Source organism: Ipomoea triloba, chromosome 7, assembly GCF_003576645.1.
Source record: "Ipomoea triloba cultivar NCNSP0323 chromosome 7, ASM357664v1".
Classification (NCBI taxonomy): domain Eukaryota; kingdom Viridiplantae; phylum Streptophyta; class Magnoliopsida; order Solanales; family Convolvulaceae; genus Ipomoea; species Ipomoea triloba.
This window is the reverse complement of record NC_044922.1, coordinates 2,487,782-2,628,096: the sequence shown is the minus strand read 5'-3', so window position 1 is coordinate 2,628,096 and position 140,315 is coordinate 2,487,782. Positions and strand designations below refer to the sequence as shown.

Genomic DNA, 140,315 nt, shown 5'->3' with positions numbered 1-140,315 from the left:
AATAATTAAATATTAAATATAAATATTATAATATATATATATATATATAAAGAGGCTAGGCATGCGGGCTTGTAGGTCGGGCTTTTAAATATAGGCCTAGGCCTATTTAACTAAATAGGCTTTTAATTAGGCATAAGCTTGGCCTTTTTACTAAATAGGCTAGGCTATACTAGGCCCTAAGTAGGCCAGGCCGTAGGCTCTTATGAAGGGGCCTGGCCTATTCCCACCCCTACCAAAATCGATTGAATCAAAAGTTCTAAAATAAAAATGTCTATTAAAGCTCATAACGTTTTGAATACATGCAACATTACTTTTAAAGACTCTTTAAAATAAAGTATTAATCAAATATCATAGGACTTGCTCTTTCGAAACTCTTTAAAAATTTAAATTGAACACTTTCGAACTACTTTCAAAATCATTCTTTAAAGGTTTAAGAAAGTTAAGATTGAATACACCTAACCTCTAAATACACATGCCATTTGATGACTAATTATGTGATACTATCACAATTTAGATTATTTAGTGATGCAAATTACACATGCATTATTAGTATTGTCAAAATGAGCCTGCTCGCCTCCATTAAGCCCGCCCCACAGCGGGCCTAATTTACGTCAGGCTTTTGAAGGCCGACCCATTTGTCATGCGGGCTAGAATTCATGCAACCATCCATATGCATTATCATTCAAGAGTTATAACTATAATTAATTTGATAGTCTAGCATAAAACTCTATGATTAATTTTAGAAAATTAAGCCACATATTTTATTTAAGAGTTAATTTCATTTTTGGTCCTAGATTTATAGGTGGCATTCCACTTTTAGTCCTCTTTTATTAAAACATCCACACTTGGTCCTAGTATTATTGTGGCATGACTATTTTTGGTCTTCCGTCAACAAAATTGCTGCAAAGTCGTTAAATACAAAGGCATTTCGGTCTTTAATTACAGATTTTTTCAAAAAAATAAACATAAAAATATGGCGGGGTCAACTTACTTTGTATAAAAATAATTGAAAAATCATTGTATTTAACGACATTTTAACAATTTTGTTGACAGATGACCAAAAATGGTCATGCCACAATAATACTAGGACCAAATGTGAATGTTTTGATAAAAGAGGACTAAAAGTGGAATGACATCTATAAATCTAGGACAAAAAAAAGTTGTACTCCATTGCCATATAAAAAGAGCCTCGCAAACCCTAGTTCCAATCCAAATTCCAATACGCCTCGTACTCTGATCTTCAGCTTCTTATTGGCAGGTACGACATGGGAGCTTCAGCTTCATTGTCAAACATACCTAATGACATCATTCGACATATACTTTTGCAGTTGCCGGTGAAGTATGTGATCCGGTGTCAATGCGTATGTAAACAATGGCGTTTCTTGATACAAGACGATTCAGATTTCAAGCTCTCGTATCGTGGACAAGGACGAGTGATCATCCTCTCGTAGGAATCCAAAGGCGGGAAAAACAATAATTCCAGATTCTTCGTTAGATCCATAGGTCATGATCTTCGTCTTCAAAGGCATAAATGGGCGTTCGGGGAGGGTTATCCATTGATTCGTGAAAGCAGCCTATTTGATGTTATTACATTGTGTTCTTGCAATGGGCTTCTCCTTGTGGTGACTAGGAGATATCTTTTGTTGTGGAACCCGTCCACTAGGTGTTTGACGAAAGTCCTCGAGCCACCATATCCGAAGGAGACAAACGATTTTACCCTTGCAGGGCTATGTTATGACTCCGTACTAGAGATTACAAGGCCGTCCTATTAGTTCGCGACTATTTAGGCGGCCACTCTACATTAGTCATCTCTGCTAGTCTCAACCACAAAGAGTGGCGACCAGTGGAGTTCCCTTATTATAGCTTCCGTTCTATTAGAGGAGGTGTTAACTTTCGTAATACATTTCACTGGTGGGGGTAAGTGAGATCAAACATAAGGATCCGCGTAATAAGATCATATATTTTGGTCCTGCACTTGATGAATTTAGAATCTTACCCACCCCTGGAAGAGAAAACTTGATAGTCGGGTTGGGGGTTATAAATGACTGTCTTTGCATGGCACAGGAAGAAGAACCCGATTCAATCAAAACCAAAAAGATACAAGTATTGATTATGAAGGAATATGGCAAACAAGAATCATGGATGACTGCGTTTGCTATCAAAATACCTGAACTTACCGAGACTTATGGAAGGTATAAATTCACATTAACATTCTATTCTCTAAAAAAGAATGCACAAGAAGTATTCCTGAGTATCTCGGATGCATATTTGTATAGACATCAAGTATATGTTTATGATTGGAAAAAAGACGAACTGAAGGGAGTCCTGAAGGACTTTCTGATCTCCTCAATCCGTAGAGAAATTGTTAGTATGTGTTTCTATGTTGAGAGTCTTGCTTTCCCCAGCCACAATGAATTTTTGTCCCAATGAATATTCTGTCGAAACTATTTGGAGCAGCTTTTACATAAGTTTATTCATAAATAAGCTGAAGCTGATTACTATCTTGATTTGCTAATGCACAGAGTATATCATTGGTAACTCCGAATGCCTCTATTTTTTCCATCGTGTATTTATATTTAAGTTAATTCTTAGTTACATTATTATAGTTCTATTTGGAGTTTTGCTTTGTATTGCTTTTTAAACTAAAAAGATACAAATATAATTTTAATAAAATAACAATTAAATACTGCACTTTTTTTATACTATTTTTAGGATAGATTAGACACATGGTGCCGTATTTGCACGGAAGAATGTTTTAAAAAATTAAACCATTATGTTTAACATTATATATAGTTGGGTTCAATTTGAAAATGTTTGATTTTGATTCAGATCTAATTTTGTTCGTAATTTGTTATTTGATCATTCCAACTTCCAACATTTATTAATTTTCTAGCTCAAATGGTCATTCTTTGGAGCTAGGAGAGTTCAAAGTTGAGCAATAAGATATTACAGATTAATACAAAAGTGTGTGTATTTACTATTTAGGCATAAAGAATGCAACTTGAAAGCCTAAGTTGCTTTTTGGTTTCATTTTTGCATGTGAAAGCAGCTTAGATTACCAGTACCCATTGACAACCATAATTCTAATAATATGTCAAAACCCAAGCCTTAAAAGGCAGGGTAAATAACAGCCATTCTGAATCTCTGAAGCCAATGCTCCAATACATCAATTGTTATACCATACAGGTACAGAATATGTACAATATGTTGTGCATGTTTGTTGTTGGCTCCTTTTTTTTTTTTTTTTTTTTTTATTTCTAACATTGACCGCTGCCTACAAACTAATGACCATACTTTTTGGAATAACAAAAAAAACTCCCAGCTATTATATTATGGTATACCGTGAGTATATATAATTGGATTCTTGCCCAAAATTTCTACAAATTTGTCCAATTATATTTGGCATAATGCAATGACACCCATCAATTTTGAGTTGGAGAACTTGAAATCCATTATGGATTGTTGAAGTTGATATTGATAGTGTTCACTTTGTCATTGTTTTAAACATTAGGATTAGTACCGTCAAAGTGAGCCGAAGCCCACGAAATAGCAGGCTTAACGGGCCTGGGTTTGCGAGTCATATCCTTTTTAAGCCCGCAGACCGCCCTGCAAAAGCCCGCCATAAATTAGGCTCGCTTTGGGGCTGGCTTAATGGGTCGGCTCACTTTGCCCGTACTAATTAGGAAGACAAAAAAAAAAAAAAACAAATAAACATATGTTGGGATATAATCCATGTTATAATGATTGGGCGGGGTGCTACTTAGGGCAATGATGAAAAAAGTTTACCTATTTTCAACAAAATTTCTTTTCGGTCCGACAAAGCATCTGGGAATATGTAAATCGGGGCTAGACCTTTGCTCACTGCGCACAAAAAGTCCACTCACCCCTGTAACCAGGATGTAAGCGATGAACGAATTTCTTTTGACCCAAGTTAAAATGTGTTCGTTAATTAAAAGTCTACAAATCTAATTAAAAAAAAAGAGCAAATAAAAGTCTAAAAAATCTAAAAAAAAAAGAGAAAGAACTAATTTTAAAAAATAATGGTATACAAACCTCCCCCACCCACATAATATGATTGCATTCAATTTATGAATAGACGAATAGTAAAATGAATATAAAAAGATCCGACAATTCAAAATAATGCAACGAATAAGTAAATCGTTAATGTAATTATAAAGTCGAAATAATGATTGCATTATGTTAAAAGAGCGTTGGAGCATATTTTCATTTCAATAAGAGTCACTCTTTGGATATATCGATATTGAATGACATATTCATGAAAGATAAAAAATCAATAATAATAATATTTATATTTATATTTATGAACAATAAAAAAACATAACAAAAATTGTGAATTGTGATACATATAATATATCTTATCAAATATTGAATAATTTAGTATTCACTTGGATAATATTTTTTTTCCTTTTATTTTATTTGAAATAACTATAGCAAATGAACAATATATTTTATAGTAACATTCTACTTTTGACCATTGCTTCTAAATGAAAAAATAAATACGGAGTAATATGTAATGTTGAAAGAGTAATAAAGTAGGTAAAGTATATGTTTTCAAAAAAAAAAAAAAAGTGGGTAAAGTATAATTTAGAAAGAAAATGTTAATTGTTTTTCTTAAAAGAAAAAGAAAAAGAATTAAAAATTATCAATCCGTTGGGAGGGAAAACAATTTCCATAAAACTGCGGAAATTCAAAAATTTTAAAAGATCTCCACTCAGATTCACTCTTAAAATCTAAAAACCCTAATTTTTGTTTCCCTCTCTCTCCCTCCTTTCCTCCCTCCTCTGTCACCGAGCGCACTGTTCTTACTTCGAGGCACGGATTCTGAAGTTACGGAGCCTTGATTCTTCAAGTTTCGAGTTCAGGTACCAGTTTTTGAACTTCAAGTCAGCTCAAATTCGTTTATTTGCGTTTGAATGAGTGTGTTTATCCCATGTTTGTTTGGCTGTGTTGATATTCTTCATCTGCATTGATCTCATCATCTTAGGGTTTTGAATTTCGTTCGCGTCTAGGTCTCTCTATCTGAAATTTATTTATTAGATGATGTTTGATATACTCTGCAGATTCTTTTATGAAAATGGCGAGTTTGATCTTTTCTCCTGTGAAACTCTGATATTCGTGTGTTTTTGTGTACTTGAGCTGCTAGATTGTGAAGAGTGATAGTGAGCTCTTCCAGCTAGCTTCTTAAAAAAAAAGCTCCGAAAATTGGAAAAATTGAACTTTTTCTGGAAAACGGCAAGCACAGTTTTTTGAAGCATACACTTCAGCTGCTTAAGTGTGGTCGGTGATAGTGAGCTCTTCCTTTTATTTATTTATTATTATTATTATTATTATTATTATTTATTTATTTATTTATTATTATTATTATTATTTATTTATTTATTTATTTATTTTTTCCTTATTGTGTCCTAAAAGTTTAAACTACAGTTCTTGATATTTATTCAATGTGTAACTATGCCTGCTTGCAAATGAACCTTATCTTAGAAATCTCTCATCTCCATAGCTAAGGAAATCTGTCATCCGTTATCAGATTCATGGGAACAATTATGGCATTCTAATGTATTGTCTTTTAGTAATTGTGAATCTAATGAACATTGTGGGATACATCATATTATTACCTAGGGCTACTTCTCTAGTCCTATTTTCCTGCCAGTAACGCCTTTGTTTTTATTATTGTTTCCAGTCAACAAATCTGTTGCATCTATTGGATGGGATTTGTTTGACTGAATATTAATTATCTTATTTGTGTTTTTCCAACTATCAGCTCCTTTTTACTTTGTTCAGGCTTAATCCAACTATCTAATCTATTACTATAACCTGAGTACTTGACCACATTCAGTATTACTATGATTTAGAGTAAATTCTACTTTTGGTCCCTTGACTATTGTGTTTTTCCAAATTTAGTCCTTGACTTTTAAAAGTTTGCTAGATTTTGTCCTCCGTTAGTCAAATTGTTAGCAACTCCCTAAATCATAGGGGAAATAAGGATATTTTCTTATAGTCATGCCTTTTTCCCCTGTTGTCATTAACATTCGTCAGTTAAAATTATCAATTAAAACCTAAATGGGGAGAACAGTGTACTCAAAATTCTATAATTCCTAATTCTCTCTAGTCATCATTCTCATAAAATTATAAACTGGAAGTTAAGAATTGGTGCAAGCTAAAAATCACCAAAAGCTTAAAACGGCATGACTACAAGGAAATTCCTTATTTGCCGTAGGATTTATTGCCATAACAGTTTCACTGACGGGGGACAAAATCTTGCAAGATTTTAAAATTCAAGGAGTAAATGTGATCAACTTTGAAGTGAATGACTAAATGTCAAAAAACTCGATAGTCGAGGGACCAAAACTGGAATTAACTCCTATGATTTATTTATTATTGTACCTTTTAAGTATTTTGGCTATGGTACTTTTTAGGAAACTAATATTTCCTGGTGTGACGTTCACAGGGAATGACTAACTTATAAATTTTGTTGGAGCTCAAACAATACATTGTGGGATCAGATTTCTATTACCCAAGGTAGCTATGCAAACCAGGAAAAAGGTTGATGGAAAAAATGCTCGAGAGCTTGGGAGTCCAAGGATTTCTAGACACCAGAAGAAATTGTCTGAAAACATCCAAAACCAGTCAAAAAGAGTTTCAGACCTAATCACCTCTTCAGCAAGGAAGCAAAAATCAGGTTAGTTGGATATGGAGATTGAAACTTGTATTATAATTATAGGACTTGTGTTATCTACCAGTGCCCACAAACTTTGATTTATTGAGCCATTACCGAGTGTCTTACAAAGGGATCTATAGCTGAAAATTCAATAAATGCTATAGGAGTGCAATGTATTAGTGTAACCCTTTGTATTGCAGTGCACAGACTTTAGTGGAGCGTGTTTCTATCTTAATCATTTACTTTGGTGCCCTCTCTGTTGAACACATAGTATATGTTGATCAGATGCCTATAGTTTTGATTTTCTCAATTTTTTTGGATTTGCATCTCTTTACTTCAAAAGTCAACCTATAGCCCGGGCTACGTTTGCGTGCTGTGGTGTGTTGATATAGCTCTTAAACTTAAATTCATGGCTTTCTTACTTGGAGTTTGAACTATAAAATGCTGTTTTCTTCCATCTCATGTAGAAGGGGATAAAGTTGTTGCATCCACACCTTGTTAGAATTTGAAAATTTGATATCCACTATAATTTTCAATGTCTTGGTAATTTTATCCAGACCTCATTCACATTTTATCCTACCATACACGATATGTGAATGCTAACAAATAAATGAGATGATTGCAATCATTATGTAAGAAAATAGTCAGCAACTTAATAAGCTGATATCAGAGTTATACTCAGACTTCTCAGTTGATCTTTAACCTCTGTTTCTAAATTCCACATTGATTGTAAAGTCTCTTATTATATTTGACATGGTTTTGCATAAACTATTTGTACAGACTGGAAACTTACTGTCAGATCTAATCTTCTTACACTTGTAAACTATTTGTAGTGATTGGAAACTTACAGTTGGGCCTACTCTTCTTCCTATTGATACTTTTAGGCAACACCTTTTCAAAGAAGGATGAGAAATCTGCTACTGGTACAGAATTGGATTCAAGATTTAGATTGGTGGATAATGATGCTGCCAACATTTGTTGGGGTCAGGATGCTGGTTATGAAACTAATTATACTTCTGTTGAAAACAAGGTAGCTTGAAATCTCTTCTGCATGTTTTCACTCAATTTCTACTTGAAATTTTCATGTTATTCTCAATATTTGTTTTGAAACTAGTTTATTGTGAAAGTTCCTGGAAGCAGAATCTCTCTGAAGGAATTCTTATTGAGGATTTAACTAATGTCTGTCATTTTGTAGGGATATGAAGATGCAACTGCTAATTGCCAAACTGATGCTATTTTTTCTCCTGCCTTTCGTACTACTAGGAGTATTGCAGGAGAAATTTCAACTAATGGTATATAATGAATTGTGTGATTTCATAATGATGTGGACAGTTATTTTCAGTATTGTGACATGTATCTGCCTAGTTTTGTTGAATAATTTGATCAACAATTTTCTCCAGTGGAGTTGAGTAAGCCCTTCCAACATGGAGACCAGCCACTTGATGACCGAGGCAAAGAGAACATGGGGACTGATATTCTGAATGGGCATGTGCAAGAAATTTCATCAAGTAAGGATGCCATGACTAGATGCCATATTCTAGACAGGATCCACTCTTCTGATAATAATTTATATCAACATTTGGATTCTTCTTTTCTTATGTTAATGTCTTGGCGTCTGCTGTTGTGCAGATTTAGGGAGTAAAAATCCCACACCTGAAGTTTTGTCCATGTATCATACTTTAAGAAATTCAAGGTTGGAATGTGTTGATGAGTTTAATCAAGACCAAGTGCAAACTGACATTAGTATGGAGGAAACTGAAAGTGAAGAGTTTGATGACTTTGATCCATACTTCTTCATCAAGAATTTGCCAGATCTGTCGGCAGTTGTTCCAACATTCAGGCCTCTGCTCTTGCCTAAGCAGACACGGAGTTGCCCTTCGACCACTCTGGCATTGGACTTGGATGGTACACATCTTTTAATTTGCACAGCATGTGTATAGGCTGTATGCACACACTTCATGTTTACTGACTATTTAATTGGTTTATATTGAGATGAATTACTTCTAAACTGCTATTATATTTTACCTGGATATAATGGAAGGGTGAGTTTGGATGTGATAACAACCTATTACTCACTGAACAAAATATAAGTGCATTTTCTTGTGTTTATGTGCAGAGATATTAGATGCATCTTTGAAGTCTATTAAGCTTAAAAAATGATGAGTTTTGTACGGACTAGAAATTATTTGCTACTTTGCTTTTTCATACTACCGAAGTTCCATTTCACATCTTTCTAATTGTGTGTCATGATTATTAACTGATGTTCATGAATTGGGGTTGAATTGTTCAATTTGACAGAGACCTTGGTGCACTCTACACTTGAACCTTGTGATGATGCTGATTTCACATTTTCAGTAAATTTCAACTTGAAGGACCATACAGTATATGTACGATGCCGCCCGCATCTCAAATACTTTTTGGAGAGGGTATCAAGCCTTTTTGAGATAATCATATTTACAGCCAGCCAAAGCATTTATGCTGAGCGGGTTTTGAATGTACTAGATCCAAAGAGAAAGTTGTTTCGCCATCGTGTTTACCGTGACTCCTGTGTATTTGTTGATGGAAATTACCTTAAAGACTTATCAATTCTTGGCCGTGATTTAGCACATGTCATTATTGTTGACAACTCTCCTCAGGTATTCTTACAGACTCTACCAATTCTTCCTTCATTATTGTTCTGCCATTTTGCTAACTTGGACATCATTTTAGTTGCACTTTGTTGTTTCACTTAATTTAGTATGCACAAGCAAAATCTAAACCACAAGGAATGATGGGAAAAAGTAATAAAATTCCTGTTTTGCAACACAATCTGAAGCATAAAGGATCAACTAATTAAGTTGTGCCTTCCACTCTACTCAAATGCTTGAATCTTAGCCTAGCGGTGATAGGGCTCTGTTATGGACTGAAGTGTGAATCTTAAACTTGGTCGTGGTTTAATTTTCAGGCGTTTGGATTCCAAGTGGACAACGGTATACCGATTGAGAGCTGGTTTGATGATCCTTGTGACCAAGAACTGCTTGTGTTGCTCCCGTTCTTGGAGAGTTTAGTTGGAGTTGAAGATGTTAGACCAATCATAGCAAATAAATTCAATCTGAAAGGGAGAATCAATGCAGCTATTTGTCCTTACAGTTCTGTCAATGGGAATTCATTTGATAGGTAAACCTTGTTTTCTTAATTTGCATGTCTTTGTGTTGGTTCCATGGTCTTTGACTGCTGGTATGTTACAAAAACCTGTTATTCCTTGTAAGACACCCCATCTATGCAGCATCCTTGTAATAAATGGATTTCTTATTTATTGAAATTCAACATTTACTCTTTGAATTTCTACCTAATGATCATCTTGATAGGTTAGATGATTTGTGGATCAATGTTCTTAGTAACATTTCTCATTCTGTCGACATATATAAGATTCAAAATTAGAAAGACAATATTGTTGGGGTATACCTAGTTGAGTTAGTTGGGTAGTTGGTTTGGTAATTATAAATTCTAGTTTACCTCATAGTCTTTGTACCTTGTACAATGTGGACATGTCCTTTAAAATTTTTCAAATTGTACGTAGTGTTGGTTGGTAGGTATTGTAGACTTTCTTTATGATTTTAACTAAACAATAGGCTTGACTTGAAATTCAAAGTTTGAAGTTTTGATTGTGTTTATTTTAATTTCTTTGTGTTTTTTTCTTCTTCTAGTTTTTCCCTTTAGTATTTTAGTTCCCAAATAAATGTATTTTCCAATTGCATTTCTCTGTTTTTTTAAAGAGAGAATATCTCTTACTAAATCCACCCTTACTAAATTCCTTTAAACTATGAATTATATGTTTGATTGGTAGGAAACAAAAAAAAAAAAATCTTGAAGTTTCAAACCCAAAAATGTGAGGAATTGGAATTCCATGGGGTCTTGGGTCTTTTGGCATTTTAAATTCCTCATTATTTGGGAAGATTTTTTTTTTCTCAACTCCAAGTACACACCAAGATTAATTCTATTTGTATTGAATAGTTTATGTTTGAACCTAAAACTTTTGGTCAAGTTAGAAGAGAATTTTTTTTACCATTTTATCATGAATAAAGATGATGTTGCTTTATACTGAAGAAAAAGAATTGGTGGTGTATTGCTTTCTTTAACTTTAGTCAAATGGCAATTTCTTTTGCTTCCAAAAGTAGATGTGCACTTCAATTATGCTCACATTTGACTAATTCAAAGAATTAGAGGACATAAAGATATTGTTTCTAGGGAAAGTTAAATGATAAAATCTCTTTCGAACATAAAGGTTTTTTTTCTCAAAGTTTTGAGACTGTCAATTATGTGCGGCTTAAGTTAGTTTATTTCATTATAGATTTTTTGTTAGTTAGGGTCACAAGACTTGTTTCAAGTTAGTTTACTTCATTGTAGATCTTTTGTCAGTTAGAGTCACAAGATTGATTTCATTTGCATTTTCAGATAACAGATGCGGATTTTTTTCATAAGTCCAAAGTTTTTCAAAGATTACAATAAACATGCATATACTAGACAAGCCATTTATTGATGTCCAATAACTTTAAACCTCCATAGTCAAGTGGCACAACGTCTACTTCATGAAATAAAGTTCATGGAAGAATTTTTATTGTTATTGACAGGGACATGCCTTAGAGTTTTGATACTAGAGGTGTCAAATCAATGATTTCAATTTGGCTAATTTAATACTATTTTAAAATATAGACAAATGTAAATAATTTTATTAATAAAAGTTACTCATTTTATGCCATGGATAATTTGTTTGGTAGAAATCGATATATTGAAAAGAATTGAGAGAAAAATGAAAAATTATGCAATATATATAATGACATTTTAAAAAAAATAAAATTTAGTGGTGTCAATTAATACTACTCCCATGTTTGGTGACGATAGAAACCTGTAGTGACTATCTGATAGTGTATATTGGATAAATTCTGCTCTTGTGTATTAGTCTGCAAGCCACTATAAATTGTATCAAGTATTTTAATTATATCAAAATAATTTGAAAGAGAAGGGGAAATAATTTCTTCTAATTATTTTCTTATTCTTTTTAAGTAGACGACATTAAAAATAGTGGACAAATAAAAGCAATAAACTAAATAAATATCCAAAAACAAGTACTCCGTATATTATCCGTCTGCGATCTATCCCTCAAGCATTAAAGGATGACATCATGGTCGTATTTTTTTTTTTAAATGATAAGAAAATTATGTAACCATTAATTTTATTTTTGTGTAATCATGCCAGTATTATTAGTACCTTTTCGTAGAAATCATGAAAAACGGCAATAATAAGTCAAAGTTCCAACTAATCCTATGACCAACATAAAAAGCTGTCACAAGCCTCCAACTCATATTAAAATATTAAATGCCCATTTTGAATACTTTATCTCTTTCTAAAATAGGTAAGTTGATTGAATTATAATAAAATATAAAATATTATTGTTATAATAACAATAGATAAATATCAAAATTTCAAATGAATGGAAAAATAAATTTTATATAAGACTATTTTACCGTAAGATATGTAATATTTTTTTTTAAATAAATGTATAGAAGAGTATTACGTTTTAACTAAAAATTGTTAAGCGTCCCGCGATCTCATATAAGACTTATTCAAACTAAAAATATCACTCCCACATACAATACTTATATGAGCAATGGAGTACAAATACATCTTGTTTGAAAAAGTCACTACACGAACTCGACTTTATTTGAGAGAACAGTGAGATCAAAACAAACATAACAATGCTAATGAAGGGGACTCCTCCTTCAACCTTCTTGTACAGCATATCAAGGAAATGATGAAACGTTTTAATCATATTATCATTAGCTTTGTTAGTCGATAAGTGAATCAGGGTTGTCCATGCTTTAGTGTGAGAGTCTAATTCCATGACAGATTATATAGAATAGTGTGAGCACCCTCCTAATTTCTTATGTAATGTGCTTCGGTTGGATTAATGAAAGATTCTTGTTTTATTCTTAAAAAAATAAACATAACAATGAGTGCGAATTGAATTAAAACGGTTTAGCCATTCTAATTGCATTATTTTAACGGACCCCTTATCCCCCAGATTAAAATTTTTGTCACTAGAGAAGTTTATTGATTCAATTTCTTCACTTGCAACTTAATATTAGACAAACTTAACCGAAAAAGATTATACTCCACCTACTTGATTATCTATTTTCAAGCATATTATATATATTTTTAGATTAGACCACGATGTGTCTTGAGTCGATTGTAACTGTAGGAGACACCTTTAAGCTCGCCGGCCGGCCCAATTAAGGAACAAAGTGCTAGCTAGATTAATTTTTCTATACAAGAGTGCGTTCGAACTCCTAATTTCTTTCCGGGGACAAAGTGCACGACTACTCACGCCAACCAAACTAGTTCCAAGCATATTATATTGAATAGGGAATATAATGGATACAAATGTGAATCGGACTTACTACAATTGGCTATATTTAGCCGTTTATATCAGGTAAAGGGAAAAAGGTTCCATTAATAAACGGCTAGTATACATTAAATGTTAAAATTTGTTATATTATACTGTATATGTATATATATGCTCATCCTTATTACAGTTGCAGAGAAAAGGCTACTGGTGAAAGAGACAAATTATGTATACGTAGACTCGGGAGAGATAAAGGAAAGAGAGAGAGAGAGGGAAGAAGAAAAACGGCGAACACCATAAGATGTGATAAGAGTATTAAATTGCTTGCATATTCAGTTGAGTTGAGTTGTTTCCCCCTGATTTTCCTCATCTCTGTCGTTTTCTCCATTCAATTATCATCTGTTATCGCACCGTTTCCACTCTCTCCTCCATCCGCAATTCGGAAGAGGGGGTTTCAAATGGGAAACCGGTTTATGTGCATGGCGAAGAAGGATTCGCGGGAGAATGGGAGAGGCGGCGCGTCTCGGAGCAAGAGAGCGGAGAGGTCGAAGCGGAGGTCAGCGATGGAAGAGGAGTTACTGCAGAGGCAAGCTTTGGCGATGGCGATTCAGCAGCACCAGTTGTCTCAGCGGTTCGAGGGGTCTATGTCGCGCCGGATTGGGCCCACCGCTTCTCGCCGCCGCAACGACCTGCCGGAATCTCTCAACGACTCTAAACAGGTCACCATTTTGGCTTTTCGTTACTGTTTCTTACTCCATTGTAGTTCGTGGTGATTTTTAGACCTATAATCTTCTTAGGTGAACCCTCTTTAGTTTTGCTGCTATTTCCTTTCACGAATTCTTTCCCCCTTTTGGAGATTCCTAAAAAAAAAAGTTTTAGGAGGGGTAGGAATTAGGAAAAGATGAAAAAGGAGAAGGCTAATCAAGTTCAGATATTTGGTTTTCAAAAAAAAAGTTCAGATATTTATTGTAGATGCAATTGCCATGTACCAATGTTTATATTGCATTGTGAATATACAAAAATTATGTACCTTCAGTTAACATATTATGTACATACAGATAACCGTTTTTGTAATGTAAACAAATAAATTGAGCATAATATGATAGCTAAAGTTCAGAATGTGTCAACTACGTATACAAAATTTGAATGTTATTTTTGTACTACGCACTACAATACCGTAGACCCTGTCCACGGTATAATTTGCCTTGTAGATGCTAGGTGGCTTTTTTCTATTCATATAGCTATTAATTTTACTGTCTTTTTATGCAATGATTGAAGAATAAAACAACAGTCTTCACTATGCCCAATGCAAGTAATACTAGAAATAACAATATTTGTTCACAAAAGGCGAAATTCCCTTAGTCAAGATAGTGGATGGGTAAATCACCGTGATTTAGCAGCCCATTAAGTGAGAGGAAGAGTGTATGGCTCCCACAAGGAGTTCGCCACATTGGGTATAACTCCCACGCTACGACTAAGACTCGATTCTGTATCATTGTCTACTATCTACCACTCAAGAACCTATTAGCTGCCCGTGCAGGCTAGAAATAACAATACTTCTATGGAGATTGGCTGTGCTACTTAACTATGTGTCAAGAGAGGGATAAAAAGGGCATTCAAGATTTCTAGCTATTTAAATAGTGATTACTGATTAGTGAATCTTGACTTTGAAAGCAAGAACAGTCTATCGATATCTGTCTTTAATGTTGACATCGTTGTTGATGTCTGAATTTTGTATTATATTCATGCATAGATACATATTTGGTTGCCATTGTTGCATAATAGGTGGCCTGGAACTAGGGAGATGGTTGATGTTGAACTGATGAATGGTCTATCTCTGTATACTTCTTTATGCAGTTTATTATGTTTTAGTTTTAGATGCTTATTATCGTTTGTATTCTGGATTGACTTAGAATTGTATAGTTTTTGCTCTTTTATAATCCGTTTTATAGCCAATGTTTTTGTCCTGAGCTTTCTACCTTGGGCGGTTCCCCTATGGAACCTTATAATCACACGTTGGCATCTTTTCTTCATCAATATAAGTATCCTGGAAATCGAACTCCAAATTAAATATATTTGCAGAGGAACTGAATTAATCAAAAGGAGAAAACATGATAGGAAACAGTTGAGTTGAATGAAAACCATCAAATACGTGTGAAGTCTTATTGTGGAGTTGAACTAATGAGAAATATCTGCTGCAGTCACTGGAAATCTTGGAGAACATTAAAACGAAGAAGTTTGTTTTGATACATGGAGAGGGATTTGGAGCTTGGTGTTGGTACAAAACTGTTGCTTTACTGGAGGAAACGGGATTGCATCCTACTGCGTTGGACCTCACAGGATCTGGCATCGATCTGACAGATACAAACAATATAACAACACTGGTAGAATACTCAAAGCCTTTGATTGATTATCTCCAGAACTTACCAGATGATGAAAAAGTAAGCGACTTTTTGCAAGATTGATTCGTTTCCTCTTCCTTTGTTCTAGCGGAGATCATCTTGATATTTCAGCAGAAATAAGTACATTTATGCATTCTTCTACTAGGTGATTTTGGTCGGTCATAGTACAGGAGGTGCTTGCATTTCATACGCATTGGAACATTTTTCCCAAAAAATCGCAAAAGCAGTTTTCCTTTGTGCTACAATGATATCTGATGGGCAGAGACCTTTCGACGTGTTTGCTGAAGAGGTACATATAACATATTCAGTATTTTGTTATATGCAAGATAATCTAGGGTAGTGCTTTGACTGCGGGTGAAGTTTTTTCCATGGCTTGTTAGAAACAAGAAAATAATTGTCTTATAAACCGGAGTTTTAATATGTCAAGACAATATCTGCTCTCGCCTAAAATTGGCATGGTTCATACCTGAGTATGTCGATGTTTTTCAATCCCGATCAGATTGCACATGATTCATAATTTTTCTACTAGTCATTTTCATTCTTAACGTGCTCAAAACGAATCTCCTCTGCAGCTTGGTTCTGCAGAACTTTTCTTGCAGGATTCCAAGTTTCTGGTCTATGGCAATGGTAAAGACAAGCCCGCTACTAGTTTCATGTTTGAGAAGGAGCAGATGTGGGGGTTATATTTCAATCAATCTCCAACAAAGGTACTCTCATCAGTTAAGCGTAACTCTAAAAGCATTCTTCTATTAATTTATCTCTGAGTTTGTAATCAACCATCGGAATAAGTATATTCTACATAAATTTTGTTCTAATGCACCAGAAAATGAGTTCAATATACACATAAATCGCAGAGGGGTTTGCATGATTTGTTCTATTACAGATATATTGCATCATTTACATGCCATTAAACAACTTATTCGTGTATCTGGTTTATTATTGAAGCGATAATGTCCTTACACAATCCATGAAACTAAACTTTGAGTTTTTGGACCAAAAACGCCCTTCCCCAAGCAACAGACAAGAAATATGAATACACTTAACTGAAAATTCGAGGAAAGACTGCTTTGTTGAGCTAGCATTGTGTCGTTTGATGGTTTCAGGACATGGCTCTGGCAATGGCTTCAATGAGACCCATACCTCTCGGCCCGATGATGGAGAAGCTGTCATTGACACCCGAGAACTATGGGACCAGCCGGAGATTCTATGTCCAAACATTGGATGACAACGCGCTTTCTCCCGATGTCCAAGAAAAGATTGTCAGGGAAAACCCTCCTGAAGGAGTCTTCAAGATCAAGGGCAGTGATCATTGCCCTTTCTTCTCAAAGCCACAGTCACTGCACAAAATTTTGCTTGAGATTGCGCAGATTCAGTAGAGGATTCAACATCTTCAAGAAGCAGCACAGATGGATTCTTTTTCAGGCAGTGAAAATAGCTTTTTCCCTTTTTTATGAAACCCAAAGATGTGTAATAACTCAAAGTTTTCTTGTGCAGAAATCAGTTTGCCAGTGAATATGAGATATGGAAGCTCCAAAGTGTGACTAGCAGCATTTTCAAGCATAATATATACATATATAATAATGCGCATATTAGTCTGAACATTAGTCTAGTGGACGGAGAAGAGTCGTTTATGGCAGAAGTGTACAATATGGTATTGAGTCTTGAAATTAAATTGATTTAATTTATCTCATTATAGGTCTGGACATACTTCTGGTTCATGGGATGAATAGTAATTGTGAGAAATAATAAAACATTAAAGAGCATCTGTGGTCAAGAGAAAAACATTAAAGAGCATCAATGAATTAAGATTTAATCCAGTGGGGTAGCTCAAGTGGCAAGTGAGCTCTCTTTGTGGGGAGGAATTTCGGGAGAACCTAGGTTCAATTCCCCCCTCTCGTGCCTCCCGACTACCCTGTAAATTTACCAAAAATCAATCAATGAATATGTTTTTAATGTGAATTCGATTAAGAAAGAATTACTTTTAATTATTAAAATGTTCCCTTAATTACTAAGTTGTCTTCAAACAATCAAACATTGTCGAAAAAATTCCTAAATTAAATTATGGTATCATATTTTACGTAGTATTTGCGTTAGAGAAGAATTAGGATTAGTAGACACCCAAAATGTCAAAACTACCCTTTGCAGCTCCACTAGTCCTGGTTGGACGTCCACCGAACAGTTGAGGGCTATTGTGTCATTTCACATGAAGGTATCCTTGTGTGTCTAGTCTTCACCACTGCTTAAGTCGTCGTTTCTTTCTCCTGCAAGCGAAGTCATCCCTTTCTCCCTCTACAGCAAAAACCATCACTCACGGTTAGCCAATTCTTTCATCTATCTTAAATTCATTTGTTCTCTAATCGTTGGGCGTGTTTTCAATTGTTTTGTGATTCTTGGGCGTGTTTTCAATTGTTTTGTGATTCTTGGGCGTGTTTTTGCTTCAAATTTTGATTTTTTTTTGTTTGCTTGCCATCGATTCATGCCTAACATAAAGGTTGGGTTTTTGGCCGTGAAGGGATTTCTTCTGGCTACCCTTTTGTTGAAATTTGAATGCTAGTGCTCTTTAATTGTTGTGTTTTTTTAGTGTTCATCGATCAACCTTAATTGTGTGTAAGCATGTTGTTGATTTAGTACTTTTGGATTTCTAGTCTGTTGGATGTTTGCCATGTTCTTTGGGTGACGAGGTAAACCTGCACCCACTATCCGAGTGTATGTATCGCCTGGAATAAACCAGCCTAGGTTGCCCAGCTGACATAGGCAACTTTTATTGGGAATTGAATTTGTAACATTCTTTTAGTAAGTCAAAAGTCTGATCAACTTGGCTAAGGTTGCCTCTTTTTGCCATGTTTTTGTCTTTACAAGATAGTAATTCATATATATACCATTCATTGATGATGTTCTTTGTTGTTCCACTTTGATTAGTGAATTGATTGAATGTTGTTTGTGGGTTCTTGGAAATCATGGTGTGTTTTTGGTCTCAGATAATGGGTGGAAGTGAGATTTGTGATGATTGGGAGTCGGCTGATGGAAGAACTTTGGTTTTAGTTGGACGTACTGGGAACGGCAAAAGTGCTACTGGTAACAGTATTCTTGGAAGAAGAGCATTCAAGTCGATGACTAGCTCGGCTGGTGTCACGAGTACTTGTGAGTTCCAGAGAACTGTGTTAGATGATGGGCAGATTATCAATGTCATTGATACCCCCGGTATGTTCATGCTATTAATTTTCCAAATATATTTATATGAGGTTGGGTCCATTTGAAGTTTTCTCTTTTATGGTAAATGGTTTTAGTTGTTTTGAGTGTGGGTTGTATTGGAACGTTTACTGGTTGTTGCAGGATTGTTTGATTTTTCTGGTGAATCTGAGTTTATCGGGAAAGAAATTGTTAACTGCATCAACATGGCCAAGGATGGTATACATGCTGTTCTTGTAGTTTTCTCTGTTAGAACCCGGTTTTCAAGAGAAGAAGAAGCTGCTGTTCAGAGCTTGTGCGATTTTTTTGGAAGCAAATTGGCTGACTACATGATTGTTGTTTTCACGGGTGGGGATGATCTTGAAGAAAATGAAGAAACTTTGGAGGATTATTTAGGTCGTGACTGTCCCGAGCCTTTGAAGGTATAATATAATCTGCTCCTAGATCAAATAGTTTTGTGTATTCTAATTTGAAGGTCTACCTGTTTTTATTGTCTTATGTGTTATATTTTTTGGATTTATGGTGTCCTCCTATTTCAGGAAGTTCTTAAGAAGTGTGGAAATAGGAGAGTGCTTTTTGATAATAAGACGAGAGATGCATCGAAGAAAGCTAAACAAGTGAGAGAACTACTTAGCCTTGTAAACATCGTGGTAGAATGTAATTGTGGGATAGCATACACTGATGAGATATTCTCGAACTTGAGGGTATGTCGTTCTTTAGACTCATTGTTTGTGTTCTTTTGATTGTAATATCACCCCAGTACTCAGGATGCTAATTCTGTTATTCAACAGGATGGAGCAGTTAGACTTCGCAATCAAACTGCAGAAGTTGAGTCCTCGAATGGATACACCAAACAAGAGATATCTTTATTGAAGGATCAAATGCAAAAATCGTATGCAGACCAACTTAAGCGAATCACTGAAATGGTATGTCAATTGAAGAAGTTTATTTTTTGTTATTTTAACATGCTGAACTGACATTACTGAGGTCTAAACGAGAAGAATATGGTTCTTTAATGCCAAACCGGACTAGTTTGAGATTAACTCTTTGTTGCGTTGTGCTAACACTACCGACTAGTCAGTTGTGTATCCACAATTAAAATCCACGTCCTTGTGAAATAGAACTATTCCCCATTTTAGTGAAGTTGGCCTTTAGAGATCATATCAGTTTACGTGATGATAGTTAGCTAGGGAAGTAACGGGTAAACTTCAAAGTGAAGTTGTCTTGTATGTCTACCATTGTTATGCTCGCCATTTATGAAGCTTATGCATTGACAGGTGGAGTCTAAGCTGAAGGAGACGACTCATAGGCTTGAGGAGCAATTGGCAAAAGAGCACAGCGCCCGCTTGCAGGCTGAGGCGAGTGCGAGAGAAGCTCAGGAAAGATCCAACGATGAGATTCGAAAGCTGAGGGAGAATCTCGAGAGAGCGCAAAGGGAGACTGAGGAGCTCCGCATGCAAGCTAGAAATAGCGGGTGCCATATTCTTTGACAAACTTCTTGATGTTCATATCTATCTATATGAGATTGCGTGTGTTAACTCCATTGTCACTTGACTGGATTGATCATCCTGGTGCCACTTTAATAATTTGATGCATTCCCTATTTTTTTTTGCTTCTATGTGCTATCCTATTCTAAAGTACCAGTACCAAATATATTTTAAGAATAAAAATATATTATAGAGTTAATTTTCAGGGTTACTCCTAAAATGGAGTTCATCGACTAGTGACTCTCCCAAATGGAGGTCATGAGTTCGAGCTTCATTGGGAAGTTGGGAAGTGGTAGAAAATATATTTGAATAGATACCCTTTGCAGCTCCACTTTGGTTGGTTGTCGATTGATTGTGTCATTTCACTGGATGGTATCCGGTGTATCTTCAAAGAGCACCTACAACTCTTCTCTAATCTTAGAAATCTAATTACTTATATGAATAAATATTGAATTTCACTATTCAAAGTTCAATTTTTAGAAATCTTATAAATCTAGTTACTTAAATGTGACTTATATGAGCAAACTAGTCACAGGCATGCAAATGCCATGCCCAAAGAACAATTAATATGTTGTTCTAATTTTTCATTTCAAAAAAAAAATGTTGTTCTAATTTTTAAATGATAATATGTACAAATTTTAATAATTGTTAATATAAAAAAAATAAAAACATACATAAATACATTATTTAGGTAACAACATGCATGATATAATTATAACTCCGAATTAAATATTGTTACATTAATAGTACATAATATATAGACTATTTTATTACATTTTTTTTCAAAATGATGACAAAATTGAACTACTACTAACATTGGATTAATTAATTCAAAGATGGACATATTCCTCCGAATTACAGTGATAATGGACATATACTCACCAGCTTGATAATGGACATATACTCACCAGCTTTTAAAAACTGCTTCACACATCCTTGAACCGCATTGATTGCAGATAATTCGATCAAAGCATAGATATTACTTACATAAACAAATATTATTGAATTTGAAGATATTTTTCACAACACTATTGAAATATAAGAGTGTCTCACTATGGGGAATTAATTCCTTTTCGTTTGGTTTATTACAAATAATAAATTAAATTCTAACTCAACTCTTCCATATCATCCTATAATCTCCCTCTTATATTTTCTCTCAAATCCTTCTCCTCATTTTCTTTTTGTAGGTCATACATTTCCACATCATCTTTTATTTTATTCACTTTTTTTTAATAATTATTAATGCCAACTTTATAATTATAATTTCAAATAAAAATAATGAAATAAAAATTTAAATACTATATATGTATTTACAATTAATATAACGGTTTGATTTAGTTAAAATAGAACACAATTTTGTGGAGCGTGCCTGGAGAGTGGAGAGACCCTCCCCTCCGTTCTCTGGCCTTTTCTCCTCTTCTTTCTGAACCCAACGCTCCCACTGAGGCTCGAACCCATGACCTTCCACTTGGAAGAATCTCTTCTTTCTCCATTTATCTTGCATTCTTGCTCATTGGAGATGCCCTAAGTTGATGTTTCTTTCTCTTGAAGGCCTCCTTTCATGCCCTAAGTTGATGTTTCTTTCTCTTGAAGGCCTCCTTTCTTGCCCTAAGTTGATGTTTCTTTCTCTTGAAGGCCTCCTTTCTCCCTCGGTAAGGTCTCCCACTGAGACTCGAACCCATGACCTCCCACTTGGAAGAATCTCTTCTTTCTCCATTTATCTTGCATTCTTGCTCATTGGAGATGCCCTAAGTTGATGTTTCTTTCTCTTGAAGGCCTCCTTTCATGCCCTAAGTTGATGTTTCTTTCTCTTGAAGGCCTCCTTTCTTGCCCTAAGTTGATGTTTCTTTCTCTTGAAGGCCTCCTTTCTCCCTCGGTAAGGTCTCCCACTGAGACTCGAACCCATGACCTCCCACTTGGAAGAATCTCTTCTTTCTCCATTTATCTTGCATTCTTGCTCATTGGAGATGCCCTAAGTTGATGTTTCTTTCTCTTGAAGGCCTCCTTTCATGCCCTAAGTTGATGTTTCTTTCTCTTGAAGGCCTCCTTTCTTGCCCTAAGTTGATGTTTCTTTCTCTTGAAGGCCTCCTTTCTTCCTCAGTAAGGATTGACCTTTCTTCCTCGGTAAGGATTGAATTTAGTATTTATAATATAAGTAGAATTAGGGCTTATTAGTTAGAACGTAACTTTGGATGATTATTTAGGTCGTGACTGTCCCGAGCCTTTAAAGGTATAATACAATCTGCTCTTATATGCTCTAATCGTAGATCAAATTATATTTCAAGTTAATTGCGTCTTTTCTGCTCTGATATGCTCTGATCGTAGATCAAATTATATTCCAAGTCTTGAATCTTAATTGCAGCTCCTTCATATTCATAGTTTTGTGTATTCTAATTTGATAGTCTACTAGTTTTTTTGTTACTGTGGAAAACTATATCACCCAGCTACTCATCGGGATGTGAAGAAGATGAGTCTTGGAAGGAAGACTTGACTTCTGTGATCGAGGGAGCGCGCTAAGATATGCCGAGGAGGCGAGGGAGCTACGCATGCAAGGAATAGATATAGGGTGCCATATAAGTTCAACAATGCATTTTTTTACTAATTGATTGCTAATCAATTGAATATTACATACTTTGAATTAATAGTTTTAAATTGTATATACTTATACTATTGATTGTATTAATATCGAACGCACATGTAACATACTAGTTTCTCTCATATAGGTACAATCTTAAGAAACTTGCAGTATACTTTATCTGGTTAATTAAATCTTAATTCCATAGCACCACATACAAAGTCTTTTACTTTGTATGTCACCTATGTGATGCACAAATTAAATATTTAAAATATTTAAATTATTAAAAGGTATTGAGATAACGGTCAAATAGACCCTCAAACTTCAACTTCAAAAAGTTCTAATTAGGCCATCAAACTTATTATTTTGGAGTAAATAAACCCTCTAACATATTTATGACCTGTAATTGTAGGCAAAACAGAATTCCGGCCAATTCTGATGAACATCCGGCCAAATTCCGGCAAACAAGTCAAACCGTCAACCACCGGTCGTGTCCAGCCGGAGAAAGCAACCGTGTAGAAGGAGACCACCTTGGTCGCCATCTCTAGTCTATTTGACCCTCATCCCAAAACTATTAATGTTATTAAATTTTATATATGTCAACTGGCAACTGCCATGTAGTGTGATGCCATCCTGCTTATCATTTCATATAGGTGGTTGAATTATGAAAAATTATGAATATAGATATTTACAATTAAAATCAAAATTGATATTTAAGATGAGTAATTAGTTAAAATAATATTTTATTAAAAGTTTAATATAAATTATTTAAAATTAAAGATATATTTGTAAAGAGTTAATTCCATTTTTGGTCCTAGATTTATAGGTGACAATCCACTTTTAGTCATTTTTTATTAGAACACTCACTTTTGGTCCTAGTATTATTGCGGCATGACCAATTTTGGTCCTTTATCAACAAATCAGTGTAAATATCGTTAAATACAATGACATTTCGGTCTTCAATTATGAATGTTTTCAAAAAAATAAACATAAAAAATATAGTAATTCATACTTCGCATAAAAAAGATTGAAATGTCTTTGTATTTAACGATATTTCAACGATTTTGTTGCTGGAGGACTAAAATTGGTCATGCCACAATAACACTAGGACCAAATGAGGATGTTCTAATAAAAAAGGACTAAAAGTGGATTGTCACCTATAAATCTAGGACCGAAAATGGAATTATCTCTATTTGTAAACTACATTAGTAATTTAGTAGTTAAACTACAAATGAAAATCTATATTCTCAATTATGAAAAATTCTCATTATAGTGAGATTATAATCTATATTCTCATTTATAAAAAAAGTTCTCATTATATTGAGATTTTAATCCATATATTAATTTCATAAGTTGGTGTTGTCATATCGGGAACTAACATACATGTTAAAACTTGAAGGAGAAGCTTATCAAAGAAGGTGATCGAAGGCGGGGGAATTGTCTATAAAGTGGAAGGTATTACTCTTGAGTGTGAAGCCATTTGCAAGAAACACATTTATTTTTGCCAATTACGCATGCAGCCGACTATTATAATACCCAATTCTTTGGAAATGAACAAAATCTACTCTGATCTACTACTCATACAGACATACAGTAGCCTTGGAAACACCCAAAAAATGATCAGATATTAAATATTTATACATACATGCATTCAAATACCTGAAGTCGTCGTCTCTTTCTCCTGCAAGTGAAGTCATCCCTTTCTCCCTCTACAGCAAAATCCATCACTAACGGTTAGCCAGTTCCTTCATCTATCTATCTTAAATTCATTTGTTTTCTAATTGTTGGGAGTGTTTTCCTTTGTTTTGTGATTCTTGGGCGCATTTTTGCTTCGAAATTTGATTTTTTGTTTGTCATAAAGGTTGGGTTTTTGGCCCGTGAAGGGATTTCTTCTGGTTACCCTTTTGTTGAAATTTGAATGCTAGTGCTCCGTGATTGCGTGTTTTTTAGTGTTCATTGATCAACCTTAATTGTGTGTAAGCATGTTGTTGAGTTAGTACTTTTCGATTTCTAGTCTGTTGGATGTTTGCCATGTTGTTTGGATTATGGAGTCAAGACTACAGGGCTAAATCAGCCTAGGTTGCTGAGCTGACGGGCTCAAACCAAGAAGCTGAATTGGTTACTTATATTGGGGTCAAACTTGTAACCTTGTGTTAACAATTTGAAAGTCTGACCAACTTAGCTGGGTTACCCCTTTTTGCCATGTTTTGTCTTTAGAAGATAAAAATTCATATATCTACCATTCATTGATGATGTTCTTTGTTGCTCCACATTGATTAGTGAATTGATTGAATGTTGTTTGTGGGTTCCTGGAAATCATGATGTGGTTTTGGTCTCAGATTATGGGTGGAAGTGAGATTTATGATAATGATGAGTGGGAGTTGGCTTATGGAAGAACTTTGGTTTTAGTGGGTAAGACTGGTAACGGGAAAAGCGCTACTGGTAACAGTATTCTTGGAACTAGTGCATTCAAGTCGATGAAAAGCTTGGCTGGTGTCACTAGTACTTGTGAGTTACAAAGAACTGTGTTGGACGATGGGCAAATTATCAATGTAATTGACACACCGGGTATGTTGATGCTATTAATCTTCCAAATATATTTATATGATGTCCATTTGAAGTTTTCTCTTTTAATTGTTTTAAGTGTGGATTGTATTGGAACGGTTACTGGTTGTTGCAGGTCTATTTGATTTTTCTGGTGGATCTGAGTTTATCGGGAAAGAAATTGTTAGGTGCATCAACATGGCTAAGGATGGTATACATGCTGTTCTTGTAGTTTTCTCAGCTAGAGCCCGGTTTTCAAGAGAAGAAGCTGCTGCTGTTCAGAGATTATGCGACTTTTTTGGAAGCAAATTGACTGATTATATGATTGCTGTTTTCACTGGTGGGGATGATTTCGATGAAAATGAAGAAACTTTGGATGACTATTTAGGTCGTGACTGTCCCGGGCCTTTAAAGGTATAATATAATCTGTTCTGCTCGTAGATTAAATTATCTTCCAAGTCTCAATCTCGCGACTTCATATTCATAGTTTTGTGTATCTAAATTCTAATTTGACAGTCTACTAATTTTTGGTTGTCTTATGTGTTATATCTTTCTGATTTGCAGGAAGTTCTTAAGATGTGTGGAAATAGGAAAGTGCTTTTCGATAATAAGACGACAGATGCATCCAAGAAAGCTAAACAATTGAGAGAACTACTTGTCCTTGTAAACATGGTGGTAGAACAGAACAATGGGATACCATATACTGATGAGATATTCTCGCACTTGAGGGTATGTCATTCTTTGGACTCATTGTTTATGTTATTTTTGATTGTAATATCACTCTGGTTCTCCGGATGCTAATTCACGATGCTAATTATTCAACAGGATGGAGCAATTAGACTTCGCAATGAAACTGCAGAAGTTGAGTCCTCGAAGGGATACACCAAACAGGACTTATCTTTATTGAAGGATCAAATGCACAAATCGTATGAAGAGCAACTTAAGCGCATCGCTGAAATGGTTTGTCAATTGTGGTTTTTTTTTTTTTTTGTTATTTTAACATGCTGAGCTGACATTACCTAATATGGTTCTTTAAAGCCAAACCCGACTAGTTTGATATTGTCTTTGTTGCGTTGTGCTAACATTACTGACTAGTCAGTATGTGTATGTTCTCCATGCTATCCACAATTAAAATGCATTATCCATTCTTCTGAAATGGAACTATTCCCTGTTTTAGTGAAGTTGCCTTTTGAGATCATATCAATCTATGTGTGTCAAAGAATGGAATAATCCATGAAGATGATGAAAGTTAGTTAGGGAAGCAAAGAGTGCCATTGTTATACTCGCCATTTATAAAGCTTATGCATTGGCAGGTGGAGTCTAAGCTGAAGGAGACGACTAATAGGCTCGAGGAGCAATTGTTAAAAGAACACACCACTCGCTTGCAGGCTGAGGCGAGTGCAAGAGAAGCCTTGGAGAGATCCAGTGATGAGATTCGTATACTGAGGGAGAATCTCGAGAGAGCGCAAAGGGAGGCTGAGGAATTGTCGAAGGAGCATAGTGCTCAAGTAAGAGAAGCCCAAGAGAGATCCAACGATGAGATTAATAAGCTGAGGGAGAACCCAAAAGGAGACTGAGCAACTCCGGCAAGCTAGAGATAACGGGTGCTATATTCTTTGACAAACTTGTTGATGTTCATATCCTATCTATTTGAGGTTGCTTGTTTTTAATCCCATTGTCACTTGAGGGTAAAACAATTTGGTTTATAAAACTTGACTGCATTAATCATCCTACTTGGTGCTACTTTAATTTTGATGCATTCCCTATTTATTTGACACCCTTTGGGTGATAGGGGGAAGAGCTAGGCGTGAGAAATCAACTTCATTTTGAATTTCTAAACAGGCTTTGAAATGGATATTTGGAGCTATAAATGCAAAATGTGTGTAATGGCAGAAGATGATAATAAGATTTTAGTAACTAATTAAGTTGTTTAGCTTTTGGACGGTTATGGTTGCACACAAACAAACAAACAAACACAGCACTAAACACAAAGTCTTAGCAGAAGTCTGAGTAGTAGCAATAGTACACAAATGAAAAACACACCAACAGCCAAATGTATCCTCCCTCTGATCTGCACAACACACCTGCATCAACCAACCTGCATAACACAAACCCCACAATTCAAAACTGTCATCATCATTCTACCATCCAAGCACACATATCAACAACATCAAAATCACGCCTGCACGGATAGCTCAGTTGGTTCGAGCCTGACAAACACAATGTGAGAGTTTCGCCCTCTTAGTAGGGTGACTTCTTTAGGGCACTAGATACTGGTCCTCCCACCTAATGAATGGGTCAGTGACTGAGTCATTGTGATTTACCCTTCATACGGTGGGACGAGGGATTTTGCTTTGTGGGCAACCACATCAAAATTGCATGCAGAAATGAGCTTGCAGGGCTAGAAAACACAGACAAAACCACCCACCACTCAAAGAAAATAGGCAAGAAAACATGAACAGAAGTACTAGCCCTCTGCAGGGTTAAGGTGGGAGAAGATGTACTTGTGTTCTTTAGTCGAGGTGGAGGGTCTTCTTGTCTGGAACAGGGTAGGAAGCTTGCACACTTTCCATGACATTGAGTTGCAGCATGTTGCGAGCAAGGTAGTGCTGGATGGCATGGTAGTCTTGCCCTGCAGGCATCATGCTTAGCTGCTGCAGCCTCTCATTTTCAGCTATCTGTTCAAAGGGAAAAAGGGCCAATATAAGCCATTTTGAAGACAAGAATTCATAGATCCAAGAGACCCAAAACTTTGGGAGCCACCACAATTAAGTTGGTCAAGTTGTTAATTTGATAACCGCAAGGTTACAAGTTCAACTTTCAGCAAAAGTGGTCTACTGGTCTTTTTAGGACTTGGTTTGAGCCAAATAACTATATGCAACTTAAGCTGATTTACCTACTTATGGTCCTTTGCTAGCTAGGGTTACAAGATTATTGATTTTGGAGGCAATCCCAGTCAAACTGTTCAGGCTGTTGATCTACTTAATAACCACAAGGTTATTACAAGTGGCCTTCCAGTAGGAGTGACTTATTGGCCTTATTGATTTGAGTCAATCAGGTATAGGCAAGTTAGACCAGTTTACCTCATTGTTATCCTTTGTTGATTAGAGTTACAAGATGACATATTCAACCACACACACAAAGTTTAGGTACCTTGGCGCGAAGGAAAGCGTTTTCTTGTTCAAGCTGTACCTCCTGTTGGTTGATCACAAGAGATTTGAGTGCAATTTGGTGAAGAAAGTTTATGAAAATCTTAAAGCATATTGAAGGGTAGTATGTAGTAAAAAGATGGCATATATATAAATGAGCAGTAGATAAGATAATGTTACCCTCTTTTGCAAGTTCTCAGTTTCAGCAATAATTAGATCATGCTGTTCAACACATACATAATAACATGAAATCATCAGATCAGAAAAAAATGTGTATTTGAGGATTATATATTGCTGCAACTATAAAAACAAAGTGACATATATATGATAGTTATCTTGTAAGAAACATTTTTCAAGTAAAAACTATGAATTGATCCTCCTCGTTGATTTGAAGTGGAATATGTAATAAAAAATAGTGGCATTCAACTTGCCTTTTTGGACCTAATTTTTGAAATGCCTCTTTCAAGCCTGCTTTCTAGTTGCTTCAACTCCCTCACATTCAAAGAGCCCAAGCCTTCTCCCACCAGATGCCTACAATATAATATGCACATCAACATCAGCTATTGAAAAAGAAAATCCTTATTCATATCGCTAAAACGTTAAAAAGACCGACAAATTATACCATGGACTAGGGTCTATACCGTACCGTGTTTATTATTATTATTATTATTATTATTATTATTATAAATAGAGATGACTAATAATATTTTTGTAAATAATTATAATTTTATTTACAATAATGTCATTTTCATTGTACCTTTTTGGAAACAGTAAAATCATATATATATAATGCATGCATGCATATATATTGTTGTGAATTGAGGTTACCTATTGGAATTCTGGAGCATATGTATCTGTTGACGCAGCTTCTTTGATTCTTGTTGATAGAACTACATCCACATCAAACAACATATATGATAATCAAATGAATTTCATGGATTTCTCAACAAAATAATTTTTTCCCTTTTTTAAACCAAAGTACTAGGCAATCATTATTACTAGGCAATCATTATTGTTCCACATAGTTGCGTGGACTATACTTTAGTACACAAATAATGTATTTTTAATATATTAAAAATGTAAATTATATTTAAGAAAAATAAATTTTTTGAGTACTAAAAGTACATTATTTTGTATAATGTCCATTTAGTACATGGATAATGTACTTTTAGGGTTGTTATGCCGTGGACCCAGGTCCACCTTGCAAGGTGGACCTGGGTCTACATTCACATACACTATATTCTACATTCACACTTTGTAAACTCTACATTCACACATTATAAGATTATATGTTTAGTAAATATATTACCACTGTTATGCATTCACACATCCAAAACTCTATATTCACAGGTCCTATACTCCATATTCACAACTTGAGAACTCCACATTCACACATTATAGGCTACAAGTTGCTAGAACTTGTTAACTCTATTACAGATTCACACATGCATAACTCTACATTCACGATTTCTATACTCCATATTCACAATTTGAAACCTCCACATTCACACATTTTTGGACAACTCTACATTCATACAATCATAAATCTATATTCACGATTTCTATACTCTACATTCACACTTTGAAACCTCTATATTCACACATTTTTGGACAACTCTATATTCAGAAATATGTTTACTAATTAAAAAAAAAAAAAAAAAAAAAAGAGACAAAAACGACGTAGTTTTGGACCCAGGTCCACCTTGCAAGATGGACCTGGTTCACAACATAATTTGCCGTACTTTTATTATATTAAAATTTGTACTTTTTATTATTGTCCACACAAAAATTTGCCAGTACTAAGGGTGTTAACGCAGACGGTCTTACATCACCCAGTAGTGGGCTAGAAATTTGGAGGGCTGACATCTGAAGCAGACTGGTCAAATTTCTTTGGCCTTAACCCACCCATACTGAACCACAAGCTAATTTAAAAAAAAAATTAAACCTTTTTTTAAAAATAAAATACTTACATTACATCACATACTATATTTTAATATATATATATAAATAGGAAAACATATAAATTTTAGTTCATATATATCATGATTTGGTAGATAGTGATGTTTTAATCATAAATACTACTCCGCAATTTTTGTATACATACAAAAGTATTAATTTATATTGTATAATGAACAATAATGTATACTATGATTTTACAAGTATGATTACTTTAGTAATATTTAAATGTAAGAATGAGTTACGACAAATTAGTTTTTTAAAAGATCAATTATTTTTTCTCAATATTCATATTCGTTATTAGATGTTTTATTTTAAAAGCATATAAATTAAAGAGTTGAGTTAATTAAATAAGAAAATACCTGGGCATTAAGCTCTTGAGGGGTGCAGATATTTGAAGCATCAGAAGTTGCCTTCTTGTATCGCTCTATTGTGCCCTTAATGCTGCATATATATTCCCAATAGTTAAATGAGTGAATTTTATATGTATTTAATCCCAATATTCCATCACTTCAATTATATATATTAATCCTCATACATATATGTATCATGCAACAAGAAATTTTTATTTTTTATTTTTTTGAAAAAAAAATCCCACTTTTTCCGATTTTAGCTATATTTTTTTTTGGATAAGTAAAGAAAATTGCAATCATTATCGGAAGGGTGTAACCCTTCACAAGAGAGATAAGTCGCACTAAGAAGACTCTATGCAACAGGTTTAACTTATAATTAAAGTGTTGACAATAATCGAACTCATAATATTTTGATACGAGAATCAGATTCTACCCGCTGAACTATCTCTTTGGGGTGAGACCATCTACTCTCTTTATAGTTTGTGGGGGTGGGGAAAGGTTTCATAGGAAAAGAAAGTCATTGGGATTTCAAACTTTAATTTTCCTAGCTGTGAAGGGAGGCAAAAAACCTAGTAATGATTAAGATTGTGTTCAGATGGTTGTTTGTTCAAAAGGATGCAAGCAATAAAACCCCAAAGCTGAAAAGGGAAGCAAGGAACAAAGATCACAGTACAATGAGATAACACAAAACAGGAAACCAGATCATGAAACCTTAAACTGGACTGCCTGGGTGGGTGGATCTATATCTTCATAAAGCTATGATCACATCCAAAAGTGGGGTTTGGATTCTCTCAAAACACACACACACACACACACAGACATATATATATATATAGTTGTATGTTTAAACATCAGATCAGACTGCATACATTTGCATGTGAGAGGTGGAACTAGCAATTAAGCCACAGGGAGAGATTCTAGTCTTGTGGGGTGCTTTTTGGTGCAAATTCTGCCTGAGAACTTATGAGCCAATTAATGAGACATGGACTGACCCTTTTTTTTTTTTTGGGTTACAAGGACAACGCAGTCACTACATAAGAGTGTGTATTGGATAATTTTTGTTCCTGTATAATAGCTTGTAAACTACATAAAAAAGGTAAATCGCACTAGAAAGACTATGTGCCATGAACTCGATCAACCAGAAAAATTTTGACAAGAATTGAACCCTAACTTGAGAAACTGACACTTAATTTCTTATGCATGCTGCTGGCCTTTACTTATTATTTTTTTAAAACTTTATTTATTTGTTATTATTGTTGTTGTAGAGTTTTTTTTTTTTTTTTTTTTTTCTAATCCAACAACAATTGTTGTCATACCATATTTGATTTTTTTACTTTAAAAAATTGTAATTTTAGTGCTTGACATTTAATTTAATAGCCATTTTGATCCTTCAATTTCAATGACTTCTTAAGCAAAATTCTATCAAAGTACGCATTCTTAACAATTATACAAGGACAGAATTGTCTTCACTGTAATATTTTTTTTCAAACATTGGCTTAAAAATGTAGACTCTAGTAAAATTTTGTCAAGAGAAGTTGTGGGAATGACTAAAAATGTTACTAAATTGAAAGTTAGCACTAAGTGTACATATGCCACATAGGCACATAGCTTGTCTATCAATATAAGAATGAATGATGAGCTAGAGATCCACAAATGAAGAATCAAATAGCAGTGGGAAGTGACAAGCTTATACACATATATAGTAGCTATATATCCCCCCCCCCCCCCCATCCCCCCCNACCAAAAGTTGTGTCATACATTATAGAGGAAAAATATTTCACTCATTCATCTCTACTATCCAGCATGCCTCATCAACACTCATCCCAATTCAATGAAAGAATCCCAAAAGAAAGGAGGAAACACTCCAAGTGCATGAAAGTGGGGTGAGAAGAAGTACAAGAATAATGTGCAATTTGTAAAGTTACCATGTAAGATTTTACTAAGAATGTAAAAGGGGGAAAACTCAACCATCTTGCTACTCAAGAAACTTCTAGTTTTTTTTTTTTGTTTTTTTTGTTTTTTTTAATAGCTTTTTTTTTGGGGGGGGGGGGGGTGATGGGGGTGGGGTGGGGGTTATATAGCATATGGGATCCTTCCTGAGACTAAGTCGGATTCAATTCGAGTTGTGTCCAGAGTTTGACTCTACTTGTATGAACAAGAAAATGAAAAAGTTGCGTGCAGACATGGGACAACATATAACTTGTCCAGACAACACAAATATATATCTATATGCATTGATGAAGTTAAGTTGGGACAACAGAAAGTGAAAAGGTTAGGTTGCAGACATGGGACAACATAGAAATTGTCCAGACAGCACAATATATAATCAACATGGGACAACAGAAAATGAAAAAGTAGTTGCAGAAATGGGACAACATAGAACTTGTCCAGACAGCACAATATATATGCATTAATGAAGCTATATATTAACATAAGGGAATGGAAGAGCAGAGCTGGGAAACAAAAGAACAGAAAAAAGAAACATTACTTGTTGTTGGAGTATTCATAAACGCGGCCACGACTAGAGAAAACAATGAGTGCAATTTCTGCATCACACAGAACTGAGAGCTCATAAGCCTTCTTTAGCAGCCCATTCCTCCTCTTGCAGAAGGTCACCTGGCGATTCGTGTTGTTTTCGATTCTCTTTATCTCAATCTTCCCCCTCCCCATCTCAGCTTAGCTTGCAGTCCTATCCATGGCATCATTTTACCATTTAGATTACATCTGATAACATTATATTAATGATCCAAGAACAAACATTAATTACATCCCCTTTACAATTCAGAAAATTGTGGGACAACCCATCCAGCCAGTCAGGTTGGTCGTCCTGTTGACTTAATAACCACAAGCTTTCAAGTTCAACTCCCACTGAGAACAGCTTATTGGCTTTTTGGGTATGAGCGATCAGATATGAACTACCTAGGTTGATTTACCTCTTTGTGATTTTTTGTCAGCTAGGATTACAAGGACAGATTTTACCCAGTAGAGTTTCCTCATAATCCAAAAAGAATTGTGGGACAATTATTAAGACACCCAATGTTGTAATCAGATCCCCAGAAATGAATTTCATGAAAAGAGAGAAGAAACATAATCAAGAAATTAAGGATCAAACAAAGAATCTTTCTTTAATTTGATCCAAACCCCAAAAACAATAAAACAAAAAGAAAAAAAAAATCTTCTTGGAACTATATATCTGATTGATGATGCTTATATATATATATATAGAATCTGATCAGATCAGATTCACTCTTTTTATGAGTCTAAGCTGACAGACAAAAACACATTAAACAGAAATTCAAGAACAAAAATAGCTTCTTTAATACTTAAAGTTGAAAATAAGACAACTAAAAAATTGAAAAATTTCCAGCAGATCTAACCTAGCATGATGACTATGTATATATATATATATATATATATTTATATATATATAATGAAAATCTGGAAGGTTGCTATGATAATCACTTTTCTGCAAATGCATGAAGGGGAAAAAAACACATATTTGTTCTTGACTTTGCTAATTTACTTATAATAATAACAATAATGATTGCTATTATTTTTGGATGTGTTTTGTTTGGAAGAAAAATTAAGCAGGTGGGTGTAATATTATCCTATGTTAAACTACTTTAATCTACCACAGACCTGATCAAGTAGCTTCAACTGAAAAGATTGCTATTTTCTGGCAACTTCAAACCCTTTTCCAAAGCTTCAAACAAAATCCCAAACAATCCCTTAGCTCCTCTTCCTCCTTTATCTCCCACAAAACCAAGAAACCCCAATTATTTATCTCTTTCTTTCTTTGTACCTGCAACTATAGAGATAGATATAGAGATAGAGAGATAGAGAGAGAGAGAGAGAAAGAGAGCTGGCAGAGAAAATGACTTAGAAATGGCTTTTTACCAGATATGAACCCTACGTGATATTATGGAGCTGGCCAATTTAAGAGCTTTGCAGTGCCATTTCTTACCAAGAACAGCAAAGAGTTTCTGCCTTTTCAACTTTACCAAACTGCCCCTCACAACATGCACACATCTAAGCTGGCCTTGGTTGGTCTCATTGGGGTGGGGTGAAGGGCAGACATGGCATGACAATTTCAGTTTTTTTGGAAGGGGGGGAGAATTAGGGTTTTTAATTTAATTTGGTGCTCTCCACCTAAATGTCACCTAAGAAAATGTTGGGTACTTTCTCTCTTTCCTTTGTGTTTTAAGATTTTTTTTTTCTTTGATTCCATCCTCTCTCATGTGGAGTGCTTTTCCAATTTTCGTTACAACGTATCGTAAATCTAGGATAAAGTGACAGTGACATTCTACCGACAACATTATTGAATATTAATGTAAATAGTTTTCTTACAAGCCATCTATGGGTTCAATTCATTAATGTAAATATATAGTTTTCTTATATATGAATGTATTTGTACACATAAAATACAGAATATAATTAACATAAAAAAGAGAGATAGGGATTTGCTATACTTGGAATCATATCATCATCAGCATCTAATTTAGTACTTAGAACTGACATCTTGCTTAGCTTAGACTTAGAGAATATGTAAATAAGTTATGTGTGAGACACATTTCTAAATTGTGGCAAAAATTGGATGGTTCTTAGTCTTTGCACTTAATTCTCTTCAATTTTAGAAAACTAAAATAATTCGTTGTTGCTAATAATTTTGGTAAGTTTTGTCCAAAAAATACACAACAATATTTACCACAAGTTTTCTTCAATCCCAAGGCCTTGATCTAGTTAAAAGGGAAGAGACTCGCGCTATCTCATCCACACCTTATGGATGTTGTATTTTTACTCAAAGTATGGGGAATTTACCCAAGAGTCCCACGTCCCGACCCGATAGAGATTAGACATTTGCTTATTATTGCACACACGGAGTCTCCGACTTTGAAAGGTTTCTCCTACATTGCTGCTGGTAAGACTCGATCCTAGTTTTTCTTTCCAAACTTCATATCTCTGACCAAATGGCGCGGTTACATTTTCTCAATTTTCTTGGTTGGGCCTTCATGATTTTGATAAAGAAAATAATATAATCCTCTTGATGGTATTCTGCCGCTAAAGAAACACATATTTACGACCATTCAAAAGGTAGATGAATTTTTTTTTTATTAATTTTAAATATTTTAATTCGTTCTTTCCTGACTATATTTGATGACAAAAATTAAATCCATATATAACTTTCTAATATGAGAATCATGCTTCTCCACTCACTTGATGTATATTGGTTGCTAGAAGGCAATTGCAACTCTATTGATAGGAAAATGCTGAAGGGCTCGAAACGATATTTTGCTCTCATATATGGGCAATATATAGAATTTGATTTCATAAAATACAAAATTCATGTTCATAATGTACAGAATTATATAGTTGAAGACACATAAACATTTAACATAATACACAAAATTCATGTTCATAATGCACAGTAACATTAAGAAATTTATGTTGTTTGGTTACATGGGTTTTTACATTAAAATTGGATTTTATGTTTGGCAAGTTTAGTTAGCTTAGGGTATTAATAAGGAATTAACATCCAAATAGATTAGATTTTGTTCCATACTGAGATAGTTATGAGTAGGGAGAAGATAAGAATGGATGCAATGGGTTGATTCAACGGTGTATATTATTGACGTCTTTTGATCTCAAACTAAAAACTTACGGTTCACTTTGTATGATTGTATCTTTTTAATAGAAAAAAAACAGTTTTCCTCAGTAATTAGAAAGTTAAAGTTGGCTCTTTTTTTTCTCATAAATGATGGAATATTATATTTATATTACTATTAGCGCAAGATTGACCTTTTACTTTTGTTAGTCTAACTAGTTTTTTCTTATGCGCGATGCGTAAAAAATAGGTAACAATAGTGGAAAAGGTAACGGAAGTTATAACGGTAGGGGTATATTTGTTTAAAATATTATGTAATACAACTTTTATAGCATAATATACAAAAAACAGACATAAATCAGTGGTATAACCTTCATTCACATTTATTATGTTTTTAGATAATACACAATTATAACCGAAGTGTAATATAAGACTTACCCCCATTGCCCTTTCCTAGTAAGTGAGGGTCGAGAGTATGGGTGCAACTGCCTAGTTGCTATATCACACATATTTATTTGAACTTATTAGTTATTATTAACTTTAATAACTTATATTAATGTTTGTTCAAAGTATCTAAACTATTTTAGAAAAAATAATTATTATTAACTTTAATAACATATTAATGTTTGTTCAAAGTATCTAAACTATTTTAGAAAAATAATTAGCTTTTTAAAAGTTTGGCATATATGAGTCAATAGTATTCAAAAAAAAAAAAGAAGTTTGGCATATATGTCGACTAGCCAAAGCTCGTGAGCCTTGGAACTGGCCAACTCGATCGAAATGCACATTACACTGTAATGGAGCTGGCCAACTCGACTGAGGTTGTCTTTGATATTGTACTTTTAAGAAGTAAAATTATTTCATATGTTCCCATAGGTTTTAACTTTTACAGGGCGTTTGGTTGGAGGAAATTACAATTCCATTCCCACTTAATTCCACCTAATTACGAAGATAACTAAATTCCTTCGTTTGGAGGGAATTGTAATTTCACGGAATTGCAATTCCCTCATTTTCATGGAATTAGAATCTCATGGCCCCTCGGGATTTTAATTCCGTAGATTTTAGGACGAAAAAAAAAAAGGTAATTCTGAGACAAAATTACCCATCCCTTTTTTAATTTAAAATTGAGGCTTGATCTTCCCTTCTAGATTATAGCGTGCATTATTTTTTGACTACGGTCAACCGAGAACGCCATTTATGAGCAATAATCATTTTAGGCCAACTTTAATCAATTGTGTATTCTCAAGTATTTAAATTTGATATGTGTATGTAGCGTATTTGCCTAAATTTTGAACAACAAAATTTTCATTTTGTGCATTGATGGTGGGTGTGTTGTATAATGTTCATTCTGTGTGCTGATCTATGCAACAGTGAAATGCGTGAGTTGTGTATTTGTTAACTTTGTTTATAATAGCGAATGAATTCTTTATTTATATGCAATAGTGATTGAAAATTTGCATGGTTTATAATAATAATAATAATGGGCATTTTGGACTTTATACCACTTATTCTTTTTCAATTCCCATGTATACCAAACATTCCCACTTTCCCAGTAATTTTATTTCTGCAAACCAAACATTGGAATTTAAATTCTCATGAAATTGCAATTACTTTCTTACCTAATTCCTTCATTTCAACCAAACGCCTCGTTAAGATAATAGCATTTCTAAGATTTGAACTGAGACCTCTGGCAATGCATGCATGTTGATCAGACTTAGCTAGGAGTCCGCATTTTATAATCATCTTTGAAAGGTATAATATTCAACCACTCGTGACAACAGACTATATTGGTGCGACGATGTCACAATTTACATGTAACGTACAATGCACCAAGTCAATGATAAGTTTTAAGTGTCAAAATATAGATGATTAAAACGGTTGGAGATATTAATTAATTTCTACTAAATTAGAGTAAGCATTGGAAGCAGGACAGAGACACGTTTCATCCCAAAAGTAGAAAAATAAATTGATATGAATTAATTCGCTTTGTATAATATTATTATGAATTTTGACCAACAAAATAAGAATATATATTTGATAATAATTTATGTGCAATGCCTCGGGATATATATATATATATGGGCCAGTTGATATGTTTTTTATTCATTTCACTCATTAAAAAAATATAACAAATAGAGAATTTCTACTCATTGAAAGTTTGAAATAATATATTACAAGAAAATATCCTAAATGAAGTAAATTGTGAGATGCGGCTTAAAACCTCTCCAGTCCCCATGCCTGCTCAACTGGCCTACAACCTTCAAATGTTTGTATATTAATGTCACAATGATGCCTTTTTTTTTTTAATCCATGATACAGTTCATGCTATATACTTTGCGACGGCTAACCAATCAAAACTTTTCAACTTATTTTGAATTGGTTAACCAGTTGAACTATGCGTCAGATGCCTCCTTATACAGAGAAGAATAAGGTGAGCCTAAGAGTTCAAATATAAGGAGAACATTTGAAACAAATATAACCATCAATAATATTATCCCTTAATAATCAAATCATATAGTTGTGTTTTAAAAAGTTGATACTCTGTATTTGACAGTGATAATGTAGAAGGGTGGTAAAAAGTCATAACGTGCAAGTCACGATTTCCAGTGGAAATTTCTCACGCCTGCTACTCTGCTAGCTCCTATCTAGCTTATTGTTTTTATTTTTTATTTTTACCATTTTTTCTGTCAACTCTTAATCCTAGACTAGCTTTATTTTAGAAACTTGGAGTTTTGTTCAAGAATTTTTTAAATATTAAAATGATGAATTACAACAATGGTTTTTTTTTTTCAATTTAAAATTATAAATTTATAGTTGGTGACATTTTAATTGAGTTGGTTGAAGAAAAGTCTAACGATCCGTTGGCCATCGATGTGAATGAGAATTAAATTTCATAGAGAAAAAAAATGATTAAATAAATTCTTTAACTTAACACGAAAGTGTAATTATACTCTTTAACTTAATACGAAATGTTGCCTTTACCTGGTGAGACGAAGATAGCCAACAAGCTATATATCTTCATTTCGCCTTTATTCGCTAAACCGAAGTGAGCTAGATGATTTTTTTATTTTATTTTTTTTGTAATGATTTGTTTTTTTTTTTTTTTTGGTTTATATTATGGAAAAATACACCAATAAGTATCATTGATTTTTTTCTAATTTATCACAACCATCAATACTTTGTGTGTGTGTGTTTTTGGGGGAGGGAGAGGAGGGGGTGGGGGGGGGGGTGGGGTGTGTGTGTGTATTTTTAGACAATAATTATAAAACAAAAAACAATTTATAACTATTCTTAAAATTTCAATTCCTATAATAATTTGTCTTTGTTCACATAACACACCATTTGTAAACTCCTAAATTTGAACTAAACAACCAAACAAGTCATAGGTAAAAGGCTAATTAAAACAACTCACTAGGTAAAATACAAAAGTTTTTTTTTTCTTTTTTTCCTTTGGTGCATTATGCATATCTAGATAAAGGTATATTAGGAGTAGAGAATAAAATCTTATATGACGAGAGAAATTCGTAACCGCTATTCGATTGTGCGCATTGAGTGAATCCCGCTCTAGTGTAATAATTTACAACCCAAAGTGACAAAGTAAATCGTATTAAGAAGACCTTGTGCGACGAACTCGACTGAAATGGTGTTGGCAGGAACTAAACCCGTAACCTTCTGGTACTATAATAATGCTTCACCTAGTCAGTAATTCCTTTCGGAACAAGGCATGACATTTTAGGAGTGATATGATGTCACTGTTTTACTTTTCTATTAAGGTTAGACATTCAAACTCAAGTACTAAACTATTGGCGGAATAGGTTTAAATTATTAGTCAATTCAAATGGGAAGAGTCTTTTAGAGGTGATGGTAATTAACTCATTATATTCTACTATAGCATCCATATATTTTCATTATATTGGAAAGTCCATGGTACCTTTAAAGTATAGTACCTTAATGCTTTTGTTCTTTGTTTTTTGGGAAAGTTAAACTTAGTCATAGTTGTACAAATTGAGATTATTATAACACATCATTTCAATTAAGAAATATTGAGTAAATTTTATTTTATTTTATTTCTCATCCTATTTCGGTTTGGTTGAGTACATAATGTTTTGTGTAACATTTTTATTTTGTGAGAAGTTATTATTATTATTTAAAAAAAAAAAAAGGTATTTAACATTTGAAGGGAATTATGAGCATCTAGAGTCATAAGTGTATATTATTAGACGTGTTTTATCTCAATTGACTGTTTAAACAGATAGTGAGACTTACTAGTGAATTACACTATATCTACTACTCCCTCTATCCCATTTTATATGTCTTACTTTCCTTTTTAGTTTGTTCCAAAATGTTGTCCTCTTTCTAAAATTGAACTAACACCATCATTCTACTTTTCCTAATTTACCCTTATGACTTTTTATTTCTTTATTGCTTTTATTTTCAAAAGTGAAAAAGTTGGGGGCATAATTAGAAAACACATCACATTTACTTTAATTTCTTAAAAAGCATGCAAAAAGCAAATGAGACACACACACATATATATTCCATTTTAGGTTTATAAAAAAGCAATAGAAAACTTTTGTTAGCAGCCCCAGAATATTGAGTTTGATTCTTATCAAGGACGAAAACGAGAGGTGTGTATTTGATCTTATTGTAGATATTATTAGTGTACAAACATTTGGGCCTATAGGCTCGTTGAAGCATATCCTGCTTTATATTTTCCTCCCGTTTCTAGGACAAAACAGTGGGACCTTTGAATTACCGATTTACCGTGACTTACCTCTTCACTACCTTGTCGAGCTAAGGTGTAGTAGCCTTGAAGATCAGAGCGAGGAAATTTCGCCGTCTGTTTGCAAAGAACGATGTGACCTTTAAGTTTAGGACTCAAACTTATAAAATAAATGATTTTTGAAAAAAATTATAAAAAATGATAGGAAAACGTGGACTCCACGTTAAATGACTGCATTATCCTTGAAAGTTTTGACCTATGTGAACTTGAACGGAAGAAAAAGAAAACAAGAGATACAATTTTGAATTTAACCAAAATATAATGAAAAAGGAATCTATGGATAAAAATGGAAAACTTCCAATGAGAGTAGCAAACTATTTATGTATTCACACCATTTACTTTGGACCACTTAATGCCTTATTGCGTGTGTTGAACGATAAACTGTTACTTTCTGACTAATCTACTCTTCTTTTAAAAAAAATTATGGTTGAGACGGTCGCATATATATTTTGTTAGGAATATAATTTTATGAAAAGATTATTTTCACGAATTTAACAAGCACAAAAACACGAAAGGATAGAATGCTAGGTTAGTTTGAGTCGTGTGGTACCACACTATCCTTAAAACCTTATTTGCTACCTCCCTTTAGTGTGTTAGGAGCGTTATAACCTAAGTTTCTAAGGATAAAACAAACTATGATTCTATGATAAAAATTATAATACTTATGTAAAAAATGTAATACTTATCAAAAACTCAACTTGTCTCACGGATGAGAATCTGTGAGATGATTTCATAAGAGAATTTGCGTACGTGATTGAGCTTATAGAATCAATAATTAATAAACACACAATTGAATAGGGAGCATTGGTTTCCCTCATTATCTAAAAATAAAAATAATAAAAATATTAACTAATATACACAATAATGGAGTAGGAATAAAAATGAAGATTGAAAATTGTGATATGAAGTGCAAGTTTTTTCAACATTTATTGTTAGCTAATGTTATCTAAGCCTTTTTTTTTACACCAAATCTTATACTCCATGACATTTAAGAAACTAATTCAATTGTTTTTTTTCTTTTTTTTTTAGTACAACTAATTCAATTGTTTTGTTAGCAAATGTAGAGATTAAGCATTTGCTTTTACACTAAAAACTATCGCGTACAGTGAATATGCTATTGTATTTATATATATTGTATACTTGTATAACAACTAGCATTACATTTCAAATGCATAATCGCCACATCAATATAGGATGTTGAAGTTAGCCTTCTTGGCCTATTAATCTACACTAATTCTTTATCTTCAGCTTTGATATCTGCTAGAAGGATTTGTTGGTGCTAACTGTTATACAATTAAGATTTTTTTTTTTTTTTTTTGCTTTAGATCAGAGGCAACCTGGCCAAACCCTGACAGTTGGTTTGGTAATCACAATATTTTAAATTTAACTAACCGTTGAAGTTGACATTTTTTGTTTGAATTGTTTAGCTGTGAACAACTTAGTTGATTTACCTCCTTGTAATCTACTAGAATCACAAGTCGAATTTCACTTGAGCGCACATTCGATAGTGACTATGAGTTTTTCCGTAAATTAAAAAAAAAATTTAAAAAACTTTTTCTTTGATGGTTTTGCCCAGATTTTTCTGCTCCACTCTCTGTCTTCACTATTCATCATGCTTTTCTGCATGTACTATACTTTAGGCCCATCTAATTATAACCCTGGCTTGGCAGCTTTGTATGGTTTTTGGCTAGTTCTCTTGTTGTATCTATGCACTTTTTGAGGTTTAAGGATCTCTTTTTGCTTTATTTTTGTGTACAACTTTTTGGACATATACAACTTTAAGTGCATCTACTAGCAGGAAAAACTCATTACTTTTATGAAAAAATGAAAAACTGGAAGAAAAAACAAACCCACAATATGTTTACTTGTCCATATATGTGGTTTGGTAAAGAGAATAGAGAACGGAAAACTAAAGAAATATATGTGGTTTGGTAAAGAGAATAGAGAACGGAAAACTAAAGAATGGAACAAAACGCACACATGTTTCCAAAATTTCAATGGCAATGCCAAACAACAAACTGAATGATATGTTTCGTCTCAACTAAAAGTTTAAGCAGATAGTTGGACTAGACATTTATGTTTATATATTGTATATCTACTCGGTCTTACTGTACATCTTACAAACGAGAAACGTAAAGCATAAAATTCTAAAAAGTATTTCGATAACCTTGAAAAAGAAATGTCTGCAAACTCTTACATATACTGCTATTCATCTATGCACAACCACAAGACTTGTAAATGCAGATCTGTAAACCTCAGAGGCAGCTAAAATGCACATAAAGAAGAAGAAAAAGAATAACAAATCTTGGCGAGGCATAATTATGCTATGGACGAGGAAAGTTCAACCTCAGATTCCCAGCTCAACGTTAAGATCATCGTCTTCTTCAAAGAGCTTTAGCAGGCGGGCGTGCTGTTCTTCTCTCCTCTTCCTCTGCCAAAACTTGAAGACGATCACTGCCCCTCCAACGAGGGATAACACCCCGAGGCACACGCCAAGGACAACCAGCGCGGTGGACTTCTTGGATGAATGGTTTGGAGATTCTGTTCCGGAATTTGCTGGCGCTGAGACATCTGCCAACCCTTTAGAACAGAAATGGGAACACGAAATCAATATCGAACTGCGGGAATCTCAATCTAAATTAAAGAAAGCTGTTCTATTCGGTTCCAACCCTTGAGAACAGAAATGAGAACACGAAATATAAGTATAAAACCATGCAGAAGCTCAGTCTAAAGAAAGCTGTTATAATCGGTTACTGGCAAATGGTTATTGGAAATAAGAGCCTCTGAAAGGTGAATACTTCATAGCTAAACCTATGTTTGCAAAATCACAAAATAACAGTGATAAGAACAGTAATCTGACAGCTTTCTGAAGTTCCATCAACAAACTAGATTTGACATAATGTTACCTTCAGTGAAAGGGAAGAAAAACCTGCCCCAAACCCGCCCCGCCCCCTCTCCCTTCCTTCCTAACCTCCACCAAAGGAGGCTGAATCAGAGATAAGGCAATACAGGTACCTGACCCTCCCGAACGCTTAAAGGACTGATAATCAGATTCGAGTAGACAACATAACACCATTCGGCTAGTTCTAAATGTATTCAGCTTCAAGAATCACTAAAACGGGCAAATACCCGGGACAACCCCAGTCAAGTTGATAAAATTGTTGACTTTGTAGCCACAATATTACTGATTCAACTCTTAATGGGAGCGGCTTATTATTGAGTCATTTAGATATAAACAACCTAAACTGATTTATCTACTTGTAATCCTTTGCTAACTAGGATCACTACATGAAGTTTATCCGGTCCACATTCCTTCTCGGGCTGTGGGTTTCACTCGTCATCCTATCTGTTGTCATCCCTACTCATCCCTAGGCTGAATTCACCTCTGCTCATGCCAGGGGGTTAGGGGTTAGGGGTTAATGTCAAACTAACATTTGAAGATGAAGTAACCACACAATATTTGCATCCACAATGTCAACTATGCTAAAACCAAACATATTTCAAGTATAAACCACAGAAAAGATCCAATCTTTGCCTCTAAAACCACAATCAATAATCAAGATTCATAATTAGCAGAACAATCATTCCAATCCCACAAACCCCATCAAACCAAATCAAACAAAAAAACCATCAATCTGAACTGGGATTCGAGAATCAGGAGGCAAAGAGGCAAACCTGGAATGAACCACAGAAAAACTGAGAAAACTACCGACAATATCGAAGGTCGCATGAGCACCAAACAATAATCCCCTTTCATTTCTGTTCCTTTTGCTCCTCTTGTTCTTGCAAAGCTGAGGCCAAATCAAAGAGAAAATTTTTCTTTTGAAAGAAGCAAAGGTCAGAGTAGTTGTGCCGTCAAACTCGTTTGCGAGTCGAATTTGACCGTGAATTTCAACGAGAATTGTCTGCGTGTTTTACAGTGTCAATTACGAGGATGTAACAGCAACATACTTTTACAGTTTTACTTGGTAAGAATCAAAAATAATTTTCCTTAGAAAAATCAGAACTATAAGCTCAATGAGATTGGATCAAAATCATTGCGTAACGTATACGTGGGGTAAATCATAATTTTGGAAGTAGAAGTTTAAAAGAGAAGAGTTGACTAAATCTATATCTATCTATACTATATATAAAAGCATTATCCTCCTTCCAAAGTTTCCCGCCCAAAGTTAAGGGCATTTTGGTAAAATCAATTATTTTATTTATTTATTTATTAATTTATTATATAAAATCAGTTAGTGCCTATTATGGTTAAATTTTGGTAATTGAATAATTGGATTGATTACATAGTTAAGTGTGAACACGGTAATAAATTAGCCTTATTCTTGGATCTCCGTTCTTATAACAATAGTCAAATTGGTTCTACAAAATTATAACATATTGCTATATTAATTTTATGTAATAAATTATAACAGTAGCGTAATTATATTTTTCTTTTTTTTTTCTCCTACTAATCAGCCAAATTTTCTAAACTACTCCCCCATCTCCACCCCTCTTAATTTCTTACCTTTTTCACCTCTATCTCTCTCTCTTCCTTATTTTCTATATAAACTATTGCTTATAATCATAATTCGTATTCCCTGTGAATTTTGAGCCGGATTTTACTTTTATTCTTTTCTCTCTATCTCTTAAAATCGGTTTCTCCTGGAAAATCAACAACCATGAGTACTGTAAACATGGTGGGGTACCGGATTGGTGATGCGGTGGAGGTTATCACCCAACGTTGATAGCATTACGTTGATAGCATATATTAGGATCAGGGTTCTTAATATATTGTGGTTTAGTCACATCCTTAATTCTTAAATATTTATGAAATACATTTAGTTAATTTTATAATTTCATTTCCTTAATTATATTTGCTATTGTGGTTTAGCCCTACCTTTTCAGCTGCAGTGCATTCCAATTCTCACATTAGCCCTACCTTTTCAGCTGCAGTGCATTCCAATTCTCACATAAAAGTTTTGGAGATGACGCGGCAAAAGACGGGAGGAAAGAATGGGATCCCGAGTAACGAAGCCTGTGGATATAGGGTAGATTGTGGTGAGTAGTTTACAACATCCCGAGAAGACGAGTAATTGAAACTAACCATATATTTTTGGTGTATTGCATTATTACTTTATTCTATTATGTTAATTCACTTAATTGTATAATCTTCTAAAAATTTATTTACAACTTATTTTGACGACTTTTCAAGTGTTACAATAATATTATGTTGTCTTTTTTTTTTTTTAAACAATAATATTATGTTGTCAAAACAATCCAAACATGGTAACGCATGCTTTCAATGTATATATCAAATATATAAATAATAAATTGATAAAGTCCTGCGGTACACGTCGTAATATATAAAATCATTACCATACAATTTAATATTAATTTCTAACCATTTATAATCACTTATAACCAAAATTGAAATGGTATTCGAAATGGTATTCAAAATTTAAATGGTATTCAAAATTGAAATACAAATACAATACAATTAGCACGGAATGGTAATAATATTCGAAATTTATTATATTTCAATTTTGAATACCATTTCAATTTTGGTTATATCCATTCCGTGCAAATCCATTTCAATTGAAATAATATTCGAAATTTGTTGTATTTTAATTTTAATTTCTAACCATTTATAACCAAAATTGAAATGGTAATATCCTACTAACATGTCAACCTTATTCCATTTTATATTCATATAACAACTTTACAAAAATATCTTCAATTTTATGAGTTTTAAAAAGAGACACATTAACAGAAGGTATTTTTAAAATGAATAATGACATTCTTTTTCTAATTTTATCTCATAACGTTCATCACAATAAAATCATTTTGAATCATTGATACTATAAATTGATTGAACGCATCATGCGTTTAAGTTTTTTTTTTAATATTTTATTAATTTATTAATTAATCAAATACTATTATTTAAAAAATCAATCACATATTACCAAATAAAGAGTTAAAAATTAAGACTCAAAATTTTAAAAAAAAATAGAAAAAAGAAAAAAATAGAATTTAGCATCACTCTTATAATGATCACACACATATATAACGTCGCATATTCTAGAAGGGCCAATATATATTAAAAAAAACCAATATATATTTTCCCTTCTTTCAATACGGATGTACTATTATTTCTATATATAAAATGAGTAATTTATGGAACGGGTAAGTGTTATTTGGGACAAAATTTATTGTATTTTAATTTTAATTTCTAACCATTTATAACCAAAATTCAAATGATAATATCCTACTAACATGGTCAACCTTATTCCATTTTATATTCATATAACAACTTAACAAAAATATCTTCAATTTTCTGAGTTTTAAAAAGAGACACATTAATAGAAGGCATTTTAAAAATGAATAATAATATTATTTTTCTATGTCACCCCATCTTCCGTCTAAGGAATTTTAAAAATGAATAATAATATCCTCCTCCCAAATTATCCCACCCAAACTTAGTGGCATTTTAGTAAAATCATTTATTTTATTCATTTATTATTTTATTAATTATTCGTATATATATTTATTCATAAAATCAGTCAATTGCTAATAACATGCCAATTTCATTTATATTTATGATAATATGGTAATAGGCGAATAAAACTATTGATTTAATTACAAAAGGTAAATTGCATACAAAATAAGAATAATAATTAAAATAATAACACAAGTCAAAAACGGTGGATGCATGCATACTAGGCAAATAAAAAAGGCAAATAAATTGTTTTAATTATAAAATTAAATCAAATATTTATTATATTTTATTTTCTAACCAATTCTCAAATGGTAATAACCTACTAACACGAATTGTTTGCTTACATAATATTATTTTATTAAATTAATTTTTTCATTAAATCGTAACAAATATTAGCATATTAATGTCACTTATACACGGTAATAGCAGTAATGTACGTGCAATAAAAATTGGTAATATTTATATATACACGAAAATTGTCTTCAAAAAAAAGTATACACGAAGATCACGTCCATAAAGTCATCATTTATTAGTAGAAAATTAAATCAAGAATATGAGATATTATTGGAATTGAAAATTAAATCAAGAATATATTTAAAAGAAAATGAAATATTATGAAAGACGAAATTAATATATTAATATTTCACTGGAAATATAGCATAACTTTCCCTACAAAAGAATTAGTAACCAACAAATGAAATATTAGGAAAAAATTATGAAGGAAAAATGAATGAAAATTAATAATTCTTTTAATAAAGGAAAAAGGAAATGAATATATTCAAAAGAAAATTAAAATATTAGGAAAAATTAAATGAATATATTAATATTTCATTGGAAATATAATCGGCAATTATATTATTATAATTATATGAATTAAATATTAATTAATTAATTAATGATTAATTATATTATTAAATACTACTCCATCAGGAACGCGCTCTTTTTAGTCGTAGAGTTAACCGAAACTCCTTCCGAAACAGCTAACTTATCACATAATTAATATTTATTACTAGAAGGTTGATCAATCATCTCAACAACTTTAGATGTTGTGATCAAATTAATTAGTACACGTGTGACATGAACACTGCAGAAGGTCGAACATATTTAATATATAATAATACGGAGTAATAATTTTTGTATATACGAATTGATATTCCGGTTAACGAAAAATAATTAATTTAGTGTAATTGACTAATAATAATTGTCTAATAATTATTATGTTAATTAAGCTAAATATTGGTCGTTCAATTTATTTTTATACTCCGTAGTAATTAAAGTTAAATTATTTCTCATTTTTCCATATTTATTTTTGTAATAATATAATTACTTAAGTTATACGGAGTATTAAATATCGACCTTTTAAAGATAATTGTAAACAAACAAGTCATATATTATTCAATTAATTGAGTGATACTTTTGCACTAATCTTATAATCAAATAAATGTACATGTTCAATATTAGATTTTTTAAAATAATTTTCTTTAATTTTATTATCTAAATAAATAAATAAAAATTTATCTGTGAATCGCACGGGTAATTGGACAATTATTTGCTCTAATTCAAGCAAATAAAACATCAAAAAACATAATCAATCCAACCAATTTAATCAATTGCGCTATATAATATTCGATGTTATACTTTATATAATTGTATATCGATCCAAATATTCCTAAAATATTATAACAAATTCATTCCGTGCAACGCACGGGCGAAAATACTAGTGGCATATAATAGAGATAGTTTGTCGGGACAAGAATGCATTTAAAAGAACGATGAAAATGAATAGGATGGTACTCGGATTTGTATTAAAATGAAAAATATGTGAAATAGAAGACTTTTACTACTATAATTTATAGTGAGTACTTGTTAATAAGTGCAGGTATTCAATATTAGGCTGCCTAAATATTATTTAAGCCATCTCCAAAATATTTTACAAATCATTCTCCTATCTTTACGAGTATACTTCGATAACTAAATTCTTATTTACCTATTCATCGTTTGCAACATGTAAATAAAACATTTTGTAAACTTTCTTGTTTCAAAATGAGTTTTTGTTTTTTTTTTTTTTGGGGGGGGGGGGGGTCATATATTGCTTAGTTGGAAGAAAGGAAAAAAACAAAAAGAATTTAAGAGTGGTTGTTAATTGGAAATCACCTTGATGCGCCTAGTGAGTGCGTGAAAGAAAATAATTATTAAAATCCTTACCATCTCTTTCCCCATTCTCCTTTATTTTCTTGCTAAAAATAACAAAGGAAAAATCACTTGTTCTAAAAGCTCATACATAATTTGGCAAAATTGTAGAGGAGTAAGTTACAACGATTTAACGGTTTATTAGGTACTTTTCTCTCTTTTTCCCTATACATGTACAAAATCACCAAAAAATTAAATATTTTGAACTAATGAAAATATTCTAATGTCCTATTGAATAATGGCTTTGACATTTGAGATACATTATGCTCCTAGTTGTTTTCTCTAGTAAGCTAAAATAGGTTTGGCAGCTAACTGTTGGCTTGGTTTGATGTGCACATGATTATTATGTAAACTAGGGCATGCACCCTACCTTCTTACATATTGCATCAAATTTTATATTAGAAACTATGTATTTTTAGTCCCTCAATTATGTATGTAGTGTAAAGTTAATTTCATGACTTTTACACAAGTATTTAGTCTTAGATAATGAAATTTGTTATTTGTTTGTGAGCATTGATTTGACATGAAAAAATTTTACTTTTAGTCAATTAACTATTATACATGAATCACATTTTATCATTGACTATTAAAATTTTTAAATTAGATGCATGACTATATAATTTTTATCACATTTGGTCATGCCGTCCAATTTCCCATCTAACTATTGTCAGATTATGGAATGAGTATTGCATTTGCTTCTTCCGGAAGGAGCATTCCCGGTAATAATTGGCTGGAAAATTAGAGGACAATACCAAATGTGATACAAATTACATAGTCATGCACCTAACTAGAAAACTTTAATAATCAATGATAAAATGTGATTCATAGTCAGATGCTCGTTCAATTTATTTTTTTGTTAAGCAATTATTATCCTCGTTCCATTTACCCGTCACGTTTATTATTAATTGGTCAAATATTTTTTTTACTTATTCATTTTAGTATTTCTTTAGTTTTAAATTTGTTTCTTTGCCGTTAATAATACTTCTAATATAGTTTTTGAATATAAATTTTATGTACTAATATTAAACTTAATACTATGAGAATTTGAATTGTATATAATTTAAATCAAATATTGTTAACTAAATTAGACATATAAAATGAGACTGAGTCAGTAATAATTTTTGTTAGATAAAACTATAAATTAATGGACTAATTTTACAACTCTAATAAGGTAAAGGCTAATTTTACACCACTAATATACCTTGAGAAGTAAAAACATAATATACCCAATGGTTAGCTCAAGTGACAAATGAGCTCTCTTTGTGGGGAATAATTCTGGGAGAACCCGGGTTTCCCCTAGGCCAACTCCCGTGCCTCCTGGAGCGAACGTGGATGGACATGGACCGTTAAATGGACAGAGAAAGACTCCGTGAGTCTACCAAGAAAAAAATAATTTCCCCAATTTTATTATTGTTGTTGTTGTTAGGTATAGAAATATAATTATTTACAAATTTATTTATTATTATGTATCTAACATAATAAAAAATAATATAAACTAAATATGGGGTTTACTTGCCAATTTTGAAAGTTGTTCAGTAGCGAAATTCCTAAAGTGCCCTTATTCAACACACTTTCCTCGGCCGACACACCATATTCCATAAACATTTTTCCGGTACCCATCAAAAGAACTGCTCACACGGGTAGTATATATTTATCACATTCGTATCCGGTTTTGACCTCTCGATCGAAACCCTAAACCCCACTCCTGCAAGTGAAGTGGCCTACGGCGGTTTCTCAGAACAAGTAAGTCGCTAAGCTAATCTCTCTGAATTTCATCCGATCTGGGATTGCATTTATCGGTTTTTAGTGTATTTGGATGCATGACTTGGTGGAGTGTTTGAGCGAGGGGATTTTGTTTTGTTTTGTTTTGTTTTTTTTTTGTTTTTTTTTTTTTTTTTTAAATNTTTGTTTTGTTTTGTTTTTTTTTTGTTTTTTTTTTTTTTTTTTAAATTTTGATTTTGATTTTTCAGGTAGCTGTGGTGGGAAAACTGTGTTGGAAGATTCTGTTCTGAAGCCATGGCTCTGGTGAGTTTCTTAGGGATCTTGCTTTGTAATGGATTCTTAATTTTAAGCTGTAGATCTGGATATTAATTGTGTATTATCATTTTGATTGCTTAAAGTTCAGTTTTTTAGCTGATTTTGTCGGCTGGGTAGAGGGTAAGATGCTGAATTTTGCATGTTTAAAGCTTATGGTTTCGCCTTTGTATTTCTTATTGTTCCTCACATTCATGTCCGTCACAAATTTGTGTTTCTGGGTTTGAAAAGAATGCTGCTTTTTTTGTTCTATTTGTTGTCTCTTTTGAGTCCTGTGCTCTATATTTTTGTCCAAATTTGTAATGCTTTTTTCCTTCAAATGGTGTTAGTTTAATGACTTTTATCTTTGCTAAGAACAATTCTTCAAAATTAGCATGTTTGGGATTGACATGCTTGTTAAATACTCAAAGATGGTCTGTTTTGGATATTATAAACATGCCAAAAGGCATCTGTTTTTGTGATGGCTGGGTTGACCAGGAAGGCTAAAGAAAATCAAACATTGATAAGTTTATAGTAACTAAGAGATAATTATCTGAGTATATTTCAATCATTTAATTTAATCTGTACATCTAAAAGTTATGATTTTTATTAATTTCCTTCCCTTGATAGGTTTATTAAGTCTACTTTTTTTTTTTTTTTTTTTGGTTATTGATTGATTTTGGTTTAACCTGGAAGTGGTCCCATTGCTGCCTTTATAACAGGTTTTAGACTTACAGACTTAATATCTTTATACAGTTTGTAAATAACCTGGATCTATTTTTTGGAAAAATAGATAAGTGATTGCATTTTGCACGTTTGTCGATGTGCTACAGTGGTCTGGTATATATTGCTCCCTATTTTTATGCTTTTGACTAAAGTAGCCCATGCTAAAGTATGCTTTCAGATTTATGTGCTATAAGAAGTCTTCTTGATTCTGCATTTCTAGGTTCTGCATTCTTCCGATGGCAACAAAAATGCATTCAAGGCACTCATTGTTGCGGAATACTGTGGTGTGAAAGTTGAGCTTACGAAGAACTTTCAGATGGGTGTGTCAAACAAAACTCCTGAGTTTCTTAAGATGAACCCAATTGGAAAGGTATTTCATCAGTTCACAAGGATATATCAGTTTTTTATTTTTTTTCCCTGCAATTTGTTTAATGTCTGCCAATTTTTTTTCCTGGTGTAGGTTCCTGTGCTCGAAACACCCGATGGTCCTATATTTGAGAGCAATGCCATTGCACGCTATGGTGAGAGTTGTGTTATTTTTGTTTGATATACTGAATTTGAAATAGAGTTCTATTCTGACCTTTACTGTTCCCTAAACCCGTAGTTGCTAAGCTGAAGCCTGACAATCCACTTTTTGGCTCTTCATTGATTGAATATGTAAGTCTTATTATTTTAAATTTTGACACAGTTGTTATTCACTTGTTGAAATATGTTTTTTCTTAACTGCTTTTTATTTTTATTTATTTTTTATAATATCCTCGGTCGGGCAGGGCCACATTGAACAATGGACTGACTTCTCTGCTACAGAGATTGATGCTAATATTGCAAAATGGTTGTACCCACGGCTTGGATTTGTGACATATTTGCCTCCGGTATGTGAGACTGCCTATATTCATACCTTATGCACTTAGCATTGTTGAACCTGTCTTGTATTAATAATTTAATATCAAGAATCAATAATGGTTTCATGATTTTGTTTTTCATTGTCAAAAAAGGCTGAGGAAGCTGCAATTGCTACGCTGAAGAGATCGCTTACTGCTTTGAACACCCATCTTGCCTCTAACACTTACTTGGTTGGGCATTCTGTCACACTAGCCGACATTGTTATGATCTGCAACTTGAGTGCTGGATTTAAGTGGATCATGACTAAGAGCTTTACCAAGGAATTCCCACATGTTGAGAGATATTTCTGGACATTGGTTAATCAACCGAAATTTGTCAAGATAATGGGTGAGGTTAAACAAGCAGAATCAGTTCCACCTGTTGCATCCAAGAAGCCTGCACAACCAAAAGAATCTGCTAAACCGAAAAAGGAAGAGCCAAAGAAAGAGGCTAAGAAAGAAGCTAAGAAAGAAGAGACAAAGCCTAAGGATGAGGCAGATGAAGAAGAAGCACCCAAGCCAAAGCCAAAAAATCCTCTTGATCTCTTGCCTCCAAGCAAGATGATTCTTGATGAGTGGAAGAGGCTATACTCCAACACTAAGACCAACTTTCGTGAGGTTGCCATTAAAGGTATATTTATCTTCCTTTCTATATGCTTTTGTCAAATACTACCTCATTTTTGGTGAGCTTACCACCGTTTTTCCCATTATTTTTCAGGTTTTTGGGATATGTATGATCCAGAGGGATACTCTCTTTGGTTCTGTGATTACAAGTACAATGATGAAAACACTGTTTCCTTTGTAACCATGAACAAGGTGGGTGGTTTTCTGCAGAGGATGGATCTGGCACGCAAGTATGCCTTTGGCAAGATGTTGGTAATCGGCTCAGAGCCCCCATTCAAGGTGAAGGGGCTATGGCTTTTCCGCGGGAAAGAAATTCCCAAGTTTGTTATGGATGAATGCTATGACATGGAGCTGTATGAGTGGAAGCAAGTAGACATCAATGATGAAGCTCAGAAGGAGCGGGTCAGCCAGATGATCGAGGATGCTGAGCCTTTTGAAGGTGAGGCTCTTCTAGATGCAAAGTGCTTCAAGTAAACATATTTCCACATCATATCATTCCATAACTCAAGTTTTGAGTTTGTAGCTTACATACTGCAAATTTTGAATTTCTTCTGTTATGAACTACTATGCTTTTTCTTTACTGAGAGTATTTGTAGCGGTTTTGAATTTTGACTTGTGTTTTTGGCAAGAATGTTATTTATTATTAATTGGATGGATGCTTGTTATCTTGCTAGCTAGAATGGAGTTTTGCATTTTGTCACCTCAAGAACTGTCTATTTATCTTTGGTTTGAGCCAGTGAAAATTTAGACTAATTTATTTAATGAAAACATGTTGAAATGAAGCTTGAATTTATTTAATGAAAAACATGTTGAAATGAAGCTTGAAAGGTTTGATGATATAATGGTGGGAGAGTACAATTGCTCCTAAAACCTTTACACTTTCAGGAATAATTTTGAAACAATGATTTAAGATAAGAACTTTCACAGTGAACATTGTGGCAATGGAATATATTTATAACATAAAAAAGATGATACAATATGATCAATACAACTACAGTATTCTAATTAGGAAAATGCAACCATAAAGATAAATATACCAAATAAAAGGACAAAGGTGTCTGTCTTGCAGAGTTCTTTGTAGGTGAAACCTGTTGCGAGGTAAACCAACTAAGTTGTCCATAGTTTGAATAGACTCAAGCAGTATTTTCAAGAAATGGATAGTCATTATAACCAATAATAGGGTCTGAGGTATAAAAAGTGCTTCTGTCATACTTGTTGAGAGGGGCATTGAGCTCGAATCGCTTTGGTAAATCGGGATTGGCCAAGAATAAGCGGCCATAGACGACGAGATCACTTCTGTTTTCGGCCACCGCCTTGATCCCGTCTTCCCTTTCATAACCACCAGCAACCAAGAAAGTGCCCTTGAATGCCTTCCTCATTGGCAAAAGACTCTCACTGCAATCACTCTTTTCTCCAACTGTTTTCATTCTGGGCTCAACCATATGGCAGTACAGAATGCCATACTTGTTCAAGGATTCAGCCATGAAAACCCCCAAACCATTTGGATCTGAGTCTCCACATTCCATATAGTTAGCAAAGGGAGAAAGCCTTATCCCCACCCTCTCACCTCCAATCTCATCTGCAACAGCTTCAACCACTTCCAAAGCAAATCTGCATCGGTTTTGCAGACACCCTCCATACTCGTCTGTTCGATCGTTCACTCCATCTTTCAAGAACTGTTCTATTAGGTAGCCATGAGCCCCATGGATCTCCACTCCATCAAAACCTATACAATGAATTGAACAAACCATATGGTTCATTTAATTTATTACACCATGAATCATATCAGACAGGTAAAATTGTAGATTTTTCCCATCAAATTTACCAGCTTGGATTGCATTCCTTGCAGCAAGCCTGAAATCATTGATGACTCGAGGGATTTCATCTGCCCTTAGCCGTCGTGGAGGAGTAAACTGTGCTTGATTTTCGGGACTTAATGGCTTATCAGTGCTGGAGATGGGTGCTTGTCCATTAGGCTGAAAATCTGCAGAAAAGTGATAGTTGTATAAAACTTTGCGTGACATGTTCAGCTGAACAAGCTCTGATATCATGTTTTAATTGGCTAGTCTAAGGCATGACCTTATGAACCCATATTTTTTTCTCTCTTATTTTTCGACGTGGACTCTTAACAACAGACAACAAAATGCCATGTAGCCAAGATTACCTGTATTTGAGACTCTGCCAACATGCCCAATCTGGCAGAAAAAGATGCCACCTTTAGCATGCACTGCATCTACAATGGGTTTCCAGGCTTCAACCTGCTGCTTTGTCCATATACCAGGTGTATCTGGGTATCTGCAACTCAAGGTTACATAAATATTGAGTACGCAGGAACACTTTTAAAGAAGAGAGGTATGAATAGAAACTAAAACTTGCTTAATTAAAGTAAAACAATTAGCTAAAATCACCCTGCGAATGATCTTGTGGTCTAGTGGCACAAAGTGGCTCTCCCAATTGGGAGGTCATGGGTTTGAGCCCAGTGGGGGCGGTATTGACTCTTTGTACTTCAGTACGTTGATAAAGTAGTTATGAACATATACTACATTGTAATAGAGTCGTAGTACTAAAAAAAATAGCTAAAATTACCCTATGGCAGTGTCAGAAACTGCTGCAGCTTCTGCTATTAGAAGACCTCCTTTGGTGGTTCTCTGAGAGTAATGCAAAATGGCATGAGGCTGAGGAATGGTGTTGTAAGATCTCTGCCTTGTCAGGGGTGCCAACACAATTCTGTATTAAGCATTAACATGAGAAAATGGGTTAGATTTGTCCCTTAATAGTAAAGGCCTAAAGGGATTATAAAATCGTTATTTTTGCCAACACCCTTTTGATTTAGCCGGTAGTATAGAGTTTTTGTTTAGTGTGATTTATCACTTTTGTATAATTTACAGGATTTACACCATGCTCACCCTCGAATAGTGACTACGAAAAAATGAGGTGGTTGATTTCAAAGAGTTAGAAGGTAGATATGATCTTGTACGTAGATGTAGAGGGGTCAAACTTGACTCATGACCCCAATCAATAAAAGGTCACACAGAGATAAATCAACTTAGGTTATTCATGACTGACTCAAAATAAAAATTGCTAATAACCAGCTCCAAAGGATAGTCAAACTTGAAACCTTATAATCAATTATCCGACTAAAAAAAATAAAAAATAAAAAATTATCCGACTAATTTGACTTGGGCTGCACGTTTAGTAGCACCTCTAGTTTGATTAAAGAGAGATAGAGAGAGAAAGAGTAGTTTACCTATGAGATAAGTGAAATTTTCCCATTTTATAGGGTGTGAGCAGAGGACTTTCATGCTGCTTCTCTTCCTGTCCTTGGCCGACTCTGTTTGCCATTTTTAAGGTTTCTTTTGCTTTATAAACATATGATTTTGTAAATGGGTTTAGTTCCTGGAATATGGCATTTCCTACTCGTATTTATAGAAGGTGATGATGATGAAATGGGGAGAGAGATGTAAGCGAATTGCCATTTTTCTACTAGTGAATTCAAGTACTGCTTGAGATCTTCATTTGACCATTCATTAATTTTTGTTTTTCCCCATTATGAAAGAGTAATACTATATTCCATTCCATTTCTGACTTTTACTTTCTAATTTTATATTTTTACGTGGTTAAAAGATAGGTAAGATCTTAACCCTTTATCTAGTTTAGAACAATTTTAAAATTGACGTGCAGAAATTTATACTACAAAATGCATAAATTTTATACTATAAGTGCATAAGTTTATATTACTAATTTATAAACTTATGTACTTATGGTATAAATTTGTGCACTTCCAAGTTAGATATACTTACAAACGGTGTGTAAGAGAGAGAGATCATATGCGGAGGCTTTGTCCGGGTGAAACACGCGGTGAGATGATATCTATTGATCTTGCCAAAATCAACGTCCAGGATGAAAAATGATTAAAAAGACGTGGTGGTAATTTGGTCATTTTGCGTATTGTTCAAACTTAATGTGTGTGTTTTCTGTGCTTAAGGTGTATCGTATTAATACTTAGGGTGCGCCATTTTAATACTTAAGGTGTGTTAGTTATGCATTTTGAGAAATTACGGTGTGTTTTTTGTTGAAACTTAAGGTGCGTCATTTTAAAGTTTAAAGTGCGTCGTTTCAAAACTTAAGGTGTGTCCTTTTAACAGTTAAGGTGCACCATTTTAACATTTAAGGTGCGTCAGTTATACACTTAAGGTGCACCATTTTAAAAACTGAAGGTACACGATGCTAAGACTTAAAGTTCGTCATTTTAACACTTAAGATGTGTCATTCTAACTTTTAAGGTGCCTCATTTTACACTTTGCTTCTTCCTTTCAGGACGCACGTTTTTTATTATTATTTTATTTGAGTCGTTGATTTAGATCTGATCAACGACTCAAATCTCACTGCATGTTTGCACTTGAGAGATTCTTCGCACCAGATCTCATCCCTATATATATGTTATCCAAAACCCATTATCAAGGAAAAATATATTTATTGTAGGTGTGATAATTTAGAAATTTCAATTAAAAAATAATAAGGTTGTCCTCTCCCCAGCAAGTGATTCACTTGTTAAGTGAGGTGGCCAAAAGAAAAATTATTTTTTTATTGTTTTGTTTGCCACATAAGATAGTGGTCCTGTTTGGTAAATGGATGTTGGCTGATTGAGTTAGAAGGTATGATTTGATGATAATATTAGTTGATTGTAGAAAGTTGTTTGATAAATTAGCTGTTAGCTGATAGCTTTTTGATATAATTTCTTTTCTAAAAAAACTAATTGAAAATCCTGCTTTGAGCAGCCTTTTGAATTTTAGCATTTTGAAGTTACAAAAAACTTATTAACCAAACAACTAATATTGGTCAAATAAGCCAAAATTGGCTGATAGGCTAATTATTTACCAAACATGGCTAGTAAGTTTGCTGTTTTAGCAAACTTGCTAATGACAACCTTTGCTGCAAAATGACAACAAAGGTTGCCATGTAGTACTTTTACTTTATTTTTTTAATAGTTTTGAGTTAATATTTTAAATTGATGTGATATTGGGGTCCACTTTAGAAAGTTAATTGAATTTGTAGAGATGTTGTGTGAATAGTAATTGAATTTCAAATTGAGTGATGTGAAAGTAGGACCACACTTAAAAGTGAGAGAGTATTGCCGGATAAAAATAACTTGAATAATGAGACGTGGAAAGCAATGAAATGGATGAAAGTCAATACATTAGGCTACGGATACGTCATGGCTATAGTCAGCTGAGGTTAGTGTTCGGGATTTGGTCTTATTTCCCAATATAATTCAAATCAATGATAGATTCATAGTCCAAGCAGCCAACGTGGTATAACTCAACACCATTCATAAGTTTTCAATTTCGAGTATCTCTAATGAGAATTTTTAGCATAAGATTTGAAAATTCGAAACTTGACAATGTAATTAAAGATTTCAGTAATAAGATTGCATTTATTGTTGCACTACCTTATTAGTTTCAAATGTGACTAATATATTGAAAGAGAAAGAAAGCAATAAAATATCCGGAGTACTAAATAAATATATGTCAAGTTACACTAATAAATTTTGTAAAAAGTAGCGCTCTCGAAATTGTATGTTGAGAGAAAAAGTTACTCCTAGAGCAACCTATTGACCTTAACTTTACCGGTCTAAAGAGTCAACATCGTCTCCATTGAGACATTCGAATCTACAACCTCCCATATAAATGAGCAACTTGGTGTCACTGGACCATAAGGTCCTTAGCTTTAAAAGATGAGACATTTATTAGTTTAGTAGCACATTGTCACTAAGAGATTATATTATAGAATTTTCCTATTTACAGATTAATAAATATTATGTGTGTATATAATGTATTATACAATCAAATGTGTCCGATAATATTTAAAACTTACTCATACAAAATTTAAAATTTATATATTTTTTATATTGATTTCTAAGTATAATAAATTTAGTTATTGTTCATATTTTTTTTTACAATTATAATATATATAGATATAATTAGGAATAAATCAGCTTAATTATATGAATTTTTTCTATAAAATTAGAGATTATATTAACCATACAACATTTAAATTTAAATTTAAATTTTGTATGTTATGAATATAGATACTTGACCAAATATATAAAAGTCAAACTATATTATTATATTGTATCTTTTAACATCTTTTTATTTTTTTTATATTCTTTAAATTTAAATTCATATTAAATTATACTTCTGGTAATTAATTTTTAATTTAATTTCCTAAACATTTATTAATAGTAATTATTCTGGTAATTTTTCACTTCTTTCGTGTAATTATTATGGTAATTTTATGGTAATATATTTCAAAATTGTGACAATTTCATTAATTATTATGCTAAGTTATGGTAATATATTGTAACTAGTATTTTACCCGTGCGATGCACGACAACAATTATGATATGATGAATTAAGGGAGAAATTTACAAAATGGAAAATCATTGTAGAATTGTATGAATGAAACTATGTTGAAATATTATAATAATGTTTTACAAAATTTGGAAAAGCTCTTTGTATCAAATGTTTGTTGTGGAATTACTTTGGTGTTGTGTAAGATTTTACCCGTGCGATGCACGAGAACAATTATGATATGATGAATTAAGGGAGAAATTTACAAAATGAAAAACCATTGTAGAATTGTATGAATGAAACTATGATGAAATATTATAATAACATTTTACAAATTTTGGAAAACCTCTTTGTATACAATGTTTGTTGTGGAATTATTTTGGGTGTTCTCCTTATCACAAATCAAAATCTTCAATCCATTTGAGTTGGTGATTCTTGAAGCAGCAACATATAATTGTGCATGACTAAATATTGGTCTTTTCAAAAAGAGACATATGTGAGAAAGTGATTGACCTTGACTCTGGTTAATCGTCATTGCATAAGAGACGATCAGAGGGAATTGTCTTCTTTGAAATTTAGGGTCCGTTTGGAAAGCCAGAAAATGACTTCTGGAAAATGAGTCATTTTCCAGAAAAGAGTTTCATTTCCAGTGTTTGGATGTATTATGGAAAACTGTCTTTGTGTGTTTGGTTCATTTTCTGGAAAATGGATAGAATTATATAATTAAACATTGTAATTGTTTTATTTAAAATATAAAAAATTATAATAGTTATTGAAATAATGGTATTTAATAAAAAATAGAATTTATAAAAAAAATAATAATAAAAAATAAATTAAAAAAATGTAGCAAAGGTTTCCGCCGATTTTTCCACCTCTTTGGTCCATGGTCATGGGTGATATGACTTGGTTTTGGTTGAAAACATGCAAAATAGCTATTCTGGCGATTCCGTAAAATGACTTACGGAAAAAAATTTTGTAAGTCATTTTACGAAAAAATGAACTGATTTTCCTTGGTCAACGGAAAACATTTTCCGTTGACCACATTTTCCGGACGTTGCCAAACACAGAAAACTCGGAAAACATTTTCCGGAAGTCATTTTACGGGTTACCAAACACACCCTTAAAAGGCAGTCTCAAATCTGAAGGAGTTAATGACATTCTTGGAATCAAGATTTTGTGACATGCATTACTTCTAGATAAGACCTTTGCTTTTAAAAAATAATTTCCAAGTTTAGTAATAACCATCCTTGTCCCATTACACAAACCGACTGAGTGGTCAATATTTCTCAAGAGCATAACCGGAGTACCTACTTTTAGCCTGAGTTCATGATTAGGCACACCAGAACACTTGATCCCATTAAAAAATTCAGGCGTGCGCACATTAGCTAATAGATCAACATTTGAATTTGATTTGCAAGCATTGTCAAAGTTGAAATATGTATTTCCTTCATATGTATTTAAAGAAGTCATATATTCATTGATAGAATCAACCACATCAAGTGTTGGAGCCAATATTGCCCTCTTTTCCAAGTATATTGGATCATAAAAAATATTGGAGTAGGATGGATATGTACTTTCCACAATAGTTGCAATGGGATCTCCAGAACATTTCAACAAATTCTCTTATGGAATAGTAATGTTTTCACATCCAATTGTTTTCCCCTGAATTTCTCCATCTCCTATGTTCGCAATCCATTATGAGAATTGCTATAGCTTTTCATAATCACTATTTGAGGATGAGCTTTGAAGTCGCATATTTTTTATCAGACATAACACTTTATAGTACGGCCACAAGTAAGATACATTTATTGTTGCATTAACAATATCCTGTCTATTTTCTTTTGGGATAACTGGCGAAATTTGTCGAAAGTCTCCGCCAAATACAACAGTTTCCCTCCGAAAGGCATCTCTAAACTTTTTGAATTGCAAAAATTCAATACATCACACATACTTCTATCAAGTGCTTCAAAACAATGCTTATGCATCATTAGTGCTTCATTCAAATTATAAGTTTGCACTTAATAATGAGTTCTGCAAGATGACTACCTTGTTTGATATTACATGTTAAATCCTCATTTGGGTTTAGGGGAATTGCAAACCTTGAATGCGCAGTGCTTTCGCTGGGTAATAATAGAGAAGCTATACCACTTGAAGCAACATTAAGAACTATTTCTCCCTTTGATCTCAATGTTACATAAATAGTTCTCCAAACAAATGTCTTTTCAGTTCCTCCATAACTGTAGACAAAAAAAAAAAAAAAAACTCCTCCTTGATTTGATACCAACTTTTTGTGCTCTTATTTAAGTTCTGCTTTGTCATAACACATCTCATCATACACCAACCTATTCATCAAACTGGCCGAACAGTCAGGATCTGGAATTGGAATTTGTTAGTAAGCATATAGGCTCTTCCCACATCTTTTCAACAATTTCTTAATCTCAACTAATGCTTGATTTTTTTATTTCATCAACACTGAGGACTAAATCTAAAAAATATTAAACAATATATGTTAGAAAAGTATCACCATCTTGGAACTAAAAATATTAGACATGAAATAAAATATTAAGCAAATGGATAAATACATACCTTGGAAATTCAATATGTTATGTTGTTTGTACAGAATATCATCGGACATATATGTCCAACATTTGTCGCAAACCACTTCCGGACGGCTTAAACAATTTGAATTATTTATTTTTTGAAATATTATCATGAGAGGAATTTAATTATGTGCATTAACATAATATAGTAACATTTTTTTAATACTATAATATACATCATATAGTAATTTGATTGGAATTTTTATTTTTTTGAATATTATCAAGAGATGAATTTAATCATGTACATTAACATAATATAGTAATATTTTTTTGAATACTATAATATAGATCATATAGTAATTTTATTGTTGGAATTTTACGTACATTAACATAATATAATAATATTTTTTAAATACTATAATATACATTATATAGTAATTTTATTGTTGGAATTTTTTTTTTGAATATTATCATGAGAGGAATTTAATTACGTACATTAACATAATATAGTAATATTTTTTTAATACTATAATATACATCATATAGTAATTTGATTGTTGGAATTTTTAATTTTTTAAAAATATTATCATGAGAGGAATTTAATTACGTACATTAACATAATATAGTAATATTTTTTTAATACTATAATATACATCATATAGTAATTTGATTGTTGGAATTTTTAATTTTTTAAAAATATTATCATGAGAGGAATTTTATTATGTGCATTAACATAATATAGTAATATTTTTTTAATACTATAATATACATCATATAGTAATTTGGTTGTTAGAATTTTTATTTTTTTGAATATTATCATGAGATAAATTTAATTACGTACATTAACATAATATAGTAATATTTTTTTTTTGAATACTATAATATACATCATAGAGTAATTTTATTGTTGGAATTTTACGTACATTAACATAATATAGTAATATTTTTTTTAATACTATAATATACATCATAGAGTAATTTTATTGTTGGAATTTTACGTACATTAACATAATATAGTAATATTTTTTTAATACTATAATATACATCATATAGTAATTTGATTTTTGGAATTTTTTTTTGAATATTATCATGAGAGGAAATTTAATTACGTACATTAACATAATATAGTAATATTTTTTTAATACTATAATATACATCATATAGTAATTTGATTGTTAGAATTTTTTTGAATATTATCATGAGAGGGATTTAATTACGTACATTAACATAATATATTAAATTTTTTTTGAATACTATAATATACATCATATAGTAATTTGATTGTTGGAATTCTTTTGAATATTATCATGAGAGGGATTTAATTACGTACATTAATATAATATAGTAATTTTTTTAATATTATAATATACATCATATAGTAATTTGATTGTTAATATATGTACATAAATAAGGAATCCATACAGGAATGGAATTGAATAAAATATTTCATTAATTTCTGTGTATAATAAGGAATGTAATCATATTTTGAATATTTTTGTCAATTTTAGCCACAAATAAAGAATAATAAGGAAGGCTAGAATTTCTTATAAGGAATTATTATATAATATTATGTTGATTGATTTCAAATTTTTTGGACTAAAATGAGCGGGAAAGCTAGCGCTTCTGTTTTAATATATATATAGAATAGATATAGATATTAGAAGACAAAAAGTATTATAATTAATATAATTAATGAAATTATTATGGAAATTGCCACAATATTTCGTAAATATAATTAATATTAATATAATTAACTTCATTGATAAATATAATATTTCTTCCGTGTGACAATACTTTTTGTAATCTCATTAAATGATAATTAATAAAATATGAAATGTAATTATAAAATTAACAAAATATGTGTTCATAAATATTTACAAATTTTTTAAATACATACCTATGCACTATATTAATCATATAAAATTTAAATGCTAATTTTTTAATTTCTAAATGTAAAATTTTAATTATAAATCTATCCATATAATTTATAATTAAAGAGATTATATTATAGAATTTTCGTATTTACAGATTAATAAATATTATGTGTGTATATAATGTATTATATAATCATATAGAAAAATGTGTCTAATAATAGTTTAAACTTACTCATGCAAAATTTAAAAAAGTGGCACTTGCTTTCACTTCTATATCTATAAATACGAGAAGGAAATGCATCCAGGAAGTAAAATCACTTACCTTGCGCAGAATTGTAGAAATCAGAAAATGGCGAACAATGTCGGCGATGGACAGGAAGAGAAGCAGCAGGGAATTCCTCTGCTCACACCCTATCAAATGGGAAACTTTCACTTATCTCACAGGTGAACAATCCTTTCAATCCCTTGTTCTTGTGGAGTATTTAATTTTATTTTCTGATTTATACAGTACTTGTTTTCCGATTTTTAGATTGGGGGCATGCTTGAGATGTGTAAAAAAGTTTTGGTGAAGTTACGAGCATTGTTGAAATAATTGGGTAGTGTAAAATAAAGATTCATCCTAGTATGATGGAATAGAAATTAGTAGCAGAAATTTGATCTACAGAGAAGAGGAGGATTGGAAGTTTGGATATTTTGTTAATTCATCATAAATAAGCTCAGTATATGTAATGCTTTTGTTTATGAAATTTGGTTATTGAGGCATTGAGTTCTAGTGATTTTTGGGTGACAAGGAAACCCGTAGCCACTATACGAGAGTGTTGTGACTAAGCAAACGACACAAGGAAGTAAACCGATTTAGGTTGTCCATAGTTTACCTTCTTAAACCAATAAAACAGTGGGTAAATCCTGCCTGCCTTGAGACCCTAGCCGAAAAAAGACAAGGAGATAAATTAGCTTAGGTTGTCTATAGCTAACCGGTTTAAACCACGAAGGCCAATAGGCTGCTCACAGTGGGAGTTGAAATTAGAACCTTATTGTTGTTACCAAGCCAACAGTCCGACCAACTTGGCTAGAGACACTGCATATCGATCATAAAAATATCCTTAACATATTGAACTTCCCATATGCTCATATGTTGAATTTGAGTTTTCCCGTTTGTTCATTTCTTGAGAAAATGGCCAATAATGTTGCAGATGACTATATTGTTTTATGGCTATGAATTTAGTTTTCCCCGTGGTTTATGATCCCCTTACTTCTTAGGCACAAATCTAAGTTATCTAACACATTTTTTTGTGTCAATGTTTCATACAGAATTGTTTTGGCACCCCTGACAAGGCAGAGATCTTATGGCAATGTTCCTCAGCCTCATGCTATTTTGTATTACTCTCAGAGAACCACGAAAGGGGGTCTTCTAATAGCAGAAGCCACGGGAGTTTCTGACACTGCCCAAGGGTAATTTTAGTTTTTGTACCATTCATAAGACCCTCCATATCCTTCTTCATATTTATTTAACGTTGAGTTGCAGATATCGCGATGCACCCGGTATATGGACAAAGGAGCAGGTCGAAGCCTGGAAACCCATTGTAGATGCAGTGCACGCTAAAGGCGGTATCTTTTTTTGCCAGCTTTGGCATGTTGGCAGAGTTTCAAATAAAGGTAATATTGGCTACCCTGGTGTTTTGTTGGCTGTAAACTAAACATAAGTGGAGATTTTATAAGCTGAGCATGTCACACAAAGTTTTTTTGAGTGACGAGGGAAACCCTCAGCCACTACCCAAGGGTGTAGTGGTAAACCCTGCCTTGTGACTCTAGCCGAGTAGCCGGCAAAGGACCACAATGAAGGTAAACTAGCCTAGGTTGCTCATAGCTGACTCGTTCAAACCAAGAAAACCAATAGTCTGCTCCCGCTAGGAGTCAAACTTGTGACTTTGTGGTTACCAGGTCATCATTCATGCAAAGTTTTATACCATAGAAAACTGCTTAAGATGGATTGTGTTATTTATGTCAGAACAGATGACTTGCTACTGTATCCTATCTACTTCATTACATTAAACCGAATAGTTTTCTGCAGGTTATCAGCCCAATGGACAAGCACCTATCTCTAGCACAGATAAGTCATTTACTCCCCAAATTCAAGCCAACAGCATTAATGAAGCAGAGTTCACTCCTCCACGACGGTTAAGAACAGATGAAATCCCTCAAATCATCAGTGATTTCAGACTTGCTGCACGAAACGCTATCGAAGCTGGTAAATTTTTTCGGGGAAAATCCACAATTTTACTGCAGATATGCTTAAATTAATATTTGTTGAACTGAAATTTTGATGACATCACACAATTATTAAACTGAACCAGTGAGATGATATTGTTGCATGTAGATATCTATGTTTGTTGTGTCTGAAATCTGAATATTGCCCACATTCAACGTCTACACTGAACTGTGTGATTGCATACTACCGGAAATAAAATGATGTTTCGAGCATCAGCTAGCCTTGTATGTCTGATGCATATCGCAATTAATTAACCATAGGGTCTGTCTTTGTATAGGTTTCGATGGAGTGGAGATCCACGGGGCTCACGGGTATCTAATAGACCAGTTCTTGAAAGATGGAATCAATGACCGAACAGACCAATACGGGGGCTCTCTGGAGAACCGATGCAGATTTGCTTTGGAAATAGTGGATGCTATTGCAAACGAGATTGGAGCTGACAGAGTAGGGATAAGGCTTTCTCCCTTTGCTAACTATATGGAATCTGGAGACTCAAATCCAAAGGCTTTGGGACTTTACATGGCTGAAGCCTTGAACAAGTATGGCATTCTGTACTGCCATATGGTTGAACCCAGAATGAAAACAGTTGTGGAGAAGAGTGAATGCCCAGACAGTCTTTTGCCCATGAGGAAGGCATTCAAGGGCACTTTCTTGGTTGCTGGTGGTTATGAAAGGGAAGATGGGATCAAGGCGGTGGCCGAAAACCGAGGCGATCTCGTTGTCTATGGCCGCTTATTCTTGGCCAACCCCGATTTACCAAAGCGATTTGAGCTCAACGCCCCTCTTAATATGTATAACAGAGACACATTCTTTACCTCGGATCCTGTGGTTGGTTATACTGACTATCCGTTTCTTGAAACCACTGCTTGATATGATTCTAGGTGAGCCCCATGTATCCCAAATCATCATAACTCTTTAGTTGTATCCCAAATCATCATAACTCTTTACTTGTATCCAATACTATTGAGCACTAGTGTCACCGAGAGGCCCAACAATAAACTAAAATAATAATCTTTGCAAATTGACATCGTAAAAAATTGCCAAAGAGCCAATATTGTTTTCACTGAGTCTCAAACCCATCCTCTCCCATATGAGGGTGTAACCAGGTTCCACTAGAACATAAGGTTTTTGCCTAAAAAGACTTGCTTAATTAAAGTGCAACAATTAGCTAAAATTACCCTGACATATGGGTTTGAGCCCCAGTGTAGGCATTGACTCTTTGTGTCTGGTTCGGTTAACAAGGTTTAACTAGAGTTATTTTTAATTTAATTTTTCATAATATTAATTTTATTATTAGTATATAAAATTTATATATTTAGAAACTACACTAAAACAAAATCAAATTTAAAAATGAATAAAAACTACTAAAGAAAATAAACAAAAAAGAAATAGTTGGTTTGACCAATGAATAGTAAGTAGGACAGATAAAATGGGACAGAGAGTACATTGTAACAAAGTCATAGTACTAAAAAAATGCAAAATAGCATGCTGAGGAACGGTGTTGTAAGTAGTACTATCAAAGTGGGCCAAATCCCGCGAGCTAGCCTGCACCCACCCCGTGGTGAGACGGGTTAAGGTTACACAAAAAATGACCCGTGAAAGAGTAGGCCTAACAGGCTTGACTCGCTGAGACTCGCAACCCACACGGGCGAGATAGGCACCCGTCCAGGGCCCAATGTTGTGAAGGGCCCTTAGCTTAGTTTGTTTTTTTTTTTTTTTTTTTTTTTATTATGATGAAGTTAAAAAGAAAAATGCTTGCATAGTTACATATGCAATGATTTGAATTCATGACTTCAAAATTGTTTTTTTTTTTTTTTTGCAATGTTGTTCTATTTCTATTACCTGACCCGTTTCACAGAAAAGAGTAAATATATATAATATTATCCAAAACCTATTATTATCAAGGAAAAAGATATTTATTGTAGGTGTTATAATTTAGAAATTCCGGTCAAGACCTTGTAATCTAGTGGCACCGGGCTGCACTCCCATATGAAAGGAGTGGGTTCGAGTCTCAATGGAGGCGATATTGACTCTTTGTGCTTCAGTAGGTTAAGAAAGTAGTTATGAACGGATGCTGCATTGTAACAGAGTCAGTAGTATAAAAAAAATAAGAGTGATTTCCATTTTTGGTCTTACTGTTATTAGGGCATTGCCAATTTTAGTCCACTATATTAATTTTTGCCACATTTTAGCCCGTCTTTTTATGTAATTGTCACTTTTGGTCCACCGTTACTATTTCCATGAGTTGACTGTCAAATACAGGGGTATTGTTGTCTTTTCATGATAAGGTGTTCTAATTTACCCTTTGTGTTGTGGTTTGACTGAGGAAAAGAAAAAAAAGTTAACTTAATAGCTTCTGAGAGAGTCTAAAATTCCATGCACATTAGAGCCCTTCCAGCAGAAACCAAGGCAGCAACAATATTTATCTCTAGTGAGTCTATCTTGGACTTCTGGAGTTTATGATAAATATTAACACACTCATATGCTTTTCCCAGACGATATAAAATTTGACATTCCAATAGCATTTTTTCAGAATTTTCCTCTTGCCCCTTCAGAGTCTCCGGAGCTTCATCCAACTTGTTTTGTCGATATAAGAATTATGCCTTGAAAAGAATAATACCAAAGGTAAAAGGCATACTTCAATAAGAGAAATAAAATTAAAGTATACGGGGACACCCACTCTTTTCACCCTTAATGGGCAAATGCTTTAAATTCTTAATTTTGGAGAGGAGGAAGCATTATTGAGAGAATAGGCAGAGATAACTGAACTAAGGAAAGTGAATTCTATTCAAGAGTCAAGACAACTGTTAATTACAATTTATTCACTTCTTACCACATTCATTCTGTTCAGACAACTGTGAATTGCATCCTCATCCCCAGGTGCAGCAGCCAATAAAATTGAATTCAGAGATCAATTGTCCCACAATGAATGCATATAACCGATCTGCATTTCTGCACGCATATACAAAATAGAAAAAAAAAAACAAACAAACAAAAAGTATATTTACACAAGCTCAGTGAAATCAAACTGACTTTGATCCGCAACTTTGACGGCTTGTTGGTATTCCGATCGCTCAATGTGCCGATTAAGAGTAGTGAATAGATCCTCCAAGGAGACGGCTGGCGCAGCAGCTGGCGACGACTTCGGTTTCGGTTTCGGAGCCATCAGAAAACAACATTCTCTGAATTCAGCGCAAACCCTTGTCCAAGCATATACTAATCCGCTACAATATCAGGAGGTTAATTTCAACTTAGAAGAGCAAGATAGGCTATTAAGTTTACTTTTTTCTTTTCCTCAGTCAAACCACACCATAAAGGATAAATTAAAAGACCGTATCAGGAAAAGACAATAATATCTCTGTATTTGACGGTCAACTCACGGAAATAGTAACGGTGAACCAAAAGTGACAATGACATAAAAAGACTGACTAAAATGTGGCAAAAATTAATATGATGGACTAAAATTGACAATGCTCTAATAACAATAGGACCAAAAATGAAAATCACTCAAAATGAGATGTGGAAATCAATGAAAGATGGATTAGGCTAATACGTCATGGCTATAGTCAGCTGAGGCAAGTGTTAAGGATTTGGTCTTAGTTCCCAATAATTCAAATCAATGATAGATTCATAGTCCAAGCAGCCAAGGTGGAATAACTCAACACCATCCATAGTAACATTCTAGAGTTTTCAATTTCGAGTATCTCTAATGATACTTTTTAGCATAAGATTCGAAAATTGACTATGTAACTTTACTAATAAGATTACATTTATTCCCGCAGTACCTTATAGTCTAGTGGCACCTGGTTGCACTCTCATATGAAAGAGGTGTTCGAGACTTAGTGGATGCGATATTCACTCTTTGTGTTTCAGTAGGTTGGGAAAGTAGTTATGAACAAATATTGTATTATAACAGAATTAGTAGTACTAAAAAACAAACATAGAGTTGCAAAATTCACACTGTTAGCTTGTTAAGTATAAGGTGCGAGCAACTTATTGACTTTTCTGTTTAAACCAATCAATTATAGACAACTAAAACTAAATTGATTTACGATCATTTACGTGTTAGGATCATAATATGAATTTCATCCTATGCTCACTTTAAGGTAACCACGCGGACAAATTGCACCATTAATAAACCTAGTTCCCATTAATAAGCTAACAAATAGCACCAACCAACCAATATTCCTAAAGTAAAAAATGGTTAGAATGCATGGAACAAAACTGAAGGTTATTTGTACGTGGACAGGAAACCAGACAAGATACATTGTACATCCCAATTATGGGATCACAAATGACAAAAAAAATTCTTGAAACTAATTTATTTTTTGTCCTAAAATTATAAGTTACAATTCACTTTTAGTATTTCTTTTTAAAAATATATCTCTTTAATCTTAGTATTATTGTGGCATGACTATCTTTGTCTTCCGTCAATAAAGTCGTTAAAATGTTGTTAAATACAAGAATATTTCGATTTTTTTTTTAAAATACAAAGTGAGTTAACATGTTATATATTTTTTATATTTTTTGAAAAAAAAATTATAATTGAAGACCTAAATACGATGAAAGATAAAAAAAATAGTGCAATAGTTAGGAATTCTTGAAGGTATCGAGCTGGAACAACCTGGTCTTCTTGAATATCCTGATTCAAGGCCAAAGAATTTCCTGCCGCTACCCTATAGTATTCATCCCTACCTGGTGATAAATAAAGCATCTGTACCCCTGTTGACCACTCGGAAATTTCATAAAACGGGCTTTCTAGAGATCCCCAATGCCCAATCCTCGCATGAATTGCTAAGGATCCAATAAGTCCAACATTGATTCCTTCAGATGTGTCAATTGGGCAAATACGCCCATAGTGCTAGGGTGGATATCTCGTATCCGAAAACTAGCAGTGCGCCCTGTCAGCTCCCCAGAGCCCAAAGAACTAAATTTTCTCCCATGAACTATTTGTGTCAATGTGCCACAATGATACTAAGACCAACTGAGAGTATTCTTGTATGAATGTATGGGAAAAAAAATTCTTGTACATCTTTCTATATATATAAATTTTTCTATGGTTTTTTTTTATCAAAAGGACGGGGAAACCGGGGGAGAAGAAACTAACTATTCTCCCTGACTCTTCGAATAAAAGTAACGCGGGCCAGATCATGGAGGTATGACTTCTCGCTGAACAGGGCTGGTCTCGTGAGTTGTCTAGCTCTCCTGCTAGAATGTTTCCAGGGCTGCTAAGGAATCCGCGACCATGTTTTGCTCTCTGTAGATCACCCGAATGGCTACACTATTTGACTATGTATACTAGATTGTTAGGAATATAGCGGAATAATGCGGAAGCGAATAATCGAAAATTGAGAATTATAGAAGTTAAATAATATGGACAATATAATAATGACAGAATAAAGAAATTGCTAAATTGGGATAAGGTAAAATGAATATATATATATATATAAACTCTCAACAGAGAATTAAACAAGAATATATATATTTATATAGATATGTGCTACGTGAGAATATATATATTAAAGACAAAGAAGAATGAATTCAATTAATGGATGCATTACAAAGAAAAGAACTAAAGCTATTTATAATGAAATGAAGCCCCAAGATGCGGCAATTGCAAGGAATGAGAGACAAGTGCGAAGAACGTGTAGGAAGAAATGGGATGCTGCATGCGACATGGCACACGTGAGTTTTCAATGTTTGAATAGATTTGAGCCACTAATCCCATTATCTATAAATCTTGTAGCTACATATTCTCTTGTCATAACAAATAATAATAATAAAAAATAAATGGAGAAATGATGATATCACGGAGTACTTCATTTATAGAAGAATGGCGGCAATTAGCTTTCACCTCACTTCCCTATCACTGCCTTCTATAAATACGAGAAGGAAATCCATCCAGGAAGTAAAGCCACTTACCTTGGGCAGAATTGTAGAAATCAGAAAAAATTGTAGGGCAAAAGTGACCTTAGAAATGGCGAACAATGTCGGCGATGGACAGGAAGAGAAGCAGCAGGGAATTCCTCTGCTCACACCCTATAAATTGGGAACCTTTCAGTTATCTCACAGGTGAACAGTTCTTTCAATCCCTTGTTCTTGCGAGTGTTTAATTTTCTGATTTATACAGTATTTGTTTTTCAATTTTAGATTGGGGGTATGCTTGAGATGTTTTAAGAAGAGGATAAAATAAGAGAGAATATATAGGTTTATAAGTTCATCTGTGTGCATTATAGTCCAATTAAGTGATCCTGTAGTCCAATTGAGTGATCCTAGCCCAATCTTAGTATCTAACAATATGTGTTCAAAAGTTTTAGTGAAGTTAAAAGTATTTTTGAAATAATTGGGTAGTGTAAATTAAAGATTCATCCTAGTATGATGGACTGGAATTTAGTAGCAGAAATGCTTTTGTAGTTTTGTTTATGAAGTTAGTTATTGAGGCATTGAGTTCTAGTGATTTTTGGGTGACAAGGAAACCCGTAGTCACTATACGAGAGTGTTGTGACTAAGCAAATGACACAAGGAAGTAAATTGACTTAGGTTGTCCATAGCTTACCTTCTTAAACAAATAAAACACTGGGTAAACCCTGCCCGCCTTGAGACCCTAGCTGAAAAAAGACTACAAAGAGATAAATTAGGTTAGGTTGTTTGTAGCTAACCGGCTTAAACTAAGAAAGCGAATAGGCTGCTCACAGTGGGAGTTGAACTTAGAACCTTATTGTTGTTACCAAGCCAACAGTCTGACCAACTTGGCTAGGGTGCTGCAATTCCACTGACCGAACCACTGTGGGGGTAGCTGCCCCCACTCACCCCACCCCCACCCCATGTTTAGCCTTTGTATGTATATATGTATATATAGTACATGTTTTATATATAAATATATGAAAACAAATGGAAGTTAACAACTAATAATCTTGTAGAGTTGGTAGGTGTGTGGTTTTATTTAGAAAATGGCAAGGGTTCGAATCCTAGCCCTAGCACTTCCTTTCTTTGCAGCTTTTCAATTGTATATTATTTATAATGTATTACTTTGCAGCTCGAATCCTAGCCCCAGCACTTCCTTTCTTTGTAACTTTTCAATTGTATATGCGTTTTATTTTCCGCCTATATCAAACAATATTTATAATGTATTTTGTAATTTAAGAATTTATTCGTATTTGATATTTGTATCAAACAATATTTATAATGTATTTTGTAATTTAAGAATTTATTCGTATTTGATATTTGTATTTGAACCTTGTGGCACTCGGTTTACACTCCCACATGGAAAAGAGTGAGTTCGAGCCTCCACCGCTTCAGTGGAGGCGACTGTTGATGACTCTTTGTGCTTCAATAGGGTTGAAAAAGTAGTTATAAACACATATTACACTCTAACAGAGTCAGTAGTACTCAAAAAACATTTTTGAATTTAATTTACCTTTGCTTCTTCGCCCTCCTTAACCGAAATCCTGGATACATCACTGCCCAATTCTAAAGTTTTTGGATATCATGGACTAGAGGTTCAAAAGAATTCTGTCATATTGATCCTCTGACTCGCTAATCAGTTATCATCAATCTCTGCTACATGTATAGATACACATACACTTTACCCTTGTGTTTTCTGTGTCAAGGAATGCAATGGAAGCTTCAATGTTACTTGATTTGCAATACCTGTGGTATTGTGAACAAAACTTTCCCTTCCCATTTATTTTGTAGTAATGGTGCAAGTCTGGCTCAAGTATAAATCAGAACTGGAAAATTAATTGGCAGAAAATTTACCCTTCAGATAGGCAGTGCCTGCTAGATCTTAAGTTTCTTGTTCTCTTCAAGAGGATTCATAGCACAATAGTCTTCAATTTGTTGACCCGGTGTGATAATTTGATTGCGTGTGCCAATTGATGCATTAATACATAGACACTGCATATCGATCATAAAAATATCCTTAGCATATTGAACGTCCAATATGCTCATATATTGAATTTTTTTTTTCGTCTGTTCATTTATTGAGAAAATGGCCAATAATGTCGCAGATGACTATATTGTTTTATGGCTATGAATTTAGTTTTCCCCATCGCTTATGATCCCCTTACTTTTTAGGGACAAATCTAACCCATTTTTTTGGGTCAATCTTTCATACAGAGTTGTTTTGGCACCCCTGACAAGGCAGAGATCTTATGGCCATGTTCCTCAGCCTCATGCTATTTTGTATTACTCTCAGAGAACCACGAAAGGGGGTCTTCTAATAGCAGAAGCCGCGGGAGTTTCTGACACTGCCCAAGGGTAATTTTATTTTTTGTACCATTCATAAGACCCTCCATATCCTTCTTCAAAAGTGTTCCTGCGTTACCTAATAGTTATTTAACGTTGAGTTGCAGATATCCCGATACACCTGGTATTTGGACAAAGGAGCAGGTTGAAGCCTGGAAACCCATTGTAGATGCAGTGCACGCTAAAGGTGGTATCTTTTTTTGCCAGATTTGGCATGGTGGCCGAGTTTCAAATAAAGGTAATCTTCGCTACCTGGTGTTTTGTTGGCTGTAAACTAAACATAAGTGGAGATTGTATGAGCTGAGCATGTCACACAAAGTTTTTTTGAGTGACAAGGGAAACTTGTAGTCACTACCAGATTGTGTGCATGGGTAAATCCCGACTTGTGCCTTAGCCGGCAAAGGATCACAAGGAGGTAAACTAGCCTAGGTTGTTCGTGGCGGATCGGCTCAAACCAAAAAGGCCAATAGGCTGCACTTGCTGAGAGGTGAAAGGCCTGGCATGTGGAGAATAACAACCACCGGCGAGAATAGATGAATATATTATAATGAAATATTACAATAGAATGTATCTCCCTGTCTATTCTATAGGTCACCTCTACATATACTAAACTACATACCAAATCTATCCTAATAGAAATAGGAAATAAGTCCATACTACTAGGAGTTTCTTAATATTCAATAAAGGTTTCCTAATATTCAACAGAGTCAAACTTATAATCTTGGGGTTACCATGTAAACACTGGCCCAAAGTTTTATACCATAGAAAACTTCATAAGATGGATTCTGTTATTTATGTCAGCACAGACAACTTGCTTCTGTATCCTATCTGTTTCATTCCATTAAACCGAATAGTTTTCTGCAGGTTTTCAGCCCAATGGACAAGCACCTATCTCCAGCACAGACAAGCCATTGACTCCCCGATTTCTACCCAACAGCATTGATGTAACAGAGTTCACTCCTCCACGACGGTTAAGGACAGATGAAATCCCTCAGATCATCAATGATTTCAGACTTGCTGCAAGAAATGCTATCGAAGCTGGTAAATTTTTTCGGGAAAAATCTACAATTTTACTGCAGAAATGCTTAAATTAATATTTGTTGAATTGAAATTTTGATGACGTCACACAATTATTAAACTGAACCAGTGAGATGATATTGTTGCATGTAGATATCTATGTTTGTTGTGTCTGAAATCTGAATATTGCCCACATTCAACGTCTACACTGAACTGTGTGATTGCATACTACCAGAACTGAAACGATGTTTCGTGCATCAGCTAGCCTCGTATTTCTGATGCATATTGCAATTAATTAACCATATGGTCTGTCGTTGTATAGGTTTCGATGGAGTGGAGATTCATGGGGCTCACGGGTATCTAATAGACCAGTTCTTGAAAGATGAAGTCAATGACCGAACCGACCAATACGGGGGCTCTCTGGAGAACCGATGTAGATTTGCTTTGGAAATAGTGGATGCTATTGCAAATGAGATTGGAGCTGACAGAGTAGGGATAAGGCTTTCTCCCTTTGCTAACTATATGGAAGCTGGAGACTCAAATCCAAATGCTTTGGGAGTTTACATGGCTGAAGCCTTGAACAAGTATGGCATTCTGTACTGCCATATGGTTGAGCCCAGAATGAAAACAGTTGAGGAGAAGAGTGAATGCCCAGACAGTCTTTTGCCAATGAGGAAGGCATTCAAGGGCACTTTCTTGGTTGCTGGTGGTTATGACAGGGAAGACGGGATCAAGGCGTTGGCCGAAAACCGAGGTGATCTCGTTGTCTATGGCCGCTTATTCTTGGCCAACCCCGATTTACCAAAGCGATTTGAGCTCAACGCCCCTCTTAACAAGTATAATAGAGACACATTCTATACCTCGGATCCTGTGATTGGTTATACTGACTACCCGTTTCTTGAAACCACTGCTTGATATGATTTTAGGTGAGCCTCATGTATCCAGTATCCAAAATGTTGTCAACTCTTATTAGTTGTATACTTGTATCCAATGCCAAATTATTGTGTGGATCATGGTCCACATAGTGTTGTGTCTCTTGTGTGAATCATAACAAAAATATATTTTTAATATACTAATTGAGTTAATACCCAAAATTGTCCTCCACTATAGTGTTTTTTCTCAATTTTGTCCTAAACGACTTTGGTGTCATAAAGTAGTCATAGACTTTTGTGTTATTGCTTGAAATTGTCTTCCGTTTGTTAATCCGTCAAAAGGGTGTTAAGTACAGGGATAATATAGTCATTTCATATTTACTCCGTTTGTTAATCAGTCGAATGTTTCATCTTGTTTTCAATTTCCATTCAAGCAGGCTACACATCAAGCAAATTCATTTCCTTCTCCTCCATTTCACTCCTTTCTCCTCCATCCCTCTCCAAGCTTCTCACCAATCTTCCGAATCGCCTACAAAATCCACCAGAAATATATATATATATATATATATATATATATATATATCATATGAGAACCAAATGCTCTATGAGTCCATGAGAACCAATCAGATGAAATTAAGTGGGGGAATTAAAAACAGTGCGTGTGTATATAGAGTATTATGATGTTTGCATATTAAGCATGTCTATATGTTTCACATGATACATGCTTAATATGCACACATGCTTAAGAGGACATTTACTAGATAGAAAAGTTCAAACTTTTCAAAAATTTAAAAGGTAGGCAAATTATTTCCACGTATAGTGTAATCTTTGAAGTCGAAAAGTTCAAAACAACATGAATCAAATTCCATGTTATCAAGAAAAGTAAATCACACTTATGGGAGGTAGGATTCTTTGTTCCAGATGATTGAGAATTTACCAAATTTATCAATTACACTAGTTTTCACACGAATAAGATAATGCCCAATATTTATTTTTTAAATAAGTTTTTCAAGTTATATCAATACAAGATTATGTAAGAGATGTTCATACATATGTAATTGAATGCTGAATTTGTTTATTTAAATCGGTAATTCAAAGTATATAAATGCAAGATAATATATGAGAGGTTGATTATAATTGTCACTACAATAAATGTTTGCAATTTTGTAAAAACGTTAATCTAAATACTTAGTCTAAAAATGATAGTATAAATAAATATTACTTTTGGTAATAAAAATTTATACATTTTAAATCATATATATAAAGAAATACAATTTACCTTTAAAGTGAACAAGTGTGATGTAGTCCATAAAATATTATGGGGTAGTTCCCGCTTCAATTTATTGACTTATTTGAATGTCTTGTTTGTCAACAAATCCTCCCAATTAGTTAATATGATTGGCTACAAATTATTTTTTTAATTTTTTTGAATGTTATTAATAGAATACTTGGTAAATAAATATAACTTTATTTTGTATTATAACTTTGATACAAAATATTTAATTACAACATAGTGTATTTAAATAGGGAACTGGTTTGTTAATGGTAATTATTAACCCACCCGTGGTAAAAATCTTCTCATCATAATTTTTAATTTAATTTCCTAATATTTATTAATGATAATTATTCTAGTAATTGTTCACTTTTTGTGTAATTATTATGGTAATTTTATGGTAATATATTTCAAAATTGTGAAAATTTCATTAAATATTATGCTAATTTATTGTAATATATTTTAATATTAGAAGAGAAAAAAATATTATAATTAATGAAATTATTATGGAAATTGTCACAATATTTTCTAATTATAATGAATATTAATATAATTAACTTCATTGAGGAATATAATATTTCTTTCGTGACAATACTTTTGGTAATTTCATTAAATGATAATTAATAAAATATGAAATGTAATTAAGGAAATGAAATTATAAAATTAACAAAATATGTGTTCATAAATATTTACAAATTTTTGAAATACATACATATGCACTATATTAATCATACAAAATTTGAATGCTAATTTTTTAATTTCCAAATGCAAATTTTTAATTATAAATCTATCAATATAAATTATAATTAAAAAAACTATATTATAGAATTTTCCTATTTACAGATTAATAAATATTATGTGTGTACATAATGTATTATACAATCATATAAGGAAATGCGTCCGATAATAGTTTAAACTTACTCATACAAAATTTAAAATTTATATTTTTTTATTGATTTCTAAGTATAATAAATTTAGTTATTATTCATATTTTTACAATTATAATATATATAAATACAATTAGGAATAAATCAACTTAATTATGTGAATTTTTTCTATAAAATTAGAGATTATATTAACCATACAAAATGCAAATTTAAATTTAAATTTTGTATGCTATGAATATAGATACTTGACCAAATATATAAAAGTCAAACTATATTATTATATTGTATATTTTAACATCTTTTTATTTTTTTCCTATTCTTTAAATTTAAATTCATATTAAATTATACATCATTTAATATATAATTAATTTTTAATTTAATATCCTAATATTTATTAATGGTAATTATTCTGGTAATTGTTCGTTTTTTTGTGTAATTATTATGGTAATTTTATGGTAATATATTTCAAAATTGTGACAATTTCATTAATTATTATGCTAAGTTCTGGTAATATATTTTAATATTAGAAGACAAAAAATATTATAATTAATGAAATTATTATGAAAATTGCCACAATATTTCGTAAATATAATTAATTTCATTGAGAAATATAATATTTATTCCGTGGCAATATTTTGACAATGTCATTAAATTATAATTAATAAAATATGAAATATAATTAAGAAAATGAAATTATAAAATTCACAAAATATGTGTTCATAAATATTTACCAATTTTTTTAAATATATACATATGCACTATATTAATCATACAAAATTTAAATGCTGATTTTTAAATTTCTAAATGTAAATTTTTAATTATAAATCTATCCATATAATTTATAATTAAAGAGATTATATTATAGAATTTTCCTATTTACAGATTAATAAATATTATGTGTGTATATAATGCATTATACAATGAAATGCCTCCCATAGTTTAAATTTACTCATACAAAATTTAAAATGGCACTTCGCTTTCATCTCACTTCGCTTTCATTTCTATATCTATAAATACGAGAAGGAAATGCATCCAGGAAGTAAAAGCACTTACCTTGCGCAGAATTGTAGAAATCAGAAAATGGCGAACAATGTCGATGGACAGGAAGAGAAGCAGCAGGGAATTCCTCTGCTCACACCCTATAAAATGGGAAACTTTCACTTATCTCACAGGTTAACAATCCTTTCAATCCCTTGTTCTTGTGGAGTATTTAATTTTCTGATTTATGCAGTACTTGTTTTCCGATTTTAGATTGGGGGCATGCTTGAGATGTGTAAAAAAGTTTTGGTGAAGTTAAAAGCTTTGTTGAAATAATTGGGTAGTGTAAATTAAAGATTCATCCTAGTATGATGGAATAGAAATTAGTAGCAGAAATTTGATCTACAGAGAAGAGGAGGACTAGAAGTTTGGATATTTTGTTAATTCATCATAAATAAGCTCAGTATATGTAATGCTTTTGTTTATGAAATTGGTTATTGAGGCATTGAATTCTAGTGATTTTTGGGTGGCAAGGAAACCCGTAGCCACTATACGAGAGTGTTCTGACTAAGCAAACGACACAAGGAAGTAAACCGATTTAGGTTGTCCATAGCTTACCTTCTTAAACCAATAAAACCCTGGGTAAACCCTACCCGCCTTGAGACCCTAGCTGAAAAAAGACAAAGAGATAAATTAGCTTAGGTTAACCGGCTTAAACCACGAAGGCCAATAGTCTTCTCACAGTGGGAGTTGAAATTAGAACCTTATTATTGTTACCAAGCCAACAGTCTGACCAACTTGGCTAGAGACACTTGCATATCGATCATAAAAATATCCTTAACATATTGAACTTCCCATAGGCTCATTTATTGTTTTATGGCTATGAATTTAGTTTTCCCCGTGGTTTATGATCCCCTTACTTTTTACGGACAAATCTAAGTTATCTAACCCATTTTTTTGTGTCAATGTTTCATACAGAATTGTTTTGGCACCCCTGACAAGGCAGAGATCTTATGGCAATGTTCCTCAGCCTCATGCTATTTTGTATTACTCTCAGAGAACCACGAAAGGGGGTCTTCTAATAGCAGAAGCCACGGGAGTTTCTGACACTGCCCAAGGGTAATTTTAGTTTTTGTACCATTCATAAGACCCTCCATATCCTTCTTCAAAAGTGTTCCTGCGTACTTAATATTTATTTAACGTTGAGTTGCAGATATCGCGATGCACCCGGTATATGGACAAAGGAGCAGGTCGAAGCCTGGAAACCCATTGTAGATGCAGTGCACGCTAAAGGCGGTATCTTTTTTTGCCAGCTTTGGCATGTTGGCAGAGTTTCAAATAAAGGTAATATTGGCTACCTGGTGTTTTGTTGGCTGTAAACTAAACATATGTGGAGATTTTATGAGCTGAGCATGTCACACAAAGTTCTTTTGAGTGACGAGGGAAACCTCAGCCACTACCCGAGGGTGTAGTGGTAAACCCTGCCTTGTGACTCTAGCCGAGTAGCCGGCAAAGGACCACAAGGAAGGTAAACTAGCCTAGGTTGCTCATAGCTGACTGGTTCAAATCAAGAAAACCAATAGTCTGCTCCCGCTAGGAGTCAAACTTGTGAGTTTGTGGTTACCAAGTCATCACTCACGCAAAGTTTTATATCATAGAAAACTGCTTAAGATGGATTATGTTATTTATGTCAGAACAGATGACTTGCTACTGTATCCTATCTACTTCATTACATTAAACCGAATAGTTTTCTGCAGGTTATCAGCCCAATGGACAAGCACCTATCTCTAGCACAGATAAGTCATTTACTCCCCAAATTCGAGCCAACAGCATTAATGCAGCAAAGTTCACTCCTCCACGACGGTTAAGAACAGATGAAATCCCTCAAATCATCAATGATTTCAGACTTGCTGCATGAAATGCTATCGAAGCTGGTAAATTTTTTCGGGGAAAATCCACAATTTTACTGCAGATATGCTTAAATTAATATTTGTTGAACTGAAATTTTGATGACATCACACAATTATTAAACCGAACCAGTGAGATGATATTGTTGCATGTAGATATTTATGTTTATTGTGTCTGATTATTGCCCACATTCAACGTCTACACTGAACTGTGTGATTGCATACTACCGGAAATAAAATGATGTTTCGAGCATCAGCTAGCCTTGTATGTCTGATGCATATCGCAATTAATTAACCATAGGGTCTGTCTTTGTATAGGTTTCGATGGAGTGGAGATCCACGGGGCTCACGGGTATCTAATAGACCAGTTCTTGAAAGATGAAGTGAATGACCGAACAGACCAATACGGGGGCTCTCTGGAGAACCGATGCAGATTTGCTTTGGAAATAGTGGATGCTATTGCAAATGAGATTGGAGCTGACAGAGTAGGGATAAGGCTTTCTCCCTTTGCTAACTATATGGAATCTGGAGACTCAAATCCAAAGGCTTTGGGACTTTACATGGCTGAAGCCTTGAACAAGTATGGCATTCTGTACTGCCATATGGTTGAGCCCAGAATGATAAAAGTTGGGGTGAAGTGTGAATGCCCAGACAGTCTTTTGCCAATGAGGAAGGCATTCAAGGGCACTTTCTTGGTTGCTGGTGGTTATGAAAGGGAAGATGGGATCAAGGCGGTGGCCGAAAACCGAGGTGATCTCGTTGTCTATGGCCGCTTATTCTTGGCCAACCCTGATTTACCAAAGCGATTTGAGCTCAACGCCCCTCTTAATATGTACAATAGAAACACATTCTTTACCTCGGATCCTGTGGTTGGTTATACGGACTATCCGTTTCTTGAAACCACTGCTTGATATGATTCTAGGTTAAATCAAAAGTATCACATTTTCTCTCATAAATAATAATCAATTTATCTTTGATTAGTATAATATTTTTCATCAAAAGTATTATATTTCTATTTAAACCTGACCCGTTTAACAGAAAAGAGTATATATATATATATATATATATATATATAATGTTATCCAAAACCTATTATTATCAAGGAAAAAGATATTTATTGTAGGTGTTATAGTTTATAAATTCTGGCCAAGACCTTAATTATGATCTAGTGGCACCCGGTTGCACTCCATATGAAAGGAGTGGGTTCGAACTTCAGTAGAGGCGATATTGACTCTTTGTGCTTCAGTAGGTTAAGAAAGTAGTTATGAACAGATGATGCATTGTAACAGAGTCGGTAGTATAAAAAAAATTTCGATTAAAAAATAATAAGAATAATGAGATGTGGAAATCAATGAAAGAGATGGAACTCATGGAAGTCAATAAATTAGGCTAATACGTCATGGCTATAGTCAGCTGAGGCAAGTGCTAAGGATTTGGTCTTAGTTCCAAGCAGCCAATGTGGAATAACTCAACACCATTCATAGTAACATTCTAGAGTTTTCAATTTCGAGTATCTCTAATTATACTTTTTAGCATAAGATTCGAAAATTCGAAAGTTGACTATGTAACTTTACTAATAAGATTACATTTATTCCCGCAGTACCTTATAGTCTAGTGGTACCTGATTGCACTCTCATATGAAAGAGGTATTCGAGACTCAGTGGATGCGATATTGACTCTTTGTGTTTCAGTAGGTTGAGAAAGTAGTTATGAACAAATATTGTATTGTAACAGAATTAGTAGTACTCAAAAACAAAGATAAAGTTGCAAAATTCACACTGTGGTTTCGGCCAAGCACCTTATGCTCAGACTACAGAGTAGTGGCTCTCCCATATGAGATGTCATGAGTTCGAGCCTCAGTGGAGAATAATTTAATAAAATTAGTTAGCACGTAGGACTCTCAAAATTGTCTGATTGATTTACGATCATTTACGTGCTAGGATCATATGAATTTCGTCCTATACCCACTTTAAGGTAACCACGCGGACAAATAGCACCAACCAACCAATATTCCTCAAGTCAAAAATGGTTAGAATGCATGGAACAAAACTGAAGGTTATTTGTACGTGGACAGGAAACCAGACAAGATACATTGTATATCCCAATTATGGGATCACAAATGACAAAAAGAATATTCTTGAAACTAATTTATTTTTTGTCATAAATTTATATGTCACGGTCACTTTTAGTATTTTTTTTAAATATCTCTCTTTAATTTTAGTATTATTATGACATGACTATCTTTGTTTTTTTGTCAATAAAGTCGTTAAAAATAAGGATATTTCGATCTTTTTAAAAGAAATACAAAGTGAGTTAACCTATTATATTTTTTGGAAAAAAGCATAATTGAATACTTAAATACGATGAAAGATTTAAAAAAAAAATGGTCATGCCATACTTAGACCAAATGAGAGTGTTTCGAACAAATAAAAGTGAATTGTCGCCTATAACTTTAGAATAAAAAATGAGATTAACTCAAAATTCTTGTATGAATGTATGGGAAAAAAATCTTGTACAAATAAAATTTACGATCACTATTTGAACGTGTATACTAAGTAAATATTGTTGCTGTATATTCTCTTGTCATAAAAAATAATAATAAAAAAATAAATGGTGAAATGATGATATCACGGAGTACTTCATTTGTAGAAGAATGGCGGCAATTAGCTTTCACCTCACTTCCCTTTCACCGCCTTCTATAAATACGAGAAGGAAATCCATCCAGGAAGTAAAACTACTTACCTTGGGCAGAATTGTAGAAATCAGAAAAATTTGTAGGGCAAAAGTAAGCTTAGAAATGGCGAACAATGTCGGCGATAGACAGGAAGAGAAGCAGCAGGAAATTCCTCTGCTCACACCCTATAAATTGGGAAACTTTCAGTTATCTCACAGGTGAACAGTTCTTTCAATCCCTTGTTCTTGCGAGTGTTTAATTTTCTGGTTTATACAGTATTTGTTTTTCAATTTTAGATTGGGGGTATGCTTGAGATGTTTCAAGAGGATTAAAATAAGAGAGAATATATATGTTTATAAGTTCATCTGTATGCATTATAGTACAATTAAGTGATCCTATAGTCCAATTGAGTGATCCTAGCCCAATCTTAGTATCTAACAATATGTGTTCAAAAGTTTTGGTGAAGTTAAAAGCATTTTTGAAATAATTGGGTAGTGTAAATTAAAGATCCATCCTAGTATGATGGACTAGAACTTAGTAGCAGAAATTTGATCTACAGAGAAGAGGACTGGAAGTTGGGATATTTTGTTAATTCATCATAGATAAGCTCAATATAGGTAATGCTTTTGTTTATGAAATTAGTTATTGAGGGATTGAGTTCTAGTGATTTTTGGGTGACAAGGAAACCTCTGTAGCCACTATACTAGAGTGTTGTGAATAAGCAAATGACACAAGGAAGTAAATCGACTTAGATTGTCCATAGCTTACTGCTTACCTTCTTAAACCAAGAGAAGACTGGGTAAACCCTGCCCGCCTTGAGACCCTGGCTGAAAAAAGACTACAAGGAGATAAATTAGCTTAGGTTGTCTGTAGCTAACCGGTTTAAACCACGAAGGCCAATAGGCTGCTCAGAGTGGGAGTTGAAATTAGAACCTTATTGTTGTTACCAAGCCAACAGTCCGACCAACTTGGCTAGAGACACTGCATATCGATCATAAAAATATCCTTAACATATTGAACTTCCCATATGCTCATTGCAGATGACTATATTGTTTTATGGCTATGAATTTAGTTTTCCCCGTGGTTTATGATCCCCTTACTTTTTAGGCACAAATCTAAGTTATCTAACCCTTTTTTTTTTTGTGTCAATGTTTCATACAGAATTGTTTTGGCACCCCTGACAAGGCAGAGATCTTATGGCAATGTTCCTCAGCCTCATGCTATTTTGTATTACTCTCAGAGAACCACGAAAGGGGGTCTTCTAATAGCAGAAGCCACAGGAGTTTCTGACACTGCCCAAGGGTAATTTTATTTTTTGTACCATTCATAAGACCCTCCATATCCTTCTTCAAAAGTGTTCCTGCGTTACTTAATATTTATTTAACGTTGAGTTGCAGATATCCCGATACACCTGGTATATGGACAAAAGAGCAGGTCGAAGCCTGGAAACCCATTGTAGACGCAGTGCACGCTAAAGGAGGTATCTTTTTTTGCCAGCTTTGGCATGTTGGCAGAGTTTCAAATAAAGGTAATATTGGCTACCCTGGTGTTTTGTTGGCTGTCAACTAAACATAATTGGAGAATGTATGAGCTGAGCATGTCACACAAAGTTTTTTTGAGTGACGAGGGAAATCCTCAGCCACTTCACGAGGGTGTAGTGGTAAACCTCGCCTTGTGACCCTAGCCGAGTAGCTGACAAAGGACTACAAGGAAAGTAAATTAGCTTAGGTTGCTCATAGCTGACTGGTTCAATCCAAGACAGCCAATAGTCTGCTCCCGCTAGGAGTCAAACTTGTGACCTTGTGGTTACCAAGTCATCTGTCACGCAAAGTTTTATACCATAGGAAACTGCATAAGATGGATTCTGTTATTTATGTCAGCCCAGATGACTTGCTACTGTATCCTATCTATTTCATTACATTAAACCAAATAGTTTTCTGCAGGTTTTCAGCCCAATGGACAAGCACCTATCTCCAGCACAGATAAGTCATTAACTCCCCAAATTCGAGCCAACGGCATTGATGTAGCAGAGTTCACTCCTCCACGACGGTTAAGGACAGATGAAATCCCTCAAATCATCAATGATTTCAGACTTGCTGCAAGAAACGCTATCGAAGCTGGTAAATTTTTTTGGGAAAAATCTACAATTTTACTGCAGATATGTTTGTTGTGTCTGAATATTGCCCACATTCATAGCCTCGTATGTCTGATGCATATCGTAATTAATTAACCATATGGTCTGTCGTTGTATAGGTTTCGATGGAGTGGAGATCCACGGGGCTCACGGGTATCTAATAGACCAGTTCATGAAAGATGAAATCAATGACCGAACCGACCAATACGGGGGCTCTCTGGAGAACCGATGCAGATTTGCTTTGGAAATAGTGGATGCTATTGCAAATGAGATTGGGGCCGACAGAGTAGGGATAAGGCTTTCTCCCTTTGCTAACTATATGGAATCTGGAGACTCAAATCCAAAGGCTTTGGGACTTTACATGGCTGAAGCCTTGAACAAGTATGGCATTCTGTACTGCCATATGGTTGAGCCCAGAATGAAAACAGTTGGGGAGAAGAGTGAATGCCCAGACAGTCTTTTGCCCATGAGGAAGGCATTCAAGGGCACTTTCTTGGTTGCTGGTGGTTATGACAGGGAAGACGGGATCAAGGCGGTGGCCGAAAACCGAGGTGATCTCGTCGTCTATGGCCGCCTATTCTTGGCCAACCCCGATTTACCAAAGCGATTTGAGCTCAACGCCCCTCTCAACAAGTATAACAGAGACACATTCTATATCTCGGATCCCGTGGTTGGTTATACGGACTATCCATTTCTTGAAACCGCTGCTTGATATGATTCTAGGTGAGCCACGTGTATCCCAAATGTTGTAATCACAAACTCTTAGTTGTATCCGATACTATTGAGCACCAGTGTCGCCGACAAGCCCAACAATAATCTTTGCAAATTTACAATTTAGTTATAATATTTGAATATTTTATTATTTTTTGTTTTAGTATAACTAATGAATTTTATGATTTTATTATGTGTAAGTAATTTAAATAGCCGAAGACCTTGTGGTCTAGTGGTACCCGTTGTACCACACATGGGAGGGGGTGGGTTCGAGCATCAATGGAGGTGATATTGGCTCTTTGTGCTTCATTTGGTTGAGAAAGTAGCTATAAACAGATATTACATTGTAATAAGATGATAAGTGGTGGGAATCGTAATGAGCACCCGCATCCGATGTGGTGGGAGTGGATTTTAAAAAATTCACCCGATGCGGGTTGGGGTGAGAGTAGGTGGAGAAAATATAAAGTGGGTCGGGTGATGGATGTAGTCCTCCCCGACCCACCCTGACCCATTGCCACCCTAGCTATGTTTCAGACGGCTACTAAAGTTATTGTTGAGTTGTTCTTCACTTTTCAATAATTTATGATAGGTGTTATATGCTACTATTAATTATGATGCAAACTTTAAGGTGTCAATTGGTAGGTTTCTCCATTGTTACACTTCTATTAATTTCATTAAACCCTAGCTGACAACAGCCATGACGTATTTGTAATCTAATAATTGACCTCCATATCTTTCCTTGACAATAGCCGTGACGTATTTGGTGTGTTATAAAATGTAGTAAATGATTTGCCATCGTTGTCTGCCTGGGGTACGTAAAAAAGGCCAGCTCAATCTATAGAGATTGTGTAAGTGTTAAATCATGATATTTTAACGATTTTAGGTGAAAGAATTAATACTTGGTGATCATAAGGAGTTACTCCATAAGAGGGTAAAATTTTCACATATATTATAGCGATTGTCAAGATTTGATCATGTATTATTGATTGGAACCTTCACTCTAGAACTAACTGAGCTACCCGTGAAAGTGTCATCGCTGTTTACCCATAACTACGAATTTGTTGTTCTTCGAAAAATTTTCTGTGTCATATGATACCCTAATTTAGTGAAATTGTCTTTTCTGATCACCTTTGATTTACGGAAAAATCAAGGTCATTATTTGAAGGTGCGTTGGGTAAAACTCACCTTATTATCCTAGCTGACAAAAGACCACAATGAGGTAAATCAGACTAGATTCTTCATAATTGATCAACTCAAACCAAGAAAATCGAGTCGAACTTAGAATCTTGTAGTTATAAAATCAATTGTCTTTTCGAATCATTTTATAGCAGAAAGTGTGTTACTAACGTGATTTGTGACGAAACATAATCTATTTTTGACATAAGTACTCCGTATTTTTGAAAATCTATTTTTGAAAAAAAAAGTACTCCGTATTTTACTAGTAGTGTGTTGTCCATCTAAATTAAAATTAATTTACTAATATAATTTGGATATTTAATGGTATTAATTAAAATATAGAATAAAGAACTAATTGAATTATGATTTTGTTTTTCGATAAAGTCAAAAGTGGTTAGAATACTGAATATAGATACGTCATTGGTGAACAATGAAGGCTATTTGTACATGGACAGAAAACCAAAAATGCTTTGTCCTTAACATTTGTTTTTTTAAGGATTCCACGATTGAGTGATTTAGACTCGCAAGGTTCCAAAGTCTAGGGAAAATGACTCCAATAATATTTGAAAATAGAATATGATGGCTTTTGGGTAGGGAGGTTTATATGAAGTTGTTAGTAGAGATTATGGTCATGTGATGTGTAGTCAATCAATTGATAAGATCTTACTTTAATTTTAATTAAGAACAATAAAATAGTGATTTTTATTTTAATACAGTTTTTTAGAAAAACATGACTTATGTGGAAGAGAGAGAAGATTGGAGTTGGGGTCTTCCTACAAAAATGATTTTTTTGTGCGACCCGCCAGGGGAGAGAAAAGGGAAATAAGAGGCGCAACTGCGTGCATGGGCTGCACAGACCGTGCCCAGTCAGGTACATGCAGTGCATGCACCTCAAAATCCTCTCTCTCCTGATTGGCACCTCAAAATCACAAAAAAATTACTACTATTGAGGGTGCTCTAAGAGTAAGATTATTGGTTGAATCTCATTTCAAAATTTTGATGAGTTGTCAGGAGAGAAAATGGAAATTAAAATAGAAAAAATAAAATTTAAGGTGATTTTAACCAAATTAAGTAATTTTCAAAGTCAATGACTAAATTAAGAAATATTCAATAGTCAAGAGACCAAAATGAGTATTAACTCTAAAAATAAGAGTTCACATAACATTTGAATCGAATTGAAGTCTAGTCTGTATACTTGTCAAATTGGCTATTGGCATTATCATGATAATAATAACATATATTATTGATTTTATAATCAAGGAGTTGTCAACAGTAGGCCAACACTACTTTACGTATGAAATTGAATTTTGATGAAATTTGATGAATATAAGAAAAAGATGCAATAGGGATATGATGAAATTGGATTCTAGATTATTGCAATAGAATGAAAAAAAGAGAATACGAAAATTGAATAAATTGTATGGAAGAAAATAAAGAAAAGACGGAAGAATTGAGCTTCCTGTATTCATTTCCCTTGAATTAATGACTTAGTTGAACCCGTAAGATTGAAGGGTTAGGACCGTTTACATAAGTGTAAGACCTTACCACTAAAAAATATAATATTCTTCAAGGACACTTACCTTTAATTTGAAAATATAATATTACATCAATAATTCAATAATCAACTATTATATATAATATTGTATATCCAACAAACAAAATATTTCATCTCACTTCACTGTCATCACCTTGTATAAATATGAGAAGGAAATGCGATACACAGCAAATTAAAAGAAACCTTAAAAATGGCAAAAAATGTCGGCCAAGGACAGGAAGAAGAGCAGCAAGAAATTCCTCTGCTCACACCCTATAAAATGGGAAACTTTCACTTATCTCACAGGTAAACAATTCCTTCTGGGAACTGTAATAATTTTCCTAATTATATTCTTTACCACATTTGTTCATGTCAATGTTTCATATATATATATATACACAGAATTGCTTTGGCACCCCTGACAAGGCAGAGATCTTACAACACCATTCCTCAGCCCCATGCTGCTTTGTATTACTCTCAGAGAACCACCAAAGGGGGTCTTCTAATAACAGAAGCCACTGGAGTTTCTAACACTGCCCAAGGGTAATTTCGTAATTCCACTTTTGGTACCATTCGTGTTGAGAGAGTCCCACCAGCAACCATTACCTAGGGTGTGCACGGGATAAATCCCGTCATGTGACCCTAACTGACAAAAGAGCACAAGGAGGTAAACTATATTAGACAGTCGGTTGTTCATAGCTTACCTAGCCTTCTGTATTATGATTACCAAATCAATAGCATGATTAGGCCTTGTAACCCTAGCTGGTAAAGAACTACAAGGAGGTAAATCAGTCAAGTTGTCCATAGCTAACCTAGCCTTTTAGTTGCCAAGTCTCGAGTTCTGACCAGCTTGCCTGTGATTACTATGGGGTAGTAAATCAACCCAGATTGTCCATAGCTAATCGGCTCAAATTAAGAAGGCCAATAGACCGCTTCCATTGGGATTCTGGAAGTAGAATTTGTAATTTTGTGATTATCAAGTCAATAGTCAGACCAATTTGAGTTGAGTTGATCCCATACTTATAGTATTTTGTTTAGACTTTCGGTGTTGATTTGACTCGCGTGCATATGACCCGGTTTGACATTGAGTTGCAGATATCCTGATACACCTGGTATATGGACAAAGGAGCAAGTTGAAGCCTGGAAACCTATTGTAGATGCAGTACATGCCAAAGGTGGCATCTTTTTCTGCCAGATTTGGCATGTTGGCAGAGTCTCAAGTAAAGGTAATCTTGGCTACACATGGAATTTTGTTGGCTGTAAAATAAGATTTACAGAGTGTTTGGTTCGCTGAAAATATTTGAGGAGGAATGAGGTTAAAATTTCATAGAAAAGAAATTGTCTTAAAATTTAATTACTCGTATAATATTTGATTGATAAAAAAAAAATTACTGAAAATATTAATTTCATTGTTTGGTTGAATAAACTTAAGAATTAGATAAAATTGTGTGGGCATTTGGTCTAGTGGTATGATTCTTGCTTAGGGTGCAAGAGGTCCTGAGTTCAATTCTCGGAATGCCCCATATATTTTGACTTGAAAGTTTCATTTTTGTAGATTTTCAGCCTAATGGACAGCCACCTATCTCCAGCACAGACAAGGCATTGAGCAAGGACGCCATTGATGTTGGGCACTTTATACGTACACCTCCACGACGCCTAAGGACAGATGAAATCCCCCAAATCATCACCCATTTCAGGCTGGCAGCAAGGAATGCCATGGAAGCTGGTATGCTAGTTTAATTTATTTCTCGAGGGGAAAAATCCTTGCACACCACATGTTTGTTGAAATGTCTGTTCCACTACACAGGTTTCGATGGCGTGGAGATCCACGGGGCTCATGGCTACCTAATAGACCAGTTCTTGAAAGACCAAGCCAACGACCGAACGGACCAGTACGGCGGCTCGGTGCAGAACCGGTGCCGATTTGCTCTGGAAATAGTCGAAGCTGTGGCGGATGAGATCGGAGCTGATAGGGTCGGGATAAGGCTTTCTCCCTTTTCCGATTACTTGGAATGTGGAGACTCAAATCCAAACGATTTGGGGGTTTTCATGGCGGAATCATTGAACAAGTATGGGGTTCTGTATTGCCATATGATTGAGCCCAGAATGAAGAAGCTCTGGGAGAAGAGCGATGGCCTGCAGAGTCTATTGCCGATGAGGAAGGCGTTCAATGGCGCTTTCTTGGTCGCCGGCGGCTATGCCGACCGGGAAGATGGTGTCTCCGCCGTGGCCGGAAACCGGGCCGATCTTGTGGTTTATGGCCGCGTGTTCTTAGCCAACCCGGATTTGCCAAAGAGGTTCGAGCTCAATGCCCCTCTCAACAAGTATAATCGAGACACGTTCTACATCCCTGACCCGGTTATTGGCTATACTGACTATCCATTTCTAGAAAGCCCGACCGGATAATTATGATTCCCGGGTGTTGAACATAATCATGATTATCGGTTGAATAAAGGAAAAGTTTGATTGTGTAATATGTATTTGTGTATTTAGGATCAGTTTGAAAACCTGAGAAGTCAGTCTGGTCAATAGAACAACGGTTCAATCTGGTGAAAAATGTTTTTCTAAATTTGTAATCAAGAGATATTTTCTGAATTCTCTATTTTTCACTATTTATTTTTTCTGGCATCTATTCTCAAACTAGTTTCTATATTATTATTATTACTACCACCATCACACAACCACAATCACAGTCACTAAAACTACCACCATCACCACCAACCATACCACTACCACCATACAACCACTAGTCCACTACCACTTATAATAAATTATTATTATTATTATTATTATTATTATTATTATTATATAACAAATAATATGTTAATTTTTTAAAAATGAACTAAAAAGAAAAAACAAATAATTTTTTAACTTTTGGCCAACAAAAACATATAGTTTTATGACCTTCGACCAAATATTAAAAAATTAAATTATTTTTAAAAACATTTTTCAGGTTTCTAAACGAACCCTTAGTCTAGTTTGTATCTTTCTATTTTAAAGTAATGCGAAAAACTAGTTATCATTACTAAAAGCGTACTTTGAGTGAAGCCGACCATAAAACGATAAATCAACATAAGTTGTTCATAATTAATAGTCTCAAATCAAAAGATCACTAAATAACTCCATTCAAAATTGAACTTGAAATTTTATAATTACCTAGTTAACTCTCTCACCTAACTCCAATACCTACAACGGTTGAGAGATGTCAAGAGCCAAGATGAGGAATTTGAGTGAAACAATGAGATGTAATGCAATCCAGCAGACAAAATATAGGAATCTGCAAAGTGTTGTGCTTTGATGTGACTCTGAATTCTTTTTGAAATGGAATCTCTTTTGTAATGGCATAAATTGATACCTTGTACCACCCAAAAAAGACCATTTTCATAACATAGTAGTGATCTTGTAATGCCCATAATGCATATTACAAACATAGATTCTCCTAAACTTGTGTCGTGTGATTATTGGCCGGAGCAAAGCATTAGTGGACCACACCTTTGAAGACTGATATAGGAATTAGGAAAATGATGATGAACTTAAAACTTTACAAGTAGTTAATTATCAAGTCAATGATTAACTAATTTGATTGAAATTGTCTCAATATTTTCTTTCGTTTCTTATACCGCCTTTAATGTATGATTCTAATAGTAAAAAGCTTTGTGGTCGAGCGGCATAGCTTAGACTTCTTAAATGAGAGGTCTCAAATTCGCCCTATCCGATTGACAGGGACAGTAAAAATTAGTAGAGGGACCAAAATCCACCTATTTAACTGTACTAAGAATTAATTTTACATTTAGAACTTATCAATGACTAAAATGATTAAACGTAAATAACTGAAGAATTAAAATTACATTTTTATGGAAAGTCATTCTTGTAATGGATATATATATATATACCGAGAAACATGAAAATTTATAGTTCAAACTATTTTGAATTTTGGAATATTTGTGGAATTGGATATGATCTTCATAAGATCGATGCTGATTTGGCTAAGTATTCTTGCACAATTTGCATGCCATATTGTCATCCAATGTTTCACTTTATGATTGGTGCTTATGCTTTGGAGAGGTCATTTCTATGCTTTTCAACACCTTACTATTAGCCAACCAAATAATACAAATTAAATTTTTATAAATTATTTAATATTATGGGATCTAATTAACTTTAGAACTTTCACCCTTTAATTTGCATCCATTTGCTTCTTGGCAATAGACTTTGGAATCTTTATGTTGCATGTCACAAATTACACTACATATCTTGGATATTATATAACGAATTTTATTTATTATTTTTTAATCAAACTCTAATTGACTAAACAAAATCAATATGAATGACAGCTCTCAAGTTAAAATAAATAAATACCTTTAAAGTAGGCTCTCCCCTCCTCGAACGACTTCTCATGTAGGAGGGCATGTGGGCTATACGACAGGTCTTGCAGTGTCAATTTTATCTCTTTGATTGAAGAAAAATATTTTTATTCTAGTAAAAGTATTTAACATGATATGTATGTAGTAATTGATTAACTATTAAATTAGGAATCTTTTAATTAGATAATAAATTAATCATAATGCCTCATGTATTCATCTACACAGAATTTTTACTGTAATAGTATCCTTAATTAAAATAAATTTTTAATTTGTTGTTGTTGTTGAATAAAATGTTTGATTTGACAAGATTCCTTCTTTATTTCTAGAATCAAGCTTTGTTTTTGCATTCAACATTATCATTATATTTTCTTTCCTCTTTTTTATTTTATTAAATATTAAAATTTCAATGATATTATTATAATTATTGATAATATTATGTGTACATGCACATTATAGTTGTGGGATGCACATGAAAATCGAAAAAGCATTTCCACTAGCTACATACATACATGCCCGACTGACTTTCAATTGTACGGATACCTTACCACTGCCCACAGAAATTTTCTCCTCGATCTTCTCTGGCTGATTTCGGTTTTTTTTTTTTTTTTTTCTTTTGAGTGTTCTAATTGAGTCTCTCGCATTGAGTCTTGTTATTACAGTTTATCTTATTTGTGGGTTTGCGGACTATTACACAAATGTAGCATGATTATCTTGTGCACACCCTTGGTAGGATTTAGGCATCTAGTAATAAATTTCACTTAAGACTTGTTTTCAGTGGTAGGGTAGGATATGGTTTGATTCCTGCCATGAACATTATAGTTTGGGTTTGAGTTAGGCTTCTTGTGCGCATAAGTGTACTGTTTGGTATTTAGTCTCGAAGTTAGATTGACTCAATTTACCTCTTCATATAGATTAGGGGTGGGTTCATGGTGTCTAGTATATAGTTTGACAAAGTCAGAAAATCAGGGTTATAAAAATTTTAAAAATAGAAAATAAAAGCATTTAATTAAACCCCTTGGGAATATATGTTTCATAATCTTGAAGAATATAATATCTACCACTAGCTATATGTCATGTTAAATATTCATTACAGATTTACAATCGCCCATGTTTTGGGGCAACCCATCCAAACTCATGACTTGAGTGCATAAAGAATTATTAATTTAATGACAATTAATTATAATATAGAATGTACATAGTATAAAAGTATTGCATTTTTCATATAAGTAATAACATTTTATTCTTGATTTAATATTTTGAGCTCAAACTCTAAGCATGGCTCAACTCATTTACAACTTAGAACACAGAAAAAAAATAAATACTACTTAATAAATAAGAAGAAGGACATTAAATGTACTGATGTGTAAAGGTGTTTTTCCAACTATTAATTAATTAATTTAAAAGAACTTGTGGGAATAATCACAAATTAAAGGGGTTGTATGTATATATATATAAGCAAAGAAACATTTTGGGGAGAAGATGAGTGAGTTGTTTTATGAAGCTGCAGCTATTCACGGCAGCAAAGCAACACTCGAGCGCCGCCGACAACCTCGAAGCTAGTCCATACTAGTGGAAGGTTGTCGTCTGCAACTCTCAAGAATCACAAATCTTTTTAACTTCGAGGAAGAAGAAAAAGTTTGGAAACGTATATGTATGTGTATATGGGTCGGGGGAAGATTCAGTTGAAAAGGATCGAGAATCCGGTGCACCGGCAAGTGACGTTCTGCAAGCGCCGCGCCGGCCTGATTAAGAAGGCCAAGGAGCTGTCGGTGCTGTGCGACGCCGACGTCGGCGTCCTCGTTTTTTCATCTAATGGGAAGCTCTACGACCTAGCCACTCAAGGGTTAGTTTATCACTCACTTGTTAGATTCAATAAATATAAGATTTAATTTTATTTTTTTATACTGTCAGACTTGACGAATCTTTAGCTACTGACTTGACCCTGTTGAGCATATAATATATAAACATAAATGTGCAGTTCAACTATCAGCTTAGACTTTTAGTTGGATGGAGCACATGCTTCAATTTGGTATCAGAGCAACCCAAAAAGTCATGGGTAAACTATCAGTTTAGACGGATGGAGCACATACTTCAATTGACCCTTCATTGGATTTCGCCTAACAAAAAAAAATATGGGTCTAATTTAACCCACCAGCATGCATGCTAGTATATATGATTTAATTTTCTAACTTTAAAAAAAGGATTTGATTAATTTCTAATAAGATTTTTTTTGAATAAATAAATGAAAGAAACATGCAAGGGATGATCGACAAGTACGTGAAGTTTACAGGGGGAGCTCAGGTGACTGAAGTCACTGAACAGGAACCCAGAGATAAGCATGTTCTGGTAAATCTCTGTATATATATATACTCTTTTTTAATTAATTAATTATTTTTAAAATTTGCTTGAATCTTTTCTAAACAAATATAAACAAATACCTGCAAATGCATGGTGGAAAGCAATTTCGTGTTTACTTTATGTGAATATGTGATCTTCAGAATCAGATGCTATATACAATATTAATAACCAATAATTTAATTTATTATATTATTATTATTATTAGCAAAAGAAAATATGTTTTTCTTTGTCTTTTATTTATATAGTTTTAATGGTTTTAGTCTCTATTGTTTAGTCATTACAAAATACGCATTTAACTTTAATTTACACATTAATATTCCTATGATAACAATGAATATTCATAATTTATTTATTAGGATGCAAAAGAGGAGATTAACATGCTGAAAAACCGAATTACAATACTCCAAGAGGGCCTAAGGTATATATTTTTTCTCCATATTTAACTTCTGATGGGTAGTTCAGGTGAAAATTATGAAAGTGCAACGAGTAACAATTATAAGTATATATAATCGTTGATAGATAAATGTGCATTCAGAACTGGAATTTTAAAAGTGCTGCAGCAGCTACAAGTGCAATCGCTAATATGTAACTATACATTATTGCACCATTACATATCAACGATTGCACTTATAATTGGTGCATACGTGCACTTTAAATTTGAAATATTTATCATCCTAGATCAATTACTAAAATTAGACCACAATTTTTACCTGAGCGGAAGTTCTCATTTGATCCAATACCTATATATATGCATGTGCGCACTCGTTTATATATGTGTATGTATATATGTATTATAACCTAGTTGAGTACATGTTATATTTTAGGTTCATGTATGGGGGAGGAATTGGAGCAATGAGTATATATGAATTGGATGCACTTGAAAAGTATCTTGAAGGGTGGATGCATCATGTACATTCAGCAAAGGTGAACTCTAATTGTCAAATTATTGTCTCACATTAATTATATAATTTTACTTATCTATTATTTTTTTCACTACTCTAGTGATGATACTTCATATTTAAACTAATTTAGAGTCAAGTAATTAGTTAATTACTATATATATATTGCTAAACTTTATATAGGAAGATCAAAAATCTCTTGGTCATCTATTGCTCTATTTGTGCTTAATTTTTCGATAGTCGTGCATGCAAAAGAAACATACTTTTCTTATGCAAAAGAAACATACATGCTCTTAGGACGAGAAAAATGTCAAGATATCAACAAGAACATTCTCAAATTCCTCAATCAAATACCACAACGGAATTACTACTCTTTTTCTTATTTTACTTTTCATGTTTATTATTCACTAGTTAAACTAGGTTTTTCTGGATTTGAGCAGGTCAGTTATAGACAATCTAAACTATTTTATCTTATTGTGGTTATTTTTTGGTTAAGGTCACAAGTCGAGCTTCACCCGAAGCGCACTTTTAAGTGAAAAAAAAAAAGTAAAAGAATTTAAATTAATGAGAAGCCCTTATTGAATATTGAACACTACCATGCAGATGAATCTAATGTTTCAAGAGATGCAGCAGCTGAAGAATAAGGTAAATCCCTATTTCCATTAAAACTTTCAACCATTAATGAATTCTGACAGACGACGACTATGCTAAATCCTCACTTTTTAATTGTTTCGATTCTTTATTATAGGAAGGGACTCTAAGAGCAACAAACAAACATTTACAAGAAAAGGTAATTATCAATACCATATTAAATTACTTATGGTTGTTTCGTTACAAATTAGATTTTTTAGTGCATACCTTAGTGATTGCGAATTTCTCTCATCATATAAAAAAAAATTGAGAATTTTCTTTTGATATATTATTATATTTCATTGTTTTTTTTTAAGGAATTATATTTCATTGTTTTTTTTGCAAAACAATTATATTTCATTTCATTTCATTGTTAATTATATAATTTGCAGGTGGATGAAGAATATCGCAGGATGATAACAAGTATATATGGCATCAATTGACTGAGAATGAGATTTTCATCAAGCCCACATACTGATTATTGAATATTTGAGGGGAAATAACACTTTCAGTCCGTCAATAATGTAATATTTTAACTTTTAATTATATCGACTATTAAGTTTGCTAAATATGGTCTCTTGACTATTTCAAGTCAACTAGATTCACTTTAAAATGCTCAAAATACTCTCATATGAAAAAAGAATGAAGTAAGGTAAAAGTGAGGACATTTCGAAAATTTTAAGCTGAATTTGGATAATTTGTGAGAGTCAATGAACTAAAAGCGATTAACAAATAGTCGAGAATATAAAATAAAAATGATAATATGAAAAAGAAAATCAACAAACAGTTCTCTTACGCAAATTATATAGTGGACCATGGTCCACAATGCATTGTGGACCATGATCATAGCTGATACTGCAGTTGCGTTGAACGGATACTGCAGTTGTGTTGAAAAGATACTGCAGTTGTGTTGAAAGGAAACTGCAGTTGCACGGAACAGAGGCCATTCATCCGTTCAACACAACTGCAGTATCCGTTCAACATAACTGCAATATCTTTTCAACACAACTGCAGTATCCGTTCAACACAACTGCAGTTCCAGATGGATGACACGGCCACTGTTCTGCGCAATTGCAATTCTCTTTCAACACAACTGCAGTATCTTTTCAACACAACTGCAGTATCAGTTCAACACAACTGCAGTATCAACCATCACTCATGGTCCACAGTATAACGACTGGTTCTCTTATATTGTGATATGATCAACAATTTTAGGGTTGATATGAGCATTTTGAATTATTATAGGAGCTGAGTTAGAGCTTCCCATATGCATGTTGTTCATTTCCTTGAGAATCGAATTTTTGTCCATTCTCTTTCGTTGCTTGCAATAATATTGTGTTTTGCAATAAAAATTTCGTTTATATAAACTAAAAATAAAATAAAATAAAACATCATTATATTAAAATATTTTGTTATTTTATTAATATTTGAAGCCAAATAACAATCATTATTGTCATACATCACAAACGATTTGACAAGTACAAAGGCTTTGGTTTGCTCCAGCAGCAGAACACCTACAACGCTGAGGCATTTTGCTTGCTGGCCAATGAAATAATGCTAAATTTCCACAACTAATGCTCCCACATACACCATTTGCAGTAAAAGTTCCGGGGCAAAATTTCAATTGACCTTCAAAAAAAAAAACAAAAGAGGTGAAAATGGTCAAAACAAAACCAAACATAAGTTATTATATTTTATTAATTAATTTACATTATATTAAAATTTGAAAAAAAAAATTACCTAGAGAAGGGTTAAGTAGAGCCAAGAAAATTGCCAAAGAAAGAATGACAAGCAAGCTGTAGTTCTTCATGATCTTTGCTATATGTTGCAACAACAATTACTTTTTTGAGAATAGAGAATTATATTATATTTCACAAGATACTACCCCTTATATAGATCTTGAAAATAAGCAACATTATTTTAAAAAAATAATAATAAATTATCGGCTATGGTAATTACGGTAGGTTACATACTTAAATTATCAAATCGTTATCTATAAAAATGTGAAAACGTGCAATTAATTAAAGAGTTAAAGCATTTACATACTGAATTAATGTTTATACAAATTAAATTCATCTTGGGGGTTTTAGTGTAAAAAAAATACCAAGTCAATTTATAATTATTTTGAATTTGTAATATTTAAAAAATAGAATCTGTCATTTTTCTCCTTATGTTTCAAGGAATACAACTTCACATCCACATCATGTTTTTTTTTTCTTTTTGAAAGGAATATGATAACCTTCATTCTCTTAAGTAATCTTAGATTCCCTTAACCCTTTTATTCATTTTGCCATTTTAACCGTTCGTTAAGAAAAAATTTCAGTTCGCTTAATGGTTAAATAATTTGTAAAATTTTGACTAACGGTTAATTAGATTCGGAACTATCGGTTAATCGAATTAACCGAAATTTTATATATATATATATGGATGTTTGGACTTTATAATTTGTGCTTTTATGTTTGTAGTGTTGTTACGTTATAGTAATGTGTTTGTATATTTTCTTATGAATTTATATTATAGGTATTATTATTTTGAAGATTTAAAACTTTAGATTAAAAAACTTCGGTTAACCGACCGATTAACCTAAAAAAATTTTAGTTTGATTAATTCGGTAATACAAATGTCAGTTGGTTAACGGTTAAGCCTAGGTAAACCTTTAAAAACTTTGGTTAAAACGGTTCGATTAACTGATTGCGCACCTTATGCGCGTAATTTTAACATTTTCTTCTCTTTTTTTTTGGTCAATTTTTTTTTTTCCTCTCTCCCCTCCCTCTCCTAGTGGATTGACACCTCAAAAACCTTTTTTTTTTTTTAAACTATAGTTAGGTATATTTGTGGACATCATTATCACACAACATGTCACTACATTCCAGAAAATGTCACTCTCATCCCTTCTCTCTCTAGCTGCAACTTATAGCACTGCTGGAAATCATCATATTTCCGACCACCCAAAAGTGGTCGGAAATGGCCTTAATTAGGTCGGAAAGGCCTGGTCCGACCACTTTTCCGACCAATATGGGTGTCCGGAAAAACCCTCGTCGGTAAATCCGACCATCAGTGGAAGTGGTCGGAATTTCCGACCACTTTTAGAAAGTAGTCGGAAAAAAACGACCAGGAGAGCGACCAGGCGAGTCCGGTACTTTCGACCACCGTGGTCTGAATTTCCGACCACCATGGTGGTCGGAAAACTGGAGGCAAAAAATAAAAAAAAATTTATTCCACTACAGAGAATCCCTCTGTAGTGAAATGAATATATATATATATATATATTTGTTGCAAGTTGGTAAGACAATTGTTGAAAGACATACACATTTCATGAAGAGAATTCATTTATGAATGTACAATTGAAAATTTAAAACATTCTAGAATTTAACTTCTTATACATTCTGGATAACTCATTCTAAACCATTCAAGAGTTTGATGGTGAATTTTAGAAGTCAAGAAACAATACAATACATTCATCCCCAAAAAGGAAAAACAAAAAAAAAAAAAAAAAAAAAAACAAAAACAAAATGCTCATAGAAAAATTGAATCTTTCCAAGTGTCAGCCATTGTCATCAATTTAGCAAACAGACACCCAAACCAACACTGGTTTTTCTGTTGAGATATTCATGACAGAATCCTCATAGAATTATGGAGTTTACTCTTTAATCATATAGCATCAAGCCAATACAACCAAAGATGAACAGAAGGTACCTTTGCTCTTCTAGTGAATGTTTAAGCTCAATGATCTCAAGCTGAGAGTGCTTGATAATGTTCTCTAAAGTGCCAACCTGTCTTGAAAAATGATGAATGAGAAACCAAGTGAGATTTATGACACTTCATCTTCTTTTGTGTCCAAAGCCTGCAATTTATCATCCAAAGCTTGAGATTTATGCTCCCCAAGATTATACTGCCATAATATTGAATTACACTGTTGTAGTATCAAAACTACATCCTTAATGCACAAAATTCTTTCAAAGAATGAATGAATTAAAAGAGAGGAGATATTGATTTATATATATTTATACCAGGTTTCAAAGGATAATAATTAGATGAAAAGAAATAAATACATTCAAATTCTGTATCCTGAAAGCCAACCCGTTGAGCAATCCAGAATGTCTTTATGATATAGCAAATGACAAATTTCCTCGGCAAGGAGATATAAAACAGAATTTTTGCAATTTCCTATTTTGCTATTGAAAACTCGTACTAAATGAGGATGTAAATAAAAGGCATAATAGATGCAAAAACACATAAGAAGGAAGAGGCAAAGAAGCAGCACTAACTTGCCGGATTGCTACTTCAATTTTCTTTTGTGCCTCTACATCAAATGGATATGCATAAAGTAGTGCCTGGATAACAAAACTACATAGTCATGTAATGCATTTTAACTTGAGAGACCTACCAAGAATTAGATACTGAGGTAATAATGATGCAAATATATAAGTTCATAAAATATAAAATCAAGACAGTAAGAAGGAATATCAATACAAGAGGTATCTACCATCTCCTCATCTCTCCTGAGGAGGAGTTCTGCTCTATGTTTATGACGTAGACTCAGAATTTCTTGTAGTTTGTTGAGATCATTCCCAAGAAAAATTTGTATTTCTTGTAGTTTGTTGAGATCATTCCCAAGAAAAATTTGTAAAACTCGCAGGGTTAATCCATTGTAAAACTCGCAGAATATATAGACACAAAGTGTAAAACTCACAGAATATTCAAACTTCCATTAGATTACCAGCCCGGGCTTCACAGAATATTCAAACTTCCATTAGATTACCAGCCCGGGCTTCATTTTCATTAACAGATTAAGTAAAATTAGTAAATAATTCACATTAACAAATTAAGTAAACACATTAACAGATTAACTAAATAAGCAATTAGTAATTAACTAATAACAAATTAGAAATTGATGAATTAGCCAGTGGGCACTATAGCAGCAACTAAAAACTTTTTTAATTAGCCAGTGGGCACTATAGCAGCAACTAAAAACTTTTTTTATTAGCCAGTGGGCACTATAGCAGCAACTAAAAACTTTTTTTTAAAAAAAAAACAAAAAAAAAACAAACAAACAAACAAAATTGGGACAATTAGGGCAAAAACTATCTTCAAAATTAGGGGAATTAATGCAAAAACGAAATTAGAGAAATTAGAGCAAACCAAAAGTTAGGAAAATTAGGTGAATAAATTATTGAAATTAACATTTATAGTTCCAGACTTCAAGGGATGAGATTTTGAGGAGTTGATGTTAATTAGTAAGGGAAGAGTCAAAGAAGAGTAGAAGACCAAACCTGGTGGGCGGTGGCTGGTGTCGAGGGCTCGAGGCGACTGACGAGGGCCGAGGCAGAGGCGGACAGGCGGAGGCGATGCAGTGGGAGGCGGTGGACTGGCAGCAGCGCAGCACCGTGGTAGACTGGTGAGTGGCGAGGCAGTGGGACTTTCAACGGTGAGGGCTGGGCCAGAGGTGGTGGCAGCGTCGGCGTCTTCGCAGGGGAGGCAGTGGCAACGCAACGTCGACGGCGGCGTCGGCGGCTGTAGCGGTGGAGGCGGTTCGTGGTGGAGGCTGGCGTCGTCTGAGTGAGAGGGTGAGAAGGGAGAAACGGAGAGTGAGAGAGTGATAGGAGCGGATCTGAGATCTGGGGGGAACTAGGGTTTTGTTCTAAGGAGTATTGTTTTTTTAATAAAGCCACAATTTGGAGAGCTAAGGAGGGAGATATTGGCGAAAATTTGGGATTGAATTGAGAATGGCGCCAATTTTAATTAATAATTTGGAGTGAAATTTTAGCACAATTTTTTTTTGCATAATAATAATAATAATAATAATAATAATAATAATAATAATAATAATAATAACTACAACAATATCAACTTTAAAATAAAATTATTTTAAAATTTATATGTTTATAATTAAAAATAATTTATGATGATGACTATTATTATTATTATAAAAAGTAAATTATATTAAACTTTACATAATAATAATAATAATAAATTATTAGTCATTTTACATGCAACCAGTTAATAGTAAACAGTTAATACGTATTTTTATAACTAGCTAATACAATCAGTTAGTCAAATCAACTAACACAATAAGCTATTAGCTACCAGCTAAACTAATTAACTATCAACAAACACCCCTAAGTTATATATATATATATATATATATATATATATATATATATATATATATATATATATATATATATATATGATCAAATGAGGACTTATAGTTAGGTGAGGACCTGTGGACTTATCTGATCATTTGATTTAATTAAACAATTTAATAGTTGTGATTAATTCTATCCAATAGTCAAATCAACTAACACAATAAGCTATTAGCTACTTGATTCGCATACTGTTTTACAAATTTGAAACTGAATTTGTTGGATGAACTTAAAACTTCTTTAATGATTTGGTCAAACGTACCCAAGACTAACACTGGTTGAATAGTCTTGCACACCACATGAGTATCTATTTCCATTCTTCTATCTATTGACAATATCTCCATCGAGCTAAACTGTATATCATAGTTTAGAGGTGTTTCTTTTTATATTTTCATGGTTGTCACCCAAGATGAGATTCACATACGCCATGACTAGTTTTATCATTTCACGCTTTATGGTCGCCAAAGTAAACGAGAGGAAGAAACTCGTCAAAACAACGAGAGGAAAAACACATAAATTGCAAACAAAATTAAAACAGTAAAACAAAGCAAATGAAACCAACAATGCGAAAATAAAAGAGTAACGACCGGTAGCAGTGGAGATTACAGTAGGGGAAGACGATGGGACACCGCCTCCGATCCGCTTGCTTCACGTAGGCAGCGACCGTGTTGATAACCAGCATTACGTGGGATTATGAAACTAAATAGAATTATGATTCTCAATAAAACTAGAATTGTAGAGTCCTAACAACAATAAAGGTTTTAAGGAATTGAAATTAGAAAATGATTTCATATATCTATATGGAAAGGGCGACACAATGTTATTTTCATAACAAGAATGGTGAAATAATGCTGGTTGCTACGCGAGGCTAATTTAGTTGTTTATATTGAATATTACAACATGTCAACATACTTGGTGGTCGGGTGAAGAAATGCAAGTTAAAATCTGAACCACATAAAAAAAAATTAGTAATTTTCCGACCACCACTTATAGTGGTCGGAAATACCGACCACAAGATGGTCGGAACAAAAGCTCAGTTTAAACAATTTAAACTGCCAAAAAACATTTTCGACCACTTTTACATTGTGGTCGGAATTTCCGACTACCCTGGGGTCGGAAATGCTCTATAATTAAAAATAAATAAATGCGACGAAAATTTTCTGACCACTTTGTAAATACTGGTCGGAATTTCCGACTACTTACTAAAGGTGGTCGGAAATTCCGACCACTTTCCGACCACCATAACCTACCGACGGAAAATTGAGAAAAAGTCACTTTTTGTGACCATATTTTTAGGTGGTCGGAAATGAGGTCGGAAAAATGATAATTTCCAGCAGTGTAGCCCCCATTCTCCTATTCTCAGCTGTCTTCTTCACCAAGTTAGAGCTTCCTATAAAACTTTCCAAGAAACCTTGAGTGTGTGCATATACTATCACAACAAAAGGAACCCATCAACTTCATTTGACTTAATCACACAACACTTATGGTATTTACATTTTGATTTTTCATGTAAAAATTGTATGTTCTACTTTTATTTAAACTATATCACGTATTATCTAATTTCTTTGAGAATCGAATTTTTGTCCATTTCTTTGAGAATCGAACTACACTAGGGCAAACAATGATAATGTTGTCCATTTCTTTGAGAATCGAATTTTTGTCCATTCTTTTTGTTGTTTACAATTTTGCAATAAGAATTTCGCTTATATAATTAACTAAAAATAAAATAAAACAAAACATCATTATATTAAAATATTTTGTTATTTTATTAATATTTGAAGCCAAATAACAATAATTATTGTCATACATCACAAATGATTTGACAAGTACAAAGGCTTTTGTTTGCTCCAGCAGCAGAACATCTACAACGCTGAGGCATTTTGCTTGCTGGCCATTGAAATAATGCCAAATTTCCACAACTAATGCTCCCACATACACCATTTGCAGTAAAAGTTCCTGGGCAAAATTTCCATTCACCTTAAAAAAGAAAAGTGAAAATGGTCAAAACAAAACCAAACATAAGTTATTATATTTTATTAATTAATTTACATTATATCAAAATTTGAAAAAGAAAATAATAATAATAAAAAGTACCTAAAGAAGGGTTAAGTAGAGTCAAGAAGATTGTCAAAGAAAGAATGGCAAGCCCCGCTGCAGTTCTTCATGATCTTTGTTATATGTTGCAACAATAATTATTTTTTTGAGAATGAAGGGATTATATTATCTTTCACAAGATATGACCCTTTATATAGATCTTGAAAATAAACAATATTATTTAAAAAAAAATAAAATTATCGGCTAAGGTAATTACGGTAGGTTACATACTTAAATTATCAAATAGTTATCTATAAGAAGTGAAACCGTGCAATTAATTAAAGATTTAAAGCATTTACTTACTGAATTAATGTTTATAAAAAGTAAAAACAAGTAATTAATTACATGATTAAAGCTAGCAAAGAATATATGTATAATCTATCAAGTGTAGTTTCAAAAATTCAACGTGACTTTTGGATTGCGAGAATAAAAATAGTATACTTCAAAGAAAAGGGAATATGCGTGCAACGGAAATTGTCCAGTGGTTTTTTTCAATTTTGTCATTTGGTCTCATAAAGTGGTCATAGACTTTAGTGTTATCACTCAAAACTGTCCTCCTCGGTTAGTTAAGCTGTCAAACTGGTGTTAAGTATAGGGGCAAAATAGTGAATTCAACTTTAAGCTCCCATTGAAGTGTAAGTGTGAAACCGAAGGTCCAAAGCCTGACAGCCAAATCCCTAATTCACCATTTCACCTCATCTCTCGCAGCCACCAGCCCCCTCTGCTGACTGCCCTGCGCCCCTACCTACCGGCTCTGCTCCTCCGTTTTGCACTCTCGTCTCTCGCAGCCACCGCCAGTCCGTCGTCTTCTCCGAGTGGCGAGTGTCCAACGCGGCCTGGTTGGTGAAATCATTGGTAGGTTTGAGTAGAAAGATTTGTCTCTGAAAGGTTTGAAGCTCATCACATTGTTTCTGGCCCTGTTGTGGTAATGGTGTGGGAAGGAAAGGGTGTGGTTGTGACTGGTAGGAAGATCATTGGGCACCATCCGTGGTGACTTTGCTATTGACATTGGGAGAAATGTCATCCATGGTAGTGATTCAGTTGAGAGTGCGGGGAAGGAAATTTCCATTTAGTTCCCAGAAGGAGTGAGCTTCACCCTTGGATCTACGAGAACTGATGATATTTCTCAGCTTTAGTGATTTTGGTTGCTACTTGAAGCAACAGTCTAAGGATTAAATCTATGGCAGAAACATTATGCTAGATTTTGTTATCTTTCGCTTCAAACATGCTTTATATTTCGTTGCCACATCCTCATTGTTTCCTCAGTTCAGAATTGAGATGGAAGACCTTTTAAATGGAAGTTTAAAGTTTAAAGTTGAATTGGCTATTTTGCTCCTGTACTTGACACCAGTTTGACAGCTTAGGACAGTTTTGAGTGATAACACTAAAGTCTGGGACCCTTTTATGAGACCAAAGTGAGAAAAACCACTATAGTCGAGGACAATTTTGGGTATTAACTCTTCACATATATAATGAACAGAAACTATATTGCAATAAGAAATCAATGTTTGATTTGTGGACTAAAATAAACAATAGCCGATAGACTTATGATCAAATGAGTCTAATATTTCTCATGAGTTGGTGTGGATAGATCTGGAAATTTAAGTCATTGAATGAGAACATAAATGGTTGTCCTACAAAAAGTGATGACTGATTTTACTTGTCTATCAAGCATTCAAGCTTCATCATAGGGTTTTAGTTAAAAAAACAAAACACGCAGTCAATTTTATAATTATTTTAAATTTGCAATATTTATAAAATTAACTATGTCATTTTTCTCCTTATATTTCAACCACTCACAATCGTTGATCTACCCAGATAGATGTATCAGATCTGTTCTCACTTTTTTACATAAGAGTGACCCGTCCGATCGACATTTTTCAGAAGTCATATAGAGTTTTCCTATATGACATTTTGCTGCTTTCCAAACACGCCCTAAGATTAAATTGCAGTCATTCATGCCAAGAGAATCCTTTGATTTCCCAGAAAGAATTATGAGAATTGGCATAATCTATAAACATGGAACAGAACCATACAAAGGCCAAGGGAAGAAAGTTATGAATTTATGATCCTCACTTTATAGATTTCGAAGGTAGCAGAGCAGTAAAAATGAGCAATAGTATGCCAACACACAAAAATTGCAGACAATTCCATACACAATAGTTACAGATACTTGGCAACTTCTTCAACTCACCCTACGCGTTTTTCCTTCTTGTCCCAAGCCTAGAGATTTTTGTGCATCTGCTATTCCATCAGGATCTGGTCAAATGAAAATCCAAATTAGAACGGCTGTGGAAATGATCGCTGGTCTGTCTTGTGGAACTAAAACAGAACATATTAGGGGCAACCACAACCAAGCTAGTCAGTCTGTTGACTTGGTAATCCACAATGTTACAAATTCGACTCCCAACGGGAGTGACCTATTGAGTTTGAGCCGGTCAGCTATGGGCAACCTAGGCTAGTTTACTCCCTTGTGGTCCTTTGCCGGCTAGGGTCACAAGGCAAGGTTTACCCAATGCACACCCTCGGATACTGACTGCAAAAAAATATAAATATATATATTGCAGCCAACCCCTAAAACTGGGGGAGATTGGGTGTTATGAAACTGATTCGACTCTAAAGATCAACTAAGTTTTCGCAATAGTAATAAACAGCTAGTATTAGTAAGTTCTCCTCTGTCCTGGTGGCCAAAGAAAAAGGTCCAGTGTCTTTCCATTTTCCCCAAACATGTATATATAGTCAAACAAATGAATAATAATGAATGGGTTGAAACTTACCAAAGAACTGTGTAAAGATGCGAGTAAAGAAGCTCAAGTTACGAGAAACATTGTATTGCATTCCAGATGGGAGAGGTTTAACAATGGTGTCAATGCTGAAAACACGCTGAAGAAACTGCAGAAGTGGAAATCTTATTAGTTAAACTAATAGCCGGTCTCAAATGCAAAATTTGTCACACTAGTCAACAAGATAAAAGAAATGGAAATACTAAATTTCATCACTAGCCACCATACTAGCCATATGCAAGTCAGGTTAATTGTTATTATAATTTTTCCTGCTTTTGACAGGTAAGGATGGGCAAGTACAAATTAGATATTTCAAAGACGAAGAAAAATTCCATTGCACCAACAATTTAGGTGTCCTTTTTTTAAGACATGGGCTGGATTTTAGGCAAACCAATCCCCATGGGTATATACCAAAAGATCCCATCAACAAATATCAAGGTACACTTCCGAACCATATGCCCAAGCGGGTATGGTTGCAAGTAATAAAACAGCGTAGACCAACAATATATGGTGCTAGTTGATCAATTTCTTGTAATAATAGATAATAAACAATAGTTGAGGTTATTGTCTCGTAGACCAAACCCTCAACATTAAAATTAGGCCAACATTGCTTGATGCTAGTTGACCGAGATCATTAGAATTCTTGCTATAAACAATAAACAATAATTGAAGTTATTTCAATATTCTTGCAACCATAACAATATTGCCAACACAGCGACTAAATTAAAGACTTCATTGAAAGAAAAGATACAGCCAGAGTATAAGATGTTCACAAGTACACAACAATAAACCTAGGTTGGTTTAGCTCGATCCTTTGGGGTCACAATGCAGGGTAAACACACATGGTAACCTAGGCTGGTTTAGCTCGAGTCACAATGCAGGGTAAACACACATATATAATTTACACCCAAATGAAGCCAAAAAAGAAGAAATTTCCATTAGTTTGAGGTCAATCCAACTAAAACCTTGTCCATTACGCATTAAACGTTGTACCTCTCCAAATGAGAAAGCATAGAGACACCAAAACTACAACCAATCAAACTAGGTCAAACTTAGGCAGGAAAATCACACATTTTCAATATATTCACCATAAATGTATATACATAAACATATGTAAATGAGGAGGGGAGACCTGGAAGTTGCGCTGGAAGCTGTAGCGTAGTTCAGGGTCAATTTCAGTGCGAGAATCGTCTTCGAGCTCAGTGGCTTTGGATTTAACGGACTTCATCCCGGGGACGTGCATAGTGGGAGTCGAACCCGGCTGGCTCGTAACCTTCATCTTTGCGTCCTTGAACTTCTCGTCCTCTTCGGGGCCCACCCTCCATGGGGCCGACGTGAGAAGCTCCTTCTTACCTTTCGCCATTTTCGAAGCTTCAATTCGCTGAGTGAAGAGAGCGAAGAAGATTACGGAGCACAATAGCCAAGGGTCCAAATGGATAGGGAATTAGAGACTTATCTCGCAGTTAATACGACGTCGCACCATTTTTGCTTTTATTTCATTTCAGCCCCGTGTTAAACATTATTAACAAAACCAACCCCCAGTTTGTACGTCTAGTGGAGGTTGGGTTTCTAAAGTAAAAATAAAAAATGGCCCAAGCCCAATTAAAGAACTAAAGAGGCCCAATCCATTCTAGCAAATTACAATGTCAGTGACTAATAAATGCTCATTTTAAGTATATATACTAAAAATTCTTTTTTAATTAATATAATAAATATTTATTTTTAAATAATAATTAAATATGAACCTGCAATGCAATAAAAATTAACCCTTAAAAGATGACATGTAACACACTAAAAATGAATTTTTAGTAAACCAAAAATGAATTTGTATGTCAGTGATCTATCTTGCAATAAGTACCATGATCCACAATATAACGATTGATCTATTCCAAACGAAAAATTATATTTATTCGAGTGTCTATCCTTTATAGGAGTCAAACTCCAACCTTTAAGTTAAATTAACAATTTACTTACCAACTATATCAAACTATTAAGTATTTTATGAATATTAGATTTAGAAAAGGATATTCTCAAAATGATTAGAGATGAGTCTCAACAATTCTTCATTGCCATCCTTATTATCCTCTAAGATCAAGACATCAAGTGTGTAATTTCTTTAGGTGAAGTCTGTATTATAACCTTAGATGGTAAAGAACCATGAAAAAATAAACTAGCATTAATTACCTATAATTGACCGCTTCAAAAAGACTTATAAGCAATTCCATAAAAACTCAAGTAATGATAATTTTTATGTATGATAATACTATTGCACCGTAATTGTGACCTGTGACAAAAGACAAAAATTATATGCTAGACACTAATGTAGGGTCTTCTTTTGTGTTAAAGCATCTTCACCAAGTGCTAGGACTAACATCATAAGAAATTTAAATATGTGACCTAAGGTACAATCTTCTCCTACAGTTGAGTCAACCGACATTAGTACCAAAATTTATTGCAAGTAAACTAATCACAATTTTAATTTTAACAACTCTTTCCATTAGTGCATTAAATTAATCACAATTTTAATTTTAATAACTCTTTCTCTAACTAACGGAATATGAGAAAAAAAAATCACTTTAATTAGTGTTGGTATTATAAAAAATAATTGTTATACCGTGGACCATAAATCCATAACCCACAATTTCACATTGTAAAGTCGAGAATTGATACATATGCTCATTTTTTGTATACTTCAGATTCATTTTTAGTGTATTAAGAGTTTATTTTTAGTATGTTATTATATATTGATACAAGCTAATTTTAGTGTATTACATTTAAAAAATAAATAAACTTACAGTATATTAAAAATAAATATGTATTAGTGTTTCGATAAGAAAACAAACTCCATCCTCAAAATTTATAATTTCCTAGTAAAACTATATATTATTAGCTCACAATAATATTACATCCAATGAACAAACAAAAACAAAGAAAATCGAATATCATCACCAAGTGAAATAGAGAGCCTCTATACATTATTGTATCAACAAAAGGAACATATAAATTGTTTATATATCAAAACCTATCATTAGAAATTACTGAAAAGATCATGATGATACAAATTAAATCCTCCACAAATTTTCCAATACCGTGTGCTCAATGAAATTGTACCTTTTTTTTTGCTTCACCAGAAGCACAAAGAAAAAAGTACAGCCTGTAAAGCACAAAGTACAACAAACTCGATCCATAATTTTTCCCAAATTGTTTCAAATCCTCGGTAAATTTTACAATACCGTGTGCTCTATCAAATCGTACCTTTTACTTTACCAGAAGTACATAAAAAATGTACAACTCACAAAGCATAAAGTACAACTCTACAAAGCACATGATATTATAACCCTCAACATTGTAAAATTTTTGGCAATTTTTTTGTTATCTATATGTCAGTGTCTCACTGTGGACAGAACGGCCTACCGGAGCGAGCTCTATGGCTGGGAATGGTGAAATGTCGAATCCGTCCTTCTTGTTCGATCATGTACCCTTCACACAAAAAAGTTTTGGAGAATTTATCTTCCACGACCCTGTCCACGTCGTGAACGAACACGTCGGTTTCGCCGTCTTCCCGGTTCCGGGCGATAAGTCCGGCGGTGTAAATGGCGGCCATCCTCCCCGGCGCCTCGTCGTGGTACCCCGTCGGCGCGTCCACCATTATCAAATCCCACTCTATCTCGTACACCTCCTCCGGCAAGCCCTTCAGCGCCAGCCGGCATTTCGACGTTCTTGGATCGCCGACGACCTGGCAATCGTCCCGAGCCCCCGTTTCCAAGAGCTCGTCCGCCTCAGTCACCTGTTCACTGTCAAATTGTAAATATTCTGTATCTAAATTGTGAACATTTCATATATAAATTGTAAACATTATGTATGTAAATTGTATATTTTAGATCCGAGTCTACATTGTAGAGTAGATTCGGGTCGACATAATAATTTGCCATTATGCAGAACCTAAGTTAATTTTTTAAACTTAAGTTATCCTAATTTTGCTGGACTAATTTAAACGCACAAAATCTCACCTCTAAAACCACTGCAGTAGTAAACCTAACCCCAAGTAACATAATCAGCTAATCTAAACTAATTTATCTCGGTGCTTTGCTGGCTGCACCCCTCAAAGATTCAGATAGTAACGGCAAGTTTCTCCATTGCTCAAAAACTCATTAAAAATTGAAGAATCAAATTTATACGAGACAAATCAAATTGGCCATAGGACATCTCCAGTTAAGTTCGTTAATAAGACTATTCACTTAGTAACTAAAAATTTATAAGTTCTACTCTCAACAAGAATGATTTATTGCAAAAATTTTGAGTCATTGACAATCTAAGCTGTTGATTTAAATCCTTGTAGTACTCTACAAATTATATTGTATATTCTAAAATAGTGATTGAACGTCAGAAAAGTCAAATGTACGGCTGAGAATTACCTTAGTATCATAGGTGACATGGTAGGATTCAAGTGAGGGTAACTGGCGGTGAATCTGGTTGATCCAGGAGCGGTCCTCCTCGAGGAAAACCGTCCGGCCGCCGTGGTTAAGGGAGGTCCACATGAGGCTATCATGGCCGAGGCCGAAGACCAAGAAGTTGCAGGGGGACTTCTTCTCCAGAACCCTCATGGACACCGAGATTTCCTTCATCGTCTGCTGGGGAGTGATGTTGGTGGTCACGTAGTGCACCAGCGCGTCGGCCAGCGACGGCGGGATCTTGCCGCAGCTCTGGGTCCGGCACGACGGCAGCGCGGCGGCCGTTGTTGTTGTCGGTTCTTGATTTTCCGGCGGTTCTTGATTTTCCGGCGGGGATTGTGAGGATGCATGGAGTGACGACGACGGCGTCGCCGGCGAGAAAACTGATCTTGGGATTAGGAAGATTAAGAAGAGGAAGAAGAAGCAGATGAGGATGAGCTTGAAGTTGAGATTAATGGGGAATTGGGTTTTCGATCTCATTTTTTCTGATCTTTTCCCCCAAAAAAAGTTTTTGGTTTTTTTTTTTTGAAGGAATGAGAATGGCCGGAGAAAGAGGTTGAAGAAAGGGGGGTTGATAGATGGAGAACTTATAGTAGAAAGCGATGCCAATAATCAATTCACTATTGCCTCTGCTAAAACTACTTAAAAATTCTAAGAAATACAAAAAATATATATGTAGTTATATTTTAACAAATTCTAAGAAATTCACAAGAATAACAATAAGGTTTTAAGTTAGACTTTATGTATCTATTAATCCTCTTAGATAGTTTATCTCATTATTGTCTTTTGTAAAATTACAAGACAACATTCACAATTCAGATTGTGATTGCGAATTTAGGTGTAAATAAAATTTTAAAAAAAAAAAAACAGACAAAATTACTCAACCAAAAAACCTGTAATCAGACAAAAAAAATACGAAGTACCAAATTCGTAGGTTAGGAGATTAGGACTTGGGAGTGTTTATTATTATTATTATTATTATTATTAAATATTTGTTTTGTCTTAAAAAAGAAGCAATGGTAGGAGGAATGATGGGACAAGAAAACTAATGATGTAACTGATCGTGCAATACAATTTTGCCTTTCGATCGTTTGGTGAGGACTAAACTGACCTAGTCTTGCATGTCACTTCCCACCATGTTACTATTATGGTGGATTGATATTTAAATATACAACTACTTAATTATAATGTACTATCGTAAGGCAATAGATGAAAAACATCAGAACAAAATACACAAATCAAAAGACACATAAAAATTTGCTGAAAAGATTCACTTAATTGAAATTAGAGGTGTCGAAGGGACACTAATCACCTTCCTGTCAACCACCTAGTCACCAATGTTGAATTGCATAAATTTTTTTTTTTGAAAACAAAATTTAGTTGAATTGCATAAATAATCACACTGGATAGATAAATCGCATTAAAAAAAATAATGCGCACGAATTCGACTAAAAAATATAGGCAAAAATTGAACTCATAACTTTCTAAATAATCATACTCCACCACACAGCTTCAAATGTCATTTATCCTTTTTCTTTGTATATTTACATAAGGAGTAATGGAGTATAGTTGGCAACTTGGCATAGTCAAGTTATTTTGGTTCAATTACTGATTAATTAGGTTTTGATTAATCATTTTTGAATTATTCTATGTACAAGTGCCAACAATTAAGGAGTTGTTGGCGTATTAGGTACAATGATTTTTAAAAATTTAGTAAAGCGTGGACTTTCAGAATTTTATTGATTATTAGCATGTGATTAGGATGGTCGATTGGTTGGTTTTAGGTAGTGCCTCAAAAATGTTCGTAATTTCATATTTCCAACATTATTGTTTCAATTTTTTTTTAATTAATGTCTTTTGCACTAACTACAATAAAAAAAATGTCTACAAAAAATTTTGTAATTTGTATTGGATGCAATTGTGGCATTATCGCTATTACACCTAACTAGTACAATCTCAAAATTTTTGAGTTGTATCTAATGCAAGCCAAATTCTCATCAGTAATCGATATGAGACATATAAACTTGATGCAAGTTAAGGGTAGTATCGATATTGATTGATACTAAAAGCGGCATTTTTGTATATATAGTGCTAACTTTGTCAATCCATCATCATTTGTTACTCAAGTTATAAAATTTGAATTGATCCTAAAATCACAATGAAATAAATCGATTTAAATTGATCACAACTTAAACTAAAAAGATTCCAAAAAAAATTAAATTTAAAATTTTATGGTTATTAAAGTCTATTTTTAAGTTACTCTATTGAAAATCTTATAGTTACTAATTAATTTTTTGAGTAATTGGAGTGAAACTTGTCCCAATTTTTTAACTACTGTAACTGTGAAAAAAAGATGTCCACCTTTAGATCTGTGAAAAAAGATGTCCACCTTTAGATCATTAGATGGTATGGCCGTTCAAATCGAAATGAATGACAGCCATTTATAGTCAAACATACGTGTCCTCTTCAAGTTTTATCTCACTTTTTTTTTTAAAAAAAATTAAATTTTAATTGTTGCGAGTACTGGAAGGTAAGGAAGGGACATTCTGCATAGAATCAGCATAACACATGGGTCACTTATAGTCATAAATAATGTCTTTTCAAGATATAAAGTTAAACCTATCCGCCATTAAAGGGATGAGTAGTTCTCATTTAAAACACCAATTAAACACCTAAACTACCATGTACATTATTATTATTTAAATAAAAAACTGATAAATATTTAATTTAAAAGTAATCAAAACTGTAATGATAATACTTACTTTAAACTTAATGAAAAGGAATCAATTTACTTTCTATGAGTTCCACTCTTACTACATATCTTAATTTTAATGAATGAAGATAAATAATTATGAATTTCTTTAATAAGAACTAAGAAGTAAACTATGAAACTTAAAAATAGAGTAAAGGTGAATATATGAAAATTACAGTGAGAAATACCATCTACAATTTAATTAAAATTAACTACACTAGTAACTCAGTTAGTAAATTGAGAGTGAGGGTTCAAAATTAATCTCTAACAGTCATAATATGAGAATTTCACTTAATGTAGTGGGTTTATTATGAACACAAAGTACTGACTTCTTAGTGGACACTAAGCACTAATTCTTTTACTTTAAGAGGCTAATGAATTATCATGGCATGAAACTATAATAGTTACACCATGGACTCACCTCCACCTTGCAAGGTGGATCTATATCTAAAATACACAATTTACATATTAAATGTTCATAACTTACATACTAAATGTTGAATTGTGAATATTTATATACTAAATGTTGAATTGTGAATATTTATTATATAAATATTCGGGAGGTCCGCAGAATAATTACTATCAGGTTGGGTGAGGTACTTTGCCCTATGAGAGGATGAGGGTTAATATAATCGAAACCGTTGGAACCTTTTTCATTTAATAGCATTTGCCTGTCCCAAGGCCTTAAATTGTGGTGCATGTGAGTTGTGGCTACAGGAATTCAGGTACACTTGAGACGTGACTATGAATAATTAGCTCAATTGCCAACGTAACGGTGCACACGCGTCAAGTGAGTATTCCATGCAAATATTTTACCCTTTTCTTCATCTGATCTCCTGCCGTGGATAGAAGTGCAAAATTGTTGGGTTGTGAGTAGTCACTCAAGATTTGAGCACGTTGTCTTGTCTCAGTTTTAGTCCCCATAACAATCGAATAAATGAATATACCAATAGAAACAGCTCAGTCGTAGGAAATCAATACTCCGTATATATAATATATTTTCAAATACTGTCCGAGATAATACATCTGTTTCCAGGAGAATGATAATATGGAAAAGTGTCGGTCGAAACATTGCCAGTACATATCAAAATCTAGCAAGCGATTGGAAAGAGGAAATATGACAACGACAATGACAATACTTATCTACAGACTAAAAATTATGCTTATACCACTAATACAATGCTAGAGCTCGGAAATAGAATGGAATAAAGCAACCGTCGGATCAAGAATACATGAATGTAATAAGGCTCGCAAAATTTATAAGCAATCTAAAACCTGTAACCAGATCCCTGCTGCGATGGGGGTGCTGGGGCCATTCGATTAGGAGTTCGGCGGCCATTGGAATTTGATCGTGAACTCACATCGCCGTTTTGCATGGGCTCACCCTGCCGACGACCGTGCTCACTAGAGCCAGACCTAGAGAACGAACTAGGGCCATTTGCAGCGGCGTCAAATGCAGTTCTCCACTCATCACCTGGGGAAGGTCCAGGGGTTCTTGGACTTTCTGCACACAATTAAAAACCATGCAGTTAAGATTATTTGTGTTCCAAGAGACTGGAGGCAGAAATGTGGGGATCAGAACCGGAAAGAGTATTAAGCTTAATATTTACCTGCTTCACCATTTGAGTAGCTGGACGCGGCGGCGGCGGCGGCAGCTGCTCGATTATCATGGATACTGAGTTGCCTAGTAAGTTTTGAAAGAAGAGAAGATTGTTTCTGAATGCGTTCCCTTCTGTGTTTTACATTATGGTCCTCCTGGAGCAGCTCTTCAATCCTTGTTGAACTTTGGGCACTGCCATCCAACAAATAAATACAAACTTATAATTTTTAAGTAGCAATAAAACCACCAAAAACTCAAAGACAACCCCATCTGTTGTTTGTATAGGTAAGATAAATGACTTCATCATGCAGAGCTTAGAGAGAGAATATAAACAATATCACATAATAGGAATCCTTTAGGAAAAGTAGTACTGCATACCTGATAGAACTGTATAATTTATTAAGCATGTCTTCTTTGGCCTTTTCAACTTGGCAAAGAACAACTGCCTGAAAACTCGAGATAAATAGGCAAGTGTTAGATGGCTGTGCAAGAAAGAAATGAAGAGCCCTACAACAGAACAGTTGTTCCTTAGGTAATACAGACTTTAGGGACATTTGCAGCAAGGCTGTTTAGAACTGCTTCAACGTATCCACGCACTTCCTGAGCCATCCACCGGAGTTCTTCTTCAGGATCTGCCGGTCTTCGAGTCATTGTTTCCTAAAATGATTATACATGCACCAAAATTCATAAGTTCTAATACTGACAGAGATGCAAACAGCTCGAGACCAGATTAATTTGAAAACTGGAATGGCTAGAATACCAAGAAAGTAGAAGGATAATAGTTAAAGAACAACTAATTGGAGAATGAAAGAACTTAGTTTTGAAAGAGCATTTAAAATAACATTAACACAGACAAGGAGGAAAAGCAATTAAATCAGTTTATTCACATCTGAAAGAATGATATAAAATAAAGCTGCTAAAGATTAAACTGCCTCAGAAATTTCAAGAATCTGAAAGTGCACATTGGTACTCACAAGAGAACCATCAGAATGACTTTGCCGTATTGTAGGTGCAGATTCCCCCTTCACTTGACCTCCTTTAGAACTTATCACATTTCTCAGTTTGTTTAACCATTCAGTCTTATCAGCCAAACTTTCAGCCTTTAAGATAACGGCACTATGAGCTGCAAATCATCAATGTTCCTTATCTGAGTTGGTAAGTGATTTCAAGGCAATGAACCAGCATATGAAAAAAAGCAAGCTGCTATCCACGGTAAATTATGAAATACCTTTCAGAACAGTTTTATATGGAACCCGGCTTGTAAGCTTGAATACAAGACTAGGTCCTTTGCCTGCATCAGGTCCATTAGCCTTCTTATTTTTGGAACTTTTTGCTGGAGTCTCTTCTTCATCTGGTATTTCTTCAAGATTACATTCCTGAAAATCATATATACCATTGAGAATTCAACTAGGATGTTCTGTGCATTTTTAGAGCAATTATGTGCCCCATCTTTACTTTCAACAGAATCTCCAGTTGGCTAATGTCAAGATTGGAAAACATGGAAGAATTGGTGAACTTCTTACCTCTAAAGTTATGACACCACGAAAATGTCGCTCTTCTTGTGCCTTGGTGTAACCAAGCTGTAGAAAAATTGACATAAAAGGCATTTATTACCAAACAAATCAAGTTACTAGAAAAAGAATATGAGATAATAATAGACTATAACAATCACACTAGTCCATCTCAAACTAGATAAACTTAAATAATTAAAATAGACTTCCAAAATAAGTCGAATCAAAAGAGAAATATAACAGTTAAAAAAATTAAGATGGTAAATTAAAGTGTTGGGAAAAACAATTACATGACACCAAATACATCAGTATGGGAATCTGAAATGTACAACAATTTCTCATCCCACTGAAGAGCTGAAAATCTAAAGGACTGACCTTTCCAGTTTTTTCATTCAAAACAAACCATCGCCGACTCCACCCATTAGTTTTGGCACTTTTCTTCAAAATGAATCCTGTCAGTCAACATTTTATTATCAGTTAATGACCTACACAACCCAGTAGCCATCACCTTAGCCAGATCACTGAACACACTACTATGCATACAACTGAATACGGATCCAATAAAACATTATTCATTGATTGCAGTTTGTCAAGCATACATGTCCTTCGGGATTGGATTATCAGAGAATGTCAAATTGTCAAGGAGCTCATCTTCATATAAGGGGCCCTCTGTGGTGAAAGACGGCACCAATAGACAGATCACTAATAGGCGTGCATGTCAAGTTCTATATAGGAGAAAGCTACAAAGTACTTTCTATGGCTCTAAGCTATATCCAATTAAGTGCTTGAGAAAACCACCAATATTTTGGGGATAAAAGTATCACCATGTATTAATACTTTTTGAAACCGTAAATGGAGTGGGAAATGAATTAATGAATGCACAAAAACAAAATAAAAAGAAATAGATCCCTATAACAAAGAAAGCAATAAATTTATTTTCAGCAGAAACCTGCTGTTATCTCCCCCTCAGTGCCTGCAGTCTTCAATGCTGGGCCTTCCTGCGCATCTTTATCCGACTGGCCTGATTTTTCCTTCATTGATTTTAAGTTTCCACCACTTTGTTGGCCTCCAGTTTGAGGGCTAGTTGCCTACACAGAGCATGACACTCAGAATAGTATATCAACGAATAAAGGAAAAATTTTACCCAACCAAGTCCATCAGATGCAAATTCACTGTGATATTACAAGGCATAGTAGTTTCATGAATACATTTATTTATTTATTTTTTAAAAAGTTAGTTACCCTATTAAGTATCGATTGCTCCGCATCAGCTGCCTTCTTAGAAGAACGATTCTTTATTTCATCCTCGCGTCGCTGTCTATCCATCCTGGGAGAGCCAGTAAATGTGCATTAATCTTAACAGGATGCTTAACTTGTCAAATGCAAATAAATATCATATTGGTTAAATAGCATCAACAGAGCAACAGTCAAAACAATTGGTAACAGTCATTAGCCACAACTATAAAAATAAAATAGAGCTCTTTAGGCCAATTCTATTAATTCCAGAATCAAGTATCGATTTCAGAAAAGATTCCCATTGGAGGACCAAGCAAACCAAATCAGTCAATTAGAAAACTTATCCTCAAACCTAAGTAGAAAATGGAACAAATTGGATACTTGTTAATAAGCATACCGCCTTTGCACCAGTCGAATGAAGTGTTGTGGGGGAACAAAAGCCCTCTCCATGTCAACAAGTGCAACTACCATATTCTTTGATTCATTTTTAAATCCCTCCAGAGCAGTAACTGCAATTTCCACGACCTGTTTTCCAGGGAAAAAAAAAAAAAAACGAAGCAAAGTCATGAAACAACACGCAAAACAGATGTTCACTTATCTATATCAACAAACCACTGGATCTGTTGATTACCTCTCGCTTGAAAGGTGGATATCTTCCAAGACCTGGTGTAGCATTTGCAGCAGCTGAAACAATATCAACAAGCACACGGTGGACCTATTCAAAGTTTAAGAAACACCATCTTCAAATGTAGAGCAAAACAATGCCTTAAGTGTTAAAGGCTTCCCCACCACACAAACACGAATGTCTCTAATCAGAAGCCCTTTTTTTCTACTAGAGGCATCGGAAATATACAGCATCAGACGAACAACATGCCCGTACTCTTTGTCAAGTCAGCATGCCAGCATTGTTTTTACATATAATTAAGCATGCAAATATTATAGTTAGAAATTTTAAGTGAAATGCAGATTCCCTAATTATCACATTTTGGGATCTCAAAGACCTTGAGGTTCGTTGAAGAGTCATTGTTGTCTCATATCTTGCAAAATGAAGAGTTATGAATCTAGACTATTTTATATATTTCCCTTAGCCTATAAATACTAAGTTCTTGTAACTTGTTCAACCAACTTAATTATCAATCCATGTTATTCTTCCTACTCTAGTCACTTGTATAGCATATAGCTTCTGCTTTACTGGTAGGAGGTGGCTAGGAGCCCCCAGGCCCCAGCTAGTCCTTCCAGCTAATTATTTATTAGCAATCATATTAACAGAACCTGTACCATTTAGCAAATAGCAACGCCATAAGAAGTCATGCTATGAAGAAACACCATGCAAAATGCTGTGTAGCAGCTGCTCTTGCACTGCAGTTAACCTTAATTTATTAACTATTACCATGAGAAGTAGTGTGACACATATCAATCAAGAGCAAAACAGAGCTTACTAGTTTATCATGCTCAAGAAACAAGTTAAAGTCCCCACATAGGATAACAATGATTGAGACCAATGGATGCATACAAGCAGTTCAAAAATTATAATATAAAAATTAGACAAATATTATACATCAAGTCATGCTGAAAAGATAATGTACCTCATCCACACAAAGACGAGAAGGCTCTTTTGCAAGCTCAAGAACACCTTTTATTAAAGACCTTAACCCCTTCTCTGGAGAAATGAGGTAAGGTTGATACCCATCTGCTTCCAACACAATCTGGAAACAAGTAAACCAGTCACATAACCACCAAAAAGTAAGAACAAAATGGAATTCAAAACAATTTACAGCTAATATGCTGTAGACACATACCCTCTTGACATTGTTAATATCAAAATGTCTATCCAAGGGAAGTTGTTTGATCCTATTGGGGAAGTTGCCCTCAAAACTTGCAACTACTTTCCAGCCATCCCCCTGAAAGAGACAAAAATAGCTCAATCAAAACAGACACACAAAACAAATTAGATTGACATCAAAGGAAACATCAATTCACAAAATAATCACAAACAAGTCTTTCATTTATCTAATCTTAGAAGGTAACCACTAAATAAATGACACAAATGGCAGATAAAAACTGTTGAGCATACATGAATCTCTTATAGCATAACTATCTTCACTCCCTGAAAAGGAAATATTAAGGTAATGTCTAATTCAAGCTTTCCTAGATCACATTCAAAAGGATCTCCTACTTCCTAAAATGCAGTTTCCAAACTGCTCTAACTATTTGAGATTTCATATGCCCAATTCACACTCACATGACAGTATGACACACTTTCCACTTTTCAAGTATAACTATCATTAAGAAATCTAACTCGTTAAAAACTAAAAAGTTGTTTAAATTATGTATACATATTATAAGAAATGTATGCATTCTAAAAGTGTAGTTTCACTTTTCAGACTCCAAAAGTTAAACATCCACATATCCATATGGCATAGGCCATACCGCCATAAAGAAGCAACAGTAGTCTTTATTCTAGGGCTCACCTCACCACCAGCAATATGCAGCAGAAACTTATCCTCAAATTCACGACAAAGCTCAAGTGCTAATGCCCTTGTACCTTCAGCACTATGAACCATTTGCTCACCAAGCCTTACCAACTCATCTTGAACAACTTGAGACTTCCCTTGAAGCCTAGAAAATAGTTAAACAGAAACTAATGGTCAAGATATGACTGTAGTGCCTTCAACAATAGTCATGATCTTCCAGTAAAAAAATTATACTCTAGAGGGTGGAATACTGGAATTCTAGAAAGACCACATATATTGCAGTTGCAAACAACTGATAGATTACCCTGAAAGAAGATTAGGAAGTCTGATTTTCATACGACTTCTAATCTGGTGAGCAAGTGTCTCCACCAGAGCTAATCTGCCTAACTTGTTTTGAGGAGCTCCTGTCAATATAGATTTTAGACTCTCACTCTCAGCTCGCCATGCAGTCTCCAAGGAATTCTCAGATCCAACGCTTCCAGACTGGGCAGAAGCTATGGAAACAGATTGCCCAATCAAGGCAACCCAGGGGATATCAGATGTACTTCGTGGTCCCTGATTCAACAAAAGAGCTTGAACAGCAGCGAGGATTTTTGGTTCCGAAGCTACTTGATCTATCTTACTGATGACACCAACAGTTCTAGTACCTAGATGACAGAGAAAATAACAGTTGTGCACTGAATTTTAAGCTGGAAAAAAAAAAAACAAAACAAAAATAGTAGAATTTGGCTGAGTTAAAAATTGTAGAGATCCTCTCAGTCCTTTTTTGTTTCTTGAGAGGCCCCAACGAAATGCAAGGGCTCTTATTAAACTTACATTCACTATCATATTCTTTTGCAATTCTGATAGCTTTAGATGAGGCAACTTCAGGAGCCTGGGCTGCAGATATCACAACCAGCAAGATTGCATCATTGTGCTGGACATATTCAACCTGTTAAGAAAGAAATCAGTTATTACAGTTCTCCAATGAGAAAAGTTCTAAACTTGATAAGCTACTTTAATAAGCAATTTACCAATGAATCATCAAGATTTCCTTTATCTACACCAGGCAAATCAACCAATTTCAAAGGTGGTGCTGTATACCAGAAGAAGAATTATGAATCAGAAGAGAGTAAAATACTAAAAATTATACCATGGAAAAGAGAAACCAAATTTACAAGAGTACAAATGAGACCACAGAAAAGAGAAATCAAATTTATGCACAGAGAAAGTTCCTACAGTAAGGACGTCTAAATGTACCTTATGAAGACAGTACATCTTATTAGAATGAACAGGATACGAGTAAAAGTAACAGCAGTGTGACAACAACTTTAGTCTTAGAATTTATAGTTTCCCTTTTCAGTTAAGAGAATGTACAATAATCCCAGACTTTGATAATGAACAAAGGATATATGAGTATATATACATAATCTCAGAACATTTTTCTCATTTGCAAGCAAAATCCCACACCTGTACTTGTTCGAAGCTTCAGGTATATCTCATTCCGACTCTTGCTTGAAATTTTGCTTAGTCTATCCTGTAAAGAATGCCTAAGAGCACCTAGAAGAGCACAAAAGAGCAATCAATTCTAGCCAACTCAAACAACATTCTTTTACAAATACAAACTAGTTTTGGGTACACAGCTTTGTATTTGGGTTAAGAGCTTACTTGCAGATACTTGTTGAGGTTTACTGTCAATCTGCAACACTATTGATTTGCTGCTCAAAGAACTATCTCTTTTGAGATCAATACATATGGGGGCACGAGTAGCACCACCTTCACCAGTTGGCTGCCATTTAAAGAACCGGTTAGGGTGGTAAAAGCATGGAATTTGAGACAAAGAATAAAAGCCACATGATGAGAAACTCACCAAAGCAGGATGTCCAATTAGACTATTTAATACAGCTGATTTACCGGCACCCTGTGTATATTTGTCCAAATTGTTAGTATAAATCCACCAAAAAAGAAGTAAAATGATGACAGACATAAAGATTAATCTGGGTATGTTTTCTGGCTTTAATGCATGCATGCATTATTTTATATAATGCATTTGCTTTAACTGTAGAATTCAATAGACTCCACATAGTTGCATATAAAATACAGTACATAGTAAGGATACATTTTTTTTTAAAAAAAAGTTCTATCTATTTATATATGAACACTTACAAATTACTCATATAATAATAACGGCCAAATAAGTGTTGGAATCAGTTTTTTAAATTTAAAAGCAAGTCATTCAATTGGCACATTCTATTGCTATGTGGTCGATAAATTAATGATTTAACTGTTTTGAAAAGCTCTTTTGAGGAAAGGGAACTTTTCATGTTGAGTTACTAAGGTAGGCCTTATTCAGTCAATTGTTCTGACTAAGCTAGATGCCTGGATTGGGTAGCCTAAGCTGCTCTTCCAATGTTACTGTACCTGCTACTATATTTGTTCCTAGTCTCTTTGAAATCTAGTCATTACCTCTGAGAAGCTATGTAGGTCACAAAATTATCAATCCTGGTCCAGAACTATGGTTAATGGGCAAACATTTATTGACAATTTGGATTAAAAGGCTGACGATATATCAGCAAATGAAGTGGCTGTTCGGAAGAGAATTGGTGCGCTCATCTATGCAGTCAATTATGCCAGTCTCTTTCTCCAGAATTAGGGCCTTTTTCAAATCGTTCAGACCTTATGCATTACACATGTTCAATTTAATAAAAAAAAAAATGTAGGTAAAATCTAGGCTACGGGGAAATCTGAACATTCTAAGAAGAAATTGGTAAAAGTCAATGAGAGTTCAACTCTTCTTTAAAAAAAAATAAATAAATAAATAAATTATATTCCATAGTTCAGACTAAACAAATTTGCGAAGCTTGCTGGACATTGCACTTACCAACAGAGCATATTTAGCACCAAATGTTATTAAGACCTAAGGCAACCAACACTTTTTTGGTACATTGGAACAAAAAGCACCCAACATAATAATAATAATAATAACAATAATAATAATAATAATAATAACAACAACAACAACAATAACAATAACAATAACAACAACGGTGATGATATTAATAATAATACAGTATTAATGATAATAAGAGTAGTTGAAGTCAAATCATATTATGTAGACCATGGCAAATGTAACAAGGTAAGCCACATTATTGTATTCAGATTATCTTACAATGATGTTAAAATTTTATTAAAATAACGTACAAGTCATTCTGTAACAATAATTTCCTTATACTACTACAATAATGTTCAAGTTATCATATTATGAATATCATTGTAATTGAATAGAATATTATTGCAATACAATACAAGTATAATTGGCATGGCTCATTAAGTTACTTACAAATGTCGAAATAATTTATTATTTGCTGACAAGCTCAATTAGTAAATGGCTTCCATCTCAACTACTAAAAACTCCCAACTAAGAGGTACTCAGTTATTCTTCCCCATCTACGACAAAAACATTAACACACACACACACTGATACACAAAACAACCTATACCTGACAGTTAGAAGTTAGTTATTACGAGTATTAGAGAAAGCCAGAAGACTAGCATCTGGATTTACTTTCTTCCGGCAGAATTTCCGCTTTCAAGTCAATCACAAACAATTTGTACTTCATTTGACATAAATAGCACAACAAAAAGGAAACTCCAAGCGTACATTCCCAGATCACGGAAAAGCAACAACGAAATTCAGTTCGACAAAGCACAATGGCTAGCTGCAGAGATCTAATTACCGCATCAATCCCAAAAACCAAACACGACGCTAACTAACAAAAACTCACAGTGTTTCCGAGAGCAACGACATTGAGGAAAGTCGACGGCCGCTTCGAAGAGGAGGAAGAGGACGTCTCATCTATGTCTTCGTCGGCAAGCAAAGCCGACGCCTGCCGCATCGACTCGGACAGCTCTGACAACTCCTCGATCGCATCCATCCTTCTAGAATCAACTCACCAGCTCCAACTCAGCAGATCGCAAACAATCTCGGAGATCGAGCGTGGATATAGGCAGAAAGGAAGAAACCTAGATTCTGGGAGGGAATATCGGGCGAGGATCTTCCGGTGGAAGGTCGGAGATTCAGGAGCTTGAAAAGTTTGAAAAAAAAAAATTAGAGAGAGAAAGTGAGGAAACGTCTCGGTAACCGATGCAACAGAACAGAAAGGAAGATTTTAAAATCGAATGTCTCTCTCCGACAATTTTTTACCGCCGACGGCACATCTAACTGCTAGCGTTCCATTTCCAACAGTATTCCGAATAGTTTTAGATCAAGTCAAAACAAAGACAAATAGATTACTGCTATTTTTGGCAAGTCTAGCCTAGTTCATCAGATAATTAATTTGATAATTATACTATTTTAAATTTGTTAGGAGAGTTGTGTATCAAAATTCTTGATTTGAGCTTATCAGTTATGGATAACTTAAACCTCTTGTGACTGATAGAGATAAAATCCTGATCTACCTGTTCCGACCTCTCGATCTACCTACGCCCCGAAGGCGTGTTTTGAGCTCCTCAGAGCGTCTTCGTCCTGGTCTCTGCAGATCGGTCCGAATAACATCCCGACCTACTCCATCACCCTGTTGGGATTTGAACCTTGACTTATCCGGGGACGACACCTAGTTGCCAAGGCATTGCGCCGTTACGTCGACCGGTGCATGCTCGACACGCGTAGCACATGCCGCTAGGCCGGAACTCTCCCCGAGTCCGCCTATAAAAGGCGCATTTATTGCAGTGTAATGGACTTTTGGCTGTTTTATTACCTGAATAGTCAAAGAGACCGGGAACCTCTGACGCACTGTCACGTAGACCAGTTTCGTATAGGGTATTTCTACTTGTACCCGATTCGGTATTAATACAGAGTATTTCCATGGTACTTCCGTATTTTACTATATCAGTGACTTTTTGTGGGTTGTGGTCAGAGACTCACAGTATGAGGTTCACTCACACTTTCAGATAGCAACAACAGATTTTCTCGTAAATAAAAAATCATTGCTATTTTAAATATAAAAAAAAATACATGATACTAAGTAAACTCCGCTCCTCGACAAATCACACAAGAAAAATAAAATATAGAACCTTATGATCTAATGGCACGAAGTGCCTTTTCTAAATCGGAGGTTATAGGTTTGAGCCCAGGGTGGTATTAACATTTTGTACTGATAAGAAAGTTGTTAAATTGTTATAAACAGATACTACATTATAACTGTACTAAAAAAATTTTGACAAAATTATGGCTATTGGTATATATTCATGTTCTATTCTTTCGATCACTGACATTATTAAGTTTTTGCTGACGTCATGAAATATAGAGACCAAACATTATTGTTTTTAAAGATATTACTGGTAAACGATTTCTTAGCAAGGTCATCATGGAAAATTATTTAATTTTATAAGAAAAGTCAAAAAGATTAGTCAAAGTAAAATATAGGAAACTTTGAACCAAAAGACACCTTAGAGAAGTTATTGTTATGGCACGCTTATTTTTACAAAGATGACAAATTTCCTATACATTAGAGAGCTTCAAAGCCTCCAGTCATCCACAGTGGACATGCAACTTGACAACTATGAAGCTTCCAATGAATATGTCTGAAACAGGTAAGAGATGATCTCCTTGTAATCACCAATCCTTTTGTTAGTATTTGGATCTATAAGGTAAGGCACCTGCAAACACATGGTGAAACTTCATAGCCAAGAACTGCACAGCGCTTTGCAGAAAATCTAGATTGCACGAAAACAAGAAACAAGAAAACAAAACACAGCTCGGGGCGAAAATACAAACATGAGAAACATAAATGTGTGTCTGCAAATAGTTTTTAAGGGGTCACAAAGCATTGGGTGGACCAAAGTTGTATCAAAATCTGACCTCGGCTTTTCCAGATTTCTCGAGAAGCAAATTTTCCCGTCTTGATCCATTGCCGACGTTTTGTAGGATGTACGGAAGCTCCAGCTCACAAAGTGCTTCGCGCACTATCCGTGCATACTGCAAGGGAGATCATACATCATAAAGGATTGATAGTCAAATATACGCAGTGCAGTACTTAAGAAGTTCTGATAACACAACAATGTGAAACAACAAAAACACCAAAACTACAAATCCTTAAATTGTGTTGTTCTTTCCCTTGTTTCATTCTTTAAGCTAAGTTCTGGATTGAAAAGGAAAAGACTGAATTTCACACAAAAAGTTCTGAATAAAAACGTTACACTGATCAAAACAAGGCTCACGAGAAGAGGCTGATGAGGTTTATGCTATAACCTTCTTTCATTACCAAATGACTGGAGGCTGGAGGCTTTCAACTACACATTACAGGTTTTTGTGCACCCATAATTTTAACGGTTTGCAGGTAAAAATCTTTCCCAGTTGTTCCTAAGGTGTGCGTGCACACTCACATCCTAGAGAAGAAAGAAAGGAACAAAAGCAAATAAAGAATTCGAAGTATTGTCTTACGGGATTGTTCTCATACGAGAAAAGTTCCAGTTTCTTAGGTGGTGGTTCATCTCGAGATTTTTCCCATAATGTCATTCCCCTTCCTGCCCGAAGAAGTGTTGGCATCCATCCTGTAAATAAGGTGCTGCATAATACAGATTAATCAATTACTTTGAAATGAAATGTAATAAAAGCCAATGTTTTTTTCGGATAACGAGAAAAACCCGCAGCTACTACTCGAGGGTGTATTGCGCAAACCCCGCCTTGTGATCCTAACCGGCAAAGGACCACGAGGAGGTAAACTAGTCTAGGTTGCCCATATCTGAACAGCTCAAACCAAGAAGGCCAATAGGCAGCTCTCACTGGGAGTCAAACTTGGATCCTTGTGGTTACCAAGCCTACAGCCCGACCAGGTTGGTGGGGTTGCCCCCAATAAAAGCCAATGTCAATTTTGCAACCATGCAGTCATTGTCAGCTTCAAATCAAATAATGGAAAGAAGCTAATATTTCATTGTTGATTCATCTCCAGGGCACGTTGCACATTAGCACATACTGTTGGTTAAAATACGGAGCTAGACCACAAAGTAACAATTGTCTAATGTGTCCATAATGGATAGTTGATAGGATTATATTGTTCCGAAGAACAAAGAACCATATGTCAAGAGTATCTTTCAAAAGGTTGGGATATTTTTCTGAAATAAACTGGAAATTTCAAATGTTTGCGATACCTTTCCAAAAGGCCACTCGAGGGACTCCTTCCTCCACCATATGTCTGAAATAAGTATTTAACAATATCCCCTAAAAATGAAATCACGTGAAAAATTGTTATTATCTATTCACAATAGCAGCATGCACACAAGGAAATTGATGTTGAGCAGCTGCTTTTGACGAGGTCTTTCTAAATCACACGGTAATAGCCTAATAGGGATTACTGCGTATAGGATTCAAATTGAAGATTTCACAATCTGAGACTTTCCATTTTCTCTGCTAGAGGAAGGCTCTTTATTACACTCTCTTGATGAATAGCCAGCTTGGAGAAGAAAGAAAGCCGTAATTCTTTGACGTATCTTACAAAATGAAGGATTTTGACAAGGAATTGGGACAGCTTGGGGTTTCACTAAATTATGATAGCCGGCAGTTATAGAGCCAAGACCCCGAGTTTACTACTTTCTTGTCATGATTTTGGTTTTACGTTCACTGAAAACAGAACCAAGGAATTACTAGCAATGGAATTTAGTGCTTCTTACCGCTTTCATAGATTGAAGTTCCAGTATTCGGGTCAATGAGGAAAGGAAACCTGCATGAACCAATCAAATTCATTAACTAGCAATTACTAGTCTGCAATGATTGAGGCAAGTGAATGTGCACTTATATGGCAAAATACATAAGAGAAACTAGTAATAACCAAATATCATGGATTTTTAGTCGCGGTCCACATTTATATGATCACTCAACTTACAAGAAAAACGTTAGTTATACAACCCATATCTATTTTCGGGTTGTTACTCCGTACTCATAAAAATCAAAACAAATCAACGATATACATACTGCTCTTTTCCACCAAATTTTCTGACAATTTCTCTGTGTTTAGTGGATCCCTTTGGACATGGGTAAACCTGCATCCATGACACTCGTGACTACCAAAAAAGGTTGCAAATTATACAAGAACGAAACTCAAACAGCCACTCAAATTTCAAGAATAAAATGAAAAGTATCATAGCATACCAATGGCCGACAAATATAATTTAGTACTACTCACTTCTACAGATAGATCAAGTTCAGTCATAGCTTCTCGAACCCTTCTGCAAAAGGGGCATGCCTCTGTTGACAAGCCATACAAAAACTAAGCCATATCCAAGGAACGTAAAACAACAATAAATTTATTGGAGGATCAACTGAGACATGAGGATCAACTCGAGTCCAATTATCTTGAAAAGTGACAAAAAAGGAGGAATGATTTTGGCGAAGATACTACCAAATTCATACAGTTGCAAACGCATTGGAGGATCAACTGCATTACTATTATCTCCACTGTTTAAACTTCCAGGTTGTGCTCTTGAGCCCCACGCAATTCTTGTCAAGGTAGATAATGAAGATGTTGCTTCCTGTTGTTATGCATAGGCATTGAAGTAAGACAGAGATGAAAGGTGACAAAGAGAGAATGAACTCTACAAGGCATATCCAGTACTTGAAGCTTCTCTGACACATGAAAATACCTCAAACAGATAGTTTCTGTCACGTGAAGGATCTCCTCCCTGCAAGAAGGCAAAAACACCACTGTTTCTAAAGTTGGGAAAAACTAACTCTTTACTAAATTGAATTGAATAAAATGATATTTATACACTAAATAAGCAAGTATCCACTGATTACTTAACCCCTAAAATAATTGCAAAGAAACAAAAAATGTACATGTTCAAACTTCAAACTAACAAATGACTTTTCTTAATTCATGGTTAACAGGAGTACATGACTTAGTCAACACATTATGCGACTGCAAATTAAGCACATAAAAAGGGCAACCCAGCCAAGTTGGTCAAGCTCGGTAACCACAAGGTTACAACTCCTAGCAGGATGGCGTATTGACCTTCTTGATTTGAGCTAGTCGACTATGGCCAATTTGGGTAGGTTTATTTCCTTTTGGTCCTTTGTTGAGTCACAAGACGAGGTTTACCCAATACACACTCGAAATAGTGGATTCGCTCCTTGGGTAGGTTTATTTCCTTTTGGTCCTTTGCCGGGGTCACAATACAAGATTTACCCCGTACACACTCAAAGTAATGGAGTAGCTCCTTGTGATTTTTTGACTAGGATCACAAGACGACAGGATTTACTCAGTACACACCCGATAGTGGTTATGAATTTCCCTCATCATTCACATAAAAAGAATCAAACTTTGACTAGCCATTGTTATTATCCTTCCATAACACCCAAAACCCTAAACAAATTAAAGCAAATTCATGCCACCTTTGAGATTAAGATAACATAAAAACAAAAGGCAGTAATGAAAGCCCAAGCAAGAGAGCAAGACTTACAGAAAAGAATTTAAGCAAAGGGCAGAGGAAAGACAAGAGACTGGTTGAAGGGCTGCTAGTGCTGTTGCGAGGCCCACCATTGGAAGAGAGCTCAACGTTTTGAGCCTGGAATTGGGATTCCCTTTCTTGGTCGGAAGATTTGATTGCATTGAAATGGTGCCCTTTTCTTGTCCCGTTTCCTGGGATTGAATGCGGTTTCGCGTACCCGGATCCGAAAGTAGTGATAAGAGGAATCCCAATTCTCGGGGAGATTGAGGATTTGCGCGACGGTGATGGTGAGCTCAGATGAGAGAAGGAAGAAAAAGTAGGACAGCATCGCAGGGATGACATTTGGAATTTGGGAGTTATGGCAGTTGCTCCCTCACTTGCTTGCAATTTTGCATTTTTTTAATCTCCTCACAACATTTTTATTGAGAAAATATTATTTAAAATAATGAATTATAATATATGATTTTTTGTAAGTGATTAGAGAAGTCACAACTATTATTCGAAATGTGCAAGTTATTATATTATGAGTTATGATTTACATTATAAAATATATTACTAATATAAAATTTATTTTGAGTACATAAAATGCTCATGTTTTTGTGTTTCGAAAATTTATTTTTAGATATATTATAATATATATATATTTTTTCAAACCCACCACGTCCCGTATAAAGGGAAGGGTTTGATGTCACTGGACCACAAGGTCCTTAGCATATATTATAATATATATATATTTTTTTTAATGGTATATATACTACAATTTGGTGCATGGTCCACTATAATTTGTGGATCAGTGGGAATTGGGCCAATTAAGGCATTTAAGCATCTGGGCCACATAGTATATATAATATAATACTCCGTAGCCCATTTTCTTTTGTGGACTTAGCAATTAAGAACCGGTGAATGATAAAACAAATAGAAGTCAAGCTGAACATACTAAAATCCAATATTATGGATCAGGATTCACAGTGCATGTGTATGTGTATGTATCTTATGTTATGAGTTTTTGTGTCTTGTATTATGAAATAATGTACATAAGAGTATGAATTTTATACCTGAAACAAATTAGTAATTGTGTTTTATGTTATGAACTTTTTGTCTTGTGTTGTGAAATTCTGTGTCAAAATCATATTTAAGAAATAAATAAATATATAACATGTATATGCGTCTTGTGTTGTGATTTTTGTATTTATTGTGTTATAAAATTATATACCTTACAAATATAAATTCTATACTTTATCGTTTCGATCCAAAGTCCATAATATATTATGTGGGCCCTATACTATGATATAAATTGCAAGTAAATTCCACCTCATTTAATGAAGTCTACCACTAAATTTCCCTAACACCTTCCATTAACCGTTGATGTAGAGAAGTTTGACGAATTGGCAGGTACAACCCTTGACTGCATGCATTTCAATTCGTGTACGTAAACTCTGTGGGATATTGTTCCTCCATCGGGGATACGGCAGCTGTCACTTGCGACCAATCTTCCTACTAGACTGAGGATGATGTCGTGACAACATGCGCAATTAATATATATATATAGTCAAGATCAGGTGAGGCCGTGCTCTCCCGTGCGGTTCACACAACTCAATGTTACGAAATACACCACTCAATGTTAAGAAACACGCCACACAAATATGCACTAGTAGTATGCATTGTGGTGTGTTTTTTAACATTGTGGTGTGTTTCATTGTGATGTGTTTCTTAACCTTGAGTGGTGTGTGACCGCACGGGAGAGCACGGCCACACCTGAACCAAAATATATATATATATATGTGTGTGTGTGTGAGCACGGCCACACCTGAACCAAAATATATATATATATATATATGTATGTGTGTGTGTGTGTGTGTGTGTGTGTGTGTGTGTGTGTGTGTGTGTGTGGCAGTATCAAATGAAAATATGATAGTGATGACTGATCTCAATCGTCCATAAAAATTCATCAATGATTGTGAATTTTAGTAAAAAAAAAAAAACAAACAAAGTCAATTTTATAATTATTGAACATTTTTAAAAGCGGGATTCATTTTATAATTATTGCAAACTTGAAAATTTAGTAATAGTATGATTCTGGTCTTTGATTTCTCAAGATAGAATGTGTGGATGTGTCTACACTTGGAGGATTTGTTCTTACCTGAACCTTCATATATATATATATATATATATCTATATATATATGGCAAATTTTATTGGGGGCCATGGTCCATGTATCAATGTCATCTATAAAGTAAGTATCATTTTAATTACAATTAAATTTTTTTGATAATATTGATGCTCTGTTTTCAATTTAATTGTTTACATATACTAGTTTCATTATATGAAAGTCATGATTGTACCGTTTAAATCAAGTTAGTTTTTTTTTTTTTAGTTAGTTAGACAATTAATTTAGTAATTATAAAATTTTAAATTAAAATTTTTTAATGAAAGCTGTCTATTAGTCTTTTTAGTTTTATCTGGGATGAGTGCTGTGAGCTTGTACAAAATGAGAAATCAATTTTTTAAAATGTCCAGTTACTTTTTGAAACAAAAATCCCTAACTTAATTAGTCAGCAAACAACACTACAAGACTAGAGAATCCACATATTCTAATGCCGGTCCACAAAGGCTAACCTCGTGCCATCAATTTACCTAGCTAGATATATTTAGTGAATAAGCGATACAATTTCATATCAACTCTTTAAAAAAAAAAAAAAAAAAAAAAGGAGGGGCTTAATCGAGAAAGATCGAATGGGTAAAAATTGAATTTGTAATTTTTTAGATACAATAATTATATTTTACTCGTTCGGTCACTCATTTTGAAATTATGACCATAACTTTTTGTATAATTAAGAATTAACTGTTGCAACAAAGAAAAAATTAACCATTTCAAACTTTTAAGTTCTAACTCTATTATTAGTGTCACGTAACACAATAAGTTTGAATGTAATTGCGAGCTTATAATTATTTAATTTAAATCACAATATTTAAACTTTGGCTTCCCTTGCAACCGTAGAGGTCAAGTTGGAGTCAAGAAGCCATTTGCAGTTCAACATCATGCATGATAAATGTTTGAATTCGTCAAAAATCAAATGTGTGCTCATTTGGACCATTGTATTCAATGAAGAAGTTTTCGAATCTTTGAGAGTGAAGCCTAATTCTTAAAAAAAAAAAAAATGCATATAGCATAAGAATTGAAAAAAAGCATTAAGAGAATTGGACCGTTATTTAATTTTATTTTAGAAAAAGTGTCCAATAGATCACTGAACTTATTACTTTTGTGCAATTGAGTCACTTAATTTAAAAGTGTGCAATTGAACCATCAAACAATTAAAATTTGTGCAATTAAAACATTTTGTGCACTTATCAGTTTTAATCTCACTCAAAAACATGTTTCTTTTTTTCATAAATATAAATTTTATATCAAATGAAAAACTGGAAAAAAAAATGGATAAAAAGTATTAAACAAAATAAGTCAACAGTTTTATACTGATTTTCCTTGGTTATAATTTTCAAATATTCTTTTTATGATTATTACCTTCAACTCTAAAGACTAGACTTGACAAAAGACTTTGAAAAATATGCCATTTATTGATCATCAATTAGATTAGAAAAGTATGCATTACTAAATAAGAACAATATAACATTAGTCCTATTAGTGGAAATATATACTATTATAGTCTACATTTATTGGATAGGAAATGAACTTTAAAAAAGACGAAAAATAAGTATATAACTATCTAAAATTGATTAGTTCATGACTTCATGTTTTGGGATGTACAATATAGATTTAATCATAATAACAATTTATTTTTTGCTTTCAAAAAACAATAATTTATTTAATTTTTAGAAAGGTAACTTGTTCTAAGAACTTATCAGTTAGACTTGCGAGCATGCCTCGCCTAATAAAAAAAAATTGTTTGGCACACACTGACGATGTATGTTATAGTTAAAATTAAGAAAGAATCAAGATGTTTAACTTTTCGGCTTCAAATATTTTAATTTGTGTTTGGTGATTAACGAGAATAATATAATTAAGTTGGCTTTTAAATAATGATGAGTTGAAGATAAATGAGATAGATAAACGAACATAAGACTTTTTTTTTATATTAATTTTTTTTAAAAGTTTTTTTTTTCAAATAGTGGTTGGATTATGGTCTAAGATTAGCATTATTAAACAAAATGAAATACAAAATTAAAATTTCTAAAAAAAACATATGTAATTAACTTGAAAATAAAATAATGAGTTTAATTAAGATCAATGAGATAGATAAACGAAAAGAAGATTTTCTAAATATTTTTTTTAAAGAATAGTGGTTGGGTTATGACGATTATCCTTATGGGAGATAAATAAAGGATACAAATTAAAAATTAAAATGTATGAAAAATGGCAAAAACTTGTGTGAGACCGTCTCACCATGAGACGGGTCGGGTCGGGTCGGTTCAAGATGCAAATGTAACACTTATATGTACAAATGTCATACTTATATGCTCGAATGTAATACTAATCAGGAATAAAAATTTTGTTACTTATAAGGGTAAATGTAATACTTTTAAGGAAAAATACAATACTTTTACATTTCGATTTAAAAGTATTACATTTTTCCTCAAAAGTATTATATTTGTTCTTATAAGTAAGGGGCACTTGTCAACATTACTTATTATGAAAAATGTATTATTTTTTCTCTTATAAGTAACAAAAATTGTATTCTTGATTAGTGTTATATTTGAGCATATAAGTATGATATTTACACATATAAGTATGACATTTGCATGGTGCTTTGACCCGACCCGACCCGTCTCACGAACAAGGATCCGTGAGATGGTCTCACACAAGTGTGACCCATGAAAAATAGATGTAATTAATTTAAAAATAAAATAATGAGTTGAAGAAATAGATGTAATTAATTTAAAAATAAAATAATGAGTTGAAGAATCGGTGTGAAGAGAAACAAAAAGAAGACTTTTCGATATAATTTTTTTTTTCTCTCTCTAAAGAGTAAGGAGTGGTTGGGTTATGGTATAAGATATGCATTTTGAAGATAAATTGAAATGCAAAATTAAAGTTTGTGGAAAAATAGATGTAATTAACTTGAAAATAAAATAATGAGTTGAAAATCAATGAGACAAAAAAACGAAATAAAGACTTTATTAATATAAAGTTTTTTTTTTTTCCTTTTTTTCTGAAGAGTGGTTGGGTTATGGTCTAAGATTAGCATGGTTGAAGATAAAACAAAATGCAAAATTAAAATGTGTGGAAAAGTAGATGTAATTAAGTTGAAAATAAAATACTTAATTGCCCTAATTGTAATTTAATAATGTCATATAGTAAGACTCCAGATGTTAATGGGACAAAATAAGCCAAAAAAATCCTTGCACAACTTCATTGGATGACTGAATTTTGGGATCATTTAAATAATCTTTTAAAAACTTTAAAACTATTTTAGGATATTGATGATTTGATGCAAGTGAATGATAAGGATGTCGATCGTGGCTACAATGGTCCTTTTTTTTTTTTTTTCTCAAATGATTGAATCTCTAAATTCAAGGCCCTTAAAGTTTCGACCCGACATAACATATAAAATTATGTAAATATTTTTTATTCCCAAAAAATTGAATCCTTTTGAGAGATTGTTCCCACAATATTACTGGTGAGAATCGATCCTAATTTTTTTTTTTCAAATTTCACCCATGTAACCAATTGAGCTGTCTGTGCGGACACAAAACGCGTCAACACAACAATCTTCATTTTTTTGTGGATGTCACACGTGGTCTTGCCATCTTGATACAGTCCAAGACTCCAAGGTGTAATATTGGGCACACCCGAATGTTAATAATAATTAAAGGTATAACAACTCTTTGATATGATCATCATGTTTCATAGGATTCCGACCACCTTTTTAGAACTCTATTTATTTTTTGACCCGGTTAAAAATGGTCCAAACTGTTAATTTGTCCTATACATCAAATTCTCAAGAAAAATAAAGAAATAATAATATGACCAAATCAACTATTTGGGGATTCAAGCTTAAGCCAAAAGAAAGTAACATATTTATAATTAACGTATCCGTATGCCACTATACATACCTAATAATATCTTCAACTATATTTGTTTTCTCCACATTCTTTTTAAATATTTGATAGAAAATCTAGTAATTTAACCATGGACCGATCCAAAATCATATTTAGGATTATCACGTTTAAAAAAAATAAAAATTATATGCTATATTATGATTATTATCTTTCGAACTCGAGTTTTGGTTAGACACATTATTAAAGAATTACTCCTGACACGATAAATTATTACGTGGATCATAACAAAAAGTACATTTTTAATATATTAAAAGTACATTATTCGTGTACTGAATGTATATTATACAAAATAATGTAATTTAAGTAATCAAATAATGTATTTTTTCCCTGAATACAGTTTACATTTTTAATATACTCAAAATATATTATTTGTGTACTGGATGTATATACATAATGAATTTGCCTTTATTGTGTGATTTACGCACTATTACACAAGAGTGTGATTTATTCTATACACATCCTCGAATAATAATTACATATTTATCTCATCATCCAAAATAAATAAATAAGGAAAATTTATCATGACTCTTTCCTCTCATTTTCCTTCTTCGTTAGGAGTCAATGTGTGGCAAAGAAGCATTGTTAGAAAATTAGTAAAGAGCGAAAATTATGTCACAAATACAAAGAAATTGATATTTTCAACTCAAATAGTCAAAACTATGACATAAAAATTGTCAAGCCCCATTAATTAATTTTTTGAATTAAGTTTTGTGAACTTTTCAATAATATTATCCGATAACGTGTCATACTTCTTAAAAAGTCCATTAACACATTTTTTTTAACGTAACCCTACAAGATGAATAACTTGAATTACAGTTTAGACATATAACCCAAAAAATAAGATTTTACTTGAATCCTTCATTTGAATTAAGCTAATCCACATTGGTCTCACAATTTTCGTTCACGTTACTTTCTCAATTTTCATGAAAATTAAGAGAAGATGTATATCTAACCCAATGGGGTAGCTCAAGTGGCAAATGAGCTCTTGGGCCAGTTCCTGTGCCTCTACCGTTAAACGGACAGACAAATACCGAAGGGAGTAAGACCCTTGCATATTTACTTATTTT

The 140,315-nt window shown here is 33.8% G+C and overlaps 16 protein-coding genes, 1 long non-coding RNA gene, 1 other non-coding gene and 1 pseudogene across 22 annotated transcripts; 11 read left to right on the top strand and 8 right to left on the bottom strand.

Annotated features, from left to right (window-relative positions):
- Positions 1-4,749: 4,749 nt before the first annotated feature.
- LOC116024733 (CTD small phosphatase-like protein 2) lies at positions 4,750-10,006 on the top strand. Of its 2 annotated transcripts, none has more exons than XM_031265712.1 (8): positions 4,750-4,883; positions 6,470-6,700; positions 7,564-7,709; positions 7,875-7,971; positions 8,080-8,187; positions 8,309-8,584; positions 8,978-9,315; positions 9,624-10,006. In XM_031265712.1, exons 2-8 carry the CDS (start codon positions 6,547-6,549, stop codon positions 9,837-9,839), a joined length of 1,335 nt encoding a protein of 444 aa, XP_031121572.1. In that variant the 5' UTR covers positions 4,750-4,883; positions 6,470-6,546; the 3' UTR covers positions 9,840-10,006. The 2 variants fall into 2 exon arrangements, with proteins under 2 accessions (XP_031121572.1, XP_031121571.1); XM_031265711.1 differs by having other exon boundaries at positions 7,513-7,709.
- A 3,271-nt stretch (positions 10,007-13,277) lies between these two features.
- Positions 13,278-17,004, top strand: LOC116024770 (putative methylesterase 12, chloroplastic). Its single transcript, XM_031265761.1, has 5 exons — positions 13,278-13,780; positions 15,263-15,502; positions 15,609-15,752; positions 16,036-16,170; positions 16,567-17,004. Exons 1-5 carry the CDS (start codon positions 13,520-13,522, stop codon positions 16,837-16,839), a joined length of 1,053 nt encoding a protein of 350 aa, XP_031121621.1. The 5' UTR covers positions 13,278-13,519; the 3' UTR covers positions 16,840-17,004.
- A 681-nt stretch (positions 17,005-17,685) lies between these two features.
- LOC116024488 (immune-associated nucleotide-binding protein 9-like) lies at positions 17,686-20,268 on the top strand. 2 transcript variants are annotated; one of them, XM_031265389.1, is made up of 6 exons: positions 17,686-17,776; positions 18,442-18,664; positions 18,797-19,074; positions 19,192-19,356; positions 19,444-19,578; positions 19,930-20,268. In XM_031265389.1, the coding sequence occupies exons 2-6, from the start codon at positions 18,445-18,447 to the stop codon at positions 20,140-20,142; spliced, it is 1,011 nt and encodes a 336-aa protein (XP_031121249.1). In that variant the 5' UTR covers positions 17,686-17,776; positions 18,442-18,444; the 3' UTR covers positions 20,143-20,268. The 2 variants fall into 2 exon arrangements, with proteins under 2 accessions (XP_031121249.1, XP_031121248.1); XM_031265388.1 differs by lacking the exon at positions 17,686-17,776 and adding an exon at positions 17,925-17,954.
- Positions 20,269-24,293: 4,025 nt separating this feature from the next.
- Positions 24,294-26,988, top strand: LOC116026339 (immune-associated nucleotide-binding protein 9-like). Its single transcript, XM_031267823.1, has 6 exons — positions 24,294-24,447; positions 25,054-25,282; positions 25,395-25,672; positions 25,823-25,987; positions 26,084-26,218; positions 26,572-26,988. The coding sequence occupies exons 2-6, from the start codon at positions 25,057-25,059 to the stop codon at positions 26,833-26,835; spliced, it is 1,068 nt and encodes a 355-aa protein (XP_031123683.1). The 5' UTR covers positions 24,294-24,447; positions 25,054-25,056; the 3' UTR covers positions 26,836-26,988.
- Positions 26,989-27,209: 221 nt separating this feature from the next.
- On the bottom strand, positions 27,210-34,675 carry LOC116025889 (agamous-like MADS-box protein AGL11). The gene is made up of 9 exons (XM_031267264.1): positions 34,356-34,675; positions 33,205-33,405; positions 30,726-30,807; positions 29,236-29,297; positions 28,839-28,938; positions 28,588-28,629; positions 28,412-28,453; positions 27,763-27,936; positions 27,210-27,356 (listed from the first exon to the last, which is right to left on the bottom strand). The coding sequence occupies exons 2-8, from the start codon at positions 33,384-33,386 to the stop codon at positions 27,772-27,774; spliced, it is 675 nt and encodes a 224-aa protein (XP_031123124.1). The 5' UTR covers positions 33,387-33,405; positions 34,356-34,675; the 3' UTR covers positions 27,210-27,356; positions 27,763-27,771.
- An 8,391-nt stretch (positions 34,676-43,066) lies between these two features.
- Positions 43,067-44,964, bottom strand: LOC116024820. Its single transcript, XM_031265821.1, has 2 exons — positions 44,777-44,964; positions 43,067-43,681 (listed from the first exon to the last, which is right to left on the bottom strand). The coding sequence occupies exons 1-2, from the start codon at positions 44,856-44,858 to the stop codon at positions 43,449-43,451; spliced, it is 315 nt and encodes a 104-aa protein (XP_031121681.1). The 5' UTR covers positions 44,859-44,964; the 3' UTR covers positions 43,067-43,448.
- Positions 44,965-51,420: 6,456 nt separating this feature from the next.
- On the top strand, positions 51,421-54,713 carry LOC116025056 (elongation factor 1-gamma 2-like). Its single transcript, XM_031266119.1, has 8 exons — positions 51,421-51,512; positions 51,740-51,794; positions 52,729-52,878; positions 52,969-53,029; positions 53,113-53,165; positions 53,279-53,380; positions 53,504-54,020; positions 54,108-54,713. The coding sequence occupies exons 2-8, from the start codon at positions 51,786-51,788 to the stop codon at positions 54,485-54,487; spliced, it is 1,272 nt and encodes a 423-aa protein (XP_031121979.1). The 5' UTR covers positions 51,421-51,512; positions 51,740-51,785; the 3' UTR covers positions 54,488-54,713.
- A 113-nt stretch (positions 54,714-54,826) lies between these two features.
- On the bottom strand, positions 54,827-57,411 carry LOC116025057 (12-oxophytodienoate reductase 2-like). The gene is made up of 5 exons (XM_031266120.1): positions 57,261-57,411; positions 56,600-56,740; positions 56,178-56,308; positions 55,839-55,997; positions 54,827-55,739 (listed from the first exon to the last, which is right to left on the bottom strand). The coding sequence occupies exons 1-5, from the start codon at positions 57,353-57,355 to the stop codon at positions 55,147-55,149; spliced, it is 1,119 nt and encodes a 372-aa protein (XP_031121980.1). The 5' UTR covers positions 57,356-57,411; the 3' UTR covers positions 54,827-55,146.
- Positions 57,412-65,113: 7,702 nt separating this feature from the next.
- On the top strand, positions 65,114-68,007 carry LOC116025892 (12-oxophytodienoate reductase 2-like). The gene is made up of 5 exons (XM_031267267.1): positions 65,114-65,221; positions 66,089-66,229; positions 66,303-66,433; positions 66,849-67,025; positions 67,324-68,007. Exons 1-5 carry the CDS (start codon positions 65,127-65,129, stop codon positions 67,914-67,916), a joined length of 1,137 nt encoding a protein of 378 aa, XP_031123127.1. The 5' UTR covers positions 65,114-65,126; the 3' UTR covers positions 67,917-68,007.
- A 4,761-nt stretch (positions 68,008-72,768) lies between these two features.
- LOC116025105 (putative 12-oxophytodienoate reductase 11) lies at positions 72,769-87,897 on the top strand. Of its 2 annotated transcripts, XM_031266197.1 has the most exons (6): positions 72,882-73,118; positions 84,979-85,119; positions 86,063-86,203; positions 86,299-86,429; positions 86,845-87,021; positions 87,155-87,897. In XM_031266197.1, the coding sequence occupies exons 1-6, from the start codon at positions 73,024-73,026 to the stop codon at positions 87,745-87,747; spliced, it is 1,278 nt and encodes a 425-aa protein (XP_031122057.1). In that variant the 5' UTR covers positions 72,882-73,023; the 3' UTR covers positions 87,748-87,897. The 2 variants fall into 2 exon arrangements, with proteins under 2 accessions (XP_031122058.1, XP_031122057.1); XM_031266198.1 differs by lacking the exons at positions 84,979-85,119; positions 86,063-86,203; positions 86,299-86,429; positions 86,845-87,021; positions 87,155-87,897 and adding exons at positions 75,165-75,305; positions 75,401-75,531; positions 76,158-76,334; positions 76,633-77,345 and having other exon boundaries at positions 72,769-73,118.
- Positions 80,415-83,140, top strand: LOC116025106 (annotated as a pseudogene).
- A 2,744-nt stretch (positions 87,898-90,641) lies between the features above and the next one.
- LOC116026024 (putative 12-oxophytodienoate reductase 11) lies at positions 90,642-93,051 on the top strand. The gene is made up of 5 exons (XM_031267464.1): positions 90,642-90,762; positions 90,859-90,999; positions 91,552-91,682; positions 92,012-92,182; positions 92,264-93,051. The coding sequence occupies exons 1-5, from the start codon at positions 90,668-90,670 to the stop codon at positions 92,860-92,862; spliced, it is 1,137 nt and encodes a 378-aa protein (XP_031123324.1). The 5' UTR covers positions 90,642-90,667; the 3' UTR covers positions 92,863-93,051.
- Positions 91,907-91,978, top strand: TRNAP-AGG. Its single transcript has one exon. It is a non-coding gene; the product is annotated as a tRNA-Pro (tRNA).
- A 3,271-nt stretch (positions 93,052-96,322) lies between the features above and the next one.
- Positions 96,323-99,238, top strand: LOC116025014 (agamous-like MADS-box protein AGL12). The gene is made up of 7 exons (XM_031266071.1): positions 96,323-96,663; positions 97,070-97,166; positions 97,535-97,596; positions 98,003-98,102; positions 98,681-98,722; positions 98,826-98,867; positions 99,100-99,238. Exons 1-7 carry the CDS (start codon positions 96,470-96,472, stop codon positions 99,148-99,150), a joined length of 588 nt encoding a protein of 195 aa, XP_031121931.1. The 5' UTR covers positions 96,323-96,469; the 3' UTR covers positions 99,151-99,238.
- A 2,780-nt stretch (positions 99,239-102,018) lies between these two features.
- On the bottom strand, positions 102,019-104,393 carry LOC116025015. 2 transcript variants are annotated; one of them, XR_004099566.1, is made up of 3 exons: positions 103,981-104,393; positions 102,976-103,041; positions 102,019-102,599 (listed from the first exon to the last, which is right to left on the bottom strand). It is a non-coding gene; the product is annotated as an uncharacterized LOC116025015 (long non-coding RNA). The 2 variants fall into 2 exon arrangements; XR_004099567.1 differs by having other exon boundaries at positions 102,019-102,551.
- Positions 104,394-108,939: 4,546 nt separating this feature from the next.
- Positions 108,940-111,154, bottom strand: LOC116024901. Its single transcript, XM_031265934.1, has 3 exons — positions 110,863-111,154; positions 109,725-109,839; positions 108,940-109,206 (listed from the first exon to the last, which is right to left on the bottom strand). Exons 1-3 carry the CDS (start codon positions 111,091-111,093, stop codon positions 109,133-109,135), a joined length of 420 nt encoding a protein of 139 aa, XP_031121794.1. The 5' UTR covers positions 111,094-111,154; the 3' UTR covers positions 108,940-109,132.
- A 1,518-nt stretch (positions 111,155-112,672) lies between these two features.
- LOC116024695 (glucuronoxylan 4-O-methyltransferase 3-like) lies at positions 112,673-114,779 on the bottom strand. Its single transcript, XM_031265663.1, has 2 exons — positions 114,146-114,779; positions 112,673-113,517 (listed from the first exon to the last, which is right to left on the bottom strand). Exons 1-2 carry the CDS (start codon positions 114,659-114,661, stop codon positions 113,122-113,124), a joined length of 912 nt encoding a protein of 303 aa, XP_031121523.1. The 5' UTR covers positions 114,662-114,779; the 3' UTR covers positions 112,673-113,121.
- A 3,121-nt stretch (positions 114,780-117,900) lies between these two features.
- Positions 117,901-127,927, bottom strand: LOC116025276 (dynamin-2A-like). The gene is made up of 22 exons (XM_031266452.1): positions 127,518-127,927; positions 125,603-125,653; positions 125,401-125,521; positions 125,203-125,292; positions 124,767-124,828; positions 124,570-124,684; positions 124,058-124,400; positions 123,751-123,898; positions 123,079-123,180; positions 122,866-122,985; positions 121,911-121,994; positions 121,677-121,804; positions 121,286-121,370; positions 120,994-121,132; positions 120,420-120,496; positions 120,057-120,113; positions 119,762-119,909; positions 119,508-119,656; positions 119,077-119,190; positions 118,912-118,979; positions 118,544-118,725; positions 117,901-118,437 (listed from the first exon to the last, which is right to left on the bottom strand). The coding sequence occupies exons 1-22, from the start codon at positions 127,665-127,667 to the stop codon at positions 118,202-118,204; spliced, it is 2,769 nt and encodes a 922-aa protein (XP_031122312.1). The 5' UTR covers positions 127,668-127,927; the 3' UTR covers positions 117,901-118,201.
- Positions 127,928-129,096: 1,169 nt separating this feature from the next.
- Positions 129,097-133,554, bottom strand: LOC116024885. The gene is made up of 10 exons (XM_031265906.1): positions 133,186-133,554; positions 132,370-132,408; positions 132,129-132,258; positions 131,913-131,974; positions 131,702-131,769; positions 131,401-131,450; positions 130,882-130,951; positions 130,175-130,298; positions 129,593-129,709; positions 129,097-129,390 (listed from the first exon to the last, which is right to left on the bottom strand). Exons 1-10 carry the CDS (start codon positions 133,513-133,515, stop codon positions 129,292-129,294), a joined length of 1,089 nt encoding a protein of 362 aa, XP_031121766.1. The 5' UTR covers positions 133,516-133,554; the 3' UTR covers positions 129,097-129,291.
- Positions 133,555-140,315: the final 6,761 nt, after the last annotated feature.

What these genes read in the sequence shown, in the direction of transcription:
- LOC116024733 (XM_031265711.1), top strand. Translation starts at nt 6,547, where the DNA reads ATGCAAACCAGGAAAAAGGTTGATGGAAAAAATGCTCGAGAGCTTGGG. An exon ending in ATACTTCTGTTGAAAACAAG is followed by an intron (nt 7,710 to 7,874) that starts GTAGCTTGAAAT and finishes GTCATTTTGTAG; the next exon opens with GGATATGAAGATGCAACTGC. An exon ending in AGGAGAAATTTCAACTAATG is followed by an intron (nt 7,972 to 8,079) that starts GTATATAATGAA and finishes AATTTTCTCCAG; the next exon opens with TGGAGTTGAGTAAGCCCTTC.
- LOC116024770 (XM_031265761.1), top strand. Translation starts at nt 13,520, where the DNA reads ATGGGAAACCGGTTTATGTGCATGGCGAAGAAGGATTCGCGGGAGAAT. An exon ending in ACTTACCAGATGATGAAAAA is followed by an intron (nt 15,503 to 15,608) that starts GTAAGCGACTTT and finishes TTCTTCTACTAG; the next exon opens with GTGATTTTGGTCGGTCATAG. An exon ending in TCAATCAATCTCCAACAAAG is followed by an intron (nt 16,171 to 16,566) that starts GTACTCTCATCA and finishes TGATGGTTTCAG; the next exon opens with GACATGGCTCTGGCAATGGC.
- LOC116024488 (XM_031265388.1), top strand. An exon ending in ACTGTCCCGAGCCTTTGAAG is followed by an intron (nt 19,075 to 19,191) that starts GTATAATATAAT and finishes CTCCTATTTCAG; the next exon opens with GAAGTTCTTAAGAAGTGTGG. An exon ending in AGATATTCTCGAACTTGAGG is followed by an intron (nt 19,357 to 19,443) that starts GTATGTCGTTCT and finishes GTTATTCAACAG; the next exon opens with GATGGAGCAGTTAGACTTCG.
- LOC116026339 (XM_031267823.1), top strand. Translation starts at nt 25,057, where the DNA reads ATGGGTGGAAGTGAGATTTATGATAATGATGAGTGGGAGTTGGCTTAT. An exon ending in CAATGTAATTGACACACCGG is followed by an intron (nt 25,283 to 25,394) that starts GTATGTTGATGC and finishes TGGTTGTTGCAG; the next exon opens with GTCTATTTGATTTTTCTGGT. An exon ending in ACTGTCCCGGGCCTTTAAAG is followed by an intron (nt 25,673 to 25,822) that starts GTATAATATAAT and finishes TCTGATTTGCAG; the next exon opens with GAAGTTCTTAAGATGTGTGG.
- LOC116025889 (XM_031267264.1), bottom strand. Translation starts at nt 33,386, where the DNA reads ATGGGGAGGGGGAAGATTGAGATAAAGAGAATCGAAAACAACACGAAT. An exon ending in TATGAATACTCCAACAACAA is followed by an intron (nt 30,808 to 33,204) that starts GTAATGTTTCTT and finishes ATATATATGCAG; the next exon opens with CATTAAGGGCACAATAGAGC. An exon ending in CAAAAATTAGGTCCAAAAAG is followed by an intron (nt 28,630 to 28,838) that starts GCAAGTTGAATG and finishes TGTGTTGAACAG; the next exon opens with CATGATCTAATTATTGCTGA.
- LOC116024820 (XM_031265821.1), bottom strand. Translation starts at nt 44,858, where the DNA reads ATGAAAGGGGATTATTGTTTGGTGCTCATGCGACCTTCGATATTGTCG. An exon ending in TTTTCTGTGGTTCATTCCAG is followed by an intron (nt 43,682 to 44,776) that starts GTTTGCCTCTTT and finishes TCTGTTCTAAAG; the next exon opens with GGTTGGCAGATGTCTCAGCG.
- LOC116025056 (XM_031266119.1), top strand. An exon ending in AGATGAACCCAATTGGAAAG is followed by an intron (nt 52,879 to 52,968) that starts GTATTTCATCAG and finishes TTCCTGGTGTAG; the next exon opens with GTTCCTGTGCTCGAAACACC. An exon ending in TTGTGACATATTTGCCTCCG is followed by an intron (nt 53,381 to 53,503) that starts GTATGTGAGACT and finishes TTGTCAAAAAAG; the next exon opens with GCTGAGGAAGCTGCAATTGC.
- LOC116025057 (XM_031266120.1), bottom strand. Translation starts at nt 57,355, where the DNA reads ATGGCAAACAGAGTCGGCCAAGGACAGGAAGAGAAGCAGCATGAAAGT. An exon ending in GTTTCTGACACTGCCATAGG is followed by an intron (nt 56,309 to 56,599) that starts GTAATTTTAGCT and finishes CTTGAGTTGCAG; the next exon opens with ATACCCAGATACACCTGGTA. An exon ending in AAGGAATGCAATCCAAGCTG is followed by an intron (nt 55,740 to 55,838) that starts GTAAATTTGATG and finishes TTCATTGTATAG; the next exon opens with GTTTTGATGGAGTGGAGATC.
- LOC116025892 (XM_031267267.1), top strand. Translation starts at nt 65,127, where the DNA reads ATGGCGAACAATGTCGGCGATGGACAGGAAGAGAAGCAGCAGGGAATT. An exon ending in AACTTTCACTTATCTCACAG is followed by an intron (nt 65,222 to 66,088) that starts GTGAACAATCCT and finishes TGTTTCATACAG; the next exon opens with AATTGTTTTGGCACCCCTGA. An exon ending in ACGAAACGCTATCGAAGCTG is followed by an intron (nt 67,026 to 67,323) that starts GTAAATTTTTTC and finishes GTCTTTGTATAG; the next exon opens with GTTTCGATGGAGTGGAGATC.
- LOC116025105 (XM_031266198.1), top strand. Translation starts at nt 72,880, where the DNA reads ATGGCGGCAATTAGCTTTCACCTCACTTCCCTATCACTGCCTTCTATA. An exon ending in ACCTTTCAGTTATCTCACAG is followed by an intron (nt 73,119 to 75,164) that starts GTGAACAGTTCT and finishes TCTTTCATACAG; the next exon opens with AGTTGTTTTGGCACCCCTGA. An exon ending in TGGCCGAGTTTCAAATAAAG is followed by an intron (nt 75,532 to 76,157) that starts GTAATCTTCGCT and finishes AGTTTTCTGCAG; the next exon opens with GTTTTCAGCCCAATGGACAA.
- LOC116026024 (XM_031267464.1), top strand. Translation starts at nt 90,668, where the DNA reads ATGGCAAAAAATGTCGGCCAAGGACAGGAAGAAGAGCAGCAAGAAATT. An exon ending in GTTTCTAACACTGCCCAAGG is followed by an intron (nt 91,000 to 91,551) that starts GTAATTTCGTAA and finishes ATTGAGTTGCAG; the next exon opens with ATATCCTGATACACCTGGTA. An exon ending in TGGCAGAGTCTCAAGTAAAG is followed by an intron (nt 91,683 to 92,011) that starts GTAATCTTGGCT and finishes TCATTTTTGTAG; the next exon opens with ATTTTCAGCCTAATGGACAG.
- LOC116025014 (XM_031266071.1), top strand. Translation starts at nt 96,470, where the DNA reads ATGTATGTGTATATGGGTCGGGGGAAGATTCAGTTGAAAAGGATCGAG. An exon ending in TGCAGCAGCTGAAGAATAAG is followed by an intron (nt 98,723 to 98,825) that starts GTAAATCCCTAT and finishes TCTTTATTATAG; the next exon opens with GAAGGGACTCTAAGAGCAAC. An exon ending in ACAAACATTTACAAGAAAAG is followed by an intron (nt 98,868 to 99,099) that starts GTAATTATCAAT and finishes TATAATTTGCAG; the next exon opens with GTGGATGAAGAATATCGCAG.
- LOC116024901 (XM_031265934.1), bottom strand. Translation starts at nt 111,093, where the DNA reads ATGGCGAAAGGTAAGAAGGAGCTTCTCACGTCGGCCCCATGGAGGGTG. An exon ending in GCTTCCAGCGCAACTTCCAG is followed by an intron (nt 109,840 to 110,862) that starts GTCTCCCCTCCT and finishes CCACTTCTGCAG; the next exon opens with TTTCTTCAGCGTGTTTTCAG. An exon ending in CATCTTTACACAGTTCTTTG is followed by an intron (nt 109,207 to 109,724) that starts GTAAGTTTCAAC and finishes TCATTTGACCAG; the next exon opens with ATCCTGATGGAATAGCAGAT.
- LOC116024695 (XM_031265663.1), bottom strand. Translation starts at nt 114,661, where the DNA reads ATGAGATCGAAAACCCAATTCCCCATTAATCTCAACTTCAAGCTCATC. An exon ending in ATGTCACCTATGATACTAAG is followed by an intron (nt 113,518 to 114,145) that starts GTAATTCTCAGC and finishes GACAGTGAACAG; the next exon opens with GTGACTGAGGCGGACGAGCT.
- LOC116025276 (XM_031266452.1), bottom strand. Translation starts at nt 127,667, where the DNA reads ATGGATGCGATCGAGGAGTTGTCAGAGCTGTCCGAGTCGATGCGGCAG. An exon ending in TCGTTGCTCTCGGAAACACT is followed by an intron (nt 125,654 to 127,517) that starts GTGAGTTTTTGT and finishes AAATATACACAG; the next exon opens with GGTGCCGGTAAATCAGCTGT. An exon ending in TTGCTGCAAATGTCCCTAAA is followed by an intron (nt 118,980 to 119,076) that starts GTCTGTATTACC and finishes TCGAGTTTTCAG; the next exon opens with GCAGTTGTTCTTTGCCAAGT.
- LOC116024885 (XM_031265906.1), bottom strand. Translation starts at nt 133,515, where the DNA reads ATGTCATCCCTGCGATGCTGTCCTACTTTTTCTTCCTTCTCTCATCTG. An exon ending in TTTGCAACTGTATGAATTTG is followed by an intron (nt 131,975 to 132,128) that starts GTAGTATCTTCG and finishes GCTTGTCAACAG; the next exon opens with AGGCATGCCCCTTTTGCAGA. An exon ending in TCGAGTGGCCTTTTGGAAAG is followed by an intron (nt 130,299 to 130,881) that starts GTATCGCAAACA and finishes TGTATTATGCAG; the next exon opens with CACCTTATTTACAGGATGGA.